Here is a 139,465-nt window from a genome sequence, read left to right as displayed (position 1 = left end):
TTATAAAATAAACTGAAATTCTTAAAATTCTCTATTATTCTGCATTAAGACTATTGTTCGGTTCATATTTTTCAGCAAACTTTAACACTTAGGGCTAATCTTTAGGTGAAAGATTAGCGATTAAATTAAAATTAATCCTCGAAAGATGTTTTTGAGTACTCAATTAGTTAATTTTGTTTGCAAGTTTAAGCGCCCAATGGAGGTGGTTTAATCTTAAGCACGAAATGCAAAAGTGTAAACAGCTGATGCAAAAAAATTAATAAAATTTTTATAAATATAAACATAAAAATGTTCTATTTATTGATTAGTATAAATTATGGACACTTCAAAATACATTTTTTTATTTTTAATTTAAGTTTTCATTAATTTTCATATTAAATTTACAATCGTCTTCTTCTTTTTTATAAAATATGCATTGTTTTGATAACAAACAGTGACATTTTCTGTTGTTTTGTATGGCAACACTGCGAAGTTTAATCTTGTACTCAAAAACATCAAAGGGGACTAACATAAGATTAAATTTATTTTTAGATTAACTAATCTGATTATTAATTGGCATTTGATTACCATCTCAAAAACCCACTCTTAGGGTGGCACTTTCTCTACTCATGTTTCATAATCGACATCATACTGCCGGTCCACGCTAGGAAACTATTTCTGGGAAACTTTTGATTTTGCGTGAGAAAGAAAGAGAAAGAAATATCATTCATCTCTCTCGCGGTACGGAGTTTCTCGTACTCTGAAACTCGTTTTGTTATTCTTCTCATTCATACAAAAACAAATCAACGCAATTAACATGTAGTTTCTGAAACATAAGTTTCTATGTGTAGACATTAAGCAAACTTTAAAAGAGAATTATGAAAAAGTTTCTCAACTAAAGTTTTCGTGTGTGGACCGGCACATTTTTAATTATAATGGTTGGCTTTATAAATTTTTTTTAGGCAAAATCCACGAAAATCGTATTCATAAACGTATAATTTTATTGTAGAGACGTCCCTTTTTAAAAATGTCTTTGATAAAGTTTTTTTCGTTAATTTGAAATCGAAACTTATAGTACAAGGCCAATGTAAAGGAGGATGTACACAACACGCGTTGTACACGGCAACGTGTTATAGGCTTCTGTCTTCTTCTGTTGCTGTTACTCTCAGTAACATTGTCAATCATTGGAAAGACCACCGAAACATATGTTTTTATTGTGGTCTTTACTAAAGTGTTTGATGTAAATAGATATTTTCGTTCATTTCAATTCAATAGTATATTTTCATTTAACAAGTTAGACCACTTTTATCTGAGGGGACACCAACGTGCGACACGAGTTTGTTGGCAAAGGGGGTAAAGAAGAAAGGGAAGTAGCAAAAGACGCACGAATCGTAATTTGAGGGGTGATTCTGACGTTTCTTTTGAATCATTTTCGTATTTTTGCCAGTTGCTTTTTTTATATTCTTCTTTCCATGTGTAATGTTGTTAAGAGTGCATTGTGATTAGTGTTGTGTATTCATTTGAAAATAAAAATAAACATACTTTGACGTAAAAACATACATACTTTGAGGTCGCAGTATATGAGGGAGTCTCGGGAAATAAATAGTAAAAGAAGTGGAGTTGGTGCGGAGGATGTGTTGGAACCTAAACTGTGGTGCTTCTCTCAATTAGAATTTTTAAAGTCACATTGTCCTTGGCGCCATGGCTTTATCCATTCTCTTCGTTGGCGTTTATTTGGCAAATTACTTGTCATTTCGCAACATTCTACTAACCCCAATATTATCTCCACGTCTTCTCTGTCATCCAAATCTCTAGTTTCAATAGCGACTTCTGTTTAATTTAATAATTCTTCAATAATATCGTCCTTCTCATTAGTCATTTTGATTAATATGTACAATATGTTTATTAATATTTATTCTTTAACAAATTTGTATTTAATATACTTACCCAATCTTCAAATTTTAATTAAAAATATTAAACAACTTCAGTTTCAAATGTTTACGAATATATGAAATAAAGAAGAACAATCAATTAAACGTCAAAATGACGCGCCATACAGTAATAAAAAAAGTCACCATAGTGCCAGTCCACACACAGAAATTTTAGTTGAGAAACTTTTTTTAATTCTCTTTTAAAGTTTCCTTAATGTCTACACATAGAAACTTTTGTTTTAGAAACTACGTGTTAATTGCATCGATTTGTTTTTGTACGAATGAAAAGAATAAGACCTGGTCCACACTAGGAAACTTTTGTTGAGAAACTTTTTCTTAATTCTCTTTTGAAGTTTCCTTAATGTCCACACATGAAAACTTTTGTTTCAGAAACTACGTATTAATTGCATTGATTTGTTGTTGTACGAATGAGAAGAATAACAAAACAAAACAAGTTTCCGACTACGGGAAACTCCGTACCGCGAGAGAGATGAATGATATTCTTTCTCTTTCTCTCTCACGCAAAATCAAAAGTTTCCCAAAAAAAGTTTCCTAGTGTGGACCTGCAGTAACAAAACAAAACGAGTTTCCGAGTACGAGAAACTCTGTACCGCGAGAGAAATGAATGATATTTCTTTCTCTCTCACGCAAAATCAAAAGTTTCCCAAAAATAGTTTCCTTGTGTGGACCGGCAGATATAAACGTTCATCATTTCACGAAGTGTTTTGAGAAAAAAGTGGTCTTACACATTGTAGTTTGTACGCGTCTGCCGCGAAAAGTTCAGCAACTTTTAATTTTGACGCGTCGGCAGCTGCTCAGGATTGTATTTTGTTTTGTGTAGAAACTAAAATGAAATAAATTTCTCCAACAATGGAAGAAAAATATTGAAAAATATACAATAACTTAAAATCTTGATTTTTAAAACAGTAATAGTCTTAAAAAACATTAAAAGAAAGATAAAAATGACGCGTGGTGTGTAACTTTCCGCTTATAAAGCTCGTGTTGTACTTCCACCTAAAGCGGCATGCGGCTTTAATAAAATTAATTTGTTTACAAAATTTTCAAAAGTTGAATATTGAAAATCAATTGTCATAAGTATTTTTTTTAACATTTTGAAAATTAACAAAAAATAAAACAAACAAATACCAAAAATATTTAAATACGGAAGTGATTCGTTTATATGTTTTTGTGTTTACTTGATGACGAGGGCATCGGCCCTTCACCACCGAGCAGTCGATTACCACTAGAGTTTGGGAATTCCCGGACTTTCAATTTCCCGGGAAACGGAAATGAAAAAAATAATTTCCCGGGATTCCCGGAAATCCAGGAATCCCAGAAATTTATATAAAACTAAATTTGTAACTATAATAACATTTTTTAACAAAAACAGACTATTTTTTTTAAATTTAGCGATATCTAAAATATTCTCTCTTTTGAGAACAAATCAAACCATTTTTTTAATTTTGCCAAAGAAGAAATTTAAACATACATATGTACTTATTTAAATCCAGCCTGTAGGGTACTACATGATCTCAATATTCGCGGCAACATAGAAATATTCTTCCACTAAGAATATTCGCAAAAATTATCTGTCCTTGTCTTTGTTTGGATCCCTGTTGCTAAGTTTGCTAAGTAGAACGGGATCAGCTCTTGATATCTCTAACGCCGTTTCAGTAGCAACTCCGTTGGTATTATAAAGAGCAGTATCCTCACATTCTTTCTTCAGAATGCTGAAGATAGATGGAAGACATTGTGGCCTTCTTTCAATGAGAAATGCACAAGACACATTATAACCGGGAATACGCGGTTGATAGCAGTAATAACAAGACACTGAGTGCTAGGCAGATATGCAAGTCGGCTTGGGCTACCCTGCAATGAGTCGCAGTTGCAGGTAAAAGGAAGAAACTGTCTTCCATCTTCTCTGTGAAGGTCCTGCTCTAGCCGCTAAAAGCGGCTAGTTACTTCATAGCCAACCATGGTGAGATAGTTTGCACACCATAGGACTATTAAACAGATCATATACTCCATGGGCAGAAGAATAGTTAAGTATTAAATTAATAAGATTCATTCATACTTCTTACTATTAATAAAATATAAAAAAGATCAACTATTCCGTTATTTGTGGAAACATGTCCAGCTACTGAGATAAATCAAACGCTTTCCACAGACGTTGGCTTTAGAAATTCATCCATTTCAAAATGTTTGCTTCTATTTGTACTTGCTTCAAGTTAAGCTTTAATTGGTAGTTTTTAATTAAGGATTTTTTCATTTCCTTCTGCACCATTAATGATGTTTTGTAATTTGACTTTAAAAAATCTACGATAAATTATAAAATCGCTAATTTCTCCAAAATATGTTAAAAATACGTTACTTAAAATTTCCCGTTTTCCCGGGAATGATAAAAAAGTTTCCCGGGAAATCTCGACAAACTTTTCCCGAGAATTCCCGGGATTTCCCGAACCCTAAACTCTAATTACCACATACCACCGCATGCCGCTTTCACTGGTCCACTACAATTAATCATGTTTTATTTTAAAATAAAATATAACAAGTAAGAGTGCTATATTCGGCTGTGCCGAATCTTATATACCCTTCACCATAGTGTATTTAAAAAATATAAATTTTATAAAATTTAAATTTATGTACCTATTTAATTTTCCCGATTATATCATTATTATAGCAATAGCAAAACAAAATGAACAACAACAAGTAAGAGTGTTATATTCGGCTATGCCGAATCTTATATACCCACCATCAAACCTCGTTTGACTCGAACGAAACGTACTTATGTCAAATTTCATCTATATACTCGTATATTTAGGCCAGTTATAAGCGTTAAAGTAATTTTCTGAAGGGGATCTTATATAGGGGGGTAGGGTCAATTATAGGTCGATCCTCATAAAATTTGACAGACAGACAGTAGACAGAATTTGGTTCGTATTAAATTTACTTGTGTCGAATTTCATCGCTACACTCGTATTTTTAAACCATTAATGAGCGTTGCAGTCATTTTCTGAAGGAGACCTTATATGGGGGGGTAGGGTCAATCATGGACCGATCCTCGTAACATTTTTTAGATAGATTTTGACTCGTATGAAACTTACTTATGTCAAATTTCATCTATATACTAGTATTTTTAAGCCAGTAATGAGCGTTAAAGTCATTTTCTGAAGGGGACCTTATATGGGGGGTAGGGTCAATTATGGACCGATCCTCATAAAATTTTGCATAGTGATTTTGGATCATAAGAAACTTACTTATGTCGAATTTCATCCCTATATTCGTATTTTTAAACAAGTTATGGCTGTTAAAGCTGCTTTTCGAGGGGCCACTTGTATGGGGGCTATCCGAAAACGTGGACCGAAATCGCCCATTTTCAATACCAAACAAACCTTACCTATAAGAAATATTTATGTGAAATTTCAACCCTCTAGCTCTTTCCATTCGGACTCTATCGTGCTTTCAACAGACAGACAGACAGACGGACGGACGGACAGACGGACAGACATGGCTAGATCGTCTTAGAATTTAATGAGGACCCAGAATATATATACTTTTGTGGGTCTATGATCAATATTTCGATGTGTTACAAACGGAATGACAAAATCAATATACCCCCCATCTTTGATGGTGGGTATAACAACGCTAAACGAAATAAACACTCAAAAAAACAAAATACACAAGGCAGTAAAACCAAGAAACGAAACTGTACACCAACAAACAAAAACAATATACACAAGGCAATGAAACACACAGCCATCCAAACATACAAAACTGAATACACCAAGAAACAAAAACAATATACACATGCCAATGAAACACACAGCCATCCAAACATGTGAAACGAAATACTCAATGAATAAGCAGTGTTGTTGTTGTTGCTTATTAATCAAAGCATGAAAAAATTGTCTTTTTTAATGAAATTTTCAGAGGTTGTCTCGGATTTTTGCTTATATCTACGTCATTTATGGACCGATTTTGCTGATTTTAAATAGCGATCTTCTCGAAAGCATGTCTAACAGAATTATTGAAGATTCGGATCTCGCCGATATCTGGGGTCCTCTAAAAACTGATTTCAACAGACAGACAGGACATGGCTTAATCGACTCCGCTATCTATAAGGATCCGGAATATATATACTTTATAGGGTCGGAAAATTATATTATAGAAATTACAAACGGAATGACAAACTTATATATACCCTTCTCACGAAGGTGAAGGGTATAAAAACGACAATTTAAACATTTACAAATTTGTACGTAAAAGATATATTTTAAGTTGATTTTGGGGATAAAATAATCTAGGCATTATTAAATCAATCATTTTATTTGTATAATTAAATATGGACAATTTCGTGACTTTTTAATATAACCGTATATGAAGAAAATCCCACATGCCTACAATTTAAATTTATAATACATTAGAAAATTTTTTAATTATGCTATGTATGTAATCAATTACAATTGCCAAAAAAGTATACTATTAGACTAAAAATAAAAATACTTTTTTTATAACGGTATTATAAATACATACGTATTATTTTATGTAATATTATATTCTTATGAAGATTTTACTACAAACAAAGTATAACAAGTAGTCCGACTCTCACATATGGGAAATTACTCTCTCACATGTACGAGTGCCGTGTGAATACGGCTCTCTTGTGAGAAAATTAAACTTGTCAAAGCACTCAAATATTCACCTTACTTTTTTGACCACTTTTAGGCATCGTACGCGAAATTGCACTTATCCACAAAAAAACTGCATTTTTTTTAAATAGTTTTCAAGCTCTTTTCATTAAGAATTTTGTTTAATTTGCTTGAACTGGAAAAAAATATTTTTTTTTAATTATTGACATTTAATTTTTGTTGTTGTTGAATTTTATTTTACAAACAGAGTTTCAATTTTTGGTATTGAAAATTCAAACAAAATTAAAATTATAATTTTTTATAAAACTCTGTGTGTTCAGAATGCACCAACAAATATACATTTTTGTTACCAACACATATTTAGAGTTAGGTACCTTTTCACTAACACATGCTTAGAGTTAGGTACTGCCCTTCAAACATTTAAAAGAGAAAACTATTGCGCATCACCCCAGACGCCACGTCAGAAACACTTCTGGACGATTGTCAGACGAGAACGCACATTTTACAAAAACAAAATACATTGATTTCGAATTTTCGTCTTCTAGAAATATACTTTTAAGTTACTTCCGGATGATAGTTAGAAGAGTGCATCCATTTTGCTTAAACAAAAAACCATGCCTGTTGAATTTTTTTCATCTGGAAGTATACGTTTTAGTGACTTCTGTATGAGAGTTGGGTGAGAACACACATTTTACAATAACAAAATACATTGTTTCCTAATTTGTATCTTCTTGATTTGTATGTTTATGTCACTTCTGGAAGACAGTTTGAAGAGTGTTCACATTAATGTTGTATTTTATTCATCTGGAAGTGTGGATTGTAGTCACTTCTGTACAATTGTCAGACGAGAGCACACATTTTACAAAAACAAAATACATTGATTTCTAGTTTTCGCCGTCTGGAAGTATACTTTTAGGTTACTTCCGGATGATAGTAAGAAGAGTACAAAAACAAAAAATATAAATACTCCATTTTTTTGCGTGAAAAAAAAAATAAAAATAAATAATGCAGAAATTTTGTTAAGTTCAGTGATGTTTTGTGTTTTGTTCAGTCATGTTCAGTTTTAATTATTCATCGTAAAACTTAAATGAGTTCTTGAATTTAATGTTCATAGAAAAATAGTGTAATTAAAATATTGTGAATCTTAAGTAATAAAAAACAATATGACAGTGTTGTGTTAAAAATCAACTGTTAATAAACATTTAAGAAGGTTTTCTTAATTGGCGAAGTGTATTAAATATATACCAAAAAGTATAAGGAAGGATTATATAAATAAAATTAAAAAGTAAGTTGTCATATTAAAATACTATTTTAGGAATATGTTAACAACTCTAAACGGCTTCCATTTCCATTATTTTTAAAAAAGTCTAATATGTTTCATTAAAAATGTTTTTATATTAAATTTCGACACTCTCTTAATTCGTTTAGGAGGTATAAGCATTTAAAGACTTTTTCAAGTTGTACATTTCGGCTTTCATTTGATGAACATTGCATTTTTAACATATTTAGATTTATTTGAGTTAAATCTTAACTTTCAATATTTTTAAAACTATTTGCGCGTTTAGGTCTGGAATCACTATATTGAAATTAATACTACTGTTTTATACATAAATTATTTTTTGACTTGGGTCACTCGACACGAAATTGCCCATATAAGATATTTAATATTGAAATCAGATAGTTTTAAACCCACCTTTTTTAAATAAATACAATTTTATTAATTTCCATATAGCTTTGGATTTAATTATTCTAATTATAGGTACTTTTTTAGTTATTAACACCAGGTCTTTCTATGACCTATCATAAGATACTAATATTTTTAATATTTAGCATGCCGTTCCCAAGATATTGAACCTAAGTATTAGAAGAGAGCAAACAAAAAATGTCAAAAGCAATATCCCGTTTAGGGTCGTTAAGGTGTTTCTATCGTTAGTGACTGTAAATAATTTAAAAAATAATCCATGACTTAGTAATTTCAGATCTTTATAGACGGTTTAATTCCAAGTTATTGAAAAAATGTTCATGAAAGGTAACGTTTTTATTGATTCAAAACAATAAATAAATAAATTAATTAATTTTTAATTATTTTATTTTTTAGAAAGCAGTAGCTAATATTAAAATACTTCTAACTGAATTAAAATATAAAAAAGGGATCTGGTAAGTTATAAATGTCTTATTTCATCACGTGGTTCTACTAAAAATGTCGATTATTTGCAGAAAATGTAAAAAATGGATCTGACCGTTTAAACTTTGGTGGTAAATGTATTGGACATGAGAGAATCCTATTTTTATTGCTTCCTAAAGTATAACTGGTAATTTCAATAAATACAAAAGTATGTATATTCAATATTAATTATAACATTATTTTGGTTTATTTCGTTGAAGGATTAATGCGTTCCATAATATAACTCTTACAATTTGATGGATTAATCATAAAATTGATGAAGAACTACAAAAATATTTTAGAGTCCAACGTTTTACAATTTTTGGAAGTATACCAGTCAGCAGTTGGAATATTAATACAGACTCCCTGAAAATTATCTTATTATAAGGTAATAATTCTAAATTTTTGATACATATGTACATTAGACCGACTCCCTCTGTATGGAAAGCAAAAACGTGTTTTTGTTACCCCTCCCAAAATTTACCTTGCTTTGTTTTATGATGATTCCCAAAATATTTTAAGTGACCACTGAACCAAATTAAAAAAAGGTATTTTGGAATTATTTTTTTTAAATTTTTGTTTGTTTTGAAACAAAATATCCAATACGGGGTATCGTTTAAAAGGTATTTTAAAGTCGCGTCCAATGATGTATTAATCATAAATAACCGTTTGCTTATAATTGTCATATTCCAAAATATTTAAAATTGTTAGGTTTTTACTAAGAAAAATTAAATATATGCACAATTTTGCAAATTTTGCGCACCACTAGACTTGGCTTCAAAAAACCTTTCAAATGATACCACATACTGTATATATTGTTTAAGAAATGCTGTATAATTTAAAACAAAATAACTAAAAAGGGACTTTTTTGTAACCGGTTCAGCTCACGAACGGCCACCGATAGACTAGAAATATTTTGGGAACCATTATAAAACATAACAAAGATTTTTTGAAGCTGTATAAAATATTGAATTTAACATGAAGAATCGTGTTCCCATACGATATTTTCTTTAAAACTGTCCAGCTCACGAATGGACAACACTTAACTGAAAATATTTTGGGTAACATCATATTACATAACAGCGAATATTATGAGGGGGGTAACTCAAGCACCATTTTTTGTGAGTCGGTCTAATGTACATATATTACTTTTTTTAGATTAGTTGTTAAATCTGTTATTTTTTCTACTATTTTAATTTCAATTAATTCAATAAAAACTATAAAATTTCATTTTATTTAGATTTATTTTTATAGATTTTATTTTGGTGAGTATACAAATAGAAGAAGAGAAAACTCATCTTCTAGAAGACGAGAATACTCATCTTCTAGAAGAAGAGAATACCCATCTTCAAGAAGAAGAGAATACTCTTCTTCAAGAAGAAGAGAATACTCTTCTTCAAGAAGAAGAGAATACTCTTCTTCTAGAAGAAGAGAAAACTCATCTTCTAGAAGATAAGATAGGAACACTTCTAGAGGATACTAGGTAGTCACTTCAAGAAGTGACTTCCTAGTCACATCTAGAAGAGTCTTTGGCAATACCTTACTTCCAAGAGTCATCTAGAAGTTTCTTCTGCGGGTCTTCCAGAAGTATCTTCCAAGTTACTATTAGACGTTCCCCAGCTCGGCATCAGTTCTTCCCGACTGGTGACAAGAATTCTTATACTTCCGCAACATCGCTGGCGAGCTTTTAGCACGTTTGGAAGTTTCACACGGGTAACTTCCGCAATAGAAAATGTTTGTAGGGTGCTGTGAAAGAGTTGGACTACTTGTTATACTTTGACTACAAAATTAAATGAAAAATACTCTTGTTTCCTTGTGTGGAATTTTTAAAGATATATAACTGAATTTTTAAAGATATAAACAATTACTCGTTTAATTATAAATTTAAATTACTTTGGTATCCTTGTATTAATCCCTATGTAAATAAATGATTTTTTTGTTGAATTGACTTCACCTTATGAGTGCACCCTGGGTCATAGCAAAACTTGTATTTCTTCATTGTTTCCAAAAAAAAAAATATTTTTTTTATAATATTTTTTTTTACATATGACCCGAGACATGAATAGTTGCATGTAGAAAATCACCGTATAAATGATCATGGAGGATTCTCAAAAGAGAATTGGAAACAACAGACGTCTCAAAAGTCTTCATGTAAATTGCGCCTTGTCACTTACCCCCTGTCTATATTAGACAAATATTTATCACGGCACTTGACAAAACGTCGGCAGAAAAATGGTCAGTTTTTTGTTTATGTTAATACATAAGGGTAACAAAATGCTGATTTGATCACGACAACTCATAGATAATTTTATTGAAATAATGCTATATTTTATAAAAACAATTAAAATTAAATGCAAATTTTGTAAATAAACACTAATTTCACAAAAACTTATGTTAAAAATCAATTTTAATTGCACAAAAACAAAATTCTAAACAAATTTTACAATAAATTGACGTTTATTTTCAAGACAACGTTGTCTAAACAATTGTTTAAACAACACTGTCGTAACGACGTTATAACGCTAATAAATGTCGTCTGTATCTGCTAATTTTTTATCATGATAACAATTTGAACTTTAGCATAATAAATATTTGTCTAATAAAGACATGGGGTTAAGTAAATAATTATTTGAAATAGGGTTCTATAAATCGACTTTCGAATAATCGAACAATCGACTTTTTATCGAAAAAAAGTCGAAAAGTCCACTATTTTGTTCCAAAAAAGTCGATAACTCGACTATCGTCTGTGAAAAAGTCGAAAAGTCGACTTTGTTAATAAAAGTCGAAAAAAGTCGAAAAGTCTGAAAGTCGAAAAGTCGAAAAAAGTCAAAAAAAGTCGATAAGTCGAAAAAATTCGAATAAAGTCGAAAAAATTCGAAGAAAGTCGAAAAAAGTCTTTCGACTTTTTCGTAAAAAGTCGAAAAGTCGGAAAAAGTCGAAAACTGTAGAAACAAGTCAAAAATAGTCAAAAATTTTAAAAAAGTGGAAAAAAAGTCAAAAACTCTAAAATAGTCGGAAAAACTCGAAAAAAGTCAAAAAATAGTCGGAAAAAAGTAGAAAGAAAAGTCGGAAAAAGTCGAAAAGTCGACTATTTATAAAATACTTATAGTCGAAAAGTCTAAAAGTCGACTTTTATTTAAATGAAAAAGTCGAAAAATCGACTTTTCATAAAATGCAAAAAGTCGAAAAGTCGACTTTTACCTAAATAAAAAAGTCGAAAAGTCGACTTTCGTTTCAACTATAGAACCCTAATTTGAATACCCGTTAATAAAACAACCTTTTGATAAAACAGCAAACCCTAACAGCTGTTTTTGATTGTTGTGTGGTGAGTTTCTGTAAAAACGTAAACAAATGAAACAAAAACAAATTACTAGACATATTTATTTTGTGCTAAGAAAAATTTATGTATTTTAATAATGTTTTGTAGCCAGTGCAAGTGTTCTTGGTGTACACCATCTACCCCAATAATAATCCCGGTTTCATTAGAATCAAGTATTTTTAAAACGGCCATATATAATGTGCAATTCATTCTATATTCCATGACTGGTTGAAAGAGTCACGGAATCCACCGGAGATCAATCTAAAAAATGAAAAAGGGGTGGCTTTAACTTCTTGTTCCGTTCATATGGGACAAGATTCGAGCCTCATCGTATCAGTTCGCCAGATACCTCATTTGTGTATATTGCAGGGTCCTGGTACCCAACACAGCCTTATTTTAAACGGTCTCATAATAATACTTAGATCTTTTCTTCATTCTACGACTATGCAAGAATACAGCTATGACATATTAATGCTTTAAATGCAGCATGACTATCAACCTAAAATCTTACCAGAGACCGGCGAACAATGTGATTCCCTATTAGTTCCGTCACTTTCAAGATCGCTAAATCACCACTTGGAAGACACAACCCATCAGGGAGTCAAGGAACATTTTACACCGTTTGTAACACATTGAAATATTGGTCTAATATCCATAAAAGTATATGCTGGGATCTTATTACAGTCTAAGATTGAGTTTGTTAGTGAAAATGGACAATATCGGTATACGATAAACTCATCAGGGAGCCAAGGAACTTTTACACCGAAATATTGGTCTAAAATCCATAAAACTATAGACTAGGATCTTAGCCAATATTTGCCAAAATATTTTTGGTTGATGGAGTTTATTATTGAGCTTCAATATTCCAGTATAGCGAAGAAGAACGACAAAAACAAGTTTTATAGGAACTAAAATCTTTTTGCCAAATTTTATGAGGATCAGGAAATTATTTTACAAGATTTATATGATCCAAAACCTTTCTGGGTTGGTTCAAAATTGACCCTACCCCCATATAAGTTCCCCTTCAGAAAAAGATATTAACTCCAATAATTGTAATAAAAATACCAATATAGCAAAGAAATTCCACATAAACAAGGAGTCAACATCGTTTTGTCAAATTTAAGGGGATCGGTCCATAATTTAACCTATCCCCGATATAAGGTCCACCTCGGGAAATTACTACCACTCATAACTGGCTTAAAAAAATAGCTATAAAATTCGACAACAACTTTTATATGAAACAAAATTTATCTGTTGAATTTTGTAAGGGTCGGTCCACAGTTGACCCTCCTAAAATCTCAAACAGATTATGCCATCCGATTTCTACACTTCCGACTTAAAGTTCTATATATGTTTTTATCGTGCAAAGATCTTCCGATAGCAGTTATATATAATTTTCTATATACGGATATAATCAAATTTTTTGTAAAAAAAGTTTGTTGCTGTAGTACACACCCTAGAACGATGAAATCCACAAAACAAATTATGCCATCCGATTTGTATATTTCCAACTTAAAGTTCTATATAGGTTTTTATCGTGCACAAGATCGTCCGATAGCAGTTATATATAATTTTCTATATACTTCCATAATAAAATATTTTGTAAAAAAAAAAGTTTGTTGTTGTAGTACACACCCTAGCACGATGAAATCCGGAAAAAAATGTATGTCATCCGATTTCTACACTTCCAACTTAAAGTTCTATATAGGTTTTTATCGTGCACAAGATCGTCCGATAGCAGTTATATATCAATTTATATATACTTCCATAATAACATTTTTTGTAAAAAAAGTTTGTTGTTGTAGTACACACCCTAGAACGATGAAATCCGGAAAAAAATGTATGCCATCCGATTTCTACACTTCCAACTTAAACTTCTATATAGGTTTTTATCGTGCACAAGATCGTCCGATAGCACTTATATATCATTTTATATATACGGCTATAGTAAAATTTTTTGTAAAAAAAAGTTTGTTGTTGTAGTACACACCCTAGAACGATGAAATCCGGAAAAAAATGTATGCCATCCGATTTCTACACTTCCAACTTAAACTTCTATATAGGTTTTTATCGTGCACAAGATCGTCCGATAGCAGTTATATATCATTTTATATATACGGCCATATTAACATTTTTTGTAAAAAAAAAGTTTGTTGTTGCAGTACAAACCCTAGAACGATGAAATCTGGAAAAAAATTTTTTTCATCTGATTTCTACACTTCCAACTTAAAGTTCTATGTAGGTTTTTATCGTGCACAAGATCGTCCGATAGCAGATATATATCAATTTATATATACTTCCATAATAACATTTTTTGTAAAAAAAAGTTTGTTGTTGTAGTACACACCCTAGAACAATGAAATCCGGAAAAAATGTATGCCATCCGATTTCTACACTTCCAACTTAAAGTTCTATATAGGTTTTTATCGTGCACAAGATCGTCCGATAGCAGTTATATAGAAATTTATATATACTTCCATAATAACATTTTTTGTAAAAAAAAAGTTTGTTGTTGTAGTACACACCCTAGAACGATGAAATCTGGAAAAAAATGTATGTCATCCGATTTCTACACTTCCAACTTAAAGTTCTATATAGGTTTTTATCGTGCACAAGATCGTCCGATAGCAGTTATATAGCAATTTATATATACTTCCATAATAACATTTTTTTGTAAAAAAAAGTTTGTTGTTGTAGTACACACCCTAGAACGATGAAATCCGGAAAAAAATGTATGTCATCCGATTTCTACACTTCCAGCTTAAAGTTCTATATAGGTTTTTATCATGCACAAGATCGTCCGATAGCAGATATATATCAATTTATATATACTTCCATAATAACATTTTTTGTAAAAAAAAAGTTTGTTGTTGTAGTACACACCCTAGAACGATGAAATCCGGAAGAAAATGTATGCCATCCGATTTCTACACTTCCAACTTAAAGTTCTATATAGGTCTTTATCGTGCACAAGATCGTCTGATAGCAGTTATATATCAATTTATATATACTTCCATAATAACATTTTTTTTAAAAAAAGGTTGTTGTTGTAGTACACACCCTAGAACGATGAAATCCGGAAAAAAGTGTATGCCATCCGATTTCTACACTTCCAACTTAAAGTTCTATATAGGTTTTTGTCGTGCACAAGATCGTCCGATAGCAGTTATATATCATTTTATATATACGGCTATAGTAACATTTTTTGTAAAAAAAAGTTTGTTGTTGTAGTACACACCCTAGAACGATGAAATCCGGAAAAAAATGTATGCCATCCGATTTCTACACTTCCAACTTAAAGTTCTATATAGGTTTTTATCGTGCACAAGATCATCCGATAGCACTTATATATCATTTTATATATACGGCTATAGTAAAATTTTTTGTAAAAAAAAGTTTGTTGTTGTAGTACACACCCTAGAACGATGAAATCCGGAAAAAAATGTATGCCATCCGATTTCTACACTTCCAACTTAAAGTTCTATATAGGTTTCTATCGTGCACAAGATCGTCCGATAGCAGTTATATATCATTTTATATATACGGCTATAGTAACATTTTTTGTAAAAAAAAGTTTGTTGTTGTAGTACACACCCTAGAACGATGAAATCCGGAAAAAAATGTATGCCATCCGATTTCTACACTTCCAACTTAAAGTTCTATATAGGTTTTTGTCGTGCACAAGATCGTCCGATAGCAGTTATATATCATTTTATATATACGGCTATAGTAACATTTTTTGTAAAAAAAAAGTTTGTTGTTGTAGTACACACCCTAGAACGATGAAATCCGGAAAAAAATGTATGCCATCCGATTTCTACACTTCCAACTTAAAGTTCTATATAGGTTTTTATCGTGCACAAGATCGTCCGATAGCAGTTATATATTATTTTATATATACGGCTATAGTAACATTTTTTGTAAAAAAAAAGTTTGTTGTTGTAGTACACACCCTAGAACGATGAAATCCGGAAAAAAATGTATGCCATACGATTTCCACACTTCCAACTTAAAGTTCTATATAGGTTTTTATCGTGCACAAGATCGTCCGATAGCACTTATATATCATTTTATATATACGGCTATAATAACATTTTTTGTAAAAAAAAAGTTTGTTGTTGTAGTACACACCCTAGAACGATGAAATCCGGAAAAAAATGTATGCCATCCGATTTCTACACTTCCAACTTAAAGTTCTATATAGGTTTTTATCGTGCACAAGATCGTCCGATAGCACTTATATATCATTATATATATACGGCCATAATAACATTTTTTGTAAAAAAAAAGTTTGTTGTTGTAGTACACACCCTAGAACGATGAAATCCGGAAAAAATGTATGCCATCCGATTTCTACACTTCCAACTTAAAGTTCTATATAGGTTTTTATCGTGCACAAGATCGTCCGATAGCACTTATATATCATTATATATATACGGCCATAATAACATTTTTTGTAAAAAAAAAGTTTGTTGTTGTAGTACACACCCTAGAACGATGAAATCCGGAAAAAAATGTATGCCATCCGATTTCTACACTTCCAACTTAAAGTTCTATATAGGTTTTATCGTGCACAAGATCGTCCGATAGCAGTTATATATCATTTTATATATACGGCTATAGTAACATTTTTTGTAAAAAAAAGTTTGTTGTTGTAGTACACACCCTAGAACGATGAAATCCGGAAAAAAATGTATGCCATACGATTTCTACACTTCCAACTTAAAGTTCTATATAGGTTTTTATCGTGCACAAGATCGTCCGATAGCAGTTATATATCATTTTATATATACGGCTATAGTAACATTTTTTGTAAAAAAAAAAGTTTGTTGTTGTAGTACACACCCTAGAACGATGAAATCCGGAAAAAATGTATGCCATCCGATTTCTACACTTCCAACTTAAAGTTCTATATAGGTTTTTATCGTGCACAAGATCGTCCGATAGCAGTTATATATTATTTTATATATACGGCTATAGTAACATTTTTTGTAAAAAAAAAGTTTGTTGTTGTAGTACACACCCTAGAACGATGAAATCCGGAAAAAAATGTATGCCATCCGATTTCTACACTTCCAACTTAAAGTTCTATATAGGTCTTTATCGTGCACAAGATCGTCCGATAGCAGTTATATATCAATTTATATATACTTCCATAATAACATTTTTTGTAAAAAAAAGTTTGTTGTTGAAGTACACACCCTAGAACGATGAAATCCGGAAAAAAATGTTTGTCATCTGATTTCTACACTTCCAACTTAAAGTTCTATGTAGGTTTTTATCGTGCACAAGATCGTCCGATAGCAGTTATATATCAATTTATATATACTTCCATAATAACATTTTTTGTAAAAAAAAAGTTTGTTGTTGTAGTATACACCCTAGAACGATGAAATCTGGAAAAAAAATGTATGCCATCCGATTTCTACACTTCCAACTTAAAGTTCTATATAGGTTTTTATCGTGCACAAGATCGTCCGATAGCAGTTATATATCATTTTATATATACGGCTATAGTAACATTTTTTGTAAAAAAAAGTTTGTTGTTGTAGTACACACCCTAGAACGATGAAATCCGGAAAAAAATGTATGCCATACGATTTCCACACTTCCAACTTAAAGTTCTATATAGGTTTTTATCGTGCACAAGATCGTCCGATAGCACTTATATATCATTTTATATATACGGCTATAATAACATTTTTTGTAAAAAAAATGTTTGTTGTTGTAGTACACACCCTAGAACGATGAAATCCGGAAAAAAATGTATGCCATCCGATTTCTACACTTCCAACTTAAAGTTCTATATAGGTTTTTATCGTGCACAAGATCGTCCGATAGCACTTATATATCATTATATATATACGGCCATAATAACATTTTTTGTAAAAAAAAAGTTTGTTGTTGTAGTACACACCCTAGAACGATGAAATCCGGAAAAAATGTATGCCATCCGATTTCTACACTTCCAACTTAAAGTTCTATATAGGTTTTTATCGTGCACAAGATCGTCCGATAGCACTTATATATCATTATATATATACGGCCATAATAACATTTTTTGTAAAAAAAAAGTTTGTTGTTGTAGTACACACCCTAGAACGATGAAATCCGGAAAAAAATGTATGCCATCCGATTTCTACACTTCCAACTTAAAGTTCTATATAGGTTTTTATCGTGCACAAGATCGTCCGATAGCACTTATATATCATTTTATATATACGGCTATAGTAACATTTTTTGTAAAAAAAAAGTTTGTTGTTGTAGTACACACCCTAGAACGATGAAATCCGGAAAAAAAATGTATGCCATACGATTTCTACACTTCCAACTTAAAGTTCTATATAGGTTTTTATCGTGCACAAGATCGTCCGATAGCAGTTATATATCATTTTATATATACGGCTATAGTAACATTTTTTGTAAAAAAAAAGTTTGTTGTTGTAGTACACACCCTAGAACGATGAAATCCGGAAAAAAATGTATGCCATCCGATTTCTACACTTCCAACTTAAAGTTCTATATAGGTTTTTATCGTGCACAAGATCGTCCGATAGCAGTTATATATCATTTTATATATACGGCTATAGTAACATTTTTTGTAAAAAAAAAGTTTGTTGTTGTAGTACACACCCTAGAACGATGAAATCCGGAAAAAAATGTATGCCATCCGATTTCTACACTTCCAACTTAAAGTTCTATATAGGTTTTTGTCGTGCACAAGATCGTCCGATAGCAGTTATATATCATTTTATATATACGGCTATAGTAAAATTTTTTGTAAAAAAAAAGTTTGTTGTTGTAGTACACACCCTAGAACGATGAAATCCGGAAAAAAATGTATGCCATCCGATTTCTACACTTCCAACTTAAAGTTATATATAGGTCTTTATCGTGCACAAGATCGTCCGATAGCAGTTATATATTATTTTATATATACGGCTATAGTAACATTTTTTGTAAAAAAAAAGTTTGTTGTTGTAGTACACACCCTAGAACGATGAAATCCGGAAAAAAATGTATGCCATACGATTTCCACACTTCCAACTTAAAGTTCTATATAGGTTTTTATCGTGCACAAGATCGTCCGATAGCACTTATATATCATTTTATATATACGGCTATAATAACATTTTTTGTAAAAAAAAAGTTTGTTGTTGTAGTACACACCCTAGAACGATGAAATCCGGAAAAAAATGTATGCCATCCGATTTCTACACTTCCAACTTAAAGTTCTATATAGGTTTTTATCGTGCACAAGATCGTCCGATAGCACTTATATATCATTATATATATACGGCCATAATAACATTTTTTGTAAAAAAAAAAGTTTGTTGTTGTAGTACACACCCTAGAACGATGAAATCCGGAAAAAAATGTATGCCATCCGATTTCTACACTTCCAACTTAAAGTTCTATATAGGCTTTTATCGTGCACAAGATCGTCCGATAGCACTTATATATCATTATATATACGGCCATAATAACATTTTTTGTAAAAAAAAAGTTTGTTGTTGTAGTACACACCCTAGAACGATGAAATCCGGAAAAAAATGTATGCCATCCGATTTCTACACTTCCAACTTAAAGTTCTATATAGGTTTTTATCGTGCACAAGATCGTCCGATAGCACTTATATATCATTTTATATATACGGCTATAGTAACATTTTTTGTAAAAAAAAAGTTTGTTGTTGTAGTACACACCCTAGAACGATGAAATCCGGAAAAAAAAATGTATGCCATACGATTTCTACACTTCCAACTTAAAGTTCTATATAGGTTTTTATCGTGCACAAGATCGTCCGATAGCAGTTATATATCATTTTATATATACGGCTATAGTAACATTTTTTGTAAAAAAAAAGTTTGTTGTTGTAGTACACACCCTAGAACGATGAAATCCGGACAAAAATGTATGCCATCCGATTTCTACACTTCCAACTTAAAGTTCTATATAGGTTTTTATCGTGCACAAGATCGTCCGATAGCAGTTATATATCATTTTATATATACGGCTATAGTAACATTTTTTGTAAAAAAAAAGTTTGTTGTTGTAGTACACACCCTAGAACGATGAAATCCGGAAAAAAATGTATGCCATACGATTTCTACACTTCCAACTTAAAGTTCTATATAGGTTTTTATCGTGCACAAGATCGTCCGATAGCAGTTATATATCATTTTATATATACGGCTATAGTAACATTTTTTGTAAAAAAAAAGTTTGTTGTTGTAGTACACACCCTAGAACGATGAAATCCGGAAAAAAATGTATGCCATCCGATTTCTACACTTCCAACTTAAAGTTCTATATAGGTTTTTATCGTGCACAAGATCGTCCGATAGCACTTATATATCATTTTATATATACGGCCATAATAACATTTTTTGTAAAAAAAAGTTTGTTGTTGTAGTACACACCCTAGAACGATGAAATCCGGAAAAAAATGTATGCCATCCGATTTCTACACTTCCAACTTAAAGTTCTATATAGGTTTTTATCGTGCACAAGATCGTCCGATAGCAGTTATATATCATTTTATATATACGGCTATAGTAACATTTTTTGTAAAAAAAAAGTTTGTTGTTGTAGTACACACCCTAGAACGATGAAATCCGGAAAAAATGTATGCCATCCGATTTCTACACTTCCAACTTAAAGTTCTATATAGGTTTTTATCGTGCACAAGATCGTCCGATAGCAGTTATATATCATTTTATATATACGGCTATAGTAACATTTTTTGTAAAAAAAAAGTTTGTTGTTGTAGTACACACCCTAGAACGATGAAATCCGGAAAAAAATGTATGCCATACGATTTCTACACTTCCAACTTAAAGTTCTATATAGGTTTTTATCGTGCACAAGATCGTCCGATAGCAGTTATATATCATTTTATATATACGGCTATAGTAACATTTTTTGTAAAAAAAAAGTTTGTTGTTGTAGTACACACCCTAGAACGATGAAATCCGGAAAAAATGTATGCCATCCGATTTCTACACTTCCAACTTAAAGTTCTATATAGGTTTTTATCGTGCACAAGATCGTCCGATAGCAGTTATATATTATTTTATATATACGGCTATAGTAACATTTTTTGTAAAAAAAAAGTTTGTTGTTGTAGTACACACCCTAGAACGATGAAATCCGGAAAAAAATGTATGCCATCCGATTTCTACACTTCCAACTTAAAGTTCTATATAGGTCTTTATCGTGCACAAGATCGTCCGATAGCAGTTATATATCAATTTATATATACTTCCATAATAACATTTTTTGTAAAAAAAAGTTTGTTGTTGAAGTACACACCCTAGAACGATGAAATCCGGAAAAAAATGTTTGTCATCTGATTTCTACACTTCCAACTTAAAGTTCTATGTAGGTTTTTATCGTGCACAAGATCGTCCGATAGCAGTTATATATCAATTTATATATACTTCCTTAATAACATTTTTTGTAAAAAAAAAGTTTGTTGTTGTAGTATACACCCTAGAACGATGAAATCCGGAAAAAATGTATGTCATCCGATTTCTACACTTCCAACTTAAAGTTCTATATAAGTTTTTATCGTGCACAAGATCGTCCGATAGCAGTTATATAGCAATTTATATATACTTCCATAATAACATTTTTTGTAAAAAAAAGTTTGTTGTAGTACACACCCTAGAACGATGAAATCCGGAAAAAAATGTATGTCATCCGATTTCTACACTTCCAACTTAAAGTTCTATATAGGTTTTTATCGTGCACAAGATCGTCCGATAGCAGTTATATATCAATTTATATATACGGCCATAATAAAATTTTTTGTAAAAAAAAAGTTTGTTGTTGTAGTACACACCCTAGAACGATGAAAACCGGAAAAAAGTGTATGTCATCCGATTTCTACACTTCCAACTTAAAGTTCTATATAGGTTTTTATCGTGCACAAGTTCGTCCGATAGCAGTTATATATCAATATATATATATACTTCCATAATAACATTTTTTGTAAAAAAAAAGTTTGTTGTTGTAGTACACACCCTAGAACGATGAAATCTGGAAAAAAATGTATGTCATCCGATTTCTACACTTCCAACTTAAAGTTCTATATAGGTTTTTATCGTGCACAAGATCGTCCGATAGCAGTTATATAGCAATTTATATATACTTCCATAATAACATTTTTTGTAAAAAAAAAGTTTGTTGTTGTAGTACACACCCTAGAACGATGAAATCCGGAAAAAATGTATGTCATCCGATTTCTACACTTCCAACTTAAAGTTCTATATAGGTTTTTATCGTGCACAAGATCGTCCGATAGCAGTTATATATCAATTTATATATACGGCCATAATAAAATTTTTTGTAAAAAAAAAGTTTGTTGTTGTAGTACACACCCTAGAACGATGAAAACCGGAAAAAAGTGTATGTCATCCGATTTCTACACTTCCAACTTAAAGTTCTATATAGGTTTTTATCATGCACAAGATCGTCCGATAGCAGTTATATATCATTTTATATATACGGCTATAGTAACATTTTTTGTAAAAAAAAAGTTTGTTGTTGTAGTACACACCCTAGAACGATGAAATCCGGAAAAAAATGTATGCCATTAGATTTCTACACTTCCAACTTAAAGTCTATATAGGTTTTTATCGTGCACAAGATCGTCCGATAGCACTTATATATCATTTTATATATACGGCCATAATAACATTTTTTGTAAAAAAAAAGTTTGTTGTTGTAGTACACACCCTAGAACGATGAAATCCGGAAAAAAATGTATGACATCCGATTTCTACACTTCCAACTTAAAGTTCTATATAGGTTTTTATCTTGCACAAGATCGTCCGATAGCACTTATATATCATTTTATATATACGGCCATAATAACATTTTTTGTAAAAAAAAAGTTTGTTGTTGTAGTACACACCTTAGAACGATGAAATCCGGAAAAAAATGTATGCCATCCGATTTCTACACTTCCAACTTAAAGTTCTATATAGGTTTTTATCGTGCACAAGATCGTCCGATAGCACTTATATATCATTTTATATATACGGCCATAATAACATTTTTTGTAAAAAAAAAGTTTGTTGTTGTAGTACACACCCTAGAACGATGAAATCCGGAAAAATATGTATGCCATCCGATTTCTACACTTCCAACTTAAAGTTCTATATAGGCTTTTATCGTGCACAAGATCGTCCGATAGCAGTTATATATCATTTTATATATATGACCATAGTAACATTTTTTGAATGTTTTTTATTAAAAGGCAAAATCCCAAATATATTTATATTTTATCAGATTTGTTCCTTTCCACATTTATACACATATTTTAATTGATCAAAAATATTTTTTTTAATGTAAATCATGAAAATCAATTTTTTTGAATTTTTTCCACGTGCATAAACACATATTGAAAATGTAAATAATGAAAACGAGTTTTTCGTCTTTTCCACGTGCAGAAACACATATTTGTAAACAAAAATAACTCACCACACCAAAAAAAATTTTTATTTTGATAAAACAGCTGTTACGGTTTGTTTTATTTTTCGTCGGGTTGTTTTCTTTATGTGCGTCTAATTTGAAACATCCAATTCATGAACATCAAGAAGTGAAACGCTGCACATAGGGGCACAGACATATTAAAAAGGGCGATAAATCAATCACTGGCTTTTGGTACAAGTGATTGGTATCATTGAAAAGATAATTTTTTCTAGTTTTTGAATAAGTAAAAATATTATAACCCACCGAACAAAATTATGCAAAAAAAATATAAAATATAAAAAATACCAAAAATATATTTTAAAATTTTTCGTAAATATTGGTTAGTTAGTAAATATTAGAATAATGTTGTATGATAACGCTATTAAGGTGGAAGTACACAACGCGCGTTGTACGCGGAAACGTGTTATAAGCTTCTGTCAAAAAAAGTTGAAATAACGTATTTTTATTTAACAAGTCACATATTGTACAACTTTCAACTTTTGACGCGTCGGCAGCTGATGAGGGTTGTATTTTGTTTTGTGTAGATTAAAAATAAGCTAAAATGAAATAAATTTCTTCAACAATGGAAGAAAAATATTAAAAAATATACAAAAACTTCAAATTTTGATTTTTAAAACAGTAATAGTCTTAAAAAACATTAAAAGAGAGATCAAAATGACGTGTGGTGTGTAACTTGCCGCTTATAAAGCTCGAAAAGTTTGAAACGCGTTACAGCTTTAAATCGTGTTGTGTACTTTCACCTTTATATCTTGTCGCCCCGAAGTTATCTTCACGTATCTCCAGAACATTTTTTTTTTGGGAAATTGAAGTTAAAGTTTCAACAATTTATATACAAAAATTGAGCCGAAAAATGTGGCTTAATTTTTTTATATAATGTAGTGCTTGATTTTTCTACATCGATTACTGTAAAAATATTCAAAGTCATGGAGTAAATTTTTCAAGATATGGTCATTTTTAGCTCAAGAAGAATTTCCCAAATTTGTTGTATAAACCACTTTTTGAGAACTATTTTTTTAATTTATGGCATATAGGTGAAAATGTACTGATAAAAACTGCATTATGTTTTTTCTCTCAAATTATCTTCACGTATATCCGTTATTCGTGCAGTAACAAAAATTGGTATTTATTAGTTTAGTTAATATACACTAATTATACCCTCACCTTCGTGAGAAGGGTATATATGAGTTTGTCATTCCGTTTGTAATTTCTATAATATAATTTTCCGACCCTATAAAGTATATATATTCTGGATCCTTATAGATAGCGGAGTCGATTTAGCCATGTCCGTCTGACCGTCTGTCTGTCTGTGTGTATGTTGAAATCAGTTTTCAGAAGACCCCAGATATCTGCGAGATCCGAATTTTCAATAATTCTATCGGAAATACGATCGAATAGAACGCTATTTAAAATCAGCCCAATCGCTCCATAAATAACGAAGATATGAGACCGCCTCTGAAAATTTCATGAAAAATTTAATTTTTCCATGCATGCTTATACAAAATGATAAACAAACAAAAACAAAACACAGTATCAAACGGTAAATTTTTTTGTTCTTGTGATTTCTTGTTTACTCCGTGTCTATATTAGACAAATATTTATCACGGCACTTGACAAAACGTCGGCAGAAAAATTGTCAGTTTTTTGTTTATGTTAATACAAAGGGGTAACAAAACGCTGATTTTATCACGACAACTCACAGATAATTTTATTAAAATAATGCTATATTTTATAAAAACAATTAAAATTAAATGCAAATTTTGTAAATAAACACTAATTTAACCGAACTAATGTTAAAAATCAATTTTAAATGCACGAAAACAAAATTCTAAACAAATTTTACAATAAAATGACGTTTGTTATCAAGACAACGTTGTCTAAACAATTGTTTAGACAACAATGTCATAACGGCGTTATAACGCTAATAAATGCCGTCTGTACCTGCTAATTTTTTATTATGATAACAATTTGACGTTTTGCATAAATTTTTGTCTAATATAGACACGGGGTAATAAATACAAAGCAAAGAATGAATATCACGTTACATTATTATTGGCTAGAAACATGAAATTAAGTATGTAGAGCCTGGATTAGGCGAGAACACATTAAAGGGGACTTTTTGGTACTTTTTCGTTCTACAAAAGGTACTTTTTGAATTTCCTATAATATTGAACCTATAAACATGAATTTAAGTATCACCCAATTTACACGATGATTTTTTTCATGTTTGCCCAGACGTCTGTTTTCATGTTTGTCGATGATTGGTGGTGAGCGGGGTAGAGAAGAATGGGGGGTAAGAAAACAAACATGGGCGCAATTTACATGAAGACTTTTCAGACGTCTGTTTTTTCCAATTCTCTTTTGAGAATCTTCCAAAAAATCATGAACATTTATACGGTGATTTTTTACATGCAACTATGCATGTCTTTTTTTGATGTTTAATTGTATAATCCTTTTTAATTACTTATTCGTAATAAAAATAAAATGAAATTTTTAACATAAAAACCATTTAATTTGATTTAAAAAAATTTAATAACACGCTATAGTATTTTTTTAATGCAAATTTTAATGTTTTCATGTAAAAAAAAGACATAATTATTTTTTTACACGAGCATAATATCAACAGTACGAATGAGTTTAAAGAGGAATGTCAAAAACAATCATGAAAATCCCAAATCATGTTTGTTTTCTTACCCCCCATTCTTCTCTACCCCGCTCACCACCAATCATCGACAAACATGAAAACAGACGTCTGGGCAAACATGAAAAAAATCATCGTGTAAATTGGGTGATGATTTGGGATTTTCATGATTGTTTTTGACATTCCTCTTTAAACTCATTCGTACTGTTGATATTATGCTCATGTAACACCCAATTTACACGATGATTTTTTTCATGTTTGCCCAGACGTCTCTTTTCATGTTTGTCGATGATTGGTGGTGAGCGGGGTAGAGAAGAATGGGGGGTAAGAAAACAAACATGATTTGGGATTTTCATGATTGTTTTTGACATTCCTCTTTAAACTCATTCGTACTGTTGATATTATGCTCATGTAAAAAAATAATTATGTCTTTTTTTACATGAAAACATTAAAATTTGCTTTAAAAAAATACTATAGCGTGTAATTAAATTTTTTTAAATAAAAATTAAATGGTTTTTATGTTAAAAATTTCATTTTATTTTTATTACGAATAAGTAATTAAAAAGGATTATACAATTAAACATCAAAAAAAGACATGCATAGTTGCATGTAAAAAATCACCGTATAAATGTTCATGATTTTTTGGAAGATTCTCAAAAGAGAATTGGAAAAAACAGACGTCTGAAAAGTCTTCATGTAAATTGCGCCTAAAAAAATAATTATGTCTTTTTTTTACATGAAAACATTAAAATTTGCATTAAAAAAATACTATAGCGTGTAATTAAATTTTTTTAAATCAAATTAAATGGTTTTTATGTTAAAAATTTCATTTTATTTTTATTACGAATAAGTAATTAAAAAGGATTATACAATTAAACATCAAAAAAAGACATGCATAGTTGCATGTAAAAAATCACCGTATAAATGTTCATGATTTTTTGGAAGATTCTCAAAAGAGAATTGGAAAAAACAGACGTCTGAAAAGTCTTCATGTAAATTGCGCCTATGTAGAGCCCGGATTAGGTCAGAACACATAAAAGGAGACTTTTTGGTACTTTTTCGTTCTACAAAAGGTACTTTTTGAAATTTCTATAATATTGAACCTATAAACATGAAATTAAGTTTTATTTATTCTAATACAATATACATCATTTTTAAGTTCATCTATCAAACGCAGATGTTTAGCTAACTTCCCAAGAAAAACTTACATTGAAAAGTAATGAGTTAAAAAGCTAATAAAACCTCTTTTCATTAGCATTTTAACTCAATATATTAACACATGTTGTCATTGGAGGCAAGTACTTAACGCATCGCTTACAAATAGGGAGTTAAAGAAGTACTTGTTGAGGAAGATGTTTTGTTTTTAATAATAAAAAGAGCCAGCGAGTATACGAGCCAATGACTTCTGTTTGTTAGTCAAATATTCTACCCACTGCACCACTGCTTAGCTACTTTATTGCGTGTTTTTACATACAAATTTAATTTTCTTCTAAGTAATGCAAACGGTAAGTAGTTGTCATTGAAAAGTAAGTTGTTTAGTAAATACAAGTCATTTCCAGATTTTTGCTGGGTTTATATACGAAATCTGTATTCGCATTTTGTAATTGCTATTGTTTAAAAAATTTTAATACAATTCAGTGTCCTTTTTAAAGGACTTCAAAGTTTTAAAGAACTAAATTTTTCAAAAAAAAAAATAATAAAAATTCTTCTACTGCTCAAACAATGCCAAAGTTGTTGTCAAAAGAACAAGAAGAGTTGGGAAATATTTTGTATTATTTTTATTTTATACTGTCAGGATAAGGAGATGCCAAAAATGTCTTTTAAAATTTTTATCCTCTAATATCTATTTAGGTTTTCAGTATAATTTTTTCAGAAAAAAATTTGAAGGCATTTTTGACATATTTTGATCCTGGCAGAATAAAACAAAAATAGCACAAAATATTTCCCAACTCTTGTTATTTTGATATTAAATTTTGCAAAGTAGGGTAAGCAGAAGTATTTATAAATTTTTTTAAAGTCCTTGTACAAGGAAACAGGATCACGAAATAAAAAACTGTGAAAGCAGTTTAGCATCATTTAATCTCTAGTTTCAGACTTATATCATCTGGTTCGTGTCTAATTTTGAGTGTCGGACGGTGTTATATGTAGACCAGTGTACACTAAACAGGTATATGCAATCGAACAGCTGATAATTTTTTTGTTTTCTTATTTGCATACCTTCTCTGTCAAAATATGTTTTTTGTTTTTTTGAAACAAAATAAAATTTTAATAATAATAAAATTTTAAATGTTTAGTTTGTAAAAAAATAATATTGTTTGCACAAAAAATACATTTCAACCATCTTCCGCATTGCGCCCTTTGTGAGGTCCGCTGACCTTAGCCAAACTTCATCCGTTTAGAATAGAACTTTAATGGCACAAATCAGGTCATTCCAGATATCAACTATCCCCCGTATTGCGCACGTTGCGAAGTCTGTTGTCTTTAGCCACACTTTGGTAGCCACAACAGAACTTTATTGGCACAAATCAGGCCAATTCAATTCATCAACAATCTTTAGTATTGCGCCCGTTGCCTGGCCCACTTTCGTTTGTCAAACTTTTGTAGCTAAAGATACAAATTTAGTGGCACAAATCAGGTTATTCCAAAATCTTGCTTTTGCCAGGTCCTCTGCCAATTCCTCTGTAACATTTACCAATAGCATCCAGCTTAATATAAGTATATAAACATGCATATCCCTTAAAATTCCATTTAAAATCACTGCATGTTTTTTGAAATAAAATGAAGAATTTTTTTTTTAAAACAAACATTAAAAAAATATTTTTATTTATTTTGACATTGAGCTCATACAATTACAAAAACAAAATACATGTTGTTTTTGTATTGTTGTAGTGATGCATATACCTGTTTAGTGTACCCTGATGTAGACAATTTCCAGTATTTTTATCTTTTACACATGCGTGAAGATAACACAACTTTTTTATTTCAATAATTTCATAAAATTTTTGTTGTATATCCACAAAAATGGCATATACGGTAAGATAACACATTAAATTTTGAAGAAAAGTGGATATACAATAAAATAGCTACTGAATATCTCGTAAACCACAAGAGATAGAAACCTGTGGATTGATTAGATCGATAGATCTTCAAATTTTACACCAAAAAATTACCCTAACTCATTTTTTGGATTTTGTGATATACGTGAAGATAATTCCGGGACGACGATATGTTTAAATAAATTAAAATACACTTAAATAAATTTTTTTGGTAAATTTTAAAACAAGTTAACAGGGTACAGAAGTCTTTGAATATTTGATTATCATAAGTACTTAGACATCTACTAATCGAAATTTTTCTCAATATATGTATGTATGTAGTAACAATTACAAACTTAATTTTATGATTAAGTCGTTTCTAATCATTATCTCAAAGTTAAAGGAAAATTTCAGTAACTAAGTACTATAATACATTCATTGATATTGTAATTCGAAATTTTCATCCTTAAATGTTCCGATCTATTATTATACAGATCGTTAATCTAAAGATGAACTATAACAGCGGTAATTACTTAGAATATCTTCTAAGGAATATTGAGATAAGGGAAGGAATATTAAGATAAGAAGTTGAATTAAGTAATATATTGGACACATTATTAACTGAAGTTAGCTACTTTTAAGCATTTATTAATTCCCATTATGAACATACAAACTGTGGGTATATTCTATTACATTTTTATACTATGTACATATGTTATGAATGTATACCAATTGGATATATAAACAAATTTAGTAGTTTTCCGATACCTAACTATTCTGATTGAAACTTTACGCGAATGTTTGCTGGGTAATGCTTATGTGTATTTAAATTTTGTATCTATTTTAGGGCCTAGACATCATAATATATTTCAAAAACAATATAAAACAATGATTGTAACCGAAATTTTACTTAAAGAAGTTAATTAATACTAAATATAGTACAAAAAAGTTGCATCAGTATTAAATAATTTCTAATTTTAGCAATTTTAGAAAAAAATATTGACTTTTTGCATATAAACCTTATTGAAATTAGCTATTTAACAAATCAGGTTGAAAAATCTCGAAAAAAATTAAAAAGCGCAAAAAACCACAAAATGTTAAAAAATATTATAATTCTAGACATACCCTATTTTAACGGATATATAAAGTTATGCGCAATTTTGGGCATTTGTGTTACTTTTCTACCTTTAAAGTTTTGAAAATTAAAAAAATAATAATTATAATTTTCCTTTCAAGTTAACTCTGCATTTTGACACTTGTTACCATTACTATGTCTTAAAAATTCGTAAATTAATTCTCAACGAAATATAATATTATAATTCGTAAAGAAAAAGTAGATTTTTTACAATAGAACGTCATATTATTAACATCAAGTATAGGCCTTTCAACAGGAATTATTACTTCATTTTAAATATTTTTTTTTCATCAACTTTCAACTCAGCTTAAGCTCAGATTAAAGCTTCTAGGAAAATTGTTGTGAACAAATCTTATGCAGAAAAGTGTTTGCTTTCAAATATATATCATTTGTTTTATAAAGATCAGTTTTCATTTTTGACTTATCACCACAGGTCTCTATGTGGCTGTCAAAAAATACATAAGCCATAAGTCAGTCAGTTGAATTACTTAATTCCTGGGACTATAATGACTTTTATTATAAAAGTCACAAAATAAGTGTTATATTTTGACTTTTATTTTCGCGGGCAGAAATAAAAGTTATTTTTTGACATTTATTTTTTCGATCATAAATAAAAGTTATTTTTTTGATTTTTGTTATTTTGAGCAAAAATAAAAGTTATTTTTGATTTTTATTTTTTCGAGCAGAAATAAAAATTATGTTTTGACTTTTATAAATAAAAGTTATTTTTCGATCAGTTATAAAAGTTATTTTTTTTATTATTGGAAAATAAACGATTCTATAGCGAAAACTTTTATTTCAAAAATGACTTTTATTTCTACTCAAAAAATTAAAATTTTAAATTTAAAAAGCAACGAATTAGTAATTAAAAAGTATTAACTAAACAACAACTAAACATCAAAAAAAAAAAAAAAAAAAAAAATACATAAATAGTTGCATGTAAAAAAGTACCGTATAAATATCAAACACATACAATACTTTACGACGAACTGCGACTGACGGCTACGCAAAGTATAAAATCGCTGCGTTGATAAAGTATGAAAAAATAATACATATATATTATAATATAAAAAATATTTAATATAATAAGTATGTAATTTAAAAATGGTGAAATGGTGTGAGAATCACACAAATCACAATTAATCACAACAAAAAGGACAAACGATAATTTTGACAGTTTTGTTTTTGTTCTCATTTCTCTACTTTTTCATACGCCATAAATGAATATTTTTCAACTTTTGTACTTCGTGCAAAAGTTTGACGCATTGATTGTGACCGCTCTCATTTAAATGCATACAGTAAGCACGAGTTGTTAATCGCAGTTCGACGTGAAGTATTGTATGTGTTTGGTTCTTAAATGTTCATGATTTTTTGGAAGATTCTCAAAAGAGAATTCGAAAAAACAGACGTCTAAAAAGTTTTATGTAAATTGCGCCCTTGTTTTCTTACCCCCATTCTTTCTACACCGCTCTCCAACAATCTTCACGGTCCGCACTAGGAAACTATTTTTGGGAAATTTTTGATTTTGTGTGAGAGAGAAAGAAATATCATTTATTTCTCTCGCGGTACGGAGTTTCTCGTACTCGGAAACTCGTTTTGTTATTCTTCTCATTCGTACAAAAACAAATCAATGCAATTAACACGTAGTTTCTGAAACAAAAGTTTCTATGTGTAGACATTAAGTAAACTTTAAAAGAGAATTAAGAAAAAGTTTCTCAACTAAAGTTTCTGTGTGTTGACCGGAACCGACAAACACCGTCTGGGCAAAAAAAAAAATCATCGTGTAAATTTAGTTAAACATGATTTAAGATTTTCATGATTGTTTTTGAGATTGCTCTTCACACTTATTCGAACTGTTGATATTATACTCATGTAAAAAAATAATTACGTCTTTTTTTAATGAAAACATTAAAATTTGCATTAAAAAATGCTATTTATTATTTTTAATGAAACTAAATTCTTTTTATGTGAATCATTTTAATTTATTTTTATTACAAATAAGTAATTCAAAAGGATTATACAACTAAACATCAAAAAAGGACATGAATAATTGCATTTAAAAAGCCATGATTTTATGGAAGATTCTCAAAAGAGAATTGAAAAAATATAAATCTGAAAAGTCCTCATGTAAATTGAAAAAGTCAGATTTAAAAATATTGCAAAAGAAATACTACATTTGAATTTATATTTAAAAAAATTCCTTTAAATATTTTGCAACATAAGAACATATGTTTGCTTTTTGCATTTCTTCGGATTTGATGTACTATACACCCTCCTATCAACCTAACCTAATCATGTTTGGTTTTTAATCTGCAATATTGAAAAATAAATAATTTATTTGAAATATTTTTTAGTGTGCCGTACGAAAATTTACAATATTGTTTTTTCAGTTTTAACTTCAACAACAAAAATTTAACAAAAATTAAATAGTTTTTTTTTCGTTTGTTAAAAATAGATTCTTTTCGGGCTATTAAATGTATTTAAAGTGTACAAAAAAATAATAAAATCTAATGTTAATTGATAAAAAATACTTTAAAGTGCCATAATATACGAATTTTCAAGAAAAACTTTTAAATTTTAAGTATACAGAGGTGTCACTTTTGACATTAAAAAAAGTCTAAAATCAGCATTTGTTTGATTTTGAAATTGTTTGGTGAGAAGAGGTATATAAAATACAGCTAAAAAAATCTTTGAAATCGTTTTGTGCGAAAGAGAGGGAAATAGTTATTTGCTCGTGACGCCTCTGTATACCCTGTGGTAAAGGCTCAGTTAGTTTGAAAGTTCCGCAACGTTTCCGTTCTGTAACGTTCCGTTGGCTGTTTATGTGTAGTTAGTTTCTACGTAAGAACGTAACAACTGTTCTTAAGAATAAGCAAAAAAGTAACTCTGATTTCTTGTGTCAAAAAATCAGAGTTGATTTTCTTTATTATTATATTGTTATTAATATTGTTTTATAATTATTATATAATTAATATAATTATAAAAAGTATTATAAAAATAAAAATTTGTATTTTGTTTCTTGGTCTTTTCTTTTTTTATGGCGTTTCTGTCGAAAGTAATGCCAACTTTTATATTTTCTTTGACATATTTCAGAGCTTTTTTCTCTTACTTTTCGATTTTTTTTTAATTTTAAACTTCATAACATTTAGTATGATAATTTCTATTTCTACAATTCTATTTCCTACAGGTTCTTCCGCAACGCAACTTCAACGTTACGGCAAAACTAACGACTTACACAGGTTTTCGTAAGCCAAAAATGAATCAGCTGATTAATCACGGAACGGAACGTAGAGACTAACTGAGCCTTAACATTCTTAGACCTGACTTAGACTTTTTCTTAATTCACTTTTGAAGTTTCCTTAATGTGCACACATAGAAACTTTTGTTTCAGAAACTACGTATTAATTGCATTGATTTGTTGTTGTACGAATGAGAAGAATAACAAAACAAGTTTCCGAGTACGAGAAACTCCGTACCGCGAGAGAGATGAATGATATTCTTTCTCTTTCTCTCTCACGCAAAATCAAAAGTTTCCCAAAAAAAGTTTCCTAGTGTGGACTGGCAGTTAACATTCTTAGACCTGACTTAGACTTTTTCTTAATTCACTTTTGAAGTTTCCTTAATGTGCACACATAGAAACTTTTGTTTCAGAAACTACGTATTAATTGCATTGATTTGTTGTTGTACGAATGAGAAGAATAACAAAACAAAACAAGTTTCCGAGTACGAGAAACTCCGTACCGCGAGAGAGATGAATGATATTCTTTCTCTTTCTCTCTCACGCAAAATCAAAAGTTTCCCAAAAAAAGTTTCCTAGTGTGGACTGGCAGTTACATGTGTGTCGTTGATACACAAAACTCGTCTGTGAAAAAAGTAACGTTACCCCGTGTCTATATTAGACAAATATAATAAATATTTGTCTAATATATACACGGGATAAACGTCAAATTGTTACCAAGATAAAAAATTAGCAGGTATAGACAGCATTTATTAGCGTTATAGCATCGCTATGACAGTGTTGTCTAAACAATTGTTTTTCTGCCGTCGTTTTGTCAAGTGCTGTGATAAACATTTATCTAATATAGACATGGGATTATTATTATAAAAAAATGTCACAGTTTAATTTGTGGCGGTCCACATAGGGAGCTTTTGTTGAGAAACTTTTTTTAATTCTCTTTTAAAGTTTCCTTAATGTTTACACATAGAATCTTTTGTTTCAGAAACTACGTTTTAATTGCATTGATTTGTTTGTGCCCGTCTACACAGAACCAAAAATTTACCTAAATACTGCAAAATGGGGCGTAAATATGAAGAAACTTTGTTATTGTACAGCCAACGAAATTTTTATTCCAGATTACAGATTTTTTCGTCAATTTTTTGTACTTTTGTAAATAGTTAATATGAAGAAATTTGTTCTATTTACTAATATCGTTTAGTTGTTTAGGGGTGGTAAATATGAAGAATGTTTAGTTAAATTAACTAATATTTTTTATTCATTATAACTAATTGAGGAGTTAATTTGAATAATTTGTTAGTTGTTTTTGAAGAAATTTCTTCTTCATTAATTAAATTAATGAAGAATTTTTCTTAATTTTAACTAACCTATTTTAGTGAATTTCCAAATCACAATAAACATTTTCTTTCACTATCTGAGACAATGTTTATATAAATTATAAACAGTAAAGTATTTTTTAACTTTTTTTTTAATTCTTAAAATTTTTCTTTACTGTTTATAAGTTATATAATGTTGTTATTGATAGTAAAAGGAAATGTTTTTGACAAAATAAAATCGATTACGAGAGATCAAAAGTTTCCCAAAAATAGTTTTCTAGTGTGGACCGGCAGTTACTGTCACCTTCTTATTATTTATGTTTGACAGTAACAGTCTGTTTTTCTAAAACAATTTAGTTCTCACACGAAAATCTCATTTCATTACGATCAAGTTTAAAGTTAGGTTTTTATAAAACATTTGAAAGCTTTCGCTTAAAAATGTCTAAAATGAAATGAGCTTTTTCTATCGTAACAGAATATTATTGCCTACGTATTTCATTTCAGAAATTTTTAATATTTTTTCATGTAGTTTTAAGGTGTTTGGTGTAAAAAATAAACAAAAACAAAATAATTTTACAATTTTTTTTTTTTTTTTTTTAAACAACTTGAAAATTGTATGAAATGTGACAAGAAATTTAACCCCGTGTCTATATTAGCCAAATATTTATCACGATGCTTGACAAAACGTCGGCAGAAAAATTGTCAGTTTTTTGTTTATGTTAATGCATAGGATAACAAAATGATGATTTTATCACGACAACTCACAGATAATTTTATTGAAATAATGCTAAATTTTATAAAAACAATTAAAATTAAATGAAAATTTTGTAAATAAACACTAATTTCACTAAAACTTATGTTAAAAATCAATTTTAATTGCACAAAAACAAAATTCTAAACAAATTTTACAATAAAATGACGTCATAGTGACGTTATAACAATAATAAATGCCGTCTGTACCTGCTAATTTTTTATCATGATAACAATTTGACGTTTAGCATAATAAATATTTGTCTAATATAGACACGGTGTAAAGGTTTGTATTGCAAATTGCATTCAGGTTCAAGTGGCCACATATTATTTTGTATTTTGGTATCATTTTCGTTGTTTTTTGGGCAAACGAAAGGTCTTTGCATATCGTCTAGTTTTATGGAAAACTAAAGCTCTTTCGTTGCCACTCACATGAAAATTTATTTTTTCGTTACAAAAACGTAAAGCTTCGTTATTTTTAAGAACGAAGACACATTTTCATTTTAGAAAAGGTGGTATTAGACGACATGTATTTTACATATGCACTGTCACTTTTTTTATCTATTGATAAAAATCTTCCGAATGTATGTATGTCAAAATTATTATTTTACATATGATTCATAATATTTGCTATCACACCTGCCTGTGTTTTTCCATATGACATAACCTATAAATGTAATCAAAGCTGTCTTTTTAATGTGGAAAAATGTTTAAAATTATAAATTAGTTTATTAAAAATTCAAAATACTTACTTTTTCATGTTCGTTATTAATTTCCTTAATTTATTTTTTTCAAAAAAAATTTATTTCAAAGCCTTCTTTGTTACAGGCTGTGCTTCTTACGCGTCAATATTTTTGTTTAATTTACATAGAACTTTTCGTTTTTTTAAGTTTTTTATTTATGTTTTCACAATTTAACTTTAGTTTATTAAAATTGATAAATACAAATTAAAAATAGAATATAAATTGTCAAAATCAGCTGATATATTCGAATGCCGCTTATGCGGGTGGTGGTCGGTCGGCTAGTGATGACATGGTATATTATCACCTAGAGGCAATGGACGGAAGCTGATTGCCGTATTCAGGGGGTATCCTTGGGATACATACTTATTATTATACCATTGATCTCAGCAGAATCACTACCATACACCCATAATAGAGCGCGATGTCTGTCTGGTGTGCCTTTCAGTGAAGCTCTTGTTGTCTCCAAACACTATGGTGGCCAGTGTTACCATATGTCAAGTTTTCCCTTTTTTTGCAAGTTTTTTGAGATTCAAAAAAGTTTTCAAGTTTTATTCCAATAAAAAAAGTTTTTTGAAAATTTATACAGTTTTTCAGTTTTTATTTTATTTAATCAATAAATAAGTTTAAAATAAAAAAACAATGTTAACCATTAACAAAATAATATTTTATACCATTAATATTCGAGATATTCCTAAAAACTGAAAAAAATTGACCGGTGTTGATGACCTTAATCCCTTAGAATAGACGTTAAGGACACAATGCACTTCGACCATATTGTAGAGATTTTGTGCAGCCCATTGGTTCACCATACTAGGCCAAATTCGCGCATGAAGATAAATGGATTAATCGGTGAGTGTTTGAAGATATCATCTGGGTCTGGGTAAGACAAAATCTTCGTGTTTCGAGTTCCCAATGACGGGTAGTTACAAAAGTTCAGAGGTTTCCTCTTGTAGTACACAGAATCTACATAGATTCATCATGACATTTCAAGTGTAAATTTATGGTGTCTAAGACCACAATATCCAGTAATTCCTTGCTACTGATGTTAAGGAAAAGTTCTGTACCAATTATCATTTTTTCACTAATTTTTCTTGGGTATTTTCTAATTTTAGTACAAAAAAAGTTTTTTTTTGTTGAAAAAAAGTTTTTTTTATAAAAATAAAAAGTTTTCTTCAAAAAATATATGGCAACACTGATGGTGGCCGAATATTTACAAGAAACAATTGTTAAGCCGACTTTATACAAATTTATAGCTTTGTAGAGAATATTCGGACGTTTAAGAGGTGAAAATTGTACCTATTTTTGGTACTTTTTTATAAAAAATTGTTTTTGGTTTATTAACTTATACATATGAATACATAATAACGGGCTCCCAATACGATGTTGCAACTGGTACTTTTTTGACTTAGAACTTAGAAACATGTAATTAAGCACATGAGAATCTATAAAAGTGGACTTTTTGGTACTTTTTCGTTCTTCAAAAGGTACTTTTTGAGTTTTCTATTAAATTGAACATAGAAACATGAAATTATGTGTCGTGTGCACCCTGTAATAGAGCTACTGAATAGAAGAAGAAGAAACTTAAACAGGTGGCAGCACAATGAGAAAGGGATTTTTTTTTTGGAAAGAAGAAGATGTATAAAAACAAAAACAAATAGCTTTAGAAAAAAATTTTATGTAGGCAAACAAATTGCTGAAAATTTGTTGAAGCCATATTGGTAACCGAGGTTTCTAGATGCCAAAAGGAAAAAATGTCGGTCCTTTTTGATTTTTGCTCGGAGAGAAGAAGAAGGTGGAGTCTGTGGCCATCATAAAAAAAAAAAAAACTAAATTTTGATTTTTTTTTATAAATTAAATAAAGTTTATTGAAAAAAAAAAATTTAAACTTAAAGCTAAACTTAATGCTAAACTTAAAGCTACACTTAAAACTAAATCTTAAAATATAAAAAATAAAAGCAAAAGAAAAACGAACAAACCTGCAAAGCCACTGCAACACGACTCCATCCAACGAGGGAGAAGCTGTTTTCCAGCACCACCACGCCTGGGGTGCTCTGGTATCAGTTTTTGGTTTTCCGACTAAGTGATAGATTTTACCTGGACGACAAGACGGACGGTCAACTATTCCTTTTCTTTAAGAAAAATTCTTATTAGTTAGGATAAAATATCTTTATACAATAGGAAATCCTTACCCCGTGTTGTCGTATCGTCGCCATCCCGTGTGAAGTTCCAATTATATCCACGCGTGCGCGAACATTAGGGTAGAGCTCTGGCCTAGAATATAGTAGTTTACGGTGTTTGAGTCCTAGGTTTCCTGAAATATTATAAAGATAGTTTCCCTGAAAATAAAAAAAAAAAAATAGAAAAAATAAATAAAAGGAATAAGGTAAAATAGATAATATTTTGTCCACTTACCTGGTTTACCCGAACGGACCTTAATACGGACGGACAGGAAAGCCTCATCCGCCAAAAGAACTCTTCCGCTCTATGATTGCCTCCCGTAAACCAGCTAGTTGCAGCAGAAAACACTTGCCAGATCCCGTTTATCCACAAGCAGAGAAATTATGAACTTTTAAGAAACGTAAACATAAGTTTGAGAACATAAATTTAAAACCTAAATTTAAATCTAAACCTAAATCTAAAACTAAATCTAAACCTAAATCTAAAACTAAATCTAAACCTAAACATAAATCTAAAACTAAAGCTTAATTTTGAATTTTAAAACCTAAATTTAAATCTAAAGCTAAATTGTAATTTTAAATATTAAAACCTAAATTTAGACCTGAATCTAAATGTTAAATTTTTAAAACCTAAATTTTTAAAGCTAAATCTGAAATTAAAATTAAAGCCAAACGAAATTTTAAATCTAAATAATCTATTGTTATTGTTAAAGTCCGTTGAAATTAATTTCGATAATAAAGACTAAATTTTATAATGTTTAGATGAAATTTTTAAAAGTCTTAATCAATTAAAATGATCGGTTAAACAATATAAGCGGCGGTAAGTAGGGAAAGGAAAGTTTGCAGGGCAAATTTTGGGACATCCCTAATATTAGGATGTCATGGCGGGATTATCCAATCCCGAGTGGGAGGGTTTATCCTGGCACAACATCTGCCAGCCGTTATAGGTCGTAGGAACGTTTCATCAGGGAGACAGACAGAAACCTACTCGGTGCCCTTTATATTTTATTTCGTTTATTTCTTTTAGCTGGTATGGTTTTTATGTGTGTGTGTAGGTGTCTAGAGTGGTAGCAAGAACCACCCCCATCCGGCGAGCTCCAAGCCCGGCGAACGCGAGCATACCAGCGCCGCTACCACTCTGGCAACACTAGTTTCTTTTGTTTTGCACAACCACTACACTACATAAATGGCGCCCAACGTTCATAATTTCTCTGCTTGTGGATAAACGGGATCTGGCAAGTGTTTTCTGCTGCAACTAGCTGGTTTACGGGAGGCAATCATAGAGCGGAAGAGTTCTTTTGGCGGATGAGGCTTTCCTGTCCGTCCGTATTAAGGTCCGTTCGGGTAAACCAGGTAAGTGGACAAAATATTATCTATTTTTACCTTATTCCTTTTATTTATTTTTTCTATTTTTTTTTTTTTTTATTTTCAGGGAAACTATCTTTATAATATTTCAGGAAACCTAGGACTCAAACACCGTAAACTACTATATTCTAGGCCAGAGCTCTACCCTAATGTTCGCGCACGCGTGGATATAATTGGAACTTCACACGGGATGGCGACGATACGACAACACGGGGTAAGGATTTCCTATTGTATAAAGATATTTTATCCTAACTAATAAGAATTTTTCTTAAAGAAAAGGAATAGTTGACCGTCCGTCTTGTCGTCCAGGTAAAATCTATCACTTAGTCGGAAAACCAAAAACTGATACCAGAGCACCCCAGGCGTGGTGGTGCTGGAAAACAGCTTCTCCCTCGTTGGATGGAGTCGTGTTGCAGTGGCTTTGCAGGTTTGTTCGTTTTTCTTTTGCTTTTATTTTTTATATTTTAAGATTTAGTTTTAAGTGTAGCTTTAAGTTTAGCATTAAGTTTAGCTTTAAGTTTAAATTTTTTTTTTCAATAAACTTTATTTAATTTATAAAAAAAAATCAAAATTTAGTTTTTTTTTTTTTTTTTATGATGGCCACAGACTCCACCTTCTTCTTCTCTCCGAGCAAAAATCAAAAAGGACCGACATTTTTTCCTTTTGGCATCTAGAAACCTCGGTTACCAATATGGCTTCAACAAATTTTCAGCAATTTGTTTGCCTACATAAAATTTTTTTCTAAAGCTATTTGTTTTTGTTTTTATACATCTTCTTCTTTCCAAAAAAAAAATCCCTTTCTCATTGTGCTGCCACCTGTTTAAGTTTCTTCTTCTTCTATTCAGTAGCTCTATTACAGGGTGCACACGACATATGCACTTAGAGCCTGGAGTAAATGTGAATCTATAAAATGGCACTTTTTCGTTCTTTGATTGGCACTTTTTGAGCTTGCTACAAAATTTAAACCTCGAAACATGAAATTAAGCACTTAGAGCCTGGAGTAAATGAGAATCTATAAAATGGGAACTTTATCGTACTTCGACTGGTACTTTTTGAGTTTACCATAAAATTAAACCTAGAAACATAAAAATAAATATGTAGAGCCCGGAGTAAATTATAATCTATAAAAAGGGACTTTTTAGTACTTTTTGTTCTTCGACTGGTACTTTTTGAATTTTTTATAATATTGAACCTAAAAACATGAAATTAAGAATGTACAGCCCGGATTAAGTGATAACATATAAAAGGGGACTTTTTGGTACTGTTTCGTTCTTCGACTGGTAATTTTTGAATTTCTTATAATATTGAACCTAGAAACATGAAATTAGGAATGTACAGCCCGGATTAAGTGATAACATATAAAAGGGACTTTGTGGTACTTTTTCATTCTTCAAAAGGTATTTTTTTAATTTTCTATAATATTGAACCTATAGACATAAAATTAAACCTGTAGGGCATGGAGTAAGTGAGAACATATAAAACGGGACTTTTTGGAACTTTTTCGTTCTTTAACTGGTTCTATTTGAATTTTATATTATAATCATAGCTGTAAAATAATGATTAATAATCGTAATCATTATTAATTAGATTATTTTTATTAAAAATGTAAAATTAATGATTAATTAACGATTATTTTCAATTTTTTTAATTAATTATTGATTACGACTAAAAATAATCTAAAAATAATCATGGATTATGTAATTGGAATTAATGAAAATAATCAAAAAACTCTAAGAAAAATTTAATTATTTTTCCGCTAATCCACTTAAAATTACGGATTTTTTGAGACCCATTTCGAAAAGATTGCAGTAATTTTTTTCTACTATCTTGTACTGATATGATTTTCAATCGAAATAAACTTGATAAATATATTTGTTCAGCAGCTGCTACAATAGTCATAACAATGTTGTTGGTATTTTCTGTGCAAAAGCACTTTACAAATCCTACGACAATTTTTCTAATGTTTTTCGAATGTTGTAAGAAAGTTTAGTGTTGCCAATTGTTTATTTCGACATATAAACAAAAAATTCAAACGATTTTAGCATAAAAAACGATAAAGTGGTAACACTGAAATCAAAAACAAACAGCTGTTTACCAAAACAAAAAAACTAAAATTTTATTAAAAACTGTTTATTTATTAGTTTAAAATGTGGAATAAAGAATATAAAAGCATTGAAAATTCAAAGAAATTAATTTGGTTTATTTCGCATGTTTAATTAATTTAATATTTTTTTGATTTTTTTATATTCTGACATTGTTATGTATATTTGTTTTGATTGTTTTTTTTTTTTCATTGAAAACATAAACTTATGACTTGCTGCAAAGATCTGTTCACAATCACTGTTACTACACTTTAGTAGGTACAATGTACAACTTGATTGTGAATTGAACAATTGCTTTCAATAAAACAGTCATATAATCGAATAGTGTGTAATTTGAAAAACATTTTTCTATTACACGTATTGTAAAAAGACAGAGAATTGTACCAAATATATTGAAATTAATCAAAAATAATCAAAATTAATCCTTGAAAATAATCAAATTAATTATTTGATTAATTCTGATTATTTTTGATTATTTTCATTAATTTTAATTAATCCTGATTATTTTTAGATTAACTTTAATCGTAATCAATTAATAATCAGAAATTTTATACCAGAGAATTAAATAATCATTACGATTATTTTTTAAAAATAATTTAATTGATTATTAATCGTAATCGAAATTTTACAGCTATGATTATAATGAACCTAAAAACACAAAACTAAGCAATCAGAGACTTGAGTGAATGAAAATTTAAAATGGAGTATTTCTGGTAATTTTTCGTTCTTTAACTGGTACTTTTTGAATTTTCTAAAATATTGAATATATAAACATAAACTTAAACACGCAGTATCCTAATTGAATGAAAATTTATCTCGCTTACATCCATTTTGCAAAAAGCTCTCGATATTAATCGAAATCTCTATAGGCCATAATTGACCCTGCCCCCTTCAATAATTGATTTTAACGTTTTCTATGTACTTATCAATACCATAATAAAACAATTTTTGTTGGAACGAAAATATGTAATGTAAATATGTATATGAAATCTTCTTCAGAAAATGACTTAAACGCACATAAATGGCTTTTAAATTTCGATGTCTACGAAAAAAATATTTTTAGGAACCGAAACCTACATTTATGAAAAATAAAATTATGAGGATCGGTCAGCCAATATAACCCTCTTACAGAAAATCTGTTTATAGCTAATACATCATTCCAAAAGTTATCATTATGATAGAATTATGGTAGAATTAAAAACAATACTTTAAATTATAGAGAACTTTGTCCATAATTGATCCAATTCCACATTTAAGCCCATAATCCGAAAATCACGGTGACGTTCTTATTAATCTAATGATCAAAGTCCATATATACATATATGTATATATATATATATATATATATATATATACATATATATATATGGTGCAAAAGTACTCATGTATATTCTTTCAACGAAAAATCGGTTAAATGATTATTGAATATGGAATTTTTTTTCAAAATCATTTAGTTTATATACAATGCTACAAAAATAACAATAAAACTAAATTATTCTACTTAAAATTTTTCTGCATAACATCTAAAATTAAAATAAATTCACTTTTTTGTCGGACAAAAAGTGTAAATTTTATATATCATTATTTAAATTTCTTGTATATCAAAATTTTTTATCTATTTTGGTTCTGATTTTAATATCTGTATCTATTTAAGCCATTTTGGTAATTTTGTTCTCCATTATTATTCGCAATCGCTTTCCCTTCCCCTTGCTATCCCCATATGATAATTTTCAAAAGAAATACGTTTTTGATCACTATTTCATCGGAATTTTTTGATAAATTGTGGTCCAAAATGAATCTATTGGATTTAGGGCGGTGCTCTGAGCAACTTATTTCAATTTTCAGTGATTTTTCCTACAGTAATGTTATTTTTTAACTTTATCAAGTGCTTAAGCTTATTATCTTGCCGAAATATAAAGTTGCCCAAGTCCATTTCGAAGGCACTGATCTTAAGATTTCACTGCAATATGCTCATATAGTGTTCATTGGAGCTTTTTGAATAAATTTCACCTAGGTTCCCCACACCTAACGTTAAAAATTGGACACTTACGAAGAGTCAACTGACCCATACCTTCAATCTTTCATAAATGCCGTAAAATGGGTTTGGGAGACTTAATGCCTCAACCGATTCATGACTTCAAACACACGACTAAGGTTAAAAACATTATTGTAAAAAAAAAACACTGAAAAATTTTAATGACCTGCTCAGAGCATCGCCCTAAATCTAATAGATTAATATTTGACCACAATTGATCACAAAATTCCGCTGAAATAGCGAACAAAAACGGATTTCTTTTGAAAATAATAGTATGGGAGAAAGCAAGGGAAAGTGAAAGCGATTGCGAATAATAATGGTAAAATAATTACAAAAATGACTTGAGTAGATCCAGATATTGAAATCAGAACCAAAATAAATAAAAAATGTTGATATACATAAAATTAAAATAATGATATATAAAATTTACACTTTATTTTGTCCGACAAAAAAGTGAATTTACTTTAATTTTAAATGTTATACAGAAAAATTTTAGGTGGAATAAATTTGTTTTATAGTTATTTTTGTAGCATTGTATATAAACTAAATGAATTTAAAAAAAAGTTCCATATTCAATAATCATTTAACAGATTTTTCGATAAAATAATGTAGCATGAGCACTTTTGCACTTTATTTTGTCCGATAGTGTATATATATATATATATATATATATATATATATATATTGAAATCAGAACCAAAATAGATAAAAAATGTTGATATACATAAAATTAAAATAATGATATATAAAATTTACACGTTATTTTGTCCTACAAAAAAGTGAATTTACTTTAATTTTAAATGTTATACCGAAAAATTTTTGGTGGAATAAATTTGTTTTATAGTTATTTTTGTAGCATTGTATATAAACTATATATATATATATATATAATATATATAACAAATTTATTCCACCAAAAATTTTTCGGTATAACATTTAAAATTAAAGTAAATTCACTTTTTTGTCGGACAAAATAAAGTGTAAATTTTATATATCATTATTTTAATTTTATGTATATCAACATTTTTTATCTATTTTGGTTCTGATTTCAATATCTGGATCTACTCAAGTCATTTTTGTAATTATTTTACCATTATTATTCGCAATCGCTTTCACTTTCCCTTGCTTTCTCCCATACTATTATTTTCAAAAGAAATCCGTTTTTGTTCGCTATTTCAGCGGAATTTTGTGATCAATTGTGGTCAAATATTAATCTATTAGATTTAGGGCGATGCTCTGAGCAGGTCATTCAAATTTTTCAGTGTTTTTTTTTTTTTACAATAATGTTTTTAACCTTAGTCGTGTGTTTGAAGTCATGAATCGGTTGAGGCATTAAGTCTCCCAAACCCATTTTTACGGCATTTATTTCCAAATTTTTATTAAATAAGCTCGTGAATTGCTCATTTGTTATTAGTTACTCCATTTTCACTAAGATTCTCGCTCTTAAAGTTGAATAATGTAACAATACCGATAGCCCTCCACCATAATATTTGAAACCTGGGGTATTGTTTTTTAAATTTTGTATATTGAAGGGCTTAATTCACACTCATTGTCGACATTTCAAAATTTTCGGTAGAAATTGGGACTCATCTGACCAACTACGTAAATTTGATCTAAAAAATATGAAATTAAATACTCGAAAAAAAATTTTAAGCTTTTAAATATGTTGGTGAAAGATTGAAGGTATGGGTCAGTTGACTCTTCGTAAGTGTCCAATTTTTAACGTTAGGTGTGGGGAACCTAAGTGAAATTTATTCAAAAAGCTCCAATGAACACTATATGAGCATATTGCAGTGAAATCTTAAGATCAGTGCCTTCGAAATGGACTTGGGCAACTTTATATTTCGGCAAGATAATAAGCTTAAGCACTTGATAAAGTTAAAAAATAACATTACTGTAGGAAAAATCACTGAAAATTGAAATAAGTTGCTCAGAGCACCGCCCTAAATCCAATATATTCATTTTGGACCACAATTTATCAAAAAATTCCGATGAAATAGTGATCAAAAACGTATTTCTTTTGAAAATTATCATATGGGGATAGCAAGGGGAAGGGAAAGCGATTGCGAATAATAATGGAGAACAAAATTGCTTAAATAGATACAGATATTAAAATCAGAACCAAAATAGATAAAAAATTTTGATATACAAGAAATTTAAATAATGATATATAAAATTTACACTTTATTTTGTCCGACAAAAAAGTGAATTTATTTTAATTTTAGATGTTATGCAGAAAAATTTTAAGTAGAATAATTTAGTTTTATTGTTATTTTTGTAGCATTGTATATAAACTAAATGATTTTGAAAAAAATTCCATATTCAATAATCATTTAACCGATTTTTCGCTGAAAGAATATACATGAGTACTTTTGCACTTTATTTTGTCCGATAGTGTATATATATATATATGTATATATATATATATATATATTGGCTGACCGATCCTCATAATTTTATTTTTCATAAATGTAGGTTTCGGTTCCTAAAAATATTTTTTTCGTAGACATCGAAATTTAAAAGCCATTTATGTGCGTTTAAGTCATTTTCTGAAGAAGATTTCATATACATATTTACATTACATATTTTCGTTCCAACAAAAATACATAGAAAACGTTAAAATCAATTATTGAAGGGGGCAGGGTCAATTATGGCCTATAGAGATTTCGATTAATATCGAGAGCTTTTTGCAAAATGGATGTAAGCGAGATAAATTTTCATTCAATTAGGATACTGCGTGTTTAAGTTTATGTTTATATATTCAATATTTTAGAAAATTCAAAAAGTACCAGTTAAAGAACGAAAAATTACCAGAAATACTCCATTTTAAATTTTCATTCACTCAAGTCTCTGATTGCTTAGTTTTGTGTTTTTAGGTTCATTATAATCATAGCTGTAAAATTTCGATTACGATTAATAATCAATTAAATTATTTTTAAAAAATAATCGTAATGATTATTTAATTCTCTGGTATAAAATTTCTGATTATTAATTGATTACGATTAAAGTTAATCTAAAAATAATCAGGATTAATTAAAATTAATGAAAATAATCAAAAATAATCAGAATTAATCAAATAATTAATTTGATTATTTTCAAGGATTAATTTTGATTATTTTTGATTAATTTCAATATATTTGGTACAATTCTCTGTCTTTTTACAATACGTGTAATAGAAAAATGTTTTTCAAATTACACACTATTCGATTATATGACTGTTTTATTGAAAGCAATATATTTATCAAGTTTATTTCGATTGAAAATCATATCAGTACAAGATAGTATATATATATATATATATATATATGTATATGACCACTTCCAAAATTTGCTTTTTTACGACATATGATTTACCGAATATAACTCTTACTTCTTACTTATTTTAATCATAAATTACCGCTAAAATAGGAATAGTCTGCCTTTAGAGTTGCGAGTTTTCATACACTCTAAGAATGTTTTCAAAGTGAAACTTTTGGAATATTTTTCAATCTCTTTGTGATCCCTTCAAATGATGTTGTTCTGGAAGAACTTTAACATCCATGTAAACATTTTGGGTAATAAATTGGGGGACTACCAATGAGGGGAGAGGAACCTCCCATATGAATTAAATAAAAAATTCGTTTATCTGGGAAACTAATAGAACTAAATTCTTAAAATTTTGCACGAAGAACTTTAATATTCATCTAAACATTTTGGAGAAAAAAGGGCGGACTTTCATCTGGGGGGCTTGGATTAAATAGAAAAATTCGTATATCTGAGAAACTATTAGAGCTAGAATCTTCAAATTTTACTGAAGAACATTTAGAGAATAACGGGCGGACTTTCAATGGGGGGCTTGGCACTTCCCATATGAATTTAATACAAAATTTTGTATATCTGGGAAGCTATTAGATTATTAAAATTTTTCATAGATTAAATTAAAATCTTAACTAACGTTCGGAATAATTATCAAAATTGCAATAATTTGCGTGGAATCTCCCATATGTAACAAATTGTATATCTGGAAAACCAATGTAGTTAGAATCATCAAAATCGTTAAGTGGGTTTCTTATTTATATTGCTTTTAGGGTAGCACAGCACACTGGGTATAGCTAGTAAATAAACAAATAAAAAATCTTTGTTTTTACGTTATTGATCATTTTCTTAATGAAAAATTTTTTAGAAACTGATTTTCTGCAATTTTTTTATATGGAGGATAGGGTTAAATATCGGTAGATCCTAGTAAAACTTGGAGAAAGGATTTGTTTTTAATTTTTACGAATTTTTTATTCATCCCTGCATAATTTCTCACACAACTTTTGAGCTTGCTCTGTTTTGTTGTTATAAACAATATATTTGCTTCCAAAATCCCACTTTCTGATCTCTCGGATTCCGTTTTTATTTAAAATCGTAGAAAAATTAAAAACTAAACGTAATTGAAAACTTAGCCGGCTTACAGTCAATTTTAAGCCGCCGCCGACATATTTAGTGTTAGTCGCCGCCGACGTTAATATTTGTCGGCGCAGGGCTCTGCTTGAATGTCTTTTTGTTCAGATGTAAACATTTTATTCTAAACAAAGCAAGTAACAATATCTGTGGCCGTAATCACTGACTCAACAATTAAAAATTTAGTTTCATATTCAATGAAATAGTTGACACTATAATTAAGAAAAAATATTGATTTATCTATTTTATAATAAATCTAGTAACCCTCTAAATAATTTTATTTTAAGGAGTAAATAAATTGAAAAAATAAATGGAGGATCTAACACCCTTGACAAATCTTCAACAGGTATTTATAGAGTATTTTTAATCGATTTCCAAACAGATGATCAATGAGTGCATGTACAATATTGGAACATAATCATACAAATTATATCATAACATTAATTTTCTAAGTACTTTCAGATTCATCATTTCTCATTCGACACACATCCCATTCATACATAAGTACATACATAAGTATGTATTTACATATGACCATTAGGGTGGTCTGTCTTATTTCTATGAAATCAAAACTATAAAGTACAAAAAAGAGACTTTATCAAAAATAAGTCATTTCACATTGTAAATATCGTTAAATATTATAAAAAGTTTTGCATCGACTTCAAAATTTTTCTGCTTAATACACATTGTTATCAGTGCTATGCATAACAAACAAACAAACGTGAGCTAATATTTTTGTGTAAATTTCCACTGGTAACCATACAAATTTTATTATGCATATTATAGAGCATATGCATATAATGTAAATAACAGTCACTTTTCAAAGTTGTAGTCAATTATGATTGATAATTATAATTATATATACATATATGAAATTTTTCACAAGGCTATAAACCTAGATCCTAAACCACCATGTATTTTAATAATTTTTGCGAGAGTTGTTAATGATATTGTATATGTACTGACCAGATCTTATATGGGGTGAAAAAAATATAGGAATCTTGTTCGTCTTAACCCCACAAAATAATTCCCTTTTCCAGATATTGCGATATTGAGCTCGCTATATAAGCTATAATTCCAGAACGGTAAATAATAGAAACACGCTTAGTACAAAGCTAATATTGTACTTCAAAATTAATATTATATACATAATTCTTGTTACTTTAAGTCAAACAGAGTTACAACAGATTTTGTCTCCAAAAACGTGATCTGGTCGCGGAGTATTTTCGTATATTTTGATATTATGTGATAAATGTTGCTATTAGGTAAATATTTTAAATATTATTGTTAAAGAATCATAAAGTACCTACATAGATTTAGTATTTCAAAAAGATGTAAAACACAAACCTACACTTCCGCTCACTTAAAAAGGTTCACTGTTTTGTTCATATTCAAATTTATTATTTGCAAAAAGTAAAGGACTAATTAGTAATTTTATAATTTTAGATAATAACATGATGTCTTAGGTATCTCTAGTAAGACAAAAATTAGCGTAATACCTGATAGCTGATTTTTAGCAATTTTTTTCTAACATACTACGTTTTTTAGCTATATTTTTTTGGTTCACTTGATTAGGTTCATTCAGAATAAAATCAGTTTACTGCTGGCAGTGGAAAAAATCCATTCATATTCTGGTGTCTGTGAATATAGATATATATTTTTTAAAAAATAGGCCGCGGTTGACTGAAGAATAAAATGGCAAAATTTTTGTGTTTTTGAAAACTGTCCAAAATCACAGGAATTTGGCAAAAAAAAAATTGGGCAAATTCAGAATGTTATTCGCAAATTTATAAGAAAACAGTCTGAATGTTAAGAAAACATTAATAAACATACATATAGAGTCATAACAAAAGAAGACAGAAGAGATTTCATAACATCTGGCTCCAAGTCAAGTGATTCTGCAGCAAAAATATAATAAAAAGTGGGTGTTACAGCAAGCCTAGCTATAATGAAAAACCCTCTTCAGTTTGCACATGAACACATGGTTACAAAAAGCAATATCAACATCTTGTTTTTTCGGATAAAAAAAGTTTAATTTAGAAGGTCCAGATCGATATAATAATTATTTTTATGATTTTTGAAATTAAGAGCTCTACCTGAGGTGTCTGCATAGCTGTGGAGGATGTTGGATGTATTGGGGGGCAATTTCGTATTATGAAACATGTGAGCTTCAATTTCTTTTATCTAGTAGGAATTGTAATAATTGTAATGCCATACTGGGAATAGCTTTTTTCACATTTTCGGATATCTTTGAACCCTTGCCGTAAATATTTCAAAAATATAATGCCCCGATCCATACCGCCAGGGCTGTAAATGGATGGATTCGATGCCAGAATGTAAAAATTTTAAAGTAGCCTCCATAATATTCTCATCTATTTATTATTGAAAATATTTCGGATATTCTTTCTCGTAAAGTGTATAGGTCGGGCAGACAGTATAACACAAAACAACCCTAAATTGAAGGAACTAAAAAGGCTTGGACCGAAATTTCCTTGTCATTACTTATAAATCTTAATAACTCTTTATCACCTCGAATTTTCGAAGTTATCTCAAGTAACGGCGGATATGTTTCTTACACAATCTTTTCTAAAACATTGTAAAAATATTTATAAAAATAAAAAAGTTTATTGAAAAATGCATTTTGTTGTTGTTTTTGTAAATTAAAGATGATGAACCTATTCAAATGAGCCAAAAAATATTGTTCAAAAACGTTGTGTTTTAGAAAAAAAATTATTAAAAATCGGTTATTAAGTATTGCACTAATGTTTGTCTATCTAGTGATACATAAGACATTATGCTATTAATTAAAGTTTTAATATAACCAATTAGTCCATTATTTTTTGCAAAAAATTAATTTAATTGTAAACAAAATAGTGAACCTATTTAAGTGAGCGGGAGTGTATGTTGAAAAAATTACAATATTTTACAAAATACATATGTATTTCATAATTCTTTACTGTTATACATTTTAAACAAAATATTTACAGAATATTATTTCTCAGATAATATAAAAAAAATAATAAAATGTTTCAATGAGAATTTCCAAATATTGAAAAATTTGACCTTTGACCTCCAAAGTTTACGCCTTAGGATTTCCCGATTTATATATAACTTCAGGGACATACATATCGATACCCTATATTCAAAAAGTGCTAAATCAATAAAGTCTAGTTTTCAGGAAAGCAAAAAAAACTATTTAATTCGTGAAATATTGCACTAAAAGACAATATTTCTTCCATAATACGTTTTTAACATACTTACTAATTCTTACCTATAAAAAAATTTTAATATTTTGCACATTTTAGCGACTTATTTAAGATAGCACTTTTTGGTCGACAAAAAAATAAATATTTGTTCTAAGTTAGCATGTTTTCTTCAAAGAATAGAACAAAAATTTCTTCTAATAATATGCGTTATTTTATAATTTTATGAAATGTTTTTTTTTAAAGGGATATAAGTCAAACCAATAAGTCCAATAAGATGCATTTACACCATTTAAGTAGAAAAACTCATGGCATATCTGCTTGTTTCCTTATTCTCAGTACAAATATTTTAAATTATGAAAAGTTTTTGAATATAAAAAGTACCAATATTTTTTGAATAATACTCCATAATTTGCACATTTAAAGACTTTTTTATAATCAAAATTCTAAATTGCAACCATAGAATATTATAGATCTTAGAGCCAATCTTTAGGTGAAAGATTAGCGATTAAATTAAAATTAATCCTCGAAAGATGTTTTTGAGTACTCAATTAGTTAATTTTGTTTGCAAGTTTAAGCGCCCAATGGAGGTGGTTTAAACTTAAGCACGAAATGCAAAAGTGTAAACAGCTGATGCAAAAAAATTAATACAATTTTTATAAATATAAACATTAAAATGATCTATTTATTGATTAGTATAAATTGTGGACACTTCAAAATATTTTTTTTGTTTTTAATTTAAGTTTTCAATAATTTTCATATTAAAATTACAATTGTCTTCTTCTTTTTTATAAAATATGCATTGTTTTGATAACAAACAGTGACGTTTTCTGTTGTTTTGTATGGCAACACTGCGAAGTTTAATCTTTTACTCAAAAACATCAAAGGGGATTAACATAAGATTATATTTATTTTTAGATTTACTAATCTGATTATTAATTGGCATTTGATTACCATCTCAAAAACCCGCTCTTAGTGTTATAAACGATTTCTGAAATAACTTTAAATTTTTCGGAAAAACATTATTTAAAGTCTAAAACTGGCTTTATATACAAATATATAAATGATCATATCTTAAAAACTATACATTAAATTTATTAATCTTCACCTGTTTTGTGTTTAGCATGTTCATCTTGTTAATATACAAAATAAATTTTAAATAAATTTGAAGTTTTAAAAATTTTTTTAAAATTTGTATGGAAGTTAGCACTTATTTTCTTCAATAAAAATTTAACTTTGAAATAGCATATTAACAAAAATTGTTGTTAAAAGTGCTAAAATTACTTTTTTGGTTTCAAATTTATACCAGACGTGGATCATGCATTGAGGAATCCTTTTGCATCAAAAACTCACTTTGCCCAAAATTGAGTTCGCACTTTTTGAATATAGGGTCACGATATATTATTAATAAACTACACATTTTTATTTAAAAACTAGTCAAAATCATTTTCTAGGTGTGGCAAAGCTCCCTTTGAATATTTAAAAATAAAATAAACTTCAAAAATCTCCATTCTTGTGAAACAAATAAAATTGAAACAACCTTCTATTTTTTTAACTCATTATTGTACTTCTGGAAAAAATATTTTGACTTAATTTTATGTTTTGTTTAATTAAAAAATATATTCAAATTAAATAATATTGTGAATAATACCCCATTTACACATACACGAAATCTAGTAGATTTCATTTAAAATCTTTTTAAGAATCTAGGCCGTTTACACTTACTATTTTTGGCATTTAGGAAGATTTCATTTTTTCTAATATTTCTTGAAATTGTGTCTGATATGAAAAATAAGAAGGAAAAATGGGATATTTATTAACATTTTATTTATAATAAAAAATTAGATATTTAAAAATAACATTACCTTCTATTTTAAATAAACTTTTTATTCGTGTTTTTCAATTTATTAAAATTTTGTTGACATTTTAATTTTTTTTGTTTGTTTTGTTTTTCTTGTGTAGCGTCGTATTTTTTTAGTAACATCACTAAAAACTATTAGATTTTGAGTAGATTTTAACGAAATCTAGTTACGAAGTAGATTTTGTTTTGTATGGGAAATCTAGTTAAAATCAACTAGATTTGGCTCGAAATCTCATAAGTACTAGATTTCGTGTATGTGTAAATGGGATATAAAATTAATAAATACAATATGAATGACATCCTCAAAATTATCTCCAGCAAACCTCACAGAAGCAATTTCAAATGAATTTTGACAGTTAGTTTGTGTAAAAAACTGGAAAGAAAAACCTTCATTTTGACAGTTAGTTTGTGTAAAAAACTGGAAAGAAAAACCTTCAGGTGGAACCGCGTAGTTAGATACAAATAAAATGGCATTAGAAATTAAATTTAAAAAGAGGCAAAGCGACACGATTTTTATTGTATGTTATGTATAAGCCTGAAACATTTCTATCGGTATGGTTTTTATCGGCCCTTTACCCACCGAAAAGTACACCAATCGACTTTGTCTGTTTGTCCATCTATGTAAACTTTGCAATCAAACTACTGGGCTCTTTTTTATTCCAAGGACGGACCTTACTGAAAATGGTAGATATGAAGCCATTATTTCACCTACCCCTAGATAATCCAACTTTCCGATTTGGGCTTTTAGCTCATAATAATGTTAAATATATTAGTATCTCTTCAAAAACCTCAAATTCCAGAAAATCAGTTTTTCATCAATAAATTGCTTAACAATAATAATTTAATAGCAATTTGTTTCCTAATTTTTAGCATCTTTTAATATATGCACATATGTACATTTTCACTGAATTTAACATTTCAAAATTTCTTGTAAACAACATTATTCTCGGGATTTCGGGATTGAAATTTCATTGGAATAAATAATGATGATTGTAGTACTTACTGTGGTAAATGTTGGTAAAAGACGAAATTTAGCATCCAAATGTAACAGACACAGAAGATCGTCATATTGAAAGGTTAATGATAAATAAATATACTAAAACTATAAATTAGATGTCAAGGCTATAAAAAAACATTAGTTATTACTTTTCGTTGATCATTACTATGGAGATCAATTATTCGATTTTTTGAAAACCCGCTTTTTGGGATTATCTAAAAAAACGGGTTTCGGTTTATCATTTTCAAAAAATAGTCTGACCGTTTTTTTCAAATGAAATAATAACAAAAAAAGGTCCTTTTTTATATAACATAAATTCAAGGAACACAGAAAAATTGAGCTAATGTTATATAAATATATAATGTTATAAAAAATTGTAAAAAAATACTAAAATAAGGCAGCCGAAGTTAAGAATCATATTGTACATATTAGGGACGCCAACCCCGAAATCCCGATCCCGAAAATCCCGGGATTGGAAAATACCGAATCCCGGTATTTTTTCGGGTTAAAATCTATAATTATTGATTTTAATTAATATTTTTACTAATTACTTACTTTTATTTTATTGTTCCAATCTTATAATTTTTAATTAAAAAGTGAACAATAGCGAAACATGTTTTTTTATGAATTATTGCTGTCTAGCCTTTAAATGTGCTTGTTTCTAGTTCGGAATTTATTGCGATAGCAATGGCTTGAGATTACTAAGTAAAATTAAAGTTTTCGCTAGAACTGTAGAAAAAATTTGGAATCATCGACGTTGTTGGTATGCAGATATCACCTAAACTCTAACCTAAAACCTGGTATTGTTTAACTCTAAACATTTTTGTTAATAGTAAACCCATAAACCAGAGAACTTTATTATCAGTCCAGATTCGGCAATTTGTCGTCATTTTAGCGTTTTTACCTTAAAATGGAAAATTGGTGATTTGCCGAATTTTGCTTCAAATATGCCAAATTTTTATTTAATTAAAATTAAATACATTTTTTAATTAATTTAAGTTAAACTAAGCTTCACATGGTGATGAAACATTTTTTTTTCGCCCACGATGCCAATTAGACCGAGATATGTACATGTATAATAATATTATTTAATATTACCCCAATAAAGCAAACATATAACAATATCGAAACGATATAATGATGTCGGTGATACAAAAAAATCGTAATATATAATAACATAATATATGTTGTATATTATGATTTTTTGTGTATGACACATCATTATATCGTTTCGATATTGTTATATGTTTGGTTTATTGAGGTAATATTAACTAAAACAAGTAGGCAAGTATAGTCGGGCATGGTCAACCGTGTTATATCAGATCATTACAAAAATCGGCAGATTCACGCAGTCTCATATAAGATTTCTGCCAATTTAGGTAGATATACTTCTTTATTTAACAAAATGAGCTTTGAAGCTATTTTCGGAGGATAGGTTTTATGGGGGCCCTCTTCACTAATGTGGTATAGGGTATAATGATATACGAGGCTATTTTTATAAGCCTCTAGAATATCTGTCTAGAATATAGTGATAATAAATGAAATCAAATTTAATTTAAGAACTAATTTCAAAATAAGATTTAGAAAAAAAAATGTTATCATATACAAATATTTGTAATGCCGCCCTAATGTATATTCATATGTACATACATACATACATTCCTATGTACATGCACACATAAATAAATACATACATACAGTGAATCAATTAAGTAATTTGCCTATGTAAAATTTTATAAATTTTAAGAAAAAACTTTGTCTGAACAATTATTTTTAGCAAAATAGAGCAATTTGTCTTATATTTTAATAAAATACCATAAAAAGTAAAATCGTGATATTAATTAACGAGATTTTTGATAAAATGTGAACGTATTGTTAATTTTTAAGGTCAATAAAGTATTTTGCTTTTTTAGGGTTTTTGTTCATTTTTTGATATTGCTGCATTATTTTATAAAATTTAATATTTTTATTACTCCTATGTATTAGAATAACATTTTTTAGATATTTTAGTAGTGGAACGACTAAGTTTGGACATTTCTTAACCGATTTATTATCCTATATACCTATAAGAATTTTTCAATATTTGACCTAACATGAAATCTATCGTTTCTTTGATTTAATTTCGAAAATAATAAGTAATTTTGAATTGGATACATGATATATTAGGAAATCAATGGATTTGGACCTAGAAAAAAATTTTAGTGGGGTATAAATCTAAAGATTATAACAAAAATAATCTGGGATTTTGGTCATTTTGTATTGATAAACAAAAACTACATTACGGAAACCCCATCTATTTGGGGAGTACTGTGTGAATTTCATTTAGAATTGTGTAATATTGATTCTTATTCAATAAAGCTAACACTAAGTACCGTCCTAGCCACTCTAAGTATGGGGATATCACCGTATACCACTATAGAACTATTACATGCTAGAATCTTGATATTCTACCTCATATTTTGAATGCCTTATTTTATGAATAAAATACAGTGGGCGTAGTTGGATTTGGATAGTTATTCTTGATTTGGGTTCTAACTATATATAAGTGTATGTATTAGTTGAAAAATATTGCTTTTGTGGATCTTAGGTGATGAGAACCGCCTCTATTTGTAAATATCTAAATTAAGTATTTTTCCCGTACCACACGATAGTTCACTTTATATTGTTTCGAAGCAACCTAAGTTCTGTTTAGAGGTCAAAATTTATACATAGTGTTCTTTTAAGTTCGTATATGGACTTTGGAGAAGATAAATGAGGACTTCAATGGTTTTTGCTTGAATACAAGTCGCTCTCCTTTGGCAGTTAAAGATTTTGAATGACAACTCAGTGTGTTTTTTTAATAATTCTTTGTGTTATTTCATCAATTTCTATATTTTATATTTTTTAATGATTGATTAACCTTCACATAATTGAATTTCATTGATTTATATTTATCCAAAAAATCTAAACTAGTTTTTTATATTGGAATTGCCTCATTATTTCCTTTTAAACATTTTTAACGCAAATAACTACACAGTTTCACACAATGAGGATATGATTTTTGAAAATTACAATTGAAAAATACTTAACACGTGTCCTTTTAACAATAAAACAATAAATTCCAAAAAGCAATTAAAAAATAATTTGAAAAACCCAACGAAATTAACTGGAACTTTCAATATGCAAAATACTTTATTGACGTGCAAATTATGATGAAAAATAATAAAATGCAACAACAAATGCACCAAAATTTTTATTTTAACATTTTTTCTTGGTTTTCCCATTCTACACAATCTCTATTTTCAATTGGAAACCATATATTTACTTTTTACCTGTTTTTTGGAATTTTATTTATGAACAAAAAACAAAATTCCCTTAAAAAAAGGTAGGCAAAAAACTTAGTTGATTCACTGTATGTATATCTAGCAATATTTTCGTTTTAATTTTTGTTGTTTTTTTTAAGGTTTAACTAAAAAATAAACAAAGTTGAATTGCAGATTACTTCTTTTTATTATTGGATTTTTTATTTGGATTTTTTCTTTTTGAACATCAGTAAGTTTTTTGTTCTAATGTTTTTTATTCATTATTCTATTTTTTAATTAAATAACAAATACATTCATAATTTCCAAAAACATTCTTTAAGATGTCTTTTCCTATCATTTTCGCATGCAATTGATGGAGGCATCTTTTAGGATGATATCACTAATTTATCGCCTTATCAACATTTTATACACACAAACATACATGTACATTAGGGATATAACTATTGACATTTTTTGCAAATATGAGAATTGGCATAGCATCGTCAAATAGAGCATTAAAAAATATGAAAAACCGCGGTATTATTTTTTCGCGGTTGCTAAAAAACTTCACGCACCAAACGATATAAAGTTTTCCATTACTACTTCAATTATTTTGGGTAAATACATCTTATTCTTATATTATTCTCAGCCCAAACCGTTAAAGCTAGAATCATGAATTTTTGGTACTAAGTTTCACTGACATTGTATTGATCCATTTGGAAGGGAGTTTTGGAAACTCGAACGTTTAGGGGATAAAATTGGTAGAAAGGGGGTAAAAGTTGGTTTATTTAAGAAATTGGTCTTGGTGCGTAATGGTTTTGATTCCAAATGATCAAAAAAATTATATTCCATACTTATACAACATTGGCCATCATGTAGTGGTATGCCAAAAATTTGGCCAAAATTAGTTATATCCCTAATGTACATATATTAGGGCATATCCAAAATGAAGCACTATCACTAGGTAGTACCCAGTATTGTTCTACCAACGAAAACATTTTACTTTTGTTATTATTGTTATGCAAAAAGCGTCCGAGGCAAATCGATTTTGTGAAACCATTTACAAATAATTTTATATGAATTTTTTGTCCATGCGTTTTTTTTTCAGTGCAAATGTCGTGGGTCAAACAATGATATTTGTTTATATCAAAAATGTTAAATTTTATATTAATGAATTTAAAATTTAGTTAAAAGACGAAACCTTTTTAACCATCGCGAAAACTAATAATATTTTTACTATTAGTGATAGGACATATTTGACATTTTCAAAAATTTTATAAAAGTTATATCCCTAATATATATGTACATATGTATGTATATACACCCTGCCAGCAACTCACTTAGATTATTTTAAATAAAACCAATCGAATATTTTACCATAGTCAAATTAGTTACTTAAATGTTAGTTTTTAGTTATTTTTTAACTAACTGCCAATTTTTGTTAGATACATTTTAATCAAATATGTATTGGAAAAGTATGCGAAAAATTTCCCCAGAAAAAATAATCCAAAGTCAAAAACAAAAAATGACCCCAAAAATACACAGGTTACAAAAAAAAAAAAACAAATTTTTTCGGTGGATTTTTGGTTTTTTCTTTTGGGACTAATTTAGAAAAATTTAAAAAGGAGCCCAAAATCGTATAACGAAAAAAAACTGCAATTTGTTTTACTTTTTTTTGAAAATAAAAAATTGTCCTAAAAATTGCATACAAAAATTTGGAGTGAAATTTAATTTTCATATGTGGGTCCATTTTTCGCAGCGCCAAAACATTTTCCTTTATTAGATAAATAAATTACAATGTGCTTTACTAAATCATTCTATATATTTTTTTGCAAATTAATACTACGTTCACATATTCGTGTTTTTGAAACGCATCAGTTAAAAAAAATTAATTCGACTCGTTTTTCCACAAATTTTTTATGTTCAAAAATATCTCAACTCGATGTGTTTAATTATCAAACACATAAAAGGTATTCACGTCAACGAAATTGGAAGTGCCAGCATTCTAATAGTTTCACGTGTGATATTGGTGATAAACATAATGTATTTTAAAATTTAATAAAAAAATTACTTTTTATACCCACCATCAAAAAAGACGGGGGTATAAAATTTTATTGATTTTGTCATTCCGTTTGTACCACATCGAAATATTGGTCATAGACCCACAAAAGTATATACATACATTCTGGGTCCTTATTAAATTCTAAGACGATCTAGCTATGTCCGTCCGTCTGTCTGTTGAAAGCACGATCGAGTCCGAACGGAATGAGCTAGAGGGTTGAAATTTTCCACAAATATTCTCTATAGGTAAGCTTAATTTGGTATTGAAAATCGGCAAAATCGGTTAACGATTTCGGATAGCCCCCATATAAGTGGACCCCCGAAAAAGAGCTTTAAACGGGCATATCTGTTTTAAAAGTACGAGTATAGCGAGGATCGGTCCATAATTGACCATACCCGCCATATAAGGTTCCTTTCAGAAAACTGGCTTAAAAATAAGAAGTTTAGTTTAGTTTAAAAGGTTTGTATACCAAAAAGGTATACATCCACTCGGAGACCCAAGAGGATCCATTGTGATTCCCTTTAAGAAGAAACAAGAAAATAAACAGAAAGAAGACAGAAAAGCCGGAGAGATAAGTTTGAAGTTAATGAATTTCTATCCTAATAGAGAAAGAATGTTGATAGTATTGGAAGGGAATTCTACGAGTTCCGACGCCTAAATAGCCAATCCACTCCCCTGACAAAACCTAGAATGTCGCTTATACTACACCTAGCTACATCTCCTTAGTCATCATGGAATGTTTTTCCTAGCCATTTTCGCCTCAGACTCTGTACACCAGGACAGTCACACAAAATATATTCTACTGTCTCTAGCATTTCTTGGCCTTCGATACCCTGCAATCCAACCTACTATGCCAGGATTGGTTGGTGGAGTTCCTGAATTTGTCAGAGATTAACCTATAGTAGTAGCAGATATGAGGTTTCACCGACCTAACTCCACTATTATTGTCCAGATCTGACCCTTGTCTGGCCAGTTCGTTTGCGATCTCATTACCCTGTATATTACAGTGCCCTGGAACCCAACACAACCTGATTGTATACATCCCAGATAGATCGCGGATAGCATTCCTGCAGCTGCTTACTAATCCGGAGTTAACTACATGACATTTCAAGGCCTTAAGTGCTGTCCCTACTTGGAAACTCTATTTGGGGTGTTACACCGAAGTCTAGTGTCGTAACTAAATGATCAGAGATGCAATCTGTAGTCCTTTCATTTCCTGTTAGACAAACCTCGTGCAAGATCTTAGTGTGACCTACCCTCTGAGGTATTACTAAGGATGACTCATAGAGTCTCAGTTAATTCCTAGCCGCCACACTCTCAACATATTTCTCAATGGGAAGCACACCTTTGAGCTTTATTGAGTATCATTCTATAACTACTCTTCCTCATAGCTACCCACCACACCGTGCATCCATAGGCAATAATAGGACTTACTACCGACGTGTAAATCCAGTTTACCATATTCGGTCGTAAGCCCCAATTGTTACCGATGGAGTTTCTGCATGTGTAATAGGCATTGAGCCCCTTTTTCAGCCTTTCCTGTAAATTTTTCTTCCATGACAGTTTGTTGTCAAGGAAGGTACCAAGATACTTGGCTCCGTCTGACAAATTCAACTCGACGCCGTTCAACTTCGGCAAATTAAAATTCTCTATCCTATATCTCCTGGTAAAGAGTACTAATTCCGTTTTTAATGGATTGACACCCAACCCATTTATACCGGCCCAGTTCGATAGGTCACTAAGTGCCGCTTCCATGACCTCACTGATCGTAGGGAGAAATTTTCCCTTAATCAGAATCACGACGTCATCTGCGTACGCAACTATTTTCCTACCTTTGGATTCCAAGATTTTGAGAATCGAGTTAACCGCTAGTAAACAAAGCAGTGGTGAAAGCATCCCTCCTTGTGGTGTACCCCCGGTAACTCTTTTCCTAATCCTATCCTCCCCTAAGGTTGAGTTGATAACTCTGCTATCAAGCATAGAAACTATCCAACTCACCCGGAAATCCTGAACGCCGAGTGTTACCAACGACTCCTTAATGGCCTCTATTTTAATATTATTAAAGGCTCCTTCTATATCCAAAAACGCGACCAAGGTATAGTTTTTGTGATCTAGACCGTGCTCAATACAACCCACCACCTCATGAAGCGCACTCAAAAGTATCAATATTGCTCCTAAGATGAAGGTCTATCAGTCGCTCAAGAGTCTTAAATAGAAAAGACGATAGGCTGATAGGTCTAAAATCCTTCGGTTTAGAGTGGCATGCCTTACCAGCCTTGGGAATAAAAATTACCCTAACCTCCCTCCACCCTCTAGGTAGATATCCCATTATGAGACATCTCTTGAAAATATCGGCTAAAAGCACCAATGCGCCATCAGGGATATTGCAGAGCATCGCTGGAAAAACACTATCCTAACCCGGCGACTTTTGAGTTCACCGCCCAGCTAAGTTTATCCATGGTGACTATTTCATCAATGTGACCATTTCCATGACTAGAGTCTATAGGTCTAAAAAGCCCCTGCTCTACGTCCCTAGTATCAATGTCCTCACAACCAGAGAAGTGTGTTTCCATAAGTAGAGAGAGTGTCTCGGAGCTAGACTCCGTCCATGAGTTGTCTTCACGTTGAATATAACCTAAGACCTTTGTGTCTTTGGATAATATTCGCCTGAACCTAGACATCTCATTGACGTTTTCAACAGATTCACAGTATGTCACCCATGAATTCCGTTTTGCTCTTTTGAGATCTCCCTTGTACTTATTAAAGCACACTTTGTGAGTAAGTTTATCCACAGCGTTGTCCAAGTCCTTAGGTCGCTGGACCAAGAAATCAGACTGCGACAAACCTGACTGGACCCTGCTGAAGAAACTTGTCCAGTCCGTCTTGCGAGGATCCCTGAAAGGGTTCTGCCTAGTTTTATTAAAATTCAATGCGAAGGTGATGCGACTATGATCAGAAAAAGAGTAGTACGTATCAACCCTCCAATCCCTAATGAGATCATCATTTCGGTTCGTTAGTGTAATGTCGATTACTGCTACCCTACCCTGAACGTTGGTGTAGTACCCCTGTTACAGATTATAAGATTTTCGCAATAATAAAATTATACACCCAATCACCTCTTTTGTTGATGTCAGCACTTCCCCACTGTGATGAGCTTTTGCATCACAACCCAGTATGGGATCCATACTGTCACTATTGACCTAAGAGACAGTTCGGATGCTTGAATCACTTCAAGCTTATTGTCTCTGCCGGAAAATTTTGGCGTCATTTGCGCCGAGTGGACAACCTTCATATGAAAGCCTCCTTTGAGTCCCCTTGTCCTCGCCAGCAGGAGGAGATGAGGCTGCCAACCGATTTTGAGCAGGTATCACACTGATATCATGCTCTCCATCGGAAGACAGAGTCATATCCTCCAAGATCCTAGCATGAATGTCCGTCAAAGTCAGGTCCCCTTCAAAAATACTGTATTTATCCATCTCTAAAAAATCACTGTCCCTGAAAGCCGTAGTGTCCTTTCTAACTACCCTTTCGTCATTTCCCTTGTCCGTACTGTCCTCTTCTCCTTCCATTATTATGTTTTTTGTTTTTTCTAATTGATTTTCCATTTTTGTTCCCACGAATAGGCTTGTTCAGACGGACCACCCACGCAGTGACGGCATACGTGGGCTAGGCAACTAACTTTCAACAGCGCTTTACCATGACGCTGAGGGGAGTTGCTAACGACTAGATTATTTACGAACTAACTAGCCGCTCAGGACCTCGGCACAACTACCACTAACCTTGACCTTAAAAGTGCAATTATAACGTGCTACTCCTAACGGTAAAGCCCTTATCAATCAAGAGCGAACCTGCAAAGGTCAGTCACGTATCATCTTTGTCCTGTTATGCATCAATAGGCTAGGTACCACCTATCAATAGACACAACCCTGACAGGATGAGCAACCATTAGTTATATATTCCTTTAGAGTCATGACCACCCGTGAGAAAGAGTATTAATAGTCTCCTCAACCAGAGAGACCATGACCACGAATATACATACGTAAGCCCTCGCTCGCATCGCGACAAGATTGTTGCTCAGGCGAGGGAAAATAAGAATATAACGATGAAATTCGCCACACATAAGTTTTATGCAAGTCAAAATCTCTACCAAATTTTTCATGGATCGGTCAATAATTGACCCTACCCCCTTATAAGGTTCCTTTAGAAAATGACTTTGACCCTCATTACTGGCTTAAAAATACGAGTGTAGCAAATAAATTTGACATAAGTAAGTCTCTTATGAGCCAAAATCCCTCTACCGATTTTTATGCTGATCGGTCCATAATTGACCCTATCGCCCATATAAGGTCCCCTTCAGAAAATGACTTTAACGCGAATTACTGTCTTCAAAATACGAGCACAGCGATGAAATTTGAAACATAAGTTCCATGCGAGCCAAAATCTCTATCAAATTTTATGTGGATCGGTCTAAAATTGACCCTACCCCCATATAAGGTCCCCTTAAACAAATTACTTTAACGCCAATTTAGCTATTTTTAGCTGGAAATCTAGCGATTTTTCTTTAGATTTTAAGGCATTTTCAATAATAATAAATATTCTTTGGTTTTAGTCAGTAACTTAACAGCTTAACAGAACATAATTAGAAGCATACAGGTTATGATTATATTTAGAACAGTGATTTATTCCTTATAAAAAAATAAAATATTTGTGTGGAATTTCACCTTAAATCCGAAATAATTTACCAAGTTATTGGAGATAAACTGCCCACAAAAGTGTTGTAGGGTATAATTGCTCTTGCGCCAAAAAGAATGAACATTTTTGAGGTAATAAAACAGTTAAAGTTATACAAACAATTTTAGAAGGGGTATATTTTGTTGTACTCAATTAAAAAACGAATGTTAAATTATTCTAGTCTTTTAGTAAATGAGTGATATGATAATAAAATTCACCTTAATTCTAAAAAGTTGTGGCCGCAGTAGTAGTGGCGTATAGGGCCGCATATCGATATTGCTGATAAACTCCCCACAAAAGGGTGTAAGGTATCCAAATTCTGTTGAAACATTTTAGTTCCTATAAAACTACCATAATTTGGAGCCATAGATAAGCGTTAGAGTAATTTTTTGGAGTAAATCTTATATAAGGGCTTTAGTCATATTTGAGCGTTACAGCCAGTAATGAGCTTTACGGTCATTTTCTGAAGTCGACCTTATATGGAGGGTAGGGTCAATTATAGACCGATCTCCATAAAATTTGATAAAGAGTTTTTGGCTAGCACAAGACTTGTTTATGTAAAATATCACTGCTATAATCGCATTTTAAAATGAGCAATGAGCGTTAAAGTAATTTTCTGAAGGGGACCTTATAGGGGGTAGGGTCAATTATAGACTGATCCTCATAAAGTTTAGTAGAGAGGTTTTGGCTCATACAAAACTTGTTTATTACGAATTTCATCGCTGTACTCGCAGTTTTAAGCTAGTAATGAGCGTTAAAGTCATTTTCTGAAGGGGACCTTATATGGGGGTAGGGTCAATTAAGGACCGATCCTTGTAAAATTTGATAGAGAGCTTTTGGCTTGCACAAAACTTATTTATGTAGAATTTCACCATTGTACTCGCATTTTTGAGTCAGTAATGAGCGTTAAAGTAATTTTCTGAAGGGGACCTTATATGGGGTATATGGTCAATTATGGGCCTATCCTTATAAAAGTTTACAAAGAGATTTAAATTCCCATAAAACATGTTTGTGCCGAATTTCACCGCTATAGATGCTTCTTTTAGTCAGTTATTAGCGATAAAGTCATTTTTTGAAGGGGGACTTATATGCGAGGTAGGGTCAATTATGGACCCATCCTCATAAAATTTATGAAAATGATTTTAGTTAATATAAACTTTTTTATGTCGAATTTTATTGCTATATATGCTTCTTAAGGTCAGATATGAGCATTAAAGTCATTTACTGAAGGAGCCCTTATATGGGGGATAGGGCCAATTATGGGTATATCCTTATAAAATTTTACAAAAAGATTTAGGTTCCCATAAAACATGTTTGTGCCGAATTTCAACCGCTATAGATGCTTTTTTTAGCCAGTTATTAGCGATAAAATCATTTTCTGAAGGGGGCCTTATATGGGGGCTAGGCGAAATCGTGGACCGATGTTGTTTGTCAATACCAAACAAACTGCATCAACTAAAAGTAATCGTGCAAAATTTCAGCTTGCTATCTACTTCCATTTGGACTCTATCGTGTTTTCAACAGACAGACGGACGGACGGACATGGCTAGACCGTCATAGAATTTAATAAGGACCCAGAATATATATACTTTTATGGGTCTTAGACGAATATTTCAATGTGTTACAAACGGAATGACAAAAACAATATACCCCCATCTTTTTTGATGGTCGGTATAAAAATACGAGTATAGCGATGAAATTCGAAACACATAAGTTCCATTCGAGCCAAAATCTCATTATCAAATTTTATGTGGATCGGTCCATAATTGACTCTCATATAAGATCCCCTTCAAAAAGCGACTTTAACTCTCAATACTGGCTTAAAAATACGAGTAATTTGACACATAAGTAAGTCTCTTACGAGCAAAATCCTCTCTACCAAATTCTATGTGGATCGGTCCATAATTGACCATATTGACCATAAAGGGTCTAAAAGGTCAATAATTCACTCTACCTCTCATATAAGGTACTCCTAAGTAAACTTGATGAGTAATATCACCCTGTTATATGGGAGTATTCCTGTTACGGCATAAAGTTTGATGGTGGATATATGAGATTCGGCACAGCCGAATATAACACTCTCACTTGTTTATTTTCAAATTTATTGAAATTTTAACTTGATTTTTAGTAAACTCGCAAAATCCTACAGGGTACTACTATATTTTATAATTCAAAACTTAAGTTCGCAATCTTCAAATACTTAAGTAATAAAGAAATGAAAGATAATAATGAATAAAAAAGACACATCTGAAATGAATGTACAATGTAGGGAATATCTAAAAAATATATACATATGTTCATATAAATTTGATGATTTTTTTCTCACATAGCTTAAGAAAAAAATGACTGAAAGGCAGCCTTTGTTACAATCCGATCGACTGGACATTGAAACCCGTTCTATACCACGACCCGATCTACGAAACTCCCCAGACAATATGTTGGTCAGCATTCAAAGTGAAGAATGTTTTGGTAAGTAATGTTAAATTATGTAATTATAAGAGTAATTATAAGCATCTTTATTTTACATTGAAGAAGAAACTACTGAAAATGACAATAAGAACGATTACAATCCTTCTATGCATCGTACCTTGGATCATCCCACATCTAATTTAGATACAATGATACATTTATTGAAAGGTAATATTGGCACGGGTATATTAGCTATGCCAGATGCCTTTAAAAATGCCGGTTTATATATGGGCTTATTTGGAACTTTAATAATGGGAGCAATATGCACTCATTGCATGCACATGTTAGTACGATGTTCTCATGAATTATGCCGACGTTTACAGCATCCCTCCTTAAATTTTTCTGAAGTTGGTTATTGGTCGTTTGAAACTGGACCGGTTTCTTTAAGACGTTATGGAAATGTAGCAAGGTTTGTTTATAATTATATACAGAATCATTAATTATTCACGGTTTTATTCATAATACAAAATAGTATCTATCTATATATATATATATAAAAGAGTAGCGTTACTGACTGACTGATTCATCATCGCACAGCCCAAACGGTTGAACCTAGAATCATGAAATTTTGACAGTAGATGTGTTTTTGGTTATATAGATCCATATATATAGATTTTTGGAAATTTGTATATTTAGGGTTAAAAAGGGAAAAAACGGGTAAAACAGGTTTTCTTAATTATCTTACCTAATATTAGTGATACAAGAAAAATTTTAAATGCACGTGTATCTACTATTAAAATAAGCAGATGGGTGTCTGGTACTTTTTTGAAATTCGTACTTTTAAGGGGTGAAAATATGTAACAAAGGTGATTTGTAACTTTTTTAGCCCTTTATAATTTTTTAATTAATAAACAAAATAACATTTTTGTAAATATTTTGAATATATCTCCCAAAATTAGGAGACACCTAGGAAGGGAAAAAACTGTATTTTTGGTACTTTTTTTAACACATTAAGAAAAAATTTTCGTTTTATTGAAGTATTCCCATTAAATTACGGACTAACTCTGTAATATTTATTGAAACCAAATGTTTGCTATTTCACTGGGGAAAAAAGTACCAAAAAGGGGAAAAACGGGAAATTTAATTTTATGCAAACTCATTGAGCCAATTTTTTAAAATTTAAAAAAAAGTTGTTTATTTACTCACACAAAATAAGCTATTGGTATACTCCCGCTCACTTAAATAGGTTCACTGTTTTGTTTACATTCAAATTAATTTTTTGCAAAAATAATGAACTAATTCGTTATATTAAAATTTTAATTAATACCATGATGTCTTATATATCACTAGATAGACAAACATTAGTGCAATTCTTAATAACCGATTTTTACAAATTTTTTTTTTCTAAAATACTACGTTTTTGAACCATATTTTTTTTTGGCTCATTTGAATAGGTTCATCATCTTTAATTGACAAAAACAACAACAAATTGCATTTTTCATGAAACTTTTTTATTTTTATAAACATTTTTACAAGGTTTTAGAAAAGATTTAGTAAGGAACATATCCGCTGTTACTTGATATAACTCCGAAAATTCGAGATAATAAAAAGTTATAAAGATTCTTAAGTAATGGCAAGGAAATTTCGGTCCAAGCCTTTTTAGTTCCTTTAATTTAGGCTTATTTTGTGTCATACTGTCTACCCGACCTATACACATTACGAGAAAGAATATCCGAAACCTTTTCAATAATAAATAGGTGATAAGATTATGAAGGCCACTCCAAAATTTTTACATTCTGGCTTCAAATTCACCCTTTTACAGTCCTGGCGGTATGGATCGGGGTATTATATTTTTGAAATATCCACGGCAAGGGTTCAAAGATATTCGAAAATGTGAAAAAAGTTGTTTCCAGTATGGCATTACAATTCTTACTAGATGAAAGGAATTGAAGCTCACATGTTTATAATACGAAATTGCTCCCACTACATCCCACATCCTCCACAGCTATGCAGACGACTCAGGTAGAGCTCTTCCTTTAGTAAATCATAAAAATAATGATTATATCGATCTGAACCATTCAAATTAAACTTTTTTACATCCGAAGAAACAAGATGTTGATATTGATTTTTATAACCATGTGTTCACGAGCAAACTGAAGAGGTTTTCTCTTTACGAGTGGCAATTGGAATGGGTTTTAATTATTTTTTAATATTTTTAAATCCTTGGCCCTTCTTACAATTCGCTTGCTGTAACACGCACTTTTTCTTTAATTTTTGCTGCAGAATCACTTGACTTGGAGGCAAATTTTATGAAATCTCTTCTGTCCGCTTTTGTTATGACTCCATATGTAGTTCAATTTATGTTTTCTTAATATTCAGACTGTTTTCTTATAAAATTGCGAATAACATTATGAATTTGACAAATTTCCTTGCCATTACTTAAGAATCTTTATAACTTTTTATCATCTCGAGTTTTCGGAGCTATATCAAGTAACGGCGGATATGTTCCTTACTAAATCTTTTCTAAAACCTTGTAAAAATGTTTATAAAAATAAAAAAGTTTCATGAAAAAATTCATTTTGTTGTAGTTTTTGTCAATTAAAGATGATGAACCTATTCAAATGAGCCAAAAAATTTTGTTCAAAAACGTAGTATTTTAGAAAAAAAAAAAAAAAAAATAGTAAAAATCGGTTATTAAGTATTGCACTAATGTTTGTCTATTTAGTGATATATAAGACATCATGTTACTATTTAAAATTTTAATATTACTAATTATACTATGTTCACATATCCATGTTTTTAACGTGTTTTTGGAAAAACTCAATGAGTTTAAACACAACCGTTCACATATTAAATTACCGTGTTTTTTGCTTTGAAATGTTTTTCTGTCTTAAACATTTTGTTTTAAAAATTAAGATTTACACTTAAATTACACTAAATTTAATATTTAAACACAATTATTTATTAAACTAAAACAAATTTAAAATCTTTTCAGCAACAATATTAATATTTTTACAATTTCAATTTTTATTTTTGACATTACTTTTTGTTCTAGCTGTGTTCATTAAACAAAAGTACGAAAAAAATCATTCCTGTTCTAAAAACATTATGTATTTTATAATTAAACATGTCGAATTGAGATGTTATTGAACTTGAAAAGTGTATGGAAAAAAGAGGCGAATTTGAAGTGTTTTTTGAAAAAACATCATGTGTTTCAAAAAACACGAAAGTGTGAACGTAGTATTAGTCCATTATTTTTTGCAAACAATTAATTTGATTGTAAACAAAACAGTAAACCTATTTAAGTGAGCGGGAGTGTATATTATTTTGGAATTCGAGTAGAACTTTTTTGAAAGCACAATTTTTTTGGAACAAATGAATGCAAATTTGAATCGTCTGAGTTGTATCTGTGATATATAGATTTAAATACGGAACATTTTGTAAACTTAATTCTCAAAAAAGTATATTTCTAAGCGAAAAGGGGAAAAATTGTATTATTTTTATTATTACTTTCCACTAAGGTAGAATTTATTCCACTTTTGGTACTTTTTCTTTCTTCAAATAATACTCTGTATGTTTTATAATATGAATTCAAAACACATGATTATTAAACATACACGGCCCTCCTTGATTAAGATTCTTTAAGAGAGAACTTTTTAGTACTTTTTTTTCTGATAAATGGTACTTTTTGAATTTTCTAAAATATTCAACCCAGGAACATACATTTTAACATACATGGTCTTGACTGAATAATATTCTGTAAGTGGGTATTCTTTGGTAGTTTTCCATTCTTCAAATGGTACCTTTTGGTTTCTCTATAATGGTTAACCGTAACACATCCTTATTAAATAAGAATTTATTGAGAGAGATTTTTGTACTTTTTCGTTTTTTCGATGGTACTTTTTGATATTTTTACGATATTGAACATAGAAATATAAAATTTTAAATATAGGGACCTTAGTGAATGAGAATCTACTGAAAGGGACTTTTAGTACTTTTTCATTCATCAAATTATATTTTTTGAATTGTCTATAATATTGAACACAGAAACATAAATTTTTTGATTAAATAAGAGGTATTTTATAGCATTTTTTTTAAATAGTAATTTCGAAATTTTCTATAATGTGGAAGCTTAACGAATGGAACTAAAAATATCCCTGAATGCGAATTTATTCACGTGATATTGAACGTAAAAAACTGAAACATTCAAAAATTTTTGACGATTTTCACTGTCGAAAATGGCCTGTTGACGATTTGACGATTTTAACTCTAAATTTGACGATTTTTTGAAATAAGATTTTTGTACTAATTTAAATACATTTTATCATTTTTCTATCTATAATTTTAAAGAAAGTCGATGTATGTATTTAGAATATCCAATGAAAATATTAATAAAATTAAACATTATAATGTTTTAGAGTATTTCCACTGATCAAATGATTTGAATGAGAGAGAATTTTGAGAATTTGTTTTGCATACGAATAATTGAAACATCTAATATACATACATTTACTAGAGATCATACCAAGTTAGTTTGCAAGAACTCCATGCAAAAGTATTTTAAATCATATTTGTAAAATTAAACAGATAATAAACAAATGCATTCGTAATTCAGCTCTGGGTGGAGCAAGATCGTCATGCGTCGTTGCCATTATCGCTTAAGGGAAATCAGGCCGTCCTTTTTGCTCTGCCTTCGAGAGTTTTACGTTTCGAACCCCATTGGTGAAATATGTGACGCCGAATAACAGTACCGAGTTACGGTTTTTTTAAGTGCATGTTGGCCATATGCTTTCTTGTTAACTTAAGTTTTAATTTTGATTAGGGTCTAGAACCAAAAATTTCATATGCTGTCCAGTCGTACTGGAATAATTGGTGTTGGCGTTATAATCTTTCGATTATTATTAAGCAAACTTAAAGTACAAACAAACAAAACTAAAGTCTATCAAAATTGATAAAATTTCTCGGATTTTTACTGCTTCTAAAAATAAGATCTGATGTAGTTCAAAGTTGCCAAAAATGAACAACATCCCTCCAATGACACGCTAATGTAAAATTCATAGCTTTTTCACCTGAATTTGAAGCACTTCGGGTTACTAGTTGTGATGAAAATTCTACATCTTTTTCCACACTTTTTTTGCTGGGTTGTGATGAAAATTCTACATCTTTTTTTACACTTTTTTTGCTGGGTAAATAAGTGCGCTAGAAAATATTTTACGAAAGTCCTTAATTATTGATTCAAAGTTATAGCGCATTTATAATAAAATTGTCAATAATATATCCTTATATGAAATGTTTTTCAATACTCCTGCCCCTATATTTTAAGACGCCTAAGTGTAGCGAAAATTTGGAGTTTTTTTTACCAAATTCATTTTTAGCATTTTACAAACAATTCATGCTGCAATTTTAAATTCTGAAGACATGAATCGTTAATCAATCAATCATAATATAATTTATAAACATTTGATAACAATTTAGTCAATGTTATTTGAGAATAATTTCTTGATAGATCCAAAATTTCTAAATTTCTCGCGATAGCATTAAGACTTTTTAATAGGCCCAAATCTATATATATAAAAATGAATGTGTGTTTGTTTGTATGTTTGAACGTTATAGACTACTAAACGGCTGAACCGATTTTCTTGAAATTTTCACAGCGTCCCAGCAAAAAATATTTGATGTCATACTTTACAAACCACATCTTAATCACATCTTAAAATGCGATTTCATATTTTTCACTTTTACCCAGCAAAAAAAGTGTGGAAAAAGATGTAGAATTTTCATCACAACTAGTAACCCGAAGTGCTTCAAATTCAGGTGAAAAACCTATGAATTTTACATTAGCGTGTCATTGGAGGGATGTTGTTCATTTTTGACAACTTTGGACTGCATCTAATCTTATCTTTGGAAGCTGTAAAAATCCGATATTTGTATGTCAAAAATAAACCACATTCTTTCAATGAAACGCTTATGTTAATTTCATTGGTTTTTCATCAAAATTTGAACTACTTCCAATATGTTGTTTATAGTGACATTTCTACATCTCTTTCCTCATTTTTAACTGTGTTTTCATTTGTAAGGATATGTTTGGTTTATAAAAGCGAAAAGTATGCAATCGCATTTTTAGATGTGATTAAGATGTCGTTTGTAAAGTATGACATCAATTATTTTTTGCTGGGTATAAACCAAATATTTCCTTACAAATGAAACCCCAGTTAAAAGTGAGGAAAGAGATGTGGAAAAGTCATTACAAATAACATATTTGAAGTACATCATGATTTGGTGAAAGAGTAGCGAAATTTACATAAGCGTGTCATTAAGAGAATGTGTTTTATTTTTGACATCCAAATATCGGATTTTTACTGCTTCTAAAAATAAGATCAGATGTAGTTCGAAGCTGCCAAAAATGAACAACATCCCTCCAATACCCCTGCTGGGGTATTCCTGCATGTCTGGAATAGGTAATAGGCTACTTTTTATTTCGAAATTTCAAGTGGGCGATGAGCCACGCCCACATTAAGAAAATATAAAATCCGTATATTTGAGATAATATAACAGTTAGAGTCCTCAAATTTTGTCGGAGCCACTTTAGTGTCAATATGATCATTTAGGACAAAAAGTAGTAGCATTAGGGGGCTTGGTACCTCCCATATAAATTAAATACAAAAATTCGTTTATCTGGGAAACTAATAGAACTAAATTCTTAAAATTTAGCACGAAGAACTTTAACATCCATGTAAACATTTTGGGTAATAAATTGGCGGACTACCCATGAGGGGAGCGGCACCTCCCATATTAATTAAATACAAAAATTCGTTTATCTGGGAAACTAATAGAACTAAATTCTTAAAATTTTGCACAAAGAACTTTAACATCCATGTAAACATTTTGGGTAATAAGTTGGCGGACTACCCATGAGGGGAGCGGCACCTCCCATATTAATTAAAAACACAAATTTTTTTATTTGGGAAACTAATAGAACTAAATTCTTAAAATTTTGCATGAAGAACTTTAATATTCATCTGAACATTTTTAAGGAAAAAAGAGCGGACTTTCATCTGGGGGGGGGGGGTGGTATCTTGGAGCCCCCATATGAATAAAATAGAAAAATTCGTATATCTGAGAAACTATTAGAGCTAGAATCTTTAAATTTTACTTGAAGAACTTTGACATTCATCTGAACATTTAGAGTATAACGGGCGGACTTCCAATGGAGTACTTGGTACCTCCCATATGAATTAAATACAAAATTTCGTTTAACTGGGAAACTAATAGAACTAGATTCTTCAAATTTTGAACAAATTATTTTAATATTCATCTGAATATTTTGGAGGAAAAAGGGCGGACTTTCATCCGGGGAGCTTGAAGTCCCCACATGAATTAAATTCGTATATCTGAGAAACTATTAGAGCTAGAATCTTCAAATTTTACATGAAGAACTTTGACATTCATGTGAATATTTAGAGAATAACGGGCGGACTTTCAATGGGGGGCTTGGCTCCACATATATGAATTAAATACAAATTTTTCATAGATAGATAGAAATTGGCGAACTTGCAATAATTTGCTTGGCATCTCTCATATGTAACATATTGTTAATCTGGAAAACTATTATAGTTAGAATTTTCAAAATCGTTAAGTGGGTTTTTTATTTAATCAGTTTAAACGGCTAAACTGATTTTCGTGAAATTTTCACAATATCTTCCTGTATGTCTGGAAGGAGTTATAATTGCTTTTTATGTTGAAATTTCAAATGAGCGAGGTCCCACGTATAGAGTCCCCAAATTTTGTACAAGTAACTTTTGTTTAAATACAAATATTTTGGACAAAAATAGGGAGTTCAGCAAAAGCGTGCGTGCCACCTCCCATATGAAGTAAATACTAAAATCTAATTATTCAAATCTGTATATCTAGAAAACTATAACAGCTAGAGTCCCCAATTTTGGTGCCTCTCACGTGAAGTAATTACAAAAAATTGTATATTCTTATTTATCTATCTTCTATCTATATATATAAAAATGAATGTGTGTTTGTTTGTATGTTTGTATGTTTGAACGTTATAGACTACAAAACTGCTGAACCGATTTTCATGAAATTTTCACAGCGTATTCGTGTATGTCTGGAATAGGTAATAGGCTACTTTTTATTTTGAAATTTCAAGTGGGCGAGGTGCCACGCTCATATTAGAAAATATTAAATCCGTATATTTGAGATAATATAGTTAGAGTCCTCAAATTTTGTCGGAGCCACTTTAGTGTCAATATGATTATTTAGGACAAAAAGTAGGCGGACTAGCATTAGGGGGCGTGGCACCTCCCATGTAAATTAAAAACAAAAATTTAGAGTTGGAAAACAACCAGCCAAGTGTAGAAAGGAATGTAAGAAAAAATAAACTCACTGTTATTGTTGGTGTTTTGTCAAAACTTTAATGTTTTGTGAAAGATGCGTTTTGAATTCTTATTGAGTTTAAAATAATTCTTTCATAAGACATTTCTAGTTTTCCTAAAATATTGGGAAAGGTTTCCTGATGAGCTGGCTTAAGCAACCGGCGAAATGCGCATAGGAACTAGCTTCCCCACCATCAATACATTACAGTGAATTTATTTAAAAATTGGGGTTGAAAGCACGATAAGAAACTCTTTAACTTATTTGAAAAAATAATAAAAATCCCGAAATCAATTTTTAAATTAAATTTGCAAGTGCCCGTGCATTTAAAACTGAATACCCTATTCTGTTGTTTTTATAACAAAATAGAAGTTGTTTATTTTGTTTTTATTTTTTTTCCCTTACAACTGCATTTAGAGTTGGAAAACAACCAGCCAAGTGTAGAAAGGAATGTAAGAAAAAATAAACTCACTGTTATTGTTGGTGTTTTGTCAAAACTTTAATGTTTTGTGAAAGATGCGTTTTGAATTCTTATTGAGTTTAAAATAATTCTTTCATAAGACATTTCTAGTTTTCCTAAAATATTGGGAAAGGTTTCCTGATGAGCTGGCTTAAGCAACCGGCGAAATGCGCATAGGAACTAGCTTCCCCACCATCAATACATTACAGTGAATTTATTTAAAAATTGGGGTTGAAAGCACGATAAGAAACTCTTTAACTTATTTGAAAAAATAATAAAAATCCCGAAATCAATTTTTAAATTAAATTTGCAAGTGCCCGTGCATTTAAAACTGAATACCCTATTCTGTTGTTTTTATAAACAACAAAATAGAAGTTGTTTATTTTGTTTTTATTTTTTTTCCCTTACAACTGCATTTAGAGTTGGAAAACAACCAGCCAAGTGTAGAAATGAATGTAAGAAAAAATAAACTCACTGTTATTGTTGGTGTTTTGTCAAAACTTTAATGTTTTGTGAAAGATGCGTTTTGAATTCTTATTGAGTTTAAAATAATTCTTTCATAAGACATTTCTAGTTTTCCTAAAATATTGGGAAAGGTTTCCTGATGAGCTGGCTTAAGCAACCGGCGAAATGCGCATAGGAACTAGCTTCCCCACCATCAATACATTACAGTGAATTTATTTAAAAATTGGGGTTGAAAGCACGATAAGAAACTCTTTAACTTATTTGAAAAAATTCGTTTATCTTAGAAACAATTACAGTTAGAATCTTAAAATTTTGCACAAATAACTTTAACATCCATGTTAACATTTTGGGAAATAAATTGGCGGACTACCCATGAGGGGAGCGGCACCTCCCATATTAATTAAATGCAAGAATTCGTTTATCTGGGAAACTAATAGAACTAAATTCTTCAACTTTTGCACTAAGAACTTAAATATTCGTCTGAATATTTTGGATGAAAAAGATCGGGGCTTAGAGCCCCCATATGAATTAAATAGAAAAATTCGTATATCTGAGAAACTATTAGAGCTAGAATCTTCAAATTTTACTTGAAGAACTTTGACATTCATCTGAACAGTTGGAGTATAACGGGCGGACTTTCAATGGGGGACTTGGTACCTCCCATATTAATTAAATACAAAATTTCGTTTATCTGGGAAACGAATAGAACTAGATTCTTCAAATTTTACACAAATTACTTTAATATTCATCTAAACATTTTGGATAAAAAAGTGCGGGCTTTTATCTTGGGGGCTTGAAACCCCCACATGAATTTAATAGAAAAATTCTTATATCTGAGAAACTATTAGATGTAGAATCTTTAAATATTACATGAAGTACTTTGACATTAATGTGAACATTTAGGGAATAATTGGCGGACTTTAAATGGGGGACTTGGCACTTCTCATATTAATTAAATACAAAAATTCATTTATCTGGGAAACTAATAGAACTAGATTCTTCAAATTTTGCATAAATTACTTTAATATTCAACTGAACATTTTGGGGGAAAACGAGCGGACTTTCATATGGGGGGCGTGGAGCCCCCATATGAATTAATTACAAAAAATCGTATATCTTAGAAAATATTGGAGCTAGAATCTTCAAATTTTACTTGAAAAATTTGACATTCATCTGAACAATTAGAGTATAACGGGCGGACTTTCAATGGGGAACTTGACAGCTCCCATATGACTTAAATATAAAATTTCGTTTATCTGGGAAACTAATAGAACTAGATTCTTCAAATTTTGCAGAAATTACTTCAATAATCATCTGAATATTTTGGAGGAAAAAGATCGGACTTTAATCTGGAGAGCTTGAAGCCCCCACATGAATGAAATAGAATAATTGTATATCTGGAAACTACTAGAGCTAGAATCTTAAAATTTTACATAAAAAACTCTGACATTCATGTGAACATTTAGAGAATAACGGGCGAGCTTTCAATTTTGGGCTTGGCACTACATAAATGAATTAAATACAAAATTTCGTATATCTTGGAAACTATTAATTATTAAAATTTTTCATAGATAGATAGAAATTGGCGAACTTTCAGTAATTTGCTTGGCATCTCTAATATGTAACATATTGTAAATCTAGAGAACTATTGCAGTTAGAATCTTCAAAATCGTTAAGTGGGTTTTTTATTTATACTGCTTTTAGTGTAGCAAAGCACACTGGGTAAAGCTAGTATATGATAATTTTTTCTACAAAAGGTTAAAATTTAGTGATTTTAGTATTTTCATATCCTTAAAAAAGATAATTGCCCAATAGAAAAGATGCTAAGACATGTACAATGTGCAAATTGAAACACCAACAAGAAAAATGTTTTTAAAATTCTTTTAAAAGGTAATTGTATTATCAGTAAATGGAAATTTTATTTTCAGAAAATGGAAAATAGAGGTCAATTCGAACGAAAACTATTATTTTTATTTATTTAGTATACAAATTTATTATAAGATCGATGTAATACGGATATTAGATATTAACGGATTAGTTCTTAAATTTTGTATATTACATGTGATGTTTTAGCTTGTGTAGAATTAAGCATATTCAGATCACAACAATGATGTGTTATTATTTCATAGATTAAGATTAAACATTAAAGCAGTTTTTAAAGTTTTTATAGTGAAATTTGATAAAATTATTACAATTTGTATCATCACATTCTTACATCTGCCAAAAAGTGACCCATGTCAGTTTGTTGTTGACCTGGGGAAAAAATTTGAAAATGTCAATTGAAGGTTATCCCCAATGTCACCCAGCAAAAAATAATTGATGTCATACTTTACAAACGACATCTTAATCACATCTAAAAATGCGATTGCATACTTTTCGCTTTTATAAACCAAACATATCCTTACAAATTAAAACACAGTTAAAAATGAGAAAAGAGTTGTAGAAAAGTCACTACAAACAACATATTCTAAGTACTTCAAATTTTGATGAAATTTACATAAGCGTTTCATTGAAATAATGTGGTTTATTTTTGACATACAAATATCGGATTTTTACAGCTTCTAAAGATAAGATTAGATGTAGTTCAAAGTTGTCAAAAATGAACAACATCCCTCCAATGACACGCTAATGTAAAATTCATAGGTTTTTCACCTGAATTTGAAGCACTTCGGGTTACTAGTTCCCAGCAAAAAATAATTGATGTCATACTTTACAAACGACATCTTAATCACATCTAAAAATGCGATTGCATACTTTTCGCTTTTATAAACCAAACATATACTTACAAATTAAAACACAGTTAAAAATGAGAAAAGAGATGTAGAAAAGTCACTACAAACAACATATTCTAAGTACTTAAAATTTTGATGAAATTTACATAAGCGTTTCATTGAAAGAATGTGGTTTATTTTTGACATACAAATATCGGATTTTTACAGCTTCTAAAGATAAGATTAGATGTAGTTCAAAGTTGTCAAAAATGAACAACATCCCTCCAATGACACGCTAATGTAAAATTCATAGGTTTTTACCTGAATTTGAAGCACTTCGGGTTACTAGTTGTGATGAAAATTCTACATCTTTTTCCACACTTTTTTTGCTGGGTTGTGATGAAAATTCTACATCTTTTTACACACTTTTTTTGCTGGGCACTAGATATAATCCTCATTAAATAAAATTAGACTATTGACCAATTAGGGACATATTTTGACATAAAGTAATTTACTAGTACTATAAGGCACATTACAGCAAAAATAACCAAAGACAACTGCTTAATATTTGTCACTTTAAATTAAATTGCATTTAGAAGCATAGGCAAATGTATTTTCATAATAATAAGTTGAAATTTATCAAAATTAAATAACATTTTTCAATATTGTTTCAACTTATTTCAAAGAGTGCGCTATAATTGTGAAACGGTTTTATAAGGGTTGTTTTGTATAAAAAGCTTTATTACCGTTATTTTGCCGTCTTACGCCGAATTTTCATACTTATTACATAAACCGGACTTCGTTCATGACTTTGCATCAGTCATGTTTTTCTAACTTAATTAATTGTAATAATATCAAAAGAATAAAAACCTAACACAAGGTGCGCTATATTTTTGAGCAGTACTTTATTTGGTTTATGAAAGCGTAAAATATGTAATCGCATTTTTGGATGTGTTATTTTTTGGATTAATTATTTTTTGCTGGGTAATAATCATAAATAATAATAATAAAAATAAAGTTTATAAATATTATTATTACTTTTAAAAATTTTCTCGGGTCCCAGCATATAAACATAAAAATTCAAGAACTTATAAGGATATACAAATAAAGACAAATTCCCGATCTGAAATTAGATGCAACTCCTATGTGAAATAAATATAAAATGTCAAGAAGCAAGTTATATATAAGTAGTAGAGAAGTGTCTCAGGAGTTTTAAGCGAAACACTTTATTCGAATTATAGAAAATTCTCAATTCAAAAGGAAGACAGTTCCACCAACGTGCTATCCTAACAACAAAAGATCTGCCAAATGTATCTCACCCTAGGGATAAGAATCTGTTTATTCCTAGTAGAACGAGAGTAACAAAATCTCTCACAAAACTGTTTTATTATGCCATCCCTAACTATCCTATAAAAGAAATAAATATTTCGATACCTAACTAAAAAACTCAAGAAAAGGACAACCAAGAAATCTTACTACAAACTCAGAAATATGTTCATGTCTACGAACATTATACACAAATCTGGTAATTGAATCTACAATAAGATTTAGTTTTCGCATGTTCACACAAATGGGGCCCGATACAATCTCCAATCCATATAAAATTTGAGGCACCAATAATGCATTATCCAACCTAATCTTCACCCAAAACGCAAGGAATATTCATAGAATATGTGTTTCTATGCATTGAAAGAATAAATAAAATATAAATATAGCCTACGTAAAATAAAACAAACTTTTCCGGTAGCAGTGTGGAACTCAAAGTTTAGATGTCTATCAACAATAACACCTAAGCACTTATGTATGTTGACTTACAATGTCAATCTGACAATAAGATATATGTATATCCAAACCAGAAACAAAACGATCAGATGATCCAAAAAGCATTCATTTTGACTGAGAGGGATTTAGAGCAAGGGAATTAACCGATGTCCAATTCGCAACGTTCCCACGACAAAAGTTAACATTACATTCCAAAACATCTACAGACTATCGCTCGGCACTAAACAAAAGCAAGATGTCATCAGCAAAAAGAAATGGCTTACATACACTACTGCCAAAAATATCTGGTAGATTGTTAATGTATAGTACAAATAACAATGGGCCCAACACTGACCCTTGTGGGACACCAGATCTAAGCATAAGACTATGCGAAGTCCATTTACTCAACAATTGTTGTCTTCCACTCAAAAAAGACATTAATAACTTACGGGCGGTTTTAGAGAAACCAAACTTATCCCTCAATTTGTTAGACATACAAACATACTGGAATAGCTAATATAATTAAATGCTTTAGTTAATTCAAGAGAGACAAGAAGTGACAGTTTTCCATCGTTCTCACATGTTCTGATATCATCCGTCAAGTTAAGCAACAGCGAAGTGGTGCTATAGCCGTGCCGAAAAGCATATTGTGAACCAACGATTTTCGTTTCCGCATAAGACATAATCTGCTTCTTAATTAAATGTTTCACTACTTTCGAATAGATGTAGGTCTAAGGTCATCTAAACAACAAACCATACCAGATTATTTTGATACAAATTTGCAAAAATTTCCATTTCTTTATAGAAATACTAGCTATAACCAGTGTGCTTTGCTATCCTCTCTAACTCTAACTACTCTAACAATTTCCCTGATATACGAATTTTTATATTTAATTAAAATCCTATTGAAATCCGCCAAATTATTACCCAAATGTTCATATGAGTGTCAGAGTTCTTCGTGCAGAATTTAGGATTCCAGCTCTAATAGTTTCCCAGATATACGAATTTGTGTACTTAAGTCATATGGAGGTGATAGGCCTAATAAATGTCCGCCCATTTTTCACACAAATGTTCAAATGGATGTTAAAATTCTTTGTACAACATTTAAAGATTCTAACTCCAATAGTTTTATATATAAACGAATTTTTGAATTTAATTTATATGGGAAGTATCACGCCCTTAAAATCTAGTCCGCCAATTTATTACCCAAATGTTCACATGGATGTCACAGTAGTTCATGCAAAATTTAAATGTTAGCTCTTATAGTTTCTCAGATATACGAATTTTTGTGTTCAATCCGTCCCCTTATGAAAGTCCGTCCGTTTTTCTCCTAAATATTCTCATAAATGCAAAGGTCTTTGTGCAAAATTTTAAGATTTTATCTACAATAGTTTTCCCCGTTCCTATTTCTAGTCCGACCATATTTTGATTAGTGTTTATAAAAAACTGACTTTTGGTAAAACCGGTTTGATGGTTAACCGAGTATAAAAAACCGGTTAACCGAAATATTTAGAAATCTTTAAAATATTGAAATATTTAGTTAAAAAATTTAATTTTGCGAAATCTATATACATTAGGGTGGCCCCAAAATGGAAGTTGCTGATGTTCCCACCGAAAATGAAAATTTAGTTCATTCTAAGATACCATTTCTCAAAATTTTTGTCCTGACGTCAATATTTGGTGAGCTGGATCAAAGGATAAAAATCTCCTTTTTTAAGGTTTTTATGATTTATTCACATTTCTGGCAAATAAACCATATGCAAATTTAATATCATATGAAAGGTCTTTGGAAGACGATTTCAATGACATAACACAAATTTCTATACAACTCCAAAATTATTACAAATGTCGTAATTTTTCGGAAAATTTTTAAGTTTTTCAAATTTTTACATAGAATTATATCCTTTTTATCCTTTGTTCCAGCTCGCCAAATATTGACCCCAGGACAAAAATTTTGAGCAACGCAATCTTATAATCAATTAAAATTTAATTTTAGTCAGGAACATCGGCACCTTATTTTTTCTTCCATACAAACGGGGCTACCCTAATATACATATATAAAAATGAATTTGTGTTTGTATGTTTGTTTGTTTGTTTGTTTTTTCTGAAATTTTCACAGTCTCTTCCTGTATTTCTCAAAGGAACTATAGGCTACTTTTTACTTCAATATTTTAAGTGGGCGACGTGCCACGCCCACATACAAAATACGTATTCAAAGTCGCATATCTCAGAAACTGCAGAGCTACAGTCCTCATATTTTGTATGCAAAACTTTGACATCCATATGAACACATGAGAATAAAATGGGCAGCTACAGTGGGAGTGGCACCTCCCATTTAAAAAATATTAAATTAGTATATGTACATATCTGAGAAATATAACAGCTAGAGTCCTCAGACACCGGCTCCGAAATCCAAGATGGAATCCTGATACAAACCTACCACCATATCGCAATCGTCCTGCGCTTATTAAGCTTCCAACATTAAAAAGTGGAAGAATGGTTTTTAATGTCACATTTTTATTAAACTTATTCAATGGATTTAACTCCAAATTCCTTCTTTCGAATATCCGCATTAATGTTCCAAATAGACTATGTACTTAGGTCTTATGTTCCAACAATCGTGTGAACTTGCAATTTTTCTTTTGCAACGTTGTCAGAAAAAGCATTACTAACAATATTGCAAGATAAAATTTGTAAATTGATACCGTTATTAGACATTTTTTGCACATTTTACTGCCAACGTTGTAAGATCTAACAACCGTGTATACATAGCTTTACTCTGCTATTTATACTTGATAGTACTGGACATACCATTTTTATTGATATAGATGCATTAGGTTAGGTTATTTTTAGAAGTAGTAAAAATTCGATATTTGAATGTCAAAAATAAACCACATTCTTTCAATGACATGCTTATGTAAATTTCACTGGTTTTTCACCAAAGTGTGATGTACTCGAATATGTTATTTGTAGTGTCTTTTTTTACGTCTCTTTCCTCACTTTTAACTGGGGTTTCATTTGGAAAGAAATATTTGGTTTATAAAAGCGAAAAATTTGTAATCGCGTTTTTGGATGTGATTAAGATGTCGTTTGTAAAGGACATCAATTATTTGTATTATATGTAGTCCAAAGTTGACAAAAATGAACAACATCCATCCAATGATACGCTAATGTAAAATTCATAGGTTTTACACCCGAATTTGAGCATTTCGGGTTACTAGTTGTGATGAAAATACTACATCTTTTTCCCCACTTTTTTGCTGGGTAGTATACCACTTATCCATACATATAGTTCAAATCTCAAAAAAGTAATTTTTGAAATGTTTTTTTTTGTCTTTGGTTTGAGTCACTATACCTCAAGATATTTAATTTATTTATGATTTTGCATCTATACTCAACTCTATGTTTTGCCAATTTTTTATTAAAATCGGACAGCACTTAAAAAATATAGAAATTTTTAAATTTCCTACAGTTCGACTGAAAAGTTAAAAAACTTTTTTGGGTTATAATGATGGCGGTACATCAAGCACTCATAATACCAGGTTATCAGACATGTGTCCGGAGAAACCCCACCAAACGACCTATACCTTCATATATCAAGTTGGAGCAATTCCTATATGAAGAACAGTTATACGAACTAATCCATAAAATTAGTCCTAGTGGGACGCAATTTAGTCGGAAACAAACACAAGCCTGTCCGTCCTTATAAAATAATTGCGATGACGCGAGAGTTGTTCCCCAACACAGACCTGAATCACGACTAAAAAAACAACTCATGTAGTTTTTCCTTGTTGCCACAGATTTTTATTTAAAGTTATCCATCAAGTTCAAGTTTTCATAAACTACTGCGACGTAGGCTGCAGATAATTTTACTTTTCAAGATGTCATCGTCGTAATTTTGTTTATAAATATTATTCACAAACAATTAATTTGAATATATTTTTTAATGAAACAATACAAAAAATTAAGTCGAGAGATTGTTTTTCAGAACAACAGCAAAAACTTATTATATTTAGGGCTAATCGCTCTTAGTACTTCTACAAAATGTGGTTTTATATATTATATAAGGTATACAAAATAAACATTCTAAAATGATAAATAAGACAAATTGGTTAAAATTTGTTTGAGTTATTAAAATTTCCACCAAAGATTTTGTGTACCTGACGACACAAAAGTAAATATTTTTTACTATAATACTACGTTAACATATTCATGTTTTTAACGTGATTTTGGAAAAACACAATGAGTTTAAACACAACCGTTTACATTTTAAATTATCGTGTTTTTTGCTTTGAAATGTTTTAAATTACATTTAAAACAAAAGAAATTCAATAAAATTGCACAGAAATGAAGATTTTAACATAATTATTTATAAAATTAAAACAATTTATTGTCGTTAAAACAACAAAATTAATATTTTTTTAGTTTTGACATTACTCTTTGTTTTAGCTGTGTTCATTAAACATAAATGCGGAAAAAATCATTTCCGTTCTGAAAAACATTATGTGTTTCATAATTAAACACGTCGATGAGATGTTTTTTGAGCATGAAAAATGTATGGCAAAACAAGACAAATTTGAAGTGTTTTTTGAAAAAACTTGATATGTTTCAAAAAACACGAATGTGTGAACGTACTATAAATAATAGGTTGTGATACCCTGTAATGGATCCTGTAAAAAAAAACAACCTATGGGACATTACATGTCCGTGATTGACATGGTATTAAACCGGCCAGAGTCACGAATGAACGATTCTATCTTATATATGTCTATATTAGATAAAGCCGCAAGTTCATGCAATGTTGAACTGCCTGGAAACTCAGTCCTGATATTTGCCAGGACAGGACAGAGGCAGAGACAGAAGAAGTGTTCTACGGTTTCCTCTTCATTCTCACTTTGACAACTCCTGCAATAGTCATTGTATAAAAGATTTAGTCTTCTTGCATGCGCACCTATAGTACATTGCCCTGTTAGGATGGCCTTCGCTCATCATAGAGAGGCCAGATCATTCTTGATGTTGAGCAGTGGGTCAGTGATGACCATATGGTCTGAGTTCACGGTGGATAAAGGCTTTACAGCATGCAAGCGGGACACCAACTAATGTGTCAGTGTCCCCTGTGAGAAGGCGGGAACCAGTTTTTGCTAGTTCGTCCGCTTTTCTATTTCCGGGAATATTAGAGTGACCCGGTACCCAGAATAGTTCCAGGCAGAGTTTAAATATTAGTAATTGCTTTTATATTTTTATTTTTCAATTTGCAATATATATATGTATTTTCCTCATATTTAAAAATATGCATATTTAAAATATGGTACTGTTAAAAATATTTGTAGTATTTTTGCAAAAAATATTTACCCACACAAGCTATTGCATATTGCAGCTTACAGACAAATATAAATTTTTTTCATATACTATATATTTCGCAGCAACTCGCTAACATATTTAAAATACCCATATATATTTTATATTGCTTGCCTATAATATCAAAATATTTTCCTACGCAAATTATTCGTAGTAAAAATTCATGCCATGCCGGCAAAAATGTACGAACTTGAAATGTGCGCAAGCAGAGCATATATGTGACGACGAAATACTAAATAAAACGATAGTCTCGACTATGAGGTTGTAATATTTTTACTACAAACTTTAAATATTATTTAATATAGGAAATTATTTATGGTCTACAATTTTACATTTTATTTTGGAATTGAAAGATTATTAAATGTGAGGAATGTATGCAAAAATAACCAAATATTAATTAGAAAATTATTGAAAACGTCTGTAGCTATGTTTGTATAAATGTTTATGGTACATATCGTCATATGAAATCCAAAAAGCCCTAAGTCACATTGAACAAATTTTTCAGGAGAAGCAAAAAACCGTCTAAAATGATAAATAAACCAAAAATGTTCAACATTTTCTCAAGTTAAGCTTATTTCTTATTGACAAATTATTATTTGAAGAAAAATTACGCCCTTGAGAATTTGTTTTTTCTGAAACCCAAAAGGGCCTAAGTTACATTAAAAAATAGTAAGTTTTAACATTTTCAACTAAATTTAAATCGTTTTTTGTTGGTCAAATATGCCGAACCATGGAAGGCATAAATAAGGCTTCTTTGTTTTCATAAAGATTTTAGGAAATTAGAATTTTTCATTGAAAAAATTCTAAAACTGATAAAATAATCTCTAAATTACAAGGATTCGCTAAAAGTGCCATTTTTGTTTCATTTGATGCCAACTTATAACATTTCACAGTTTCAAAGTTAAAAATTCAAAAGAATTTTAAAATTTTCATGAATTTTAAGGTAATTTTAGAACATAACCTTTTAGAATTTCTTTGATAGGAACGTTGATTTTAATTGTAGAAGTGTAAAATTTAGCAGGAACATGTATTTTGATACGGTGCATCACAATCAATCAAAAAGTCGTTTTTGATTTTTTTGTAACTTTGGGCTTTTTGGATGTCATATGACGATATATTAAATTAATGTTTAATTTTTATGTGGAGTATTAAAATGTATTTATTTGTATTGATTGTAAAAGTTAATATAATTAGAAAAATTTATATAACTAGAAAATATATGTATGTGAAGATGCAAAAAATACAATTAAGTTTTTACATGAAATAGCAATTATACATACAAATATGTATGTATGTGCATTAGACTGACCGGATCTTATATGGGGAGAAAAAATGTCGGAATCTTGTTTGTCTTAACCCCACAAAATGATTCTCCTTTCCAGATATTGAGATAGCCGAAATTTGAGCTTGATTAAAAGACGTTAACACGTGCCGCTCGTCGCTTTGAAAAAATTCAAACTTTTGGACAAAAAGCTAACATATGAAGCTATAACTCCAGAACGGTAAATAATAGAAACACGGTTAGTACCTCTAAACAAAGCAAATATTGCCCTTCTTAATTTGCATTATATACATAATTTTTGTTACTTTAAGTCAAACAGAGTTACAACAGATTTTGTCTCCAAAAACGTGACCTGGTCGCAGTAGGAGCATACTTCGTATATTTTGATATTATGTGATAAATTTTGCTATTAGGTAAATATTTTACATATTATTGTTAAAGAATCATAATGTACATAGATTTAGTATTTCAAAAAGATTTAAAACAGAAAAATTGGTTGAAAAATGTGAATGTTATTAAAAATTCCCCAGGCCATTAACCTGTCTCAGATCACTTGATTAGGAAATGGGGAAAAATTTAACTTATTTTGGAAAATATTCTAATAAATCTATTTATTACTATTTATTACATAAAATATATCTATATTTACTCGAATATAAGTTTTTGTCCTTAAAAAATATCGTGAACCTGTTCTTAGCTTTGATAAAAAAAAATAATTTTTTACACGGCAGTTTCAAAGCTCCATTTTCAGTTTTTTTAAATCTTTGTTAATCTAATTTTAAAATTTTTGAAATATCATCAGGGTATTTATGGTCAATAGATTAAGGAATAAAACAGTGAAAAAATAGGTCAATACCTCTTATAGTTAAGCTGTACCTGCGATTTGAATTCTGCGAATTTCGAGAAAAACTATTTATACCCTACACCACTTTAGTGGGGAGGGTATATTGGGTTTGTGCTGATGTTTGTAACATAAAAAAATATTCGTCCTATACCCACCTTAAAGTATACCAATCGGCTTAGAATCGTTTTCTGAGTCGATTAAGCTATGCTCGTCCGTCCGTCCGTCTGGCTGGCTGGCTGTCCATGTAAACCTTGTGCGCAAGGTACAGGTCGCAATTTTCAAGATAATTGGATGAAATTTGGCATGCACGCTTTTTTTGACCCCCGAAAAGGGCTTCTGAGCTCATAATTATGTTAAATATACAGGTATATCGATAAAATGCGGCACAACTAAGTTTTATAGAAGTCCTGATGACCCTGCCAAATTTCATAAAGATCGGGCCCATTTGACCCTAGCTCCCATACAAAGTCCCCTTCAGAAAACTACTTGAATGTCCAAAATTAACTTATAAACACAAATATCGCGATGAAATTCAGCAAATAAAATATTATGTAAATATAAATATATTCACAAAATTTTATCGGGCTTAGTCCATATTTACCCCTAGCCCTCATATAAAGCCTCTTTCAGAAAATTAATTTTTCATCCATAAATTGCTTAAATATATCGGAACAAGGGAATATTGAAGATAAATGCTTTATTATGAAAAATAAATCACATTTAATATTCATAACTGGTGTAGGGTATCATATGGTCGGCCACGCCCGACTATACTTTCTTACTTGTTCTAATTATATTAATTTTTACAATCAATACAAATAAATACATTTTAATACTCCACATACAAATTAAACATTAATTTAATATACATATGTATGTACATTAAACATTTATACAAACATAACAAACATAAAATAATATTTAAAGTTTGTAGTAAAAATATTACAACCTCATAGTTGCGACTATCGTTTTATTTAGTATTTTCGTCGTCACATATATGCTCTGCTTGCGCACATTTCAAGTTCGTACATTTTTGCCGGCATGGCATGAATATTTTTTCCCAGCAAAAAAAGACGTGCAAAAAAAGTAGTAAATGCATGGGTTTAACTGATAATGAACTGGTTCATATTTAGGTGAAACATGCATGATTTTAACATTAGCGTGTCATTAGCGAGCATGGGTTCGTATTTGGAAAAATAATTCGTCATTAAAATGAGTGCTTATAACCAATGAACATTCGATGTTTTTAATGCGAATTTTCATTGGTGCACTATATTTATTTTAAAATGCATTATTGAAGGTACTATGAATTAATTTTTATGATTTAAATTAATTTTTTATTGTGATATTGATAAAAATTATGTATGATAACAAAATAAAACATTAATGACTGATTTTAAAATGCATTAAAATACCCATTATATTTTCAAATCCGTTAAATAGTCAGTCAACTTGTTTTTTTCCTTTTCGTATTAAGATTTAAAAATGAATTTTAACAAATATTATATACAAAAACCTAATAGAATTAATGTTATTTTTAATATTTATTGGTTTAAAATTCACGTTTCCTTTAAATCCTAAGAGAATACCAAATTACAGTGAAATGTTACAATTCCTATATTACAGTTACATGAGTGAATTGGATGCAATTTTTCATGCGTTCACTTATGACAAATTTATTAGAATATAGGAATGCATTATATTGAATACGTACAAAAGAAATCGTGAAAGTATCCCTTCTTCTTGAATAGCTTCAAAATTTTTTTGCTGGGTTACTACGAATAATTTGTGTAGGAAAATATTTTGATATTATAGGCAAGCAATATAAAATATATGTGGGTATTTTAAATATGTTAGCAAGTTGCTGCGAAATATATTGCTTATGAAAAAATTTTATATTTGTCTTTAAGCTGCAATATGCAATAGTTTGTATGGGTAAATATTTTTCGCAAAAATACTACAAATATTTTAAATGGAAGCAATTAAATATATTATTTGGATGAAATATGTTTACATTTTAATATTGCATACGTATGAATATGAGAAAATGAGCATTTTGGTTAATAATATATTAGTAATTTTAATCTCTGGTTCCAGGCACGAATGGTTCGCCATCTCGTCAAGAGACACCCGACATTCGCGAACCAGTCTGGATGTTGTTTATACATCTGATAAAGATTTTATTGCAGGTTTATTGTCAGTGCAAATTCGAATATTTCAAATTTGACAGTTCAAAAACACTAAAATCTGCTTTTTTGAAATGGTCTCGGTAGACAGAGAAAAAAATTTTTGGTTTAATACTGACAGTGCGTTAAAACAAACAACACTATATAAGGCTATTTTGTAACCCCGTGTCTATATTAAACAAATATTTATCACGGCACTTGACAAAACGTCGGCAGAAAATTGTCAGTTTTTTGTTTAAAATAAAAATATAATGCATAGGGGTAACAAAATGCAGATTTTATCACGACGACTCACAGATAATTTTATTGAAATAATGCTATGTTTTATAAAAACAATTAAAATTAAATGCAAATTTTGTAAATAAACACTAATTTCACTAAAACTTATATTAAAAATCAATTTTAATTGCACAAAAACAAAATTCCAAACAAATTTTACAATAAAATGACGTTTGTTATCAAGACAACAACACTGTCATAATGACGTTATAACGCTAATAAATGTCGTCTGTACCTGCTATTTTATCATTACAATTTGACCTTTAGCATAATAAATATTTGTCTAATATAGACACGGGGTAAACAAACAACTTTGATTTTGTTAACGCATATTTTTATTAATAAAAAATAAGTATTTTAAAAATAAAATTTATTTTTATATTCATCATTTATTATAGTTTAATATTCTATACTTAAAAACTTAAACAAATTCATATTATTATATAAAAAAAAACAAAAACAAAAACAAAAATAAAACTTAGGTTAGGTTTAGGTTAGGTTAGGTTGATAGGAGGATGTATACTACATCAAATCCGAAGAAATACACCTAGGCCACTATCGGGCCTGTTGTGCGCTCCAATTCAAGAAAAAAAAAAAAAAAAAAAAAAAAAAAATTGTTTACTGAATGTTCAGAAACTCAGTTTCCTGGACGTAATTCCTAAGAATCTTCCAATCGGTGTTGGTTAAGAATGTTATTTCCGGAATAACATCACTTCCAAGATACTTGGATCTAACTTCGACGAATGCCTGACAATGGCAAAGAAAGTGCTCCAGAGTTTCACTGTCCTCTCCACATGCTCTACATTCGTCTGAATTCGCACGTCCAATTTTGTATAGATGTGGTCGTAATCCTGTGTGTCCACTGAGAATACGTACCATCATACTAACCTCAGACTTGCTCATTTTGAGAAGATTTCTCGTCTTGCTCTCATCAGGGTCACCCCATAGAATCTTTGTGGTTCTACCCACCGTTTCATTATTCCAAGAGGCCTTATGGGATTCTCTCATCCATATTTTTAATTCAGCTTTTGTTGCGTCGAATGGTTTTGCGTTTGTCAGGTTAACTACATCGAGCTCCCTTCCCTTTAAAGCTATTACATTCGCCCTTTCGTTGCCGATTACTCCCGAGTGGCCTGGTACCCATATGATGTGAACCTTACCTCTGGGAGAGTATTCAGTTAAAGCTTTCTTACAATCCAATACGGTCTTAGATTTAATTCTATCACCTGATATCGCACAAATTGCCTTCTGGCTGTCGGTAAATATATTAAGCCCTGTGGGCGCCATATTTATTCTAATCCAATTTACACATTCCGTTATTGCTCGTACTTCTGCCTGGAAGCTTGTGTTATGATTAGGTAAACGGTGGTATATTTCTGTTTCTGGGTCTTCAATATAGAACCCCAGACCCACTTTGTCCCCTAATTTAGAGCCATCCGTGTAGCAACGGATTCCTACTGGTATTTGCTCTAATGTTCCGCTTGACCAAGACATTCTATCTGGGATTAGCGTTTCAAAGTTTCCGACATATTCAGTGTCTGGTATGCGATCAGGCACGTCCGATGAATGTGTATAACCTTCCAATGTGTCCAGTATACATTGATGACGTGTCCTATAACCGTTTTTGGCCAGTTCGCCTAAAGTAAAGAGCCGTTCGGCTGTAAGCGCCGCCTCATATCTTATATATGTTTCAATGGGTGGAATATCTAGCAACGTTTCCAGAGCCTTGGTTGAAGTAGTACACATGGCACCACTTATACCCAAGCAGCATGTACGCTGAACTCCCTGTAGTAGTTTGATATTACACTTTTTGTCCAAAGCAGTCCACCAGATTATTGAAGCATAAGCTAGAATTGGTCTAATTACACTTTTATAAAGCCAATTTGTCATAGTAGGACTAAGACCCCATTTCATGCCTATGGTTCTCCTACATATCGCCCAGCACCGATGTGCCTTGTTGATCCTATCCTCTATGTGGTGTCTCCATTTTAATTTCCGGTCAAGTATTACACCTAAATACTTAACTTTGTCTGTCACCGGTATCTTCTTGCCCAAGAAGCAAGGTTCAGTATATGTAGAAATTTTTGTCTTTCTTGTGAAAAGACAGATTTCCGTCTTCGCCGGGTTAACATTGAGGCCTCTCGGTTGAGCCCAGCTCAAGGCCGTATTCAGAGCCTCCTCAGCTCTTCTACACAAGTAATTTGGATCCTTTCCCTTTAAAAGTATTACGACATCGTCTGCATAGCAGACAGGTCTAAGTCCTTTCTCGGTTAGGGTCCTTAGGAGGCTATTAATCGTGGTGACCCAGAGTAAAGGTGACAAAATGCCACCCTGTGGTATACCGCGAAATACCTTTTTCCTGATAGTTATATCGTACATCTCGCAGCTTATCCATCTGTTCCTTAGCATGTAGTTGATCCAGTTACGGAGCACCCGGTCAACATAAAACTGGTCTAGGGATTGGATAAGGGTATCAGTGTGCACGTTATTGAAAGCGCCTTCGATGTCAATGCATACTGCCAGTGTATACAGTTTGCTATCGAAAGATTCACCTATGTAGTGGACAACTTCATTTAAAGCGGTTTCCACCGATCGTCCCTTTACATAAGCATGCTGCTTATATTTAAGGTCATTGTATGGTATGCTGCTTTTAACCATGCTATCGACTATCCGTTCCAAGGTTTTAAGTAGGAAGGACGTAAGACTTATTGGTCGATAGGACTTAGGTGTCGCATAGCTAGGTTTCCCTGGTTTGGGTATAAATATTACCCTTGCATCCTGCCATTTAACTGGGGTATATGCCAATTTTAAGCATGCCGTGAATATCTGTGACAGATGTACGGAAACCAGTCCCGCCTCCATCTGCAAAAGTGCCGGGAAAATTCCATCCGGCCCTGCAGCTTTATAGGGAGCAAAGCTCTTGATTGCCCCTTTCACCATGTCAGTTGTAATTACTATTTCCGTGTTACCCTCCCCTTCCTCCAATATCGGTTCATCTATGTTATTCGATATACCGGGTGGGAAATGAGAATCCATTAGGAGTTTCATTGTCTCCTCCATATCCTCAAGCCTCCTGCCCGTGTCATCGATCATAGATTCCGGTTGGACATGAGTTTTGGATAGGAATTTTTTTATCTTCGATACGTCATTTACGCTATCTACCTGTTCACAGAAAAGTTTCCAGGAGTCTCGTTTGGCTTTTCGAACGATTTTCTTATATTCACCAAGTTTATTACGATACTCATCCCAGTATACTGCGGTCTTTTTACGCCGTGCCCGATTAAATAGTTTGCGAAGAGTCTTCCCAAGGTTCCGGATCTCCCCAGTTACCCAGGGTTTTTCCTGGGCAGATCTCCGCTCTCGCAGAGGGCAGCTGTCCTCGAACGATTCAACCAGGGCACTTGTGAACGTTTCCACTTTGGCATCTATATCCTCTTTATTTCGACATTGAAAAGTGTCCTGACCTAAACGGTTCTTTAGTAAGGTCCCGAACATTGTCCAATTAGTTTTAGACTTATTCCGAAACTTTATCGGCTTTGGTGGTGGCCTTAGTATTTTGAATCTTATGTACCGATGATCAGAAAAGGAGTGCTCGTCCGAAACTCTCCAATCCTGAATTTCGTTTATAAGCTCTTCTGAACATATAGTTATATCTAATACTTCTTCTCTGATTCTATTGACGAAGGTAGCTTTATTACCTAAGTTCAATGTTATCAAGTCTTTAGTATTAAAGAAATCCATGAGGGCTTGTCCCCTGCGATTGGTGTTTGTACTACCCCAAGCTACATGATGCGAGTTGGCATCACAACCTATTACAATTTTCTTATTTTTCCTTTGTGCCTCTTCAACCAGTTTCATCAGATCCGACGTTGGTGGTAGTGTCGGAGAATCGAAAGGCAGGTAAATAGATGCAAGGAATATGTTGCCACGACCTTGCTTCAGCACCGTTGCATCCGATGTTGATAATCCTGTTGAGAGGAGAAAACATAAGTTCTTGTGACATAAGATACATGTTCTCGGGCGAGATCCTGTATCAGCATAGAAAAGTTGGAAATTTACGTGATTTAATCCAGAAACCTTGTTGCGAATCGTCCAAGGTTCCTGGATTAAAGCTATATGTATTTTACCTGTGTTGATTTTAGCCATCAGAGCGTTGGTAGCTGTCTCGCTCCGATGGAGGTTTATTTGGATAACCTCAATCATGGTCATCCATTCAACTGTCTTCCAGCGAGTTGGTGGTCACCTCCTCGCTCTTTGGATTTGACTCCTCCGGATAGCCTGAAGTGGCTATTAATGCAGTGAGTACTGTTGATGGCACTGCGGTGTCCTTATCAGGCATAGGAATAGCAATATTTTTAATAGACACATTCCCAATTCTGGAGAGCATTGCTGTTCTGTCTTCTGGCGGGTGAGTGATTTCCTCCTCGCTTTTAGGATTTGACTCCTCAACATTGCTAGTACTTGCTAATGATGCTTTGGGTACTGTCTTAGGTGTTTTAGTGTCCTTGTCGGGGCCGGTTTTGACAGCCCTTTCAATCGGCGCCTTCCCAATTTTGGAAAGGGCAACTACACTTTCTTCTGGCGAGTTAATGGTAAATTCCTCGATTTTAGGATTTGACTCCTCAACGTTATCAGTAGTGGATACTGATGCTGTGGTCTTAGGTTTTTTAGTATCCTTTTCGAGGCTTGTTGTAACAGCCCTTCCAATCGGCACCTTCCCAATTTTGAATATGACAGATTTAGAGGCGAAGTAAGCTCTACCTTTATTCTTGGCAAGACTAGCCATGGATTTCTGGTCGATACCTATTACAAATAAAGTTCCCTCAGGTTCTTCTTTCCTGTAAAAGACATCCCATTTTTCCACGGCCAGCTCAGCATTTTGACCTCCAAGAATTTCCAGTATACGTTCATTAGCCAGTTTACTGCCCCATCCTTTTATGTAGACAGTGGACTTTAGGAGCACCGGAAGCTCGCTCTTCTTTGCCAGTCCCAGCCTAGCGCCGTCCCAGGGAGGAGGGATACTTTCCACCAAGTTCTTTAGGGTGCTAACACATTGGTGAGATGCCAACCTCATCAACATCACGCCCATGCTGAACTCGCAGCTCTCGCTCTCTATTGGTTGTTTGCCCTTCGAAGCGATTGCATGGTCCACTATCTTATTGTTGACCAGGTCTTCTATTTTACTCTGTTGGTCTATTGGAATTTTGCCTGTCGGATTATCGGCATCGTAAACTGCATAGCAGAGATCGTCCCGGTGCCTACTTCTGGCAACTGTGGCGTAAGATGGCGGCTCTTTTCCTTTTCCTCCGTCTAGCTTCTCCTTCCTCGTTTTTCGGGGCTTCTTTTGAGATTCCCTTACCTTCGAGGTTGATTTCGCCGACGTGTTCGTCTTCGGAATAACTGGCTTGGCGTTGTCACCCTTACTCGCAGGATTCTCACTTGAGATTCCTTTGAGTGAAGTATGGCTTGGCTTCGACTGTGTATTAGAAGACGGGGAGCTCTTTTTCTTCTTAGGTTTATTCTCAGTTGTCAACTCCTCGGGAGACCTGATCCTTTTTGCCTCAGATCTTGTGAGAGAGTCCGATTTTTCCTTTGGAGTGTCGTGGGATTGACTAACTATGATTTCCTGAAGTATCTTCTTCAACATCCTCCTCTGTGCTCCAGAAAGTCTTTTCTTAGTAATAGGTAGTTTAGCTATGCTATCACTCACCTCTTTCACCATTTGCTCTACTTCATCCTTTTTGGGATTTGCTATAATGGTATTATTATTATTATCATCTGAGGATTCAGAGTCGGAACCCTCACCTATATTTAAAGACTGAGGTAGCTTAAAGCTCTCTCCGAGTACATCCTTCTCTTTCACCCCTATATTTTTGCCAGCGGCATGCTGTACACTTGACGCATTGTCCGCCACGGAGGCCAAGGTACCCACCTCCGTAGTAGTATTCTGCTCACGATTGCAGGATGACGACGACACGTGACTCGCGAGTAGATCAACACTTGCCGCCGGTACTGGGTTATTTAGGCCCTGCACCGTAACTTTTATCTTTTTATTTTTATTTTCCATATTTGTTTTTTTTTTTTTTTCCAGTTTTTTGGTCCGCGGGGAATATAATATTCCCAGGTGGTGGACAATCTGCCCTCCCTCAGCTTAAGTGAAATTAAAGCTGGGAGAGGACAGATGGTCCATCACCACCCCCTATCCGCCACCCGGGGACGCGCTCGGTAGGAAAAATCTGGAAAACTCCCCCGAGAATAAAACTTAATTTCCATGTACAAAATTGAGTGCTCACTTATGATTAATTTAAAAAATTCACTTCAAACATTATTTTCAATATTTTGCTTGGCCTCCCTTATTTTTAATTATGGAATAGAATTGACAAAATTTTGGGTCACCTCCGAAGATATATTTGCCCATTCTTCTTGCAAAGCCTGTATGCAATTAATAGCAAAACAAACAAGTGAGCACTCACTTTTTGGAGAAAACATTTTACGCATATTTTGTTTTTGCTTTAAAGTTTAGAATTTTAAAAATCTCTTTAAATTTTTAAGTACATAATAATAAACTATACTGCATAGTAAATAAAATAATACAAATAGAATTTACAAAATACTTAAATTCTATTTAAAGAAACTAATTAAAGTACTTAATTAATTATTGAGCACTCATTCTTTTGAACCACTGTATATACATATTACGATGTTTTTTTTTTATATTTTTTACAACAATTTAGCAGTAATTTACTTACCTCCAATAAGAAATTGAAAAGAAAACCAAAACAAAACCAGTTGGAATGGTATCATGCGAAAGAGACAAATATATTTTTTGCCGTGACGCCTCTGTATACTTTGTGTCGTCAGGCCATCAGATCGTCGGGCAACCAGTGCATAAGTGTAAACAACACCTGTGATGGCGTGCTTCGAATCGCACCAGTGATCATTAGTGCAGAATCTAGCATTATTCCTTCAGTATGATTGCAATAGGTGGATTTTTCCAAAGGTTTCCACCAGACAAGTGCTCTATACATCAGAATAGACTTTATAACCATGTCGACGATCTATTTCGCAGTCTTGGGACTGATTCCCCATGCGTACATCACGATAGATGCCCTTGAGGCTCACGCTTTGATATTCAGATTCCATAGTAGTTTAGAATCAAGAATGATACCTAAGTATTTCGCACTATCAGAGCGTTTAAGCTCTATCCCGTTTAGGCGAGGAAGAGGGAATCTTGTATCTATTCGAGAATAGAACAAGTTCGGTCTTCCTAGGATTGACACTGAGACCACTGTTGTAGCTCTAACGACTCAGTGATTGTTGGAGGCATTGTGAGATAGTGGTTAAATGCACTTACACTTCATAGAATCAATTTCCATCATTAATGAGTTAATGGCAATATTCCATAGAAGAGGTGATAAGACTCCTCCTTGTGGAGTGCCACGTTTCGCCATTCTGTAAACAGTGACATTTCCGATGATACAAATTATGATTCGATTAGTCAAAAGCCGCATATGCAATAGTCTTACACTTCATAGAATCGATTTCCATGAGTAATGAGTTAATGGCAATATTCCATAGGAGAGGTGATAAGACTCCTCTTTGAGGAGTGCCATGTTTCGCCATTCTGTAAACAGTGGCATTTCCCATGGTACAAATTATGACTCGATTGGTCAAAAGTATACTAATAAATTGGGAGATCGGCTGGGTAACACCCAACCTAACCAGTTCCAATAAAATTGATTCTGGCAGTACATTATTAAAGGCCCCTTCAATATCAAGGAAGGCCACTAATGCATATTTTTTGTACTCGAGGGATTTTTCGACAAAACCTTCGAGTGTAGGGCAGTTTCAACAGATCTGCCTTTCATGTAGGCATGTTGAGATGCAGATAAACGGTCAGAATCGATCGTACTCCTAATGTGCAGATCGATAATCCTTCCAAGGTTTTTAAGAGAAAGGATGACAGACTGATTGGCCTGAAATCTTTCGGTTTTGTATGAGAGGTCTTTCTCCCTTTGGGGATAAAGACCACCGTACATCTGGTCCAAGATTCAGGCATGTAGGACCAGACAGGCCGAGTAGGTTTTAGTCATCCTCATTGTGCTGGAGATCAGCAGGTATTATGTCATCGGAACCCGGTAATTTACACGGATCAAAACTCTCGAGAGCCCATTTCGGCTTATGCTCATTAATGAGATTGTTTACCTCCATGCGCGTATCAGAGAGTTCATCGGAGACCTCCCCCATGAGAGGCGAGTTTTCAGGACAGTGGGCGTCAAGGAGGACCTCTAGGGTCTCCTTACCGCAAGTTGTTCATGTGCCACAGTCCTTTTGGATATAGCTTGGAACAACCGTCGATGTAGACAATATTGTCTCAGAAGATCCTTCCACTCCGCCACAGAAGGATATCCAAGACTTGCGTTTTGCATTTCTGAACAGGTTTTTGAACCTGTTCACTGAAGCTTTATACTCCGACCAGTTACCTAGTCGTTTGGCCTCGTTAAATAATCTGCGACACGCTTTACGAGTGTCTGCTATTACAGAGGACCACCAGGGTGGTTTACTCTTGCCTTATAGACCTTTGGTCTGCAAGATTCCGAGATTGCTCCGTCAAACGCATTTGTAATTGTGTTAGTATGTTCGGTATGTTGTATGTTCGGTGGTTGTAATCAGAGAGGATGAAAACTAATCGCTTTTGGCAAGTATACATTATCTAATTCTACATGTACCATTCATGTATAAGAGCTTGTAGCCTTTGATACTGAGTGTGCAAACCCTCTCACGTTGGATCCAGGTCTCTTGGACCAGTGTGAGCTCCTCCCCTCTCTTTGCCATCTGGAGGAGCAGGGCAGCCGATGCTGCTTTGGAATAGTGAAGGTTAATTTGTGTGACATTCACCATTCATCTTCTTAGATTTCAGGAGGTCGTCCTCGTCAACCGTTTCGTCGACATCTCTTCCGAAGCCGGGTCTCCGTCATTTCGAACAGTTTTGTCCTTGTCGTCTCACCGGTAGACACGAAGAGAGATCGACTTGAAGCCGTAGTATACCTTTCCTCGTCCCTCCTGAAGCGGCACCAAGGAATCCTTGTTCATAATGACGGTGATACTTCTGGGGTGTCCTTCAGATTCGGATACCTTGACTACCTTCCAGTCATGAGTGGGGATTTCAGGGTTTCCGATCTTTAGTAACTCCAATATATCTATTGGTATCCCGCTCGTCGGGAACCAGGGCAGTGGACCTAGGCCGGCATGGTATCTCGTCAACAGAGACCACATCCAGCTTCGCTTCATATCACAGGCCATCCAAAAGAGCTATCGCCAGCTTGAACAGATCGCTCATTTGAGCAGGCCATTAGTTTAACCCGACCTCACATCATCATCATCATTTAACCCGATCATCACACTGAGGGGGGGACCTGGGTTCTCCTTGAGAACCTCGGGCTGTTGCGACTGACCTTGTGTCTCCTCCTTCGAACGTTGCCGTTTAGGCGCGTCTTTCGAGGTGAGGGAGAGAATTTGTTGATCTGCCAAGACGGACTTAGCCCATTTGGGCCCGATTGGGCTGGAGGCACAGCTGGGGAACCCGAAATTGAGTTCGCAGTTCCTTCGCTGGATGTGTAGCTACGGGATGTGTAGCTGGTTTGCAGTACCATTGCTCACAAATGGCACGGGGTTAACTGCCTTAGTAGCACCCAAAACAGGGGAATTGGCCGACTTTTCACCGGGCAGCTATTGAAGTACTTGGGGTGAAGATCAGATGTACTTCGACACCTTTTTTAGTGCAACCCTTTTTAGGGGGTGCTTTCTTTTGGGCATTGATTGGATTTGGGTTTCCCCTCCTCCTTTCCTGCCGGTGTTTGGTTGCCGGTAGCTCGCGGATTAGTCTGGCCTGGTATCGCCGCTAAACTAGCCCGGATCTCAGTAGCATTTGTAACTGCTTAGTAACTGCTCGTCATGAGCCCCTCTGGTATGGGTGCCCTATCCAGTACGGCCTGCCTGGATCATCACACTTAAGCCTTCGCATCGCGTCAAGATGACTAACCTTCGGGAAGGGTTCGAGTTAATAATTCTGCTGCTAAGCATACAGACTATCCACTTCACCAGGAAGTCCTGAACTACGAGCTCTATAAGCGAATCCGAAATCGCCACAATCTTTATATTATTGAAAGCTCCCTCAATATCCAATACAACTTACCACCTTATGCAGTGCACTATCAACAGATTTACCTTGAGATAGGCATGTTGAGCGTTACTAATGAGGTGAGTATCAAAAGAAAAGAAGATAGATAGCACTAAAATCCTTTGACTTTGAGTGGCTTGCCTTTCCGGCCTTGGGTATGAAAATGACTATAACCTGCCTCCACCTCTTTGATAAATTCCTACTTCTAAGGCATCTCCTACAAATATCGTTTAGTAAAAAATATTCTAGAATTTTTTCGCTAGGCCATGGAAAGCGTTTTTAGATGATTAATTCATCTAAGTAAGGTTATGTTTAAGCAAAGAATATTTAATACATAGAATGTGCGTCTCATACAAAATAAATTTTTAATAGCGGGTCGTGATATATAAAGAATACGTGTAAATCATAACAACCCGTACGTCGAGATGAGTATTTTTGTAATAAATATTCTTTGGTTTAAGCCATAAAATGTCATGTTTAACATAAAAAATATTGATTTCAATTCTATTAATTACATTTTTCATTACGTTTAGAACTAAATTCAATAATTGAATATTTATTACAAACTAGCTATACCCAGTGTGCTTTGCTACCCTAAAAGCAATATGTATAAATAAAAAACCCACTTAACTTCCCAGATTTATAATAAGTTACATATGAGAGATGTCAAGCAACTTATTGCAAGTTTGCCAGTTTCTATCTATCGCCAATTTCTATCTATCTATGAAAAATTTGAATAATTCCAAGATACACGAAATTTTGTATTTAATTCATATATGTTGTGCCAAGTCAATCAATGAAAGTACGCCCGTTATGCTCTAAATGTTCACATGAATGTCAAAGTTCTTCATGTAAAATTTGAAGATATACGAATTTTTATATTTGATTCATGTGGAGGTTTCAAGCTCCCCAGATGAAAGTCAGTACTTTTTCCTCCAAAATGTTCAGATGAATATTAAAGTAGTTTGTGCAAAATTTTAACAATCAAGTTCTACTAGTTTCCCAGAAATTGTATATTTAATTCACATGGGAGGTGTCAAGTTCTAAATGTTCAGATGAATGTCAAGATTCTTCAATAATAGTTCAATAATAGATGAAAATCCGCTTTTTTCCTCAAAAATGTTCAGATGAATATGTAAGTTCTTTGTGCAAAATTTGAATAATTTAGTTCCATTAGTTTCCCAGATAAACGAATTTTTGTATTTAATTAATATGGATGTGCCGCTCCCCTCATGGGTAGTTCGCCAATTTATTACCCAAAATGTTTAAATGGATGTAAAAGTTATTCGTGCAAAATTTAAAGATTCTAACTAATAGTTTCCAAGATAAACGAATTTTTTTATTTAATTTATATGGGAGGTGCCACGCCCCTAATGATATTCCGCCTACTTTTTGTCCTAAATAATCATATTGACACTAAAGTTTCTCCGACAAAATTTGAGGACTCTAACTGTTATATGATCTCAAATATACGGATTTAATATTTTCTTAATATGGGCGTGGCTCCTCGCCCACTTGGAATTTCAAAATAAAAAGTAGCCTATTACTTATTCCAGATATACAGGAAAACGCAGTGAAAATTTGAAGAAAATCGTTTCAGCCGTTTAGTAGTCTATAACGTTCAAACATACAAACACAAACAAACACACATTCATTTCTATACGCTCCACCACCATCTGTGGTGATAGAGGGTATATATAACTTTGTCATTCTGTGTGTAACACCAAGAAATATTCATCTGAGACCTAACAAAGTATATATATTCTTGGACCTTATGAAATTCTAAGTCGATCTAGCTATGTCCGTCCGTCTGTCTGTCTGTATAAAACATTCTCACGTTAATACAAAGCAACAAAAATTAACGAAATTCACCCAAAATATTTATTATTATCCTAGGCAGTTGGTATTGAAAATTAGCAAAATCGGTTCACATCGGGAAAAGTTATGAATAAAAATTTAAAACAACTCCGAACATTTTTTACACATTCTGATGTAATTTTCACGAAAACTATGCAATACAATTGCATGAAAATCATCACACATTCGTTTATACACGAGAGCTTGACCACTGCTGAAAATTGGCGGAATCGGTCCATAATTTCATATACCTCCCATACAAAAGTACATATTCCCGGAAAATTAGTTTATTGTTAATAACTTCCGTCATAATGTTGTGAATAGAATTCATTCAGAGAAAAAATTTTCAGGATCGGTCCAAAATTGGTCATAGCTCCCATACAAGGTCCCTTCCCGAAAATCACTTAAACGCACATAACTCGTAACTAAATCCATATAAAATTTCGTACAAGTATCGCTCTTATATATAGAAATGTTACTGTGAAATTTCCGATCGGTCTATAATTGGTCATATCTCCCATACTAGGCCCTGCCCCTAAAATCACTTTAACCGTATTTAACTAGTTGCATTAGTGCCGGTTCACTCAGGCAAACTTTTTGTTGGAAACTTTTGATTTTTGTGAGAGAAAAGAGAAAGAAATATCAATCATCTCTTTCTCTCACACACAAAATCAAAAGTTTTCCAAAAAAAGTTTCCCTGTGTGAATATTATATATATTTTGAATTTCCTTAAATCTTTCACACACATGCAAATGATTAAATATAGCTAAAGCATATCTTAGGGCGCTATAAAAATATAAAAGAAAATGGCGTTTGTAATGTTTAATAAATCTTGCAATTGTAACAGATTTAAGCTGTCTAAGTCTTGGGGTTTTTCTATTTAAAGCCTGGTACTCTGTTCAAAGTTGCGAAAAATTATGTTTTTTTCATGCGAAAAATTTGATGTGCAACAAATATAGTCTATCTCGCGATATGTTTTTTGAAAGCTGAAAAAAAATAAATCTTAATAATATAAACTATTCAGTGTTTTTTATTTAAAATGAATGAAAATATATTATTGACCGCTTGTGCATTAAATTTATTGTTTTGTTTATCATTTTTAAATGATTTTGTAATTTTTTAATTTTTGCGGCTGGAGAAATAATAATTTTAGGAAAAACAATAAAATGTAATCAGCTGTTTGTTTTAATTTCGTGCGAAAGAAGTGCTGCTTATGTTATTTCGTTAGTTGGGGAACAAGGTTGCCAGATAAATTTCACAATGTTTTTCACAATAAGAACAGAGTACTGCTTTTGCGAAATTATTTCGCAAATATTTCATACCAAATATTTTATATGTAGTTTGACAGCATTAAGACATGAGAAAACTTATTTCTACAACTATTTGATCAATTGAAAAAGTATTAATATGAAAGAAGCTGGTGGAGGGTATTTAAGACTCGGCTCAGCCGAATATAGCACTCTAACTGGTATATAGATTCATATGGGAGGTGCCAAGTTCCCCATTGAAAGTCTGCCCGTTATACTCTAAATGTTCAAATGAATGTCAAGATTCTTCAAGTAAAATTTGAAGATTCTAGCTATAATAGTTTCTCAGATATACGAATTTTTCTATTTAACTCATATGGGGGCTTAAGCCCCCCAGATGAAAGTCCGCTTTTTGTTCCTCCAAAATGTTTAGATAAATATTTAAGTTCTTCGTGCAAAATTTGAAAAATTCAGTTCCATTAGTTTCCCAGATAAACGATTTTTTGTATTTAATTAATATGGGAGGTGCCGCTCCCCACATGGGTAGTCCGCCAATTTATTACCCAAAATGTTTAAATGTAAAATTTGAAGATTCTAACTGTAATAGTTTCCAAGATTAACGAATTTTTGTATTTAATTTATATGGGAGGTGCCACGACCCCTAATACTATTCCGTCTACTTTTTGTCCTATATAATCTAAAGTTGCTCCGACAAAATTTGAGGACTCTAACTGTTATATGATCTCAAATATATGGATTTAATAGTTTCTTAATATGGGCGTGGCTCCTCGACCACTTGGAATTTCAAAATAAATAGTAGTCTATTACCTATTCCAGACATACAGGAATACGCTGTGAAAATTTGTAGAAAATCGGTTCAGCCGATTCAATAGAAAACAAATATGATCAACAAATATATATTATGGACTTTTTACGGATTTAGGGATGTAAAATAGTATACATTTGCGTAAAAATCAAAAAGTCCGGAGATATATGCAGTGATGAGTAGCGATATGACAAAAGTATACTTTTCGGTAAAAAATTTCTGTATATAAATATTAAAATTTGAAAATAATAAAAATAAACATTTTAAACAAATTTGGTTTATATTAGAAATTGGGGTTGGTGCGTGATGTTTTTGATTCCAATTGACCTAAAAAAATTATTTTCATTACTTGTACAACATTGGCAATCATGTGGTGGTATGCCAAAAATTTTGCCAAATTAGTTGTATCCCTAATGTACATACCTCTTCCAAAGAAATTCAATTGGCTAATTTTATGGACAGATAACATCATTATATCGCCGCAGGTGTTACTAACTTTAAGACATAACCAAAATCCCGTTCACATTAGTTGGGTGCAGTGATGCCAGGAGATTTTTTTCTGAAATCCCTACGCTTATGAGAAAAAATCCCTTTTTTCCCTACACGCACTTTTTATTTTCCCTACATTTTTCCCTACACTACTTTTTTCCAAGTTTATCTTAAAAAAATACAAAAATAACATAAAAAACTAAAATATTAGCTCCGTTTTATAATATACATATATACATATATATGTATTTTTTTAATTTTAGGAATAAAATTTCTAGAATTTAAATTTTAAATTTTTTTTCTTTCAATTTTACATCATACAAATCTTCCAACCCTGACTCTTCAGTTAAGATTAAAAAACCAAGACAATTGAAAGATTTATAGCAGTATCACGATTCGATGTTAAAAATTTATTTTATGTGCCCCCAACAAAATAATTTTCATAAAATAATTATTTTAAATAAGGTTTACTTTTGCGTTTACTTTTTGCGGTTTACTTTTATAAATTTTCAGAACATTAAATCTATATGAATGATTTTACTATGTCGCATGTTTTGTAGATCTCAGTTCAAGAAACCCGAATTTTGGATTATGCCAGTCTTGTAGAGATATGTAGGTACATATATTGTAGAAATTACAAGCGGAATTTTTACTAACGATACACTTAAAACTGATTTCATTTTTAATTTTAAAGTTTAATACATGAAAGGGTATATTTTTAGTTGTTAAAAACTATGAAATTGAAAAATCCCTACAATTTGACAATAGTAAGAAATCTTTCCCTTTTTCCCTACACGTGAAAATTTTTAAAAAAATCCCTACAAAAAGGGAAAAATCCCTACACTTGGCATCACTGGTTGGGTGTATTTAGACTGCATTGAAAATAACAATAAACGTTTATATAAAGCGTTAATTTAAGCATTAGCACAATTCCACTGGTACAATAGCCTCTGCTGCTGCAATAAACATTGCTAAAAATTATGTTTTTGCCATACTCTGATTCGCTTCTATGTATAAATATTCTAAGTTTATTACCATCAAACATCTAAGAATTTTTGTTGATTTTATACCTATTTTTAACGTAAAATTCGATTTCATTACTTTTTAGTTTTTTCACATTTAGTAAATTTTGCAACGACATTTGCAAACATTTTTAAAACACATTTTTAATTGGCCTTTAAATGTCTTCCTAAAATTTTAACCAATGCCGAATATTGTACAGTTTGAAAATTGGGTACTTTGAAACCCTATAAAGCTTATAACTTAATATTTTATTAATAATTCAATTTGTTAGGACAGTGACGATATCGGATTAGAAACATAATAATAACATGAGACTTACTAATTTCTGTAAATATATTTTTAGTCCACATGTTAGTTTTTGAATTTTGATTTAAAAAAAGGGTCTAATTTTGTTTGCGCATTACAACGGCGTTAAAAATTAAATTTTTAGGCTGTTAAGGGACTTGTATCAATAGCCAACTATTGCTTTCACATTATCCAATACAAAAAAAAATTATTTCGGGGAACGTACTTTCGACCACATTAATTTTCTTAGAGTGGAAATATTAAAATGTTTACAAAATTTTAATTTACAAAATCTCTATTACTAGACCAATTAAGATGAAATTTGGCATAACATTGCTGAAGATTGTGACGAATATATCTATCTATTATATATATAAAATTCTAACGTTACTGACTGACTGACTGACTGACTGACTGATTCATCATCGCACAGCCTAAACGGTTGAAGCTAAAGAGCTGAAATTTGCACAGGAGGTTGGTCTCCCGCCAAATAGATCCACTAAGACGGGATTTTTGGAAATTCGAATGTTTAGGGGGTAAAAAAGGGTAAAAACGGGTAAATTCGGTAACCTTATATCTCCTAAACTAGAAAAGATACAAAAACAGTTTAAAGCTTATCGCCGTTCATTTAAAAAATAAACGGACAGGTGTCTGGTACTTTTTTAAAATTCGCCCCCTTTAGGGAATAAACGGGTAAAAACTGTATTTTGGTACTTTTTTCGCACCCCATGTATCTTTTAAACCAGTGCACATTCAAAAAATATTTTTGACTCCTTCATAACTTAACGAAAAAATAAAAATATGAATTTAGTACTTTTTGGATATTCGGACGTTTAAGGGGTTAAAATTGTACCTATTTTTGGTACTTTTTTCATAAAACATTGTTTTTGGTTTATTAACTTATACATATGAATACATAATAACGGGCTCCCAATACGATGTTGCAACTTTTTGGAATAGAATTTTTATTTCGTTAATGGGGAGGAAAAAAGTACCAAAAGGGGTAAAAACGGGAAATTTGATTTTATTCAACCACAATGATCCAATTTAGATAAAATTTTTAAATTTAGAAACACTAAATATCCTAATGGGGTGTTATTTGGAATCCCGGTACCAAGTGATATTTTTTGGTACTTTTCATTCTCCAACTGGTCCTTTTTGAGTTTTCTATGATATTGAAATAGAAACATGAAATTAATAATAAAGGGACTTTTCGCTACTTTTTCGTTCTACACAGGTACTTTTTTGAGTTTTCTTTAAAATTAAACCTAGAAACATGAAATTAAGCATGTAGAGCTCGGAGTAAATGAGAATCTATAAAATGGGACTTTTTGGTACTTTTTCGTTCTTCAAAAGGTACTTTTTGAATTTTCTATAATATTAAACCTAGAAACATGAAATTAAACATGTAGAGACCGGAGTAAATGAGAATCTATAAAAGGGGACTTTTTGGTACTTTTTCGTCCTTCGACTGGTACTTTTTGAGTTTTCTATAAAATTTAACCTAGAAACATGAAATTAAGCATGTAGAGCCCGGAGTAAATGAGAATCTATAAAAGGGGACTATTTGGTACATTTTCGTCTTTCGACTGGTACTTTTTGAGTTTTCTATAAAATTTAACCTAGAAACATGAAATTAAGCATGTAGAGCCCTTAGTAAATGAGAATCTATAAAAGGGGACTTTTTGGTACTTTTTCGTCCTTCGACTGGTACTTTTTGAGTTTTCTATAAAATTTAACCTAGAAACATGAAATTAAGCATGTAGAGCCCTTAGTAAATGAGAATCTATAAAAGGGGACTTTTTGGTACTTTTTCGTCTTTCGACTGATACTTTTTGAGTTTTCTATAAAATTTAACCTAGAAACATGAAATTAAGCATGTAGAACCCGGAGTAAATGAGAATCTATAAAAGGGGACTTTTTGGAACTTTTTCGTCTTTCGACTGGTATTTTTTGAGTTTTCTATAAAATTTAACCTAGAAACATGAATTTAAGCATGTAGAGCCCAGAGTAAATGAGAATCTATAAAAGGGGACTTTTTGGTACTTTTTCGTCCTTCGACTGGTACTTTTTGAGTTTTCTATAAAATTTAACCTAGAAACATGAAATTAAGCATGTAGAGCCCGGAGTAAATGAGAATCTATAAAAGGGGACTATTTGGTACATTTTCGTCTTTCGACTGGTACTTTTTGAGTTTTCTATAAAATTTAACCTAGAAACATGAAATTAAGCATGTAGAGCCCTTAGTAAATGAGAATCTATAAAAGGGGACTTTTTGGTACTTTTTCGTCCTTCGACTGGTACTTTTTGAGTTTTCTATAAAATTTAACCTAGAAACATGAAATTAAGCATGTAGAGCCCTTAGTAAATGAGAATCTATAAAAGGGGACTTTTTGGTACTTTTTCGTCCTTCGACTGGTACTTTTTGAGTTTTCTATAAAATTTAACCTAGAAACATGAAATTAAGCATGTAGAGCCCTTAGTAAATGAGAATCTATAAAAGGGGACTTTTTGGTACTTTTTCGTCTTTCGACTGATACTTTTTGAGTTTTCTATAAAATTTAACCTAGAAACATGAAATTAAGCATGTAGAACCCGGAGTAAATGAGAATCTATAATAGGGGACTTTTTGGTACTTTTTCGTCCTTCGACTGGTACTTTTTGAGTTTTCTATAAAATTTAACCTAGAAACATGAAATTAAGCATGCGGAGGCCTTAGTTAATGAGAATCTATAAAAGGGGACTTTTTGGTACTTTTTCGTCCTTCGACTGGTACTTTTTTAGTTTTCTATAAAATTTAACCTAGAAACATGAAATTAAGCATGTAGAGCCCTTAGTAAATGAGAATCTATAAAAGGGGACTTTTTGGTACTTTTTCGTCTTTCGACTGGTACTTTTTGAATTTTCTATAATATTGATCCTAGAAGCATGAAATTAAGCATGTAGAGCCTGGAGTAAATGAGAATCTATAAAAGGGGACTTTTTGGTACTTTTTCGTTCTTCAAAAGGTACTTTATGAATTTTCTATAATATTGAAAATAGAAACATAAAAGTATGCATGTAGAGCCTGGATTAAGTGAGAAACTATAAAAGGGGACTTTTTGGTACTTTTTTGTTCTTCAAAAGGTACTTTTGAATTTTCTATAATATTGAACCTAGAAACATGAAATTAAACATGTAGAGCCCGAATTAAGTGAGGACCTATAAAAGAGGACTTTTTGGTACTTTTTCGTTCTTCAAAAAGTACTTTTTGAATTTTCTATAATATTGATCCTAGAAGCATGAAATTAAGCATGTAGAGCCTGGAGTAAATGAGAATCTATAAAAGGGGACTTTTTGGTACTTTTTCGTTCTTCAAAAGGTACTTTTTGAATTTTCTATAATATTGATCCTAGAAGCATGGAATTAAGCATATAGAGCCTGGAGTAAATGAGAATCTATAAAAGGGGACTTTTTGGTACTTTTTCGTTCTTCAAAAGGTACTTTTTGAATTTTCTATAATATTGAACCTAGAAACATGAAATTAAGCAAGTACAGCCAAGATTAAGTGATAACCTATAAAAGGGGACTTTTCGGCACTTTTTCGTTCTTCAAAAGGTACTTTTTGAATGTTCTATAATATTGAACCTAGAAACATGAAATTAAGTACGTAGAGCTCGGAGTAAGTGAGAACATATAAAAGAGGATTTTTTGGTAATTTTTCGTTCTTCAACTGGTACTTTTTTAATTTTCTATAATAGGGGCTTTTTTTAATCACTGGATTTATTTTGGATTTATTTTATTTCAAGAAAAAAACTATCTTTGGAGGCTGAAATTTAGTTTTGGTCATCATAATCTGAAAATACACTGTATATGCTAATAGAAGGTCAAAGAAAAATTAATTTTAGTGCAACAATGGCGGTTCTGCAGCTAAAAAAAGTAAATCCAACTTGGATTTATTAAATCCAAAAAAATAGTTGGATTTAGCTAATTTCAATATGGCAATGCTTTGTATTCATAGAATAAAACCAAAATAATTTAAAAATGATTTAATTTGTTTTATTTTGCTATTCACCAATAGATGGCAAATATTTTTTAAAATGTATAAAAATAGGAAAATAAACAAAATTCATGTAACTTAAATATTTCAAACATGATATTTCAGTGCAAATACCAATTTTTGCAACAAATTGTTACAAATTTTATGGAAAATTTACAAATTTAATATTAAATTTTGAAATAACTCCATCTGTCGGCCGCTGCTGACATTGTGATTTGAAATTTGTTTAGCCTCGATTAAAACCTTTTGCTTTATCCACCTGGCGTACAGAGGGAGAACTAAATTTTGGATTTAATAAATCCAATTGTTTAAAAAATGCTGCTAATATTGAACTTAGGAACATGAAATTAAATAAATGAGGTCTTTTGTTACTTTTTCGTACTTCATTGGTACTTTTTGAGTTTTCTAAAATATTGAATATATAAACATAAATTTAAATAGGGGACTTTTTGATATTGCAGATATATATACATTTACAATAATATTTATTTAATTCCATTACGATGAGGGTAGCGAAGCACACTGGGTATAGCTAGTAAACTATAATAACACCAACTAATTCTGAAATGAATTAAAAAAGCACAAACGTATGCACCATGTTTTTCGTATGCACTCCTTATATACAATTTATATTTTTATGAATATTTACATATATAATTTATATGTTGTTTCTAGATAACGTGTGAGTAGTTTGAGTTAAAATTTTACTTGTATTTTGTTTTTGTTACAATAACAAAATACAAGTAAAATTTGTACTTAAACTACTCGCTCGTTATCTAGAAACAGCACATTAGTATTACGTTATGACAAGTTTTCAATAAATTTTTTTTTCTTTATTTATAGCATAAGAAAATGTTTTTAAATGTTTAGGAAGTGTATTCCATATCCTTGAAACTCTGACTGGGAATGAGTGTATTATTTTATAAAATAAGTAATCTAAAACGAACATATGTTGAGAAACGGAATCCAAACAAGTTAGAGTGTTATATTCGGCTGAGCCGAATTTTAAATATTCTCCACCAGCTACTTTTATATTAATAACCTTTTAGGGCCAATCTTTAGGTGAAATATTAGCGATTAAATTAAAATTAATCGTCGAAAGATGTTTTTGAGTACTCAATTAGTTAATTTTGTTTGCAAGTTTAAGCGCCCAATGGAGGTGGTTTAATCTTAAGCACGAAATGCAAAAGTGTAAACAGCTGATGCAAAAAAATTAATAAAATTTTTATAAATATAAACATTAAAATGTTCTATTTATTGATTAGTATAAATTATGAACACTTCAAAATACATTTTTTTGTTTTTAATTTAAGTTTTCATTAAGTTTCATATTAAATTTACAATTGTCTTCTTCTTTTTATAAAATATGCATTGTTTTGATAACAAACAGTGAAGTTTTCTGTTGTTTTGTATGGCAACACTGCGAAGTTTAATCTTGTACTCAAAAACATCAAAGGGGATTAACATAAGATTAAATTTATTTTTAGATTAACTAATCTGATTATTAATTGGCATTTGATTACCATCTCAAAAACCCGCTCTTAGTTAATCAAATAGTTGTGTCTCATCTTTTCTAATAGAACAATCCAAGATTTAAATATTTAAAGGCTCATTATTATAACTTGGCAATAAGTAAAGATATGATTTTATAATGCAGATAACTCATCACTAGTTGTTATAATTGTACTTTAGTTAAAGGATATCCACGAAGCAAAAGAGTCCTCACGCTTTCTTTAAAAAATTGGTGTAAATAAAATAAGGTATTAAATATACTACCAAGAGTGAAAACCGCTAATGAGATTAAATTTACGCAGTATTGAAACTACATTCTTAAATTTAAAAAATTTAGCAAGTTTGTAAGGGACCTGCACTGCTCTTAGATTTCTGACATTAATAAGATATACATTAGGGTGGGTCGAAAATAGGCTTTTCTCTCGGATCAACTTCTAATAGTGAAAGTATGTGTAAATGTTATTCAATTATTTTGAGGGTAAGAGCCCGCGCATCGCCGCCAAAGTTTGTAAATGCGTTTATATGGGAAAAATTGAATTTTTTGGAGTTTTTTTCATAAAATGAGGCTTTAAGAGTTAATTATTGCGCCATTTTATAGCAAAATCGTAATGTATACAACAATTTCTTTCCAAAAAGATAGAAAAACTCAAAATTGTTTAAAAAATTTTTGAGTTATTAAAATTTCCCCCGAGAATTTTGTGATTCTGAAGACACATACAAGTAAATATAAGAAATTTTTTTAGTTTTGAAAAATTTTACAAAAAAATTTTATGTTTATCTTTATAAGATTCATAAATGTGCTAGTACGAATTTTTGTTCAAAGTGGATAACGCTTACTTGGTTTATTATGTGTTCAAAAAGGGCTATGATTTTAACAGCATATCCAAAACTCCATTTCCAAAGTTTAAAAAATTTTGTTAAATGGATTTTTTAAAATTAATGTTTTCTATACTGGATAATATAAAGGATATATATAAGAATTAAACACAAAAAGAATGAGCTCAATACCTCTCATAGTTTTACCGTACCTGCTATGTGAAGTTGAAGGATTTCGCGAAAAAGACAATTTTTGCCAATAATTAAGTAGGGTAGAAGTCACTTTTTTTTTGAGGCGGCCTCAAATTAAAACCACAATACATATTCTTAATTTTTTTCTTGGTTCGGATACTTAGATATGTTGGCTTTAGTTTTATCCCTTTCAATCTTTCCTAAGACATCCTCATACACATATTTTTTTAACTTTTCCGCACTGACCAAAAACTGCGATACCGCCCCATCCATGGAGTAAATACGCCAAGGGGATGGGGCAGATTTGTCATTAGTAAAATAAGCCAAAAAAATTAAAAAGTAAAAACTTATTTTGCTGTTTTATATTTTAAATCACTAAACAAAATATAATAAACTAGATATTTATTGTTTATTTCACATAACTTAACAAAAAAAATTAAAACAAATTATTAATGATTTTTTCTATATTTTAACAAAATTTTGTTCTACATCACAAGCATTACATATATTTGGCGAATGTGCCCCACGGGCAGTTCTGGGGTTTAGTTTAAATTTTTTCGGTTTCTCGGTTTTCAAGTTATTCGCTTTGGCAGATGTGCCCCTATGGCGAATGATCCCCCTTCTACCCTAAACATTATATTATTACAAATTGTTGCTTAATTTTGATCAAGCAAATTGCGATTATTATTTCCAAGTCCATGGCAAGTTATTTTTGATAAAATTTCCGAAATTAAAAATCATTAAAAATCATTATCTGCGACCGAACTTAATTTTCTAGTGACATACTCCGTTTTGAAAAGTTGGGTCAAAATCGGGAGATATTGCATTTTAAAGTATAAACTGTATCTGAGGTGATTTTTGACTATTTACAGCCTGTTTTTCTAAAATGAAAATTTGCCTTCGTTCTTAAAAATAACGAATGAAATTGGCTTTACGTTTTTGTAACGAAAAAATAAATTTTCATGTGAGTGGCAACGAAAGAGCTTTATTTTTCCATATATTTTTGGTTTTTAGAAAATGAATTCGTTCGTAATAAACGACAGAACTGTCAGAAATAGACGATAGGCAAAGGCCTTTCGTTTGCCCAAAAAATAACGAAAATTACACCAAAATACGAAATAATATGTGGCCACTTGAACCTGAATGCAATTTGCAATAAAAACCTTTAAATTTTTTGAGACATTGCATACAATTTTCATGTTGTTTTTAAAAAAACATTTTTTCATAATTTAAATTTTTTTGTAAAATTATTTTATTTTTGTTTATTTTTACTACATGAAAAAATATTTAAAATTTCAGAAATTATATACGTAGGCAACAATGTTCTGTTACGATAGAAAAAGCTCATTTCATTATAGACATTTTTAAACGAAAACTTTCAAATGTTTTATAAAATCCTAATTTTAAACTTGATCGTAATAAAAAGTGAGATCTAAATCGTGTGAGATCTAAATTGTTTTAGAAAAACAGGCTGTTAAATTTAAAAAACAAAACTCACACGCACTTAAAAGTAAATAAATACATGAACTAGAGTCCACTTGAATTATTATGCATATATATTTAGCAGAGACTGAAAATAACGGGTCCACTTTGTTTTTATAAGGTTAATTGCTGTGATCACCATTTATAATTGTGTTTTTGCAGTTTATCACTGAGAGAAACCTTTATGTTAGATTTTTTTTGATAAGTGGTTGAGAGAAACCGAAAAGAAAAACAAAATAACTCGCTACAATTGATTTTTATTTTGTAAACTTTTTTGAAAAGGTCTGCTAATGATTTTTATTTTTAAAAGCAAAACAATAAATCGCAAATGTAAATACACGATTAGGGCACACATACACACATAATATCTGCAGAAATCATAGCAAACAACAACAATATACTCTCCCACTCTCATATAAGCAAGAGGAAAAAGGAATTCAAAACCCAAGTGCTCAGCCAAAAACATAAGTAACAAAACAAAAGTAGTAAAGGTTATACTAAACCATTTAAGTAAAAATCATTTTATAACTGTTATTCTGAGTGATTTATTTTAAAAAACAAAAATAAATCACAATTCATACACTTTAGTTATGTGGCCCAGTTATTTTCAGTCTCTGATATTTAGTTTTTATACCCACCATCAAAAAAGATGGGGGGTATATTGATTTTGTCATTCCGTTTGTAACACATCGAAATATTGGTCATAGACCCACAAAAGTATATATATTCTGGGTCCTCATTAAATTCTAAGTCGATCTAGCCATGTCTGTCCGTCTGTCCGTCCGTCCGTCTGTCTGTCTGTCTGTCTGTCTGTTGAAAGCACGATAGAGTCCCAATGGAAAGAGCTAGAGGGTTGAAATTTTACATAAATATTTCTAACAGGTAAGGTTTGTTTGGTATTGAAAATGGGCAATATCGGTCCACATTTTCTGATAGCCCCCATACAAGTGGCCCCTCGAAAAGCAGCTTTAACAGCCATAACTTGTTTAAAAATACGAATATAGCGATAAAATTCGGCATATGGAAGTTTCTTATGATCCAAAATCATTATGCAAAATTTTATGAGGATCGGTTCATAATTGACCCCACCCCCCATATAAGGTCCCCTTCAGAAAATGACTTTAACGCTCATTACTGGCTTAAAAATACTAGTATATAGATGAAATTCGACATAAGTAAGTTTCATACGAGTCAAAATCTATCTAAAAAATTGTATGTTGATCGGTCCATGATTGACTCTACCCCCCATATAAGGTCCCCTTTAGAAAATGACTGCAACGCTCATTAATGGCTTAAAAATACGAGTGTAGCGATGAAATTCGACACAAATAAATTTAATACGAACCAAATTCTATCTACCAAATTATATTAGGATCGACCCATAGTTGACCCTACCCCCTATATAAGGTCCCCTTCAGAAAATTACTTTAACGCTTATAACTGGCCTAAAAAATACGAGTATATAGATGAAGTTCGACATAAGTAAGTTTCATTCTAGTCAAGCGAGGTTTGATGGTGGGTATATAAGATTCGGCATTGCCGAATATAACACTCTTACTTGTTCATAATTAGGTCGTATATCTATGCGTGAAAACTTTTTACAAAATTTAAAAAAATAAAATATCACCTCACAAAAGTTCATACTTTAAAACGCAATATCAGCCGATTTTGACCAAACTTTTCAAAATGCCACTGTGTTTTTTGACATACAGTGTTATTGGCAAAAATTGCCTTTTTCGCGAAATCCTTCAACTTCACATCGCGTTTTTGACCACAGACTAAACCGAGTAAGCGTTATCCAATTTGAACAAAAATTCGTCCTAGCACATTTACGCATCTTATAAATTTAAACATAGTATTTTTTTTTGTAAAATTTTTCAAAACTAAAAAAAAATTTCTTAACCTAACCTAACCTACTTTTATGTGTCTTCAGAATCACAAAATTCTTGGGGGAAATTTTAATAACTCCAAAATGTTTAAACCAATTTTGAGTTTTTTTTATATTTTTGGAAAGAAAATGTTGTATACATTACGATTTTGCTATAAAATGAAGAGCCTCATTTTGTGAAAAAACTCCAAAAAGTGTAATTTTTTTCCCATATAAACACATTTACAAATTTTGCCGGCGATGCGCGGTCTCTTACCATCAAAATAATTGAATAATATTTTACAGTCTTCCATTTGATGTTAAAATACAACATAATTTCACTATTAGAAGTTGATCCGAGAGAAAAGCCTATTTTCGACCCACTCTAATATACATATCTTGCGTGAAATTACTACACCAATTAAATACCGTTGATTAAATTTAATTTGATTAATGCGCGCACATGGACTATTAAAAAAACGCAAAATTTTTGTTACATTGGTTTACAACTATATAAATTATAAGGATTTTCAAATGTCCAAAGTCTTGTGAAATTTTAAAAATCAAAAAAATTTTGAAAATCAAAAAAATAAAATATTTTATAATTTTGTTTATAATACATTTGTGATTGTAGAAATTCATTTTAATAATAAAAAAATCAACAAAAGAGTTTCCTTTATTAAAATAAATGTGAAGTTAGTGAAAATTGTCAAAATTTCATGAAATCAAAAAAGATTTCGTTTGGCACAGCAAAAGTGATAATATTTTCCACCATAAGAAAATTTTATTTTACCATAGAACTTTGCTACCGTTTGGCACACAGCCTTTGTAAAATAAATAAATATATAAATAGGTTTAATAAAATTTTTATTAAATTTTTATAGGAAAATTATTACAACATTCCTGTTTATAACTCAAATGGGATTTTGCTGCGTTTACTTTCTTTTCGTTGCTTTAAATGTGAAAGAAGTCGTAGATCATTATTTCATTAAATTGGATGTACACGTTTATTTAATGTTAATGCTTATACCAATGATCGTCTTAAATTTGGTGAAAAATCTAAAATACCTGACTCCAGTTTCTTTATTTGCCGCAATATTAACAGTGGCAGGCTTGGCTATATCCTTTTTCTACATGCTACAAGATTTACCGCACACGAGCACGGTAAAACCAATAGCATCTTGGTCGACACTACCCTTGTATTTCGGAACAGCTATTTATGCTTTTGAGGGTATTGGTGTTGTACTTCCATTAGAGAATAATATGAAGACACCTGAAGATTTTGGAGGAACTACCGGAGTTCTTAATACTGGAATGGTGATCGTAGCTTGCTTATATACATCAGTAGGATTCTTTGGATACCTTAAGTACGGCGACGACGTAAAAGGAAGTATAACATTAAATTTGCCACAGGATGACATGTATGGATAAAACTGCTTTTTGAAAACATAGTTGTATATATGTTAATATATTTTAATTTTATTTGCCTAATTACAAACTTAGATTATCGCAGTTGGTTCGAATAGCTATGGCTGTTGCAATTTTTCTGTCATATTCATTGCAATTTTATGTGCCTGTAAACATTGTAGAACCATATGTGGAGAGGCAATTTGAAACAGTCCGAGGAAAAGAATTAGCAGCAACTACTTTGCGTATAGTTTTGGTCACATTTACATGTAAGTAACAGATTTTAAATTTTCGATATTTCTGAACGTCTTAATCTCAATTGATTTCAGTTATTTTGGCTGCTTGTATACCAAACTTGGGCCCAATTATTTCGCTTGTAGGCGCAATAAGTAGTTCAGCATTAGCTCTTATTGCTCCGCCAATTATTGAAATTATCACATTTTGGCCTGTAGGCTTCGGTCGCTATAATTGGATTATGTGGAAGGATATTGGAATTCTTATTTTTGGGCTGTGTGGTTTTGTTTTCGGTACATATGCAAGTATAGCACAAATTTTAAATCCAAGTATAGTTTAATATGTCTCATGTTTAAAAAATTTTATGAAAAACAAACTTAAAATAATCACGAATTTCAGTGTTCTATTTAAAATATTCTTATTTATATTTTTAAAGTGGTGCATTTAAGTTAGATAATCTATTTAGTATTTTTAGCAGATGTTTTTTATAATAAGATTACCAAAAACTAAAATAAATAAAATCTCGCATTCTGTAGAGTATATTTTAAGTTTTCTGTGATCATTTTAATTAGTATGTATGTACTGCAAGCAATGTTTTTCGATTTTGTGATATCATATCTTTTTAGAAGGTGATCAGTGATCACGATGGTGTAATCATTTCTGTTTAAGTTCCAACACCTTCATCTGCATATCTGCGTCTAAAAGCATTGATTGCATATAATTACGCCAATATGGTTACTGATAAAATTAGCATGCATCTATGAATGAATGTTTAAACATTCAAGTTCCGTAAAGGTATCTTCATTAGTTGTAGGCAGTATAATATTATGCGGTAGGCAGTATAATACGTTAGGACTGATCGAAAATACCTTTTTTCTTGGATCAACTTCTAATAGTGAAATTTTGTTGTATTGTAATGTCTAATATAAATCGTATATGGATATAAATAACATGGAGTTAAAAACAATACAAGTTTTACAAAATAAGCGTCTAAAAATTGCGACTGAATGATATTTCATCTATTTAACATTAAAATACAATATATTTTCAATATTAGAATATTAGAAATATTCTCATAGTTTTAGTACTATTACAAAATCACAATTCAACTTCTATTTCTTTTCCTGTAAGTGTTTTTGACACATTTGCACTTATAAAAAATGTAGTTCGGTTTTAATTCCCCAGAATATATAACTTTTCGTTCGTACTTATTGTGCTTTATGTATAGATATTTAATTTATTATGAAAATAGAATTAAAGCCTTTTTTCCATTTTAAATCATTGTAAAAATTGTAATATAAGTTGTCTTAAAAAACTATTTATACAGAAATAACCTTGAATTTTTTTTAGTTAATATACCTGCAATATAAAATATTTGCTCTATTTTTATATAAAATTTAAAGTATAAAATGACCACTATAATTTTCTATAATTCATTATAATTATTAAGTATGTTTGCGAACTTCATAATATGTAACAATTTGTTACTGGATTCCGTTCATAATATATGCTTGATATTTGAAAATGTTAACAAACCAAAGAAAGTGAGAAATTGACAAATTTAAGAAGAGACACATCCGTTCATATTAAATTACCGTGTTTAATGCTTTGAAATAATTTACAACAATAATGAATTTTTTAACATAGAGAAATGCACTTAAATTACTGCGAATTACAATTTTAAAAATATTTTAAAAACTTAAAAACAATCAAATATTATATTTTAAAATTTTTATTTCGACACTACTTTTTATTATACCCAGCATCACAACTAGTAACCCGAAGTGTTTCAAATTCGGGTGTAAAACCTATGAATTTTACATTAGCGTGTCATTGGAGGGATGTTGTTCATTTTTGGCAACTTTGAACTACATCTAATCTTATTTTTAAAAGCAGTAAAAATCCGATATTTGGATGTCAAAAATAAAACACATTCTCTTAATGACACGCTTATGTAAATTTCACTACTCTTTCACCAAATCTTGATGTACTTCAAATATGTTATTTGTAATGACTTTTTCACATCTCTTTCCTCACTTTTAACTGGGTCTTCATTTGCAAGGAATATTTGATTTATAAAAGTGAAAAATATGTAATCGCATTTTAAGATGTGATTAAGATGTAGTTTGTAAAGTATGACATCAATTATTTTTTGCTGGGCCAGCAAAAAAAGTGTGGAAAAAGATGCAGTATTTTCATCACAACTAGTAACCCGAAGTGCTTCAAATTCGGGTGAAAAACCTAAGAATTTTATATTAGCGTGTCATTGGAGGGATGTTGTTCATTTTTGACAACTTTGGACTAATCTTATTTTGAGAAGTAGCAAAAATCCAATATTGGATGTCAAAAATAAACCGCATTCTTTTAAGACACGCTTATGTAAATTTCATTGATTTTTAATCTGTATTTGATGTACTTCGAATATGTTATTTGTAGTGAATTTCCAACAACTCTTTTCTCACTTTCAACTGGGGTTTCATTTGTAAGGAAATACTTGGTTTATAAAAGCGAAAAATATGTAATCGTATTTTTAGATGTGATTAAGACGTTGTTTGTAAAGTATGACATCAATTATTTTTTGCTGGGATAGTTGTTTATTTGTTCTGCATTTGTATTGTTGATTTATCTAATATTGAGATTTTAGCAAAGGAGGCATTACTAATATATTGCATACAATCAGAAACTTATAGGTTTATGCAAATTTTTATTTTTTAGGATGAAAGCATATTAAAAATTATTATATCATAAAGTTAATTTATAATATTTAACCGAGTGTATTTAATAGGTCCTCACATGTTGTACAAGACACATCTACAACAATGTTATGTTTTTTTTTAATTTATTAAAATCTTATTTATTTAAACTTTTTTTTATTTTATATTATACATACATAATTTGGCAATAACAAAACAATAAAAACATACAGCTTCATATTTATTTTTTTACAAACAAACAGACTAAGTACAACAATAATATGTGAATATGTATGGCGTTGTTTTCATTGTTGTTGTTGTTGTTGTAACAGTTCGACTGTGGCCGATAGTTCTTTCCTGAAATTAGAATAATAAATACTTAATTATTTGAGTTTGTGTCTGTGGGTGGAAGGGGGAGCTGGAGAAACTGCGCCACCTCAGTCGGTCTTAACCATAGGTCTATGGGGCGCAAATTTGTAGACCTAGCGGGACAATTGAATAAATGCACCGTGTCATGAGGACTTTGATGACAGGCTGGGCAACGATTTAAAGTGCCTGGAACGATACGTTCACGGTAGCAGTTGAGGAAACTGCACCAGCCGGCTCTTAATTGTGCCAAGATGGTTCTAGAGTGCCTGGGTAATTGTCTCTCACTGTCCGATATCGCAGGGGGGTGTTCATTTAGGACTCTGTTGCATCTGTAGCCATTAATGGCCTCGGTGACCGCCATTTGATGCAACATTTCCCGGGCGCTTGCAATTGACAGTCTGTCGACGTCCGATGGTATGACGTCTTGGATGTCGCTGCGAAAGCGTCGGAAGTCCATCCGGATGTGCCTGGGAGGGGGATCCTCCATCAGAATCTGATGGTTGGGGTGACTAGGCAGATGGCATGCCAACAGGAACTGTCTAGTCAACAACACATTATGTTGTCTGACTGACAGTAACCTGGTCTCCTCATGTAAATGATCCACATTCGTCATTTTGACACAACCGGTTGCGATTCGAAGTGCATTATTCTGAGCCGTTTGTAAACCTCGCCATTGGGTATCACTGAGGAAAGAGGTCCATACTGGGGCAGCATAATTGAGAAGAGAGCGACCAATAGCCTTATATGTCGCTACAATCGTCTCTTTATCCATGCCCCAAGAGGTGCCAGCTAAAGCTTTAAGGACCTTGTTTCTGTTTCGAACCTTTTGGTTGATGTAATTTGCGTGCCCTGCGAAGTGAAGGAGGCTGTCAAAGACTACCCCTAATATTTTCGGGTTTTGAACCGTGGGGATAGTACGTCCTTCGACAGAGATGTTTAGCGCCGTCCTTACTTCTTTGGTCCAAGAGGTGAAAAGTGATACCGAGGATTTAGAAGCAGATAACCTAAGTTTGCGTTCCTGAAAGAAGTCTGTAATGGTGGCCAAGTATTGGGTAATTTTGGCGCTTATGTCGTCGATATTGACACCTGAAGAAATAACGGTGCAATCATCTGCATACGACACCAACGAGACATCAGTGGGGGGTTCAGGAAGCCCGGCAAGATAAATATTGAAGAGTAAGGGTGACAATACTCCTCCTTGAGGCACGCCCATTTTTATCTTGCGGTATTTCGATTTTTGACCTCTAAACTCAACAAACGCATGTCTTCCACAAAGATAGTTAGCTATCCAGCGTTTGACATCATTGGGGAGTGTTGAGTTAGTGATGTCATTTATCAGCATCGAGTGATCGACCGTATCAAAGGCCTTGGATAAATCCAGGGCGGCGACGATGGTACGCTGACACGGCCGTTGCTGATTGAGGCCATTGGCGATCTGTGAGGTTATCTGTGTTAGAGCTGTTGTGGTGCTATGCGCTTCCCTGAAACCATGCTGGTGATTGGCGAGCGGGAAATGCTCTTTCAGGGTTGGTAGTAGTAGTGATTCTAAAATCTTTGCTACAGGTGATAACAAGGAGATAGGGCGGTAGGATTCTCCTTGAGTAGCGGGCTTGTCTGGTTTTAGAATAGGGATTACCCGGGCGACCTTCCAGATATCTGGAATCACCAATTGGTGAAGAGATAGTTCCAGAAGGTGGGTTAGATATTCCAGACCTACTACACCGAGTTTTTTTAGCATTAACATAGAGATGCCATCCGGACCAAGAGCTTTAGATGGTTTTGATTTGGAGATTATGTTCTCGACATCACGGGGGGTGAAGGAGTATGTCTGAGAGTCTCGGGTGAGATTCTTAGTTCTCCGAACTATAACTCTTTTGGCCCGACTCTGCGTGGCGGGGTGTTCGATAAATTGCCTGCAGAATTGTGTTGCGCATTTTTTGGCATCTGTATGCTGCAAATTGTTAAACGCAATAGCAGCGAGGTTTTGGTTTCTATTGTTGCCAGATAGACTTTTAATAGTAGACCATAGCGATTTAGAGTCAATTGAGCAATGGTTTAGATGGTCTAACCATTTGTTGCGGCGATGTTCGTCGACGATTGAGTCAATTTGTGCCGTCAACAGCTCAATATGCTCGTCGGCTGGATTGCATGCACGAAGGTGATCGCGTTGTTCTGCCAAACGTGCAGCCTGAGATGGAAAGTTTGGTCTACTATTCGGGATTCTTCCTGCGGGGATAAAGCGCCTTGCCGCCTGAAGGACAGTTTTCCTAAATATTGCTTCACCCCTTCTGGCACATGTGGGGGGCGGCAAGTGACGTAATGAGTCATCTATGTAGTTCGTAAAGCCGTGCCAGTCGGCTTTGTTGTAATTTACATTGTACATTTACATTGTTTTCATTGTATTTGCGTGCAATGACAAAAATTCTCATTTTTTGTTGTTTTTGAATTTTGTTCATATCTCAGTTTATTCCGGCGAGATTTTGCTGATTTTAAATAGGAAACTTTAGAATTAAACGAAATAGAGTAGAAAAATTATATTGGTGAAATTATTAACTGAATAATTAGCTTATGTATATGACCCAACTCAATAAATCGATTTTGACGAAATTTGCACTAAGGTACTATTGGATAGTAGGTCACACACAAATGTTCAGCTCTATCGGTCAAGAACTGCCGGACTTAGAGGGGGAGAAAGTTGGATATTTTGGTCATACAGGGTTTTATTCAAATGAGTGTAACATTTGACCTATTGGTCCTAGCTAAAATTGTCCAGTTCAGATAGCTATTTTTTAATTTTTTTGATAGATATCGCACTCGCAACCCATTATGCGACTATAAAGCCCTTCAAGGAAATTGAATAAGCTTTTTTTAAGCAAAAAAGTGCCCATTTTAAAAAAAAAAATATATAAAAAAAAATTGGAAAGAATGAAGAAATAGCTATCTGAACTCCTTTGGACAATTTTTGCTAGGACCAATAGGTGTGTTCAGCTCCAACAAGATTCCCAAGATTTTTTATAAAAATAAAACAAAGAATATTTCAAATTTATTAGAGATGAAGGTCTGTTTTTATTTCAACCAAAATTTTACCTCGTAGAAGTAGATGGTTTTTATAAGTAATATGCACGTAGTGCTTGTGTCGTAGACAAATCAAAAGTGATTTTTAATGTTAAAAACGAAAAAAGCATAAATTTGGTGGCAAACAATATTTAAGCACCGTTAGCGGTTTACTCGTTAGAATCTTCCAACAAAGTTGCAATAAAGAGGAACATTATAAGATTCTAACGTTGTTATAAAAAGTATTACAAAAAAAGTAGTTACATCAATTCTAACTTAAACATTGCCGGCCACCTTGCAATACATAAGGAATTGCAAACGATTTAAATACGATGTCGATTTTTACGAAGTTTCTCGACTTTCCCCTCAGAACCGAAATCCCGAAGGCAGATTTTTACGAAGTTTCTCGACTTTCCCCACAGAACCTAAGTCCCGAAGGTGGATTTTTACGAAGTCTCTCGACTTTCCCCACAAAACCCAAGTCCCGCAGGTGGATTTTTACGAAGTCTCTGGACTTTCCCCACAGAACCGAAGTCCCGCAGGTGGATTTTTAAGAAGTCTCTCGACTTTCCCCACAGAACAGAAGTCCCGCAGGTGGATTATTGTGTAATATAAGTAATGTAAGATATATAAAGATAATAAATAAGGTAAAAACATAAATAAGGTAGTAGGAACATAAATATATTTCTGTGAGCGTTTTAAAGTGATAATAAATTAAATGTTAAAAAGAGTTAGACCACGTAGAATACGTTAAATTGTCGATATATGTTTCGAAGTCCCTAGGATTAGCCGGACCTGTCAGTATCCAACCAAATATAGTTTTCTGTGCCAATAATGACCCTAATACGTTTTGTTGTATTTCCGGTAGAATAATGCGCGGATATAAATCTGCTCCGATAAGAATATCTACAGGCCTACTAGTAAAAAGCCAAACAAAGATTTGGCAATATTTTTTCAATATCGACATTTACAGAAGTCGAAGGCAAATTTCCTGTTATTTCTGGTAAAACAAATGCGTTAGTTGATAGTTTTATTGAAGAATCTAAATATGAACTAAAAGGACAAAATTTTGTAACTCCAAAAACTACATTATTAACGCCAGAAACGTTAGAATTCGCAGAATGAGTGGGAAGTTTTAATCTTTTTCGTAAACGTTCAGAAATGAAAGAACATTCTGAACCCGAATCTATTAAAGCACGAACCTGATACTTATGGTTGTTATGAATTATGTTTACCATTGCAGTCCCTAACAAAACGGACTGATTCTGTATAGTATGAAATACTTGAGGATTAGAAGTAAAATTATTGGACGTATGCGATTGTCGAGTGTGGGAGTTAGTGGGTCGTAAAACCTCACTGGAATTATGTTCAGTAGAAACAGTAGGTCTTTCAACTAGAGAATTACCTGTATGCTGCTGATGAAGCATAGAATGATGTCGATTATTACAAATAAAACAGTTATTATTGATCGTACAACTTCTGACTTTATGTGTCCTCGAAAGGCAATTAGTACAGCAGTTATTCACAATAGAAATTTTTTCAGTTACTGAAAGATTTTTAAATCGACGACAATTTCGCAAATAGTGAGACTGATTAGGACATAAGATACATGAAGGTTTAGCAATAGTAGAACTATTTGACTGCGCTGAAGAGGTGACGTCAGTCGAGTTCGTACCTTTAAGATCTTGAAGACATTGCAATGTCTGAATTCTTTCTGTAAGAAATTTATCTAAATCTTTCCATGTAGACAAAACTGTTTTGTTTTTAACATCCTGTTCCCACAAAATAACTGTAGATCTAGGCAGACGCTGAATACACATAAAAATGATAATTGGGTCCCAATTATCAGTAGGCACTTTATAAATAGAAAGAGCCGTAAGGCAACTATTAATTCCGCGTTGTAATGTTTTGAGTGCTGTTATCGATTCCTTGTCAAGGAAAGGAAGACCAAAAATATGTTTTAGTTGGTTATGTACCAACATACGAGGATTCTCATATGCTTCCTCTAAATCGCGCCAGCCTACCTCAAAACTTGCGTTAACAAGTGGATATTTAGAAACGATTTCTTTTGCTTTACCCTCGGGTTTTCGTATCAAATGGCAAAGGCGTTCTATATTGCTAAGCCGTGAGCTATTAATAAAAATTGCGGTAAATAAATCCCTAAAAGCGGGCCAAGAAACATAGTCACCTCCGAAAGGATAAATATCACAAGGAGGTAGAGTCAGACTATGCTCTGAATTACCGGAGTTCGGATTTACCGTTGGAGATTCACTAGTTTTCGAAGCCGATTTGAATTTATCTATTTTTTCATATATGGATCCTCCACATTGGACATAAGCTGAGTAGGTGGCTTGATATTTAGCACTCACTACTTCAAATTCACTAGTTTCCAAAGTGTTAAGACATACTTTGTAAGTCGTCTTAACATTTTTCCAAAGTGTTTTTAACTCCTCACTCTGAATCTCTAAGGTGTAAACCGTATGAATTTCTTCCCCAAAATTACTAAACATATCCCTAAATGCAATAAGAGCATCCGATGCTTTTATAAATGTGTTTAGTGAAGAAACTGACATTTTTTAATATGTGAAAAGTCAATTAAAATAAATAAAATAGCCCGATATCATAATACTACTTACTAAAATTTACTTTAGTTTATTGTCCGTAGGATCAAAAACAAATTTAAAAATTTCAAATATAAATTAAAGTTCGAATTAGTGAGATGTATCCCCAAAAATAAAAAAATAAAACAAAAATTCACAAAAAAAATGTGTGTGTATGTTCGCGTAACAAAACAACGAATTTTATCACTTGCTCACAATTGAAATATATTTACGTACCTTATTTCGTAGAAATAAATAAATTTAAATATATCTCCGATGGACTGTATTGTAGGAATGGAGTTGAAGGTGTCAAAAAAGATCCGGTGTTCAGCTCGTGTACCTTGTAGAAGTAGATGGTTTTTATAAGTAATATGCACGTAGTGCTTGTGTCGTAGACAAATCATCAACAATCACTTTGATTTTTAATGTCAAAAACGAAACAAGCATAAATTTGGTGGCAAATAATATTTAAGCACCGTTAGCGGTTTACTCGTTAGAATCTTCACAGAACATTATAAGATTCTAACGTTTTATAAAAAGTATTACAAAAAAAGTAGTTACATCAATTCTAACTTAAACAAGGTGAAAAGTTACACTAATTTGAATAAAACCCTGAATGACCAAAATATCCAACTTCGAACTCCCGTTCTTGACCGATAGAGCTGAAAATTTGTGTCTGGCCTACTATCCCATAGTATTAACCTCATCCAAATCGGAAGACATCGATTTTTAAAGTTGGGTCACTTGACACGAAATTCCCCATATGCATAACTTATTACTGAAAAACACAAAATTTAGATTAAACTAGACTTAAACAAATAACGCAGATTATATTATTAGAAAAACCAACCCTAAATGCGTCAAGTCAATATTTAATAAAAAGGAATGAAATTGGTTAAATATGTATATCGCTAAAAAGGAAAACTTATAAACTTTAAATGTCGCTTCTTGGTTTACAGGTAAATTTTTAAATAATAGAGTTATGGAATTCTCTATTTTTTCTACTTTGTTTTGTAGAGAAAATTAATTTTGTTTTTTATTGGTGCTAATTCCCCTATAATATAAAACCTAATTATAAATAATATTTATACATGATTACATATACGGTATTATTGGCGCACACTTTTATTTCCAAATGTTTAAATACATACATACATACATACATACATACATACATACATACATACATACATACATACATACATACATACATACATACATACATACATACATACATACATACATACATACATACATACATACATACATACATACATACATACATACATACATACATATGTATGTATATGTATGTATATGTATGTATATGTATGTATACATAATACTTTGCAGGAATTAGTCTAGTATACTCAGACTCTAGTCCAAAATATTCATACGTTAATGTTCAAAAAAATATAAAATAATTATACACTGAAATTGTTATTTATTATTCCACTAAAGTCTAAAGTATTTTCACATTGTGGACACAACAGCGTACATTATTTTTAATACAAATCATAAACATATCCCTCCTTTACTACAAGAGGGCATAAGTAAAAATTTTAAACATTTTTTGAACTGTGTACTACGAAATAAACCCCGTTCTAAAGTTTTTCATGAAGTTTTATTTTCAGCGTAAGAGGAATTGTTGAATGTAAATTTCAAAACTAAAACTCATGTTTTACGTACATATATTTGAGAAGTAAACATTTATAACCTTATTCATAATGGAAAGTTAGAGTACAATAAGAAAGTTAGCAAACGTTCGACAAATAGCTAGATAACAGATATTTATTGTCAAAGAAATACATTAAAACTTTAGTTTAAATTCAGATAACAAACATATTAAAACCTACTTTATATTTATATCAATTACAGTGACTTGTAATTGAAGTTTTACCAATTACAAGTAATTGTGAATTTTTTCTCTTATCATGTACTTGTAGTTAGTAAAACCTTACATGTAATTGTAGTTGGCAATGATCAATTACACATTACAAGTAATTATAGTTGACAAAACTTCAATTACAATTACAAATGATTATAATTAATTATTGCTCAATTAAAGATAAGGTCATGTAATGAAGTACTTTACATTACCCCCAATTTTTCAAATTCGATTATTTGTTTAACAGTTATTTAAAAATAATAAAATGTCTTAAAACATTTTTCACATTTAAAAAACACAACTCAAAAAACGAAACGATATTTTTTTTAGTTATACCAGTCTTGTAGTAAATCAGCGATATAATTGCAATTTACTTAAAATATTAAGTTTTTATTCTTCCGAAATCATTGTTTTATTGTTTTTGTTAATTGTGTCTTCTCGCTTATAACTTAAGTTTAATTGGCCAATAACACTCAGTTAAACTAAGATAATAAGTAACGTTACTGTTTACTGAAAAACACAAAACATATATTAAACTAGGTTTAAACAAAGAATGATTATCTTTATCTGAAAAACCCGCCCTAAATGAAAAAGCAATAATCTATTAGTATGCCACTTTTAACTATTATTATCCTTGAAATTATTCTATATATTATTGAAAAATATACATTAATAAAATAAATTTATACCCTACACCACTACAGTGTGGAGGATATTATGCGTTGGTACAGACGTTTGTAATTCACAAAGATATTGAAAATACATTCACCTCAAATTATACCAATCAGCTTAGAACACTTTCGATTAAGTCCTCTCCGTCCGTCCTTCGTCAGTCCTGTAATCGAATTACAGATCGCTATTTGGAACGTAATTGAATGAAATAATACTAATGATTTTGGTTGAAATGATGGGTTTGGTGATGATGGGTCCATAATTGACCGTAGGCCCGACCCAAACCTCCTTCCGGAATTACTTTTAACGTCCATAATTAACCTGTAAATATTACTTTGCCTTAGAAATACGACAGATTGAAGTTAATAAATATATACATATGTACATATGTATATGTATATATTCTATTGTCGTATATATTATATTGTCGTATATATTATATTGTCGTAAAATCCGACATAAATAATAAATAATGAAATTGTTATATTACATCAAAAACATTTTAAATATACTCATAACTGGTGTAGGGTATCATATGGTTGGGCATGGCCGACTATAGTTTCTTGATAATAATATATTCAACTTAATATAAAAAATACGTATCTAACATTTGTTTTTCAATAAAAGTAAGTTTTAATTTTCTAGTATAACTCAAGGAATAAACTCTTTCCAAAGAGTGTTTTTTGATAATAATAAACATTTTAAACCAAAGTATATTAATAAAGTAGCGACATCTCTTGTTGTACAACAACATCTACAACAACCACATGTATTTTGTTTTTGGAATAATTTAAGATTGTGTCAAAATAAAATTTCCTTGAACAACAATGTGAACAAAACATAAATAAAAAATATTACTTTTATGTTAAAAATATTAACGATTTAATTATATTATATATTTTACAATTTATTACACTTTTAAACTACTTTAAAACCACTTTTAATTCACTTTTTCAACTTTTCACAAATTTTAACAAATAGCAAAACACAATTTAAAAATGGCGACGTAAACAATGTTAACAATTTTCAAAACAAACTTTGACAACTTGCTTCATTTATCTAGTTTAAAAAAAAATAGTCAGCTGTTCAATTGATGCTACTTTATTAATTTACTTTGTTTTAAACTGCATTACAACTTGGATGTTCTTTTACCTTATGAAAAATTAAATGTTAAATACGTTTTTATATATTAAGGTGACGATATGTATTTTTAAATTTTCTCAAATACTTTTCATTTTTTTCTCATAATAGGGAGTGTGCAAGAAAAATTTGGTGCTTACGTTTAGTGTAATAAAATTGAATCTACTTAATAAGTATACATATATAAAATAATTCATATATTAGGTTCACATATGTATGTATTATGTACATATTACTATAAACAGTTATGTTAAAGTTTATTACCCCATTTGCACTACAACGAAATGATTTGATTTGAAATCATTCTTCAAATCTAGACCGTTTACACTTATTAATTTTGACATTAGTAAGGTTTCTTGTTTTTAATATTAGCTTTGTTCCAGAACTTTTCTGGCTAAAGAGAATTAATGAATTTTCTCTTCGTACTTATAAAAAGTACGGGTACAGAAAAAACAATATTTCTCTTTCAATAAATTTGTATTGAAGTTTATTCATATAAATATCTATTGAAATTAAAATAAAATTGAAAAACTACAATCACACATACTTATTTATGAAAATAAATCAAAAATATCAAACAGTTTTTGTTTTCAATGTATTTTTTAAACAAATAATTTATTTGACAATTTTTTTTCTATTTGCCAGGAAAAAATGTTCTGGCTAAAACCTGCAAGTTCTGGCAAAGAGAAAATAATTTTAATTGCTCAAATTTCTTCTCTTTTACAATTTCTGGTAAAAACCTGCAAACTTGACAAGTAAAGGAACAAAGCTATTTCTTTGAAAAAAAAATAGAATATAAATAATATTTATTTGGATTTCATCTATTTATATTTAGTAATGTTAATGATAGGACAAAAACCGCCGAACCGATTTTTTTAAAATTTGAGGGATGTATAGATATTAGGGATGCCAATCCCGAAATCCCGATCCCGAAAATCCCGGGATTTTTCGGGATTGGCAAATCTCGAATCCCGGGATTTGGAAAATAAATCCCGGGATTTTTTCGGGATTAGGATATCTCGAAACTCGGGATAATTTAAGCCATAATTTTTATTATTTTCGACTCATGCAAAACAAAATTCCGCAGAGCTAATTTTATACATATTTGAACCTTTTATTTTTTAAAGTGGTATGAGTCCATACACATAGCACATATAAATTTATTTATTCACTTCGTTTTTATACCTTACACCACTTTAGTGGGGAGGGTATATTGGGTTTGTGCTGATGTTTGTTACACACAATAATATTGGTCCTATACCCACCTTAAAGTATACCAATCGTCTCAGAATCATTTTCTGATTCGATTTAGCTATGTCCGTCCGTCTGTCCGTCAGTCCGTGTAAACCTTGTAAACAAACTACAGCAATTTTGAAGATAATTCAATGAAATTTTGCATGATCTTCTATTGTACTAGAGACGGATCCTATTGAAAATGGATAACATCGGTCCAATATTTGACCTAGCCCCCATACAACTGAACCCCCCAAATAGGGTTTTTAAGTTCATAATTATGTTCAATATACTCGTATCTCGACAAAAAGCTGCAAAACCAAGTTCTATACTAGCCTTCATGACCCTGATGTATTTTTTGATGATGCGGCCTCATTTGACCCTAGCCCCTATGCAAAGCCCCCTTCGAAATATGACTTAAATTTACACAATTTTATTCAACAAAAAATAGCTAAAGTATATCTGAGGCAACGTACAATTCAACTTAGATGCTTTATTATGAACAATAAATCACATTTTATTTTTATAACTGGTGTAGGGTTTTATATGGTAGGCTTCGCCCAACTATAACTTTTTACTTGTTAACACATTGCAATGTTGGTCGTAGACCGACCCAAAAAGTATACACATTCTGTGTCTGTAAGCTGAAAACACCAGTTAGAAGACTCATTCTATTTGGGCTGCAAATTTGGACCAAAATTGACACAAGAAAACCTAATTTGACCTCCTCTGAAAATCACATTGATGCTGATATTAATATCAATACATTACAATATTTTGATGGTGGGTATTTAATTTCGGCACAGTCGAATACAAACTTTATTTTTCAATACTAGAGGATTTTACATTTCTAACTTTCTACAAATCTGAATGATAACGATAAAGGTAAATTACCTTGTTCTGAATGCACCTAATTAATACTACGAATATAATAATATGTTCCAAAACTAATATGTAGGTTCTAAATTGATGTTCGAATAATTGAATAGGTATCTGTTATAATTATTAGTTCACATGGAACAGTATGAGGTTTTAAAAAGTGATTATGTCTAATTTTGGAACTTGATATTTATTTTTATTTAGGAAGTAAGTATGTATTTAAAAAGTTTCAGAAATTATGCAATTCTGAAAGTTTTTATTTAAAAATTGGAATTAATTGGATTGTTTTAATTTAAATATATCTTCTGTCTGCTAAATTTCCACAAAATTAAACAATTTTCTTTACAAATATGATGATTTAAAGATTTTCATATATAAAATAATTAAATTCATGTAATCCCGTAAAATCCCGGGATCCCGAAATATCCCGGGATTTTTTTGCAATTTTTAAAATCCCGAATCCCGGGATTTGTAAAAGCCAGTCCCGTTTCAAGGACCTCCAACGCACTTGTTTATTTTAAAAAATATTAAGTTTTTAATTTATTATAATGTCGAAAAGTGTTAAGTGGTAGGGAATGCGAGACAGTTTTAAAAATAGAAAATTATTAACCCTTTATTTCCTGATGTTGCCATATGGCAACGCATCGATACTACTGATTTTAAATGGGCATTGAAAAAATATGTATTATCAAGTTAAATTAGATTAGAAAGGGCACTAAGCACTTAAATGTTAACCCTCTTTCCTCACACCACTTGGCTGTAATGTAAATAGCCTGCTGCATCCTTTCCCATATGTACAGAAACCTAAGTCATTAAGTTTTTCCAGTAGACTATCGATGACCAATATCCAAAATAACGTCGATAATACGCCTTCTTGAGGACAGCCTCTAGTGGCCAATAGGGTTCTCGGTTTTCCACAAAGGTCAAACGTAATGACTATTGATGTTAGCATTTCCAATTTCTGATAACCTTTAGAATTTGTTTCCTAATTAGTGCGAAGTCTATAGCATCATATGACGTGTTATCGGAGGCTCTTTCTATGTCTATAAAAACACATAGGGCTATTTATTTCGAATCGATGATCTTCTCAATTCTTGTCGTAACATTATGTATAGCAGTCACCTTAGATTTACTGAATTGGTTCATTTGAAGATAGGTCATTGTCCTCAATAAAAACGAGCTTAAGCTAATTGGTCTATAGAATTTTAGCAGTTGCTCAAATTTGCCGCCGGCCTTTGGAATGAAGACCACTTTAACTCTACGCCATGAGTTAGGCAAATTGATTAGCTATATTGCGCATTCAAACCCATGTATGAATCTATTTTTTTTTTTTGAAATATCACACGACATCCATTTAAAATATGTAATTTCATTTGAATATTGTTGTAAATTTAATAAACATAAGTAAGTAAAAAATCAAAATTTGATCCTAGCTCTTACGGGAAGGGGATAATTTTTCTGAAAATAGCTTTTATTTATTTAAGGTATAACAAAATAAATGATTTTCTTAAATTCAACGAAAAATTATTATACTCGGTCATACAGCGTTAGTTTGTAGCGGGTATAACATTGTTTCAAACAAAAATATTTATTTTATTTTTTTATATTAATATTTATTATAAAATTAAAAAAAATAAATTCCGATCTTTTTATAAATTCCCCATTATTAGACGAATTAGGAATTCAATTAAGATTACATTACAAAACTTTCTGATAAGTGCAAAAACTATAACTAAACTAAATAAGTGCAAAAACTATAACTATAAACTAAATTAAAAGGCACAAACGTAAGCACCTTATTATCAGAAAATACTATTTTGAATTTTCAAGGATATTAAAAGATTGACTCTTAAAGGCTCTTATTATTTTTTTTATTCTCATTTGATTAAAATACATTATTTGTACGGATGCTTGGGTTATTCTTCATTCCACACCAATATCGTTATATTAAAACAATTATTTAAAAAAAAAATTATATTAACTTATAGTTTTTATAATTTGTTAATTTTTTTCCAATTTAGAGTTGTACGATGTACATGTTTTTTAACGAAGTGTGATATACCATACAATATATAATTTGTTCATACAAATCATATAAAACAAATTCACATTTATAAGCGCAATACCTATAGTAAAACTGAAAACAATATTACTTATTTATACAGACCAGTTCCAATAAACTCAATAACATTCCATAATTGTTGCAAATTATAACAAAGTGATTTTGTATTTAAATATAAATTTAAAATGTTTTTGTAAAAATTTGTTACAATTAGTAGCAATTTTTAGTTATTGAACAGACCTAATATTAAACTTTTTAATATGGAGAAAACTTTAAGAATTTTTTATTTCGAAAAAATTTTATTAAGGACTTTTATTGAGAACCGTCGATAGAGGAATGAAAACTTTATTATATTTTATTATGGGCGTTTAAAAATTTAAAAAAATTGCAAAGATAAGAATATATTTTTCTGTAATTTCATGCTTACTTCGTTAAATAATTAAGAAATAAGTCAAATATAATAGTAATAATGTAAACAATGACAATAATATTAATAAGCAATGTATTTAAATGTTTAATAAATATTATAAAAAATAAATTATAATAAATATAAAATATATTTTAATCCTAAAAATATGTAAATACGTTTATTATTACTGTAATTACCAGGTAAGTTATTGTGGCAGCCCGTCTAAATTTTAAAAATATTAGTGGAAATTTTGACAGTACATGTGTAAAATACATGTCGTCTAATACCACCTTTACTAAGTATAATTTGTTCCTATGTATTTATTCTTGTTTTTTCCATATGTGTATGTACATTTAAACCAGAGCTTAAAATTACTACTACATTAGTACCCAAAATGCATATTGTCTCATATGCATACGTAAGCAGAATGAAAATATAAATCGATTTTGACACACATTTTTTCAAAATGGACGTTTTTGTTGTATTTTTTTGCTCAAAAGAAAGCTTAGACCATTATTTTTAAGAGCTTTGTGACTACTTAGTGGGATGGGAGTGGGATATATGCAGAGATTAAAATTACTAATATATTATTAACCAAAATGCACATTTTCTCATATGCATATGTATGCAATATTAAAATGTAAACATATTTTATACTAATAATATATTTAATTGCTTCCATTTAAAATATTTGTAGTATTTTTGCTAAAAATATTTGCCCGTTTGTATTGTTTATATTTATTAATAACAAATTTTTCACAAAATTTACATTTCTAAGAAAAATTGTCATCTGTATCTTTGCAAGTCCACAAAAACGTGAAAAAATCGGTGTTTGTACGAGCAATGTTTGTGTAGTGTGTGTGCGAGTGAAAAAAATATGTTTGATAAGCCGCTTGTGTAGTCTATTTGGGCCTTAAGTTTTACCATTTTTTTTTTTGGAAATTAGGGGTTGTCATTCGAATAAAAATTATTCGATTAATCGAGGAAAAAAATTAGTTTTTCTTCGGACGAATAAAAAAATTTCTAATTTAGAATAAAGAATAATTCGAACAATTTTTGTCGATTATTCGAATAATATTAGAATGTTACTTTTTACGAATATTTTATTATATATAGCATTAAAATTATGTTAATAATTTGTAAAACAAATAATATAATTAAAACATAACTTTTACTACTTTTTGCAGTTTATAAAAATTTTTGTTTTGCAATGTTTAAAAAATGGTTCTAGTTGTAAAAGTGATTATCTTTTTTTTAATGTTTGCAATAAGTGAAACAGATAAAAATTAATTATTTTGGTTATTTAAGTATCTGTCTTTTCACAAGAAAGACAACAATTTCTATGCATACTGAACCCTGTTTTCTGGGCAAAAAGATACCGGTGATAGACAGAGTGTAACCCTTCACCGAAAATTGAAATGGAGGCATCACATAGAGGATAGGATCAAAAAGGCACATCGGTGCTGGGCGATATGTAGGAGAATTATAGGCATGAAATGGGGTCTTAGTCCTACTATGATACATTAGTGTTATAAAAGTATAATAAGACTAATTCTAGCTTATGTTTAAATAATCTGGTTGACTACTTTGGACAAAAAATGTAATATCAAAGAACAACAGGGAGTTCAGCGTACATGCTGCTTGGTTACAAGTGGTGCCATAAGCACAATGTCAATTAAGGCTCTAGAAACGTTGCTAGATATTCTACCCATTGAAACATAAATATTTAAGATATGAGGCGTCACTTACATCCGAACGGCTCATAACTTTATGTGAACTGCCCAAAGCGGTTATAGGACACGTCATTAATTTATACTGGACACATTGGAAGGTTATGCACAATAATCGGAAATATGTCTGAAACTTTGAAACGCTGATCCCAGATAGAATGTCTTGCTCGAGCGGAAAACTAGAGCAAATACCAGTAGGAATCCGTTATTACACGGATGGCTCTAAATTGGTGGATGAAGTGGGCTTGGGGTTCTACATTGAAGACCCAGAAACAGAAATATACCACCGTTTACCTAATCATAACACAAGCTTCCAGGCAGAAGTCCGAGCAATAACGGAATGTGTAAATTGGATTATAATAAATATGGCGCCCACACCCTTAATATATTTACCGACAGCCAAAAGCCAATTACGGCGATATCAGGTGATAGAATTAAATCTAAGACCGTATTGAATTGTAAGAAAGCTTTAACTGAATACTCTCCCAGAGGTAAGGTTTACATCATATTGGTACCAGCCCACTCGGGAGTAGTCGGCAACGAAGGGCGAATGTAATAGCTTTAAAGGGAAGTGTGTTCGAGGTAGTTAACCTCACAAACGCAAAACCATTCGACGCAACAAAAGCTGAATTAAAAATGTGAGAGAATCCCATAAGGCCTCTTGGAATAATGAAACGGTGGGAGAACCACAAAGATCCTATGGGTTGACCCTGATTAGAACAAGACGAGAAATTTCCTCAAAATGACCAAGTCTGAATTTAGCATATTGGTACATATTCTGAGTGGACACACGGGATTACGAGCACATCTATACAAAATTGGCCGCGCGGATTCAGACAAATGTAGAGCATGTGTAGAGGACAGTGAAACTCTGAGTACTTTCTTTGCCACTGTCAGGCATACGTCGAAGTTAGATCCAAGTATCTTGGAAGTGATGTTATTTGGAAATAACATTCCTGACTAACACTGATTGGAAAATACTTACATCATTTTGACTTATATAAAGTCTTACTAATTTTTGTAGAGATACTAGAACTTTTAATATAATTATGAGCAAAAGCCCATTTTGGGGGGTACGGTTGTATGGGAGCTAGGTGAAATAATGAACCGATTTTGACCATTTTCAATAGGATTCGTCCTTGGGTGGAAAGAAACGTATGTGCCAAATTTCATATCAGGAAAATTGTGACCTGTAGTTTGATTAAAGGTATACATGGATGGACTTAGCTAAATCGATTCAGAAATGATTCTGATACTATTATTTATACCCACCCACCAAAGTGGTGTAGGGTATAAATAGTAGTATTTGTGTGTGAAAACTATTAGTTGATGCACAACAAAACTGCTAAGCAGTAGTGTAGTGAGTGCAGCGTTCAACTGACAGACGGAAGGTGCTGAGTTCAACCACAGTCTGTATCGACTTTTTATTTTTTCATAAATATTCTATAAATAACTCTACTAACAAAACAACTTATTTCCGATCAAATAATATTGACTTACTTTTGAAACGCTAAAACAAAAATATATGGAACACTAAAAAAAATATTATCTTGAATCATAAAAGTTTAAGATTTCTGTCTTTAACAAAAATTTGCAAATAAACAAGTTAACACCACTTCTCAATATCATAATATTTTTGTTATTCAATTAGGCCTAGTGAGTTTCTAAATTTACAAGATTTAATTCTTGATAGTGACATCAATATGTTTAAATTTGGAATTTATTTTCTCAGATTCCAAAAAGTGCTTTGATTATCAGCAAATAAGTCCGAAATCTTTTAATAATTGAATTATACTTACAACTTGTTAGCTAGCTTCAGTTAAGGCTTCTGTAGAAGAATTCTGCTTCTGTAGAAGAAATGTTTTGTTTTCTGACAGCCACTTGTGGATTTTCTTCCATTATTATCGTCTGCCCTATCTGAATCAGTTAAACCTTCCAATATTAGATCTTGATTTGTTCCACGTAACACGTAACTTAAAATTTTTTGTTCCTTTTAAATAACGCAATATTCTCTTTACTTCATTCCAATCTGTTGAATTTGGTTTACTAACTTTTCTTGATAAAATATAAATTGCTAATGCGATGTCTAGTCTAGTGTTTCCTGCTAAAAATCGCAACGAGCCCTTCTCAATATCATAATATTTTTGTTAATCAATTAGACCTAGTGAGTTTCTAAATTTACAAGATTTAATTCTTGATAGTGGAGTAAATATTTGACATCAATATGTTTAGATTTTATCCTTTATATATCCTTTAAATCTTTAACAACTTTTTCATGTTTGCAAGCTCATAATTGCCTATCGTCAACATACATATGGCAATTTCGTGCCAAGTGACCCAACTCAAAAATCGATTTGGATGAAATTTGCACCATGGTTAGTACTATTGAATAGTAGGTACAGATGTAAAAACTGCAAAACCTGAAGGTTTAGATAGGACTAGTTAGGAGAGTTCCAATGTTGGACTTTTTGGTCATACAGGGTTTTATTCAAATGAGTATAACTTTTC

At 31.1% G+C, this 139,465-nt stretch overlaps 1 protein-coding gene and 2 long non-coding RNA genes across 3 annotated transcripts; 2 read left to right on the top strand and 1 right to left on the bottom strand.

Annotated features, from left to right (window-relative positions):
* Positions 1–38,383: 38,383 nt before the first annotated feature.
* LOC119616481 lies at positions 38,384–38,946 on the bottom strand. The gene is made up of 3 exons (XR_005232547.1): positions 38,809–38,946; positions 38,586–38,732; positions 38,384–38,525 (listed from the first exon to the last, which is right to left on the bottom strand). It is a non-coding gene; the product is annotated as an uncharacterized LOC119616481 (long non-coding RNA).
* An 842-nt stretch (positions 38,947–39,788) lies between these two features.
* On the top strand, positions 39,789–40,462 carry LOC119616480. Its single transcript, XR_005232546.1, has 3 exons — positions 39,789–39,926; positions 40,006–40,152; positions 40,213–40,462. It is a non-coding gene; the product is annotated as an uncharacterized LOC119616480 (long non-coding RNA).
* An 8,132-nt stretch (positions 40,463–48,594) lies between these two features.
* Positions 48,595–118,776, top strand: LOC119616479 (proton-coupled amino acid transporter-like protein CG1139). Its single transcript, XM_037972842.1, has 7 exons — positions 48,595–48,846; positions 58,004–58,092; positions 66,966–67,104; positions 67,168–67,513; positions 117,472–118,008; positions 118,091–118,263; positions 118,324–118,776. The coding sequence occupies exons 3-7, from the start codon at positions 66,978–66,980 to the stop codon at positions 118,566–118,568; spliced, it is 1,428 nt and encodes a 475-aa protein (XP_037828770.1). The 5' UTR covers positions 48,595–48,846; positions 58,004–58,092; positions 66,966–66,977; the 3' UTR covers positions 118,569–118,776.
* The last annotated feature ends 20,689 nt before the right edge of the window (positions 118,777–139,465 follow it).

This window comes from Lucilia sericata, unplaced genomic scaffold, assembly GCF_015586225.1.
Source record: "Lucilia sericata isolate MDLA Ls3-8-SP2 unplaced genomic scaffold, ASM1558622v1 Contig000074F_arrow, whole genome shotgun sequence".
NCBI lineage: Eukaryota > Metazoa > Arthropoda > Insecta > Diptera > Calliphoridae > Lucilia > Lucilia sericata.
The sequence above is the reverse complement of the archived record's forward strand: the minus strand, read 5'-3'. Positions and strand labels throughout refer to the sequence as shown.

Bases quoted from the DNA above. Each gene is read 5' to 3' on its own strand.
- LOC119616479 (XM_037972842.1), top strand. From the start codon at position 66,978: ATGACTGAAAGGCAGCCTTTGTTACAATCCGATCGACTGGACATTGAA. The intron at 118,009-118,090 runs GTATGGATAAAA...TTACAAACTTAG, and splicing joins AATTTGCCACAGGATGACAT to ATTATCGCAGTTGGTTCGAA. The intron at 118,264-118,323 runs GTAAGTAACAGA...AATTGATTTCAG, and splicing joins AGTTTTGGTCACATTTACAT to TTATTTTGGCTGCTTGTATA.